Source organism: Solanum verrucosum, unplaced genomic scaffold (assembly GCF_900185275.1).
Source record: "Solanum verrucosum unplaced genomic scaffold, falcon-dt-bn FXZP01000236.1, whole genome shotgun sequence".
NCBI lineage: Eukaryota > Viridiplantae > Streptophyta > Magnoliopsida > Solanales > Solanaceae > Solanum > Solanum verrucosum.
The window spans coordinates 321,759-439,415 of NW_026020806.1; the positions used below are offsets into that span (position 1 = coordinate 321,759).

At 32.9% G+C, this 117,657-nt stretch overlaps 15 protein-coding genes and 1 pseudogene across 20 annotated transcripts in view; 9 read left to right on the plus strand and 7 right to left on the minus strand.

Moving 5' to 3' along the window:
• LOC125813146 (ankyrin repeat-containing protein At2g01680) overlaps window positions 1–1,675 on the plus strand; it is a 6,345-nt gene extending 4,670 nt beyond the window's left edge. Inside the window, exon 3 of the mRNA XM_049492633.1 lies at window positions 326–1,675. Coding sequence (XP_049348590.1) covers window positions 326–1,198 — 873 coding nt within the window. The 3' untranslated portion in view covers window positions 1,199–1,675. The remainder of the gene's footprint in view (window positions 1–325) is intronic.
• A 4,769-nt stretch (window positions 1,676–6,444) lies between these two features.
• Window positions 6,445–11,580, plus strand: LOC125813133 (microtubule-associated protein 70-2-like). The gene is made up of 11 exons (XM_049492614.1): window positions 6,445–6,944; window positions 7,068–7,153; window positions 8,463–8,528; window positions 8,610–8,780; window positions 8,870–9,040; window positions 9,162–9,317; window positions 9,416–9,562; window positions 9,676–9,747; window positions 9,832–10,362; window positions 10,445–10,632; window positions 11,077–11,580. Exons 1-11 carry the CDS (start codon window positions 6,698–6,700, stop codon window positions 11,114–11,116), a joined length of 1,875 nt encoding a protein of 624 aa, XP_049348571.1. The 5' UTR covers window positions 6,445–6,697; the 3' UTR covers window positions 11,117–11,580.
• Window positions 11,581–15,941: 4,361 nt separating this feature from the next.
• On the plus strand, window positions 15,942–18,454 carry LOC125813152 (uncharacterized protein C594.04c-like). The gene is made up of 3 exons (XM_049492642.1): window positions 15,942–16,200; window positions 17,085–17,348; window positions 17,867–18,454. Exons 1-3 carry the CDS (start codon window positions 15,976–15,978, stop codon window positions 18,344–18,346), a joined length of 969 nt encoding a protein of 322 aa, XP_049348599.1. The 5' UTR covers window positions 15,942–15,975; the 3' UTR covers window positions 18,347–18,454.
• A 415-nt stretch (window positions 18,455–18,869) lies between these two features.
• On the plus strand, window positions 18,870–24,918 carry LOC125813142 (phragmoplastin DRP1C). The gene is made up of 16 exons (XM_049492630.1): window positions 18,870–19,063; window positions 19,868–19,931; window positions 20,422–20,526; window positions 20,793–20,894; window positions 21,018–21,068; window positions 21,187–21,248; window positions 21,329–21,419; window positions 21,507–21,571; window positions 21,668–21,862; window positions 22,266–22,385; window positions 22,591–22,661; window positions 22,791–23,016; window positions 23,255–23,305; window positions 23,811–24,072; window positions 24,459–24,598; window positions 24,749–24,918. The coding sequence occupies exons 1-16, from the start codon at window positions 18,932–18,934 to the stop codon at window positions 24,872–24,874; spliced, it is 1,863 nt and encodes a 620-aa protein (XP_049348587.1). The 5' UTR covers window positions 18,870–18,931; the 3' UTR covers window positions 24,875–24,918.
• Window positions 24,919–26,422: 1,504 nt separating this feature from the next.
• Window positions 26,423–30,761, minus strand: LOC125813137 (adagio protein 3). Its single transcript, XM_049492622.1, has 2 exons — window positions 30,414–30,761; window positions 26,423–28,274 (listed from the first exon to the last, which is right to left on the minus strand). The coding sequence occupies exons 1-2, from the start codon at window positions 30,731–30,733 to the stop codon at window positions 26,678–26,680; spliced, it is 1,917 nt and encodes a 638-aa protein (XP_049348579.1). The 5' UTR covers window positions 30,734–30,761; the 3' UTR covers window positions 26,423–26,677.
• Window positions 30,762–34,627: 3,866 nt separating this feature from the next.
• LOC125813188 (putative late blight resistance protein homolog R1B-14) lies at window positions 34,628–48,802 on the minus strand. The gene is made up of 2 exons (XM_049492673.1): window positions 47,693–48,802; window positions 34,628–36,157 (listed from the first exon to the last, which is right to left on the minus strand). Exons 1-2 carry the CDS (start codon window positions 48,800–48,802, stop codon window positions 34,628–34,630), a joined length of 2,640 nt encoding a protein of 879 aa, XP_049348630.1.
• A 399-nt stretch (window positions 48,803–49,201) lies between these two features.
• Window positions 49,202–51,816, plus strand: LOC125813189 (CRAL-TRIO domain-containing protein YKL091C-like). The gene is made up of 6 exons (XM_049492674.1): window positions 49,202–49,238; window positions 49,390–49,557; window positions 49,898–49,934; window positions 50,705–50,822; window positions 51,410–51,520; window positions 51,621–51,816. The coding sequence occupies exons 1-6, from the start codon at window positions 49,202–49,204 to the stop codon at window positions 51,747–51,749; spliced, it is 600 nt and encodes a 199-aa protein (XP_049348631.1). The 3' UTR covers window positions 51,750–51,816.
• Window positions 51,817–53,519: 1,703 nt separating this feature from the next.
• On the plus strand, window positions 53,520–57,119 carry LOC125813176 (sec14 cytosolic factor-like). The gene is made up of 6 exons (XM_049492661.1): window positions 53,520–53,639; window positions 53,953–54,208; window positions 54,921–54,957; window positions 55,846–55,963; window positions 56,633–56,743; window positions 56,845–57,119. The coding sequence occupies exons 1-6, from the start codon at window positions 53,568–53,570 to the stop codon at window positions 56,971–56,973; spliced, it is 723 nt and encodes a 240-aa protein (XP_049348618.1). The 5' UTR covers window positions 53,520–53,567; the 3' UTR covers window positions 56,974–57,119.
• Window positions 57,120–58,023: 904 nt separating this feature from the next.
• Window positions 58,024–61,918, plus strand: LOC125813175 (SEC14 cytosolic factor). Its single transcript, XM_049492660.1, has 6 exons — window positions 58,024–58,349; window positions 58,666–58,921; window positions 60,236–60,272; window positions 60,611–60,728; window positions 61,409–61,519; window positions 61,671–61,918. The coding sequence occupies exons 1-6, from the start codon at window positions 58,278–58,280 to the stop codon at window positions 61,797–61,799; spliced, it is 723 nt and encodes a 240-aa protein (XP_049348617.1). The 5' UTR covers window positions 58,024–58,277; the 3' UTR covers window positions 61,800–61,918.
• Window positions 61,919–64,687: 2,769 nt separating this feature from the next.
• LOC125813148 (sec14 cytosolic factor-like) lies at window positions 64,688–68,361 on the minus strand. 3 transcript variants are annotated; one of them, XM_049492637.1, is made up of 7 exons: window positions 68,247–68,348; window positions 67,907–68,011; window positions 67,756–67,837; window positions 66,709–66,745; window positions 65,874–65,991; window positions 65,051–65,161; window positions 64,688–64,951 (listed from the first exon to the last, which is right to left on the minus strand). In XM_049492637.1, the coding sequence occupies exons 1-7, from the start codon at window positions 68,316–68,318 to the stop codon at window positions 64,823–64,825; spliced, it is 654 nt and encodes a 217-aa protein (XP_049348594.1). In that variant the 5' UTR covers window positions 68,319–68,348; the 3' UTR covers window positions 64,688–64,822. The 3 variants fall into 3 exon arrangements, with proteins under 3 accessions (XP_049348594.1, XP_049348595.1, XP_049348593.1); XM_049492636.1 differs by having other exon boundaries at window positions 64,691–64,951; window positions 67,756–68,011; window positions 68,247–68,361; XM_049492638.1 differs by lacking the exon at window positions 65,051–65,161 and having other exon boundaries at window positions 64,690–64,951; window positions 67,756–68,011; window positions 68,247–68,333.
• Window positions 68,362–70,280: 1,919 nt separating this feature from the next.
• On the plus strand, window positions 70,281–74,755 carry LOC125813147 (uncharacterized). Its single transcript, XM_049492635.1, has 7 exons — window positions 70,281–70,926; window positions 72,601–72,687; window positions 72,794–72,838; window positions 72,937–73,032; window positions 73,152–73,253; window positions 74,187–74,341; window positions 74,430–74,755. Exons 1-7 carry the CDS (start codon window positions 70,348–70,350, stop codon window positions 74,509–74,511), a joined length of 1,146 nt encoding a protein of 381 aa, XP_049348592.1. The 5' UTR covers window positions 70,281–70,347; the 3' UTR covers window positions 74,512–74,755.
• Window positions 74,756–75,304: 549 nt separating this feature from the next.
• LOC125813138 (aspartokinase 2, chloroplastic-like) lies at window positions 75,305–81,309 on the minus strand. Of its 2 annotated transcripts, none has more exons than XM_049492625.1 (14): window positions 81,084–81,309; window positions 79,822–80,363; window positions 79,662–79,744; window positions 79,520–79,560; window positions 78,725–78,879; window positions 78,084–78,233; window positions 77,891–77,986; window positions 77,437–77,553; window positions 77,020–77,139; window positions 76,840–76,932; window positions 76,505–76,621; window positions 76,183–76,299; window positions 75,761–75,823; window positions 75,305–75,648 (listed from the first exon to the last, which is right to left on the minus strand). In XM_049492625.1, exons 2-14 carry the CDS (start codon window positions 80,203–80,205, stop codon window positions 75,481–75,483), a joined length of 1,704 nt encoding a protein of 567 aa, XP_049348582.1. In that variant the 5' UTR covers window positions 80,206–80,363; window positions 81,084–81,309; the 3' UTR covers window positions 75,305–75,480. The 2 variants fall into 2 exon arrangements, with proteins under 2 accessions (XP_049348582.1, XP_049348581.1); XM_049492624.1 differs by having other exon boundaries at window positions 76,499–76,621; window positions 81,084–81,303.
• An 8,868-nt stretch (window positions 81,310–90,177) lies between these two features.
• LOC125813191 (loganic acid O-methyltransferase-like) lies at window positions 90,178–92,787 on the plus strand. The gene is made up of 3 exons (XM_049492675.1): window positions 90,178–90,246; window positions 90,839–91,447; window positions 92,452–92,787. Exons 1-3 carry the CDS (start codon window positions 90,178–90,180, stop codon window positions 92,785–92,787), a joined length of 1,014 nt encoding a protein of 337 aa, XP_049348632.1.
• Window positions 92,788–93,463: 676 nt separating this feature from the next.
• Window positions 93,464–97,057, minus strand: LOC125813170 (loganic acid O-methyltransferase-like). 2 transcript variants are annotated; one of them, XM_049492654.1, is made up of 3 exons: window positions 97,003–97,057; window positions 93,911–94,528; window positions 93,464–93,802 (listed from the first exon to the last, which is right to left on the minus strand). In XM_049492654.1, the coding sequence occupies exons 1-3, from the start codon at window positions 97,051–97,053 to the stop codon at window positions 93,464–93,466; spliced, it is 1,008 nt and encodes a 335-aa protein (XP_049348611.1). In that variant the 5' UTR covers window positions 97,054–97,057. The 2 variants fall into 2 exon arrangements, with proteins under 2 accessions (XP_049348611.1, XP_049348610.1); XM_049492653.1 differs by lacking the exon at window positions 97,003–97,057 and adding an exon at window positions 94,939–95,012.
• A 1,444-nt stretch (window positions 97,058–98,501) lies between these two features.
• Window positions 98,502–100,512, minus strand: LOC125813192 (loganic acid O-methyltransferase-like; annotated as a pseudogene).
• Window positions 100,513–101,279: 767 nt separating this feature from the next.
• On the minus strand, window positions 101,280–109,253 carry LOC125813179 (MACPF domain-containing protein At1g14780). 2 transcript variants are annotated; one of them, XM_049492665.1, is made up of 8 exons: window positions 108,804–109,253; window positions 107,778–108,019; window positions 105,970–106,171; window positions 105,414–105,479; window positions 103,976–104,159; window positions 103,113–103,282; window positions 102,304–102,368; window positions 101,280–102,178 (listed from the first exon to the last, which is right to left on the minus strand). In XM_049492665.1, exons 1-8 carry the CDS (start codon window positions 109,041–109,043, stop codon window positions 101,557–101,559), a joined length of 1,791 nt encoding a protein of 596 aa, XP_049348622.1. In that variant the 5' UTR covers window positions 109,044–109,253; the 3' UTR covers window positions 101,280–101,556. The 2 variants fall into 2 exon arrangements, with proteins under 2 accessions (XP_049348622.1, XP_049348621.1); XM_049492664.1 differs by having other exon boundaries at window positions 105,414–105,486; window positions 105,968–106,171.
• Between the last annotated feature and the right edge of the window lie 8,404 nt (window positions 109,254–117,657).

The window sequence follows — 117,657 nt, forward strand, 5'->3', positions numbered from 1 at the left end:
TAAACATGTGTCGGAGCAAATGATAATGCTCTTTTTTAACCTTTCCACATATTGGAAATAGCCCAAATTGCTCATCATCTTTTGCAAGTTGAACGAAAATTCCTCTGATTTTAATTTTCTCTCCATTTCTCATGTTAAAAGTTGAGTTTGCGCAAAATAGCAACAAGAAGATTATGTTTATGCCAAAAGAAGGTTAGCATCCCAATAGCTGGCATAATGAACCAAATCATCTTTATATGATTGTGATATAACCATCATTGTATTTTCCTACATAACCTTTGTTGGTTTTTATTTTTCATATCCTCATGATGTGTCTTTGTTTCAGATTGTAAGCCTTCTCCTCTGTTACACACCCCTTGATGTCAATGCAATTAATAATCAAAAGGAAACTGCAATGGACTTGGCAGACAAACTGCAATATGGGGACTCAGCATTGTTAATTAAGGAAGGTCTGACTGAGGCTGGTGCAAAACATGCCAGATTTGTGGGTCAATTTGATGAAGCATCAGAACTTAAGAGGACCGTAAGTGACATTAAGCATGAGGTGCAATCCCAGCTTATACAAAATGAAAAGACCCGAAGGCGTGTTTCTGGTATTGCCAAAGAACTTAGGAAGATTCATAGGGAAGCTGTTCAGAATACGATTAACTCTGTGACTGTGGTTGCTGTTTTGTTTGCGTCTATTGCTTTTCTCGCTATATTCAGCTTGCCAGGCCAATATGTGGAGACTGGACCCGAAGCAGGAAAGGCCAGAATTGCTGATACTGTTGCATTCCGCGTGTTCTGCCTCCTGAATGCTACTTCTCTCTTTATATCTCTCGCTGTTGTTGTTGTTCAGATTACTCTTGTTGCCTGGGATACTAGAGCTCAGAAACAAATCGTCTCAGTCGTGAACAAGTTGATGTGGGCAGCCTGCGTTAGTACCTGTGGAGCATTCCTAGCTGTTGGTTTTGTTGTTGTAGGGAGGAAAAGTTCGTGGATGGCAATCACTATTACTGTACTTGGTGCACCAATTCTCATTGGAACTCTCGTTAGCTTGTGCTACTTTGTTTTCCGACAGCATTTTGGCATTTGTGGTAGCGATTCTCAAAGGCGTATCAGAAGAGCAAGTGGGAGCAAATCTTTCTCATGGTCTCACTCTGCAAATATCTCTGATATGGATGACTACAACTCCGATGACAGAATTTATGCTTTGTGAGACTGACATTATGCAATGTTCGATCTAACTGTGATATGGATGACTACAACACAAGAAGACTGAAAGTATAGTCATACGCTGTTGAACCCTGTGCATGTCACCGAGAAAGTGAAAGTGATGTTGAGTCATGATACCTACACAGACATCAGGTACTCATTTTCAACACCATGCACGAAAACTTCCCTTTTTTTCGCTCATAGTATGAGTTATGATGAATTGACAAAATCCAGAGCTCTGCTAGTTAGTTAGTTGTATAGGTTTCGCGTTGCTTCAGTCCTTCGAGATGTCCATTTACACAAGTAGTTTGTTACTGAACACTTTTTGTGGCGTGTACGGTGTACCCCTTCGATGTATAATCATAACCTGAGGTTTGTAGTTTGTACATAATAGTGTTAGGGACTATGAAATCCCTATAAAAAGCTTGTAAGTTGTTGGATGGAACATTGCAAAGGAAATCTACATAAAAAGCCTTCTGAATATGTACTTTCATTATGTTTATGTTGTCCCGGGCCTCGGAGCCTCGTTCACCTTTGGTACTTCAGTTAGATAAGCTGTGTACGATGAGAGGTAACGGGTACTCAAAGGAATAGTTGAGTTGAGTTGCATGCAAGGTGATATACAAAGATTGGTAAGTGGCAAGTTTGATAAATAAAAGGTCCAAATATTTATATTTGACTTTAAATCTATTAGTCTTTCTCAATTTTTTTCCAAAAAAAATATTTAAAAAAAATTGAGCAGGTATAATACGTAAATATTTCATTTAACTTGCTTCAACTGATATTTATGTCTTTTAATTTTGAGTGTGCATAAATAGACACTTAAACATGTATTAAATTGAACAAATAGATACATTTGTGCTGCCTAATAATTTTGTATCCTATGTGGTGTCCTATGTGATTTATGTCGTGCAGGACTTATGTGTTTACTTGTTCAATTTTATACAAGTTTAAGTGTTTGCTTGTGCACACTCAAAGTTGGAGGACATAGATTTTAGCTTAAGGCAAGTTAAATGGCATATTATTGTATTTGATCCTTTGTTATCTAAAAGTAATATGTAGTTTGTGTTTGGTAATGATATTTTTCAATTTTCTCAAATTTGACTAGTTAAAATTTTGAAAAAGTAGTTTTTTTTTTTTTTTTTTTTAATAAAATCTTTGAAAACACAAAAATAATTTTTCTAATGAAAGTAGAGAAAACAAGTTTCGAACAGGCTATAGAAACTAGAAAGGTATTCAACAAGCGCCCTCAATTGTGATAAGTAAGCCCTCCATAAAAATTCAAGAAAGTAAAGCTACATACTATTGGAAAGAGATTGTCTTTTCTAATCCCCCAACATGCATACCGAGAGTCGTGTAGGACTATTCGAAGGAATTTGCTTATAAAAAGAAGATAGGTCAGAAAAAGAAGGTGCAACGAGCTCTCCGCTTCTAGTCACTAAAAAGTGTCGTTCTCTCACATAATTCTACATTAATTGGCGCATCTCCACTCTCCAATACCCCCACCCCTCCAACATGCACCATAATGTTTAAATAGATTATATGTAAATATCTTTTGGAATAATATATTTTACTTTTATTGTAATTCGAATCAACAGTCTTGAAATTAAAAGTGGAGAGTGTTTAATGTTTACTACTTGAGCAGCCTTCTCTAAAAATATTTATTACAATACTCTAATACTTTGTATGTTTCAAATTTTCTGTTATATTTTCTTTTACACGTTTTCTAAAATTAGGAGGAGTTTTGATCATTATAATTATTCTTTTTTAAATACGATAAATAATTTAAAACCAAAAGAATAAAAGCTCGACAGAGTCTTCAATACAGTAATAAAGACTTAATTATACTTTTGTCTACGTAATTTTTGAAAATGTTGATTACTAGCATTACTATCACTTTATTGCAACATTAAAATGGGTAATAAAGTCTGTTTAAGAGGAAGCACTATTTAACCTAATTTCTTCCCTAATTAAAATTTGAATTTAAGACCTGTAATTAAAAATAGAGAAAATACATGTTAATTTTTTAAAAGTTGTCTCTTTTATTTGAAAACGATAACTTTTATTTATAAAAAATTGAACATCATGAATCGTTCTTAAAGTTAACACATAAAAAAATAAAAATCATAAATTAATCGTAGTGTTTGAAACTCTAGCAAAATTTCACACTTAGATTGTGAAGCCAGTATTCCAATGCAATAATTCTCGCAAGAAGAATGTCTATATTGTATTGTGAAAGTTTGAATTCCATGAACTCGCACATAGTCTCTAGTAAATTTTCGAACAAGGCACATTATATTAAAGTTCGAGTTATCAAAGTTTTGAAGTTCTCTGATATCGTATATTGTAGAACATTTTATTCAAATATTCTGTCTTAAGTAGTTGTTATATTATAATTACATTCAATAGCGTCTAAATATTAACAAGCGATCAAAAAATTGACCATTCGACCTTATTTTTACTAAAAACGTTTCCTACTAATATTGTTTTCATTCCTATGATTCAAACCTAAAGTTTTCTAGGTAATAACGATGAAGGAATCCTATTCATTCCACTATAACCTCGATGTGTATCTATTCAAAAATTAAGTAGTTAACCATCCCATACTTAGCCCTAAGCAACAATAATTAGGTCCAAATCTTACCCTACTAATGCTAATTCTTCTTTTAAAGTACTCAAACTCATAATTATTAGTTTCCCCTTACCTTTAGGCTTTTAACTTGAAGGAAATTGACACATCATCTGGTCCATCTTTTTAATAATAAAAATATAATATCAATCAAAAGTATTCAGTTAATTTAATCTTAATCTATCTTAAGTAACTATCATGACAAGGAAAAGATTTAAAAAGGGAATTTGGTTAGGTAGTTCCTAGGATTCTACTCATATTCTATTGATTTTTAACTTCTACTTAATTACTACTCTCTCCTGTCTCAAAATATTTATAGTGTTTTTTTTATCTACACGTCTCATAAAAATATCAATTAAAAAAGGTATTTGACTATTTTATTTCTGTTTTTATATCACAATTGAGATGTTTGTAGTCTTTAAGAGCAATTTACTATTAAAAAGGTACAACAATAATATATTTTATGTAATTCCACAAGTGAAGTCTATAGAGGCGGAAGAGTAGAGTTTATACAAACCTTACCCCTACCTTGAGAGGCAGAGAGACTGTTTTCGACAGATTCTCGATTCAAGAAAAAATATTTCGAAGGATAAAATGGTGGAGATATTATTAACTTTGTCTTACGCTTATGAAACGATGAATATTTTTAGTAAGGACGAGAAATATTTTGAGACGGAGGGAGTATTATTTATAATCTTTTGGCATAATTAGTGGGATTAGTTGAGTTGAGGGCTTAAGGACTTTTTGCCCTTTCATTTCATGTATGGGGAAGCTAATAATTAGGAAAGTGACAACACAACAAATTAGCAAATAATTATATTTTGGTCTTGAAAATTGAGACTGAAAGCATGCTAGACAAAATATTGATATCTTTATTGGTATGTGTTTTTTTAAAAATAAAATAAAATTGAGACAAAAAAACAAAAAAAGTGTCCCCTTTTATTTAACACAATCCTTATAATCTGATAAAGAAAAATTGAATTAAATTAAATTGCAAGAAAGTAGATTTTTTATTTGATTGGTCGATTACATTTGGTTTGATTTTGTTTTTAAATAAATAATAATAATGAATTTCCATCATACCGAGCACATCTTTTTTATATAATCGAATTTAAAAAAACTGAAAAATATTATTTTCCTACACGCGGTATAGTATAATTTGATTTCTTAGCTAAACAGAAAATAAAATTTTAAAATTGAAGTGGGTTTACGTTTATCCTTGTTTTGTTTTGGTATACTCATTTAGTATTCAAAATTTATTTGTTCGATTAATTTGAATTCGATATAAATTATATCCATAGTCAATTTTTCTCCTATTATTTATAATATTGAAGGTTTATTTATTTTCTAAAATTATTTTTAGGAGGAATTATGTTACTTTTGATGTTGACTATACATATAAATGAGACAAACTGTATCGTTATTGCAAAATTTAGAAATCAAAAACTAAAAGTTCAAATTTAATGAAGTCAAACAGAAGGGCACTACCGTCAAATCAAGTCCAACAAAGCATTTAAACATATTTGCCAAATATTAATATTATTATGTGTAGTACCAAAAGAACTCTAATGGAACAATAAGTAGTTTTTATTCCTAATTAGAAATCTCAAATTTGAATTCTGAATACAAAATTATCTTTCCTAAAATAATATTATTTTAATACTCATATAAAATTTTCAACACAAATTTAAATTTAGTTAAATTTCAATATAAATTTCGAGTGAAAGAAAAAAAGATCACTTTATTATTGGTACAAAATGTTAAAAACAAAAGCCAAGTTCAAATTTAATGAAGTCATATACCGGTCACTATAGTCAAATTTCAAAAGATTTGTTAAATATATTAGTTGTATTTGCATGGAGAATTGGTTTGATAGGTTATTTATAAATATTGTTTTTAAATTTATAGCTTTTTTATAAAAGATTTTTATTTTTACTATATAAGTTTTACTAAAATTTTGAGTTTTAGTCGTATATATGATGTCGTCTTTGTTAGAACGCGATTTAATTTTAATATAAAACTTTTTAGCCTGAGTTTAAATTTAATCGAATCTTAATATTGATACCAAACACTAAGGTAATTTGGTATGGAAGGAAGGTAACAAATATCCTGTAAAACTAGTCGAGGTGCACGAGTATTGATACCAAATACTAAGATACATAAATGTGTTTTTTAACTTGGCCTCAAACTTTGGGTGTGCACGATTGACTCTCAAATTTGTATAAGTTGAACAAATAAACATATGAGTCCTATGTGATATATAATAAACGTAGAGCACCATGTAGGACATAAATTGTCATGTAGGATGTCACATAGGACGTGTGCATCTATTTGTTCAGTTTTTTATCAGTTTAAGTGTCTATTTGTACACACCAAAAGGTTAAAAGACATAAATGTGAAATGAAGTCGAGTTAAAATGTACATTTATGTTTATACCTACATAAAAATATAAATATTTTTTTTCGTAAAAGACTAGAAAATCATTTCTTCGATAACAAAGGGGTAATATAGTAAAATTAAGTTCAAAAATAGCATTTCAAAGTCACACTAGTCCAAATATATGAATATTATTTTGTGTACTCAAATCTCAGATCAACACAGCTAAAACACAACTCACTCACTCTCTCTCTCTCTCTCTCTTAATCAGATTTTCTAGAGAGAGAAAAACAAACTCCCCAAATCACTGTATTTTAGTGAGAGAAACTCACTATTAGTATCATTTTGAACTTAAACATTCCACACACTTTCTCTCTCTAAAATTATACAATTATATATATATATATACACACACTTTTTTTTGTAGGTATAAATCTGTGGAAGAAATTTTTGGTGTATTGGATGTGACAGAAGAGAGGTAAAAAAAGTTGAACGGAGATGTCGGAGTTTTCCGGCGAGTTATCGGAGTTCAGTTCCGGAGAAAACGGCGTCGGTGGCGGTGGAGGAGGCAATGTGCGTGAGGCGACGCCGTTGACAGTGTCGGCGTCGTTTAAGGAAGGGAAGAGTTCGCGGAGGAAGACGGCGGTGATGAGGCCAAGCCTTGATGCGGATGAGTTCTTTAACCTTCTTCATGGTTCGGATCCGGTGAAATTGGAGCTCAATCGACTTGAGAATGAAGTCAGAGGTTAGTCATAGTAGCTGGATCCAATGCTGATTTGGTGTTAAAACGGTGTCGTTTTTTGATGTGAATAGTTTTTTTTGGCTTTCTGGAGTTTTTGTGATTGATGTAGTGTGTTTTTTTTGGTAGACAAGGACCGGGAATTGACTGAAGCTCAAGCGGAGATCAAGGCACTGAAGTTATCCGAGAGATTACGAGAAAAGGCTGTTGAAGAGGTTCTGCTGTTTTCACTATTTACTTTTTTTTGCTCTTGTTACTGTTGAGTGTTGCTTTTATAGCACAATGCGAGCACATAATGTGTAAAAGATCATTTTTTTTGTTGATAATTGTGGTGTTTGTGCCAGCTTCCGCACAGCTCGATTAATTACATAGGATACCTGTCACTTCCCACCAATGGAAGAAATGACTTAGTGTTTTTTTGTCTCTGTTGGGATTTGGGATTTGAACCTGAGACATGGTTCTCAACACATGTCATTGACCACTATGCCATACCCTTGGGTGTTGTGAGAGATATTAAAAGGAAGGAGTAGGAAATTGAATTGTTTTCTCTCTTTTGAGTATCTTTCTTAATGAATTTAGTTGAAATTGTCCAATACAAGATAAGAGTGACTTGTATGTTAGTTAAGCATATGATACAATATGTATCTATCGAGCAATTAAGTGTTAATAGATTGTTGGGATTGGCTACATGAATTATCTGTTCTTGATGTATTAAGTGGAACTGTTTTTTCTTGAGCAAAGGGTCTATCAGATATAGCTAGCCTCTCTGTCTCTGAGGTAGGGGTAAGGTCTGTGCACACTCTACCCTCCCCAGACCACACTTTGTGGGACTACACTGGGTATTATGTTGTATTAAGTGGAGATTGCAAGACTTTGATTGTCATATTACTAGGAAATAGATAATTGTTTGTTGGTGTTCATAAATCAGAAGGTATAAGAAATCTTAGGATTTGAATAATCACTCTGGAGTCTGGACTCAGTTGTGTCCCTGATGAAGTAATCTCCATTGGTGTACTACTTGTCTTATTCCAAATTGCTTTGAACAAAATCTTTTACAAATGTAATTTGCAGTAATTTAATGACTACATACTAAATTCTTCTGGTTTGAGAGTTAATTTGAACTCATTACTTTGAAGATTTCTGTTTGCCATCCATATGAATTGGAAGTACATGTGCAGTATGTAATGATCTGGTAATGTTCCACAATCCATTTTTTATATGGGGAGTGCAGCATATTCCCAAAAGAGAATGTTGCGACTTTCCTTTCTAAATCATAGAAGTAGAATAAGGCTTTTGATGTTCATAGTTGGAATCTGTGGTCTACCCTTATTAGGTGATAGGCAGGTCTAGATTTTATCACTGCATTTATGCTGTGCTTTGGGCAACAAAGCTCTAGTTTTAGTCTTGCCTTATGAACCAAATCATGCATTTTGATTGATGAATGCTAGTCTGATGATTGTAAAGCTATTCATCAGTGTTGAAGAGGAAAAACTGATGTAGATTTCTATTTTGTCCTTATTTTAGCTCACGGATGAGTTGTCAAGGGTCGACGAGAAGCTTAAGTTGACAGAATCTCTTTTAGAAAGCAAGGTACTAATGCGAACTTTTCTCGTCAATTTTTTTTCTTTTTAAAGCTTTCTGTAACTGTTAAATAATTTTCTTGCTTGGCAGAATCTTGAAATTAAGAAAATTAATGATGAGAAGAAAGCATCCATGGCAGCTCAATTTGCAGCAGAAGCCACTCTTAGAAGGGTCCATGCTGCCCAAAAAGATGATGATATGCCGCCTATTGAAGCCATCCTTGCACCTTTGGAGGCTGAACTCAAGCTCGCACGTCAGGAGGTGTGTGCATGTATTTAAAAACTGGCTGTGGTTAGGTAAAAAGTTCAACTTCATAGATTTTCTTATTTTTTCACCTTCCTTCTGTGCAGATTGCAAAGCTGCAAGATGATAATAAAGCACTGGATCGTCTTACAAAGTCGAAAGAGGCAGCTTTACTTGATGCTGAGAGAACTGTGCAGTCAGCATTAGCGAAAGCTTCTATGGTGGATGACCTTCAGAACAAGAACCAAGAGCTGATGAAACAGATAGAAATATGCCAGGTATGCTGATCACAGGGCTGATGTTTCTGTTGATCTGAACATTGCAGCATTCTCTCCTTTTAGTTTTTAATAATCAATACTCCTTTTTACTAATCTTGTTTCTATTACAAACATACATCAGGAAGAAAATAAAATATTGGACAGAATGCATCGCCAAAAGGTTGCAGAGGTTGAAAAGCTTACCCAAACAGTACGTGAGCTTGAGGAGGCTGTTCTTGCTGGTGGTGCAGCTGCTAATGCTGTCCGGGATTATCAACGGAAAGTTCAAGAGATGAATGTAATCTATCCTAGCTAGACTTTTCTGAATTATACTCTAAAACAGTTAGTATATGGACAAAATTAAGTGCAGGAGTGTTTATATTTATCTATTTCCAGGAAGAAAGAAAAACTCTTGATCGAGAACTGGCACGTGCCAAGGTAACAGCTAATAGGGTAGCAACTGTGGTTGCTAATGAGTGGAAAGATGCCAATGATAAAGTAATGCCTGTGAAACAATGGCTTGAAGAAAGGAGGTTTTTGCAGGTACAGTGATATCACTTGATCACTATGAGATAGTATGCTCTGTTGTCTTGATAGAACGTACTGCATTTTGTTTATGTAGTTTAATGAGTGTGTTCCAAAATCTTATGCTACAGGGTGAGATGCAAACATTGCGTGACAAGCTCGCTGTCACTGAACGAGCTGCTAAATCAGAAGCCATGTTAAAAGTAATAATTCAGTCCAATAAATGGGTGTGATTTTATGCGTCTGTCCCAATTTGGTTATAACTTGAAGTCGTTCATTTTCCTCAGGAGAGATATCAACTGAGGCTTAAGGTCCTTGAAGAGACATTAAGATCATCCAGCTCAGCTACTCGCAGTACACCAGATGGTAGAAGTTCAAGCAATGGTCCTTCACGCCGGCAATCACTGGGAGGCGCTGAAAACATCTCCAAATTAACCTATAATGGCTTTTTACCAAAGAGATCACCATCATTTCAGCTTAGATCTTCTGGGTCTAGCACAGTGCTGAAGAATGCTAAAGGGACATCAAAGTCGTTTGATGGTGGCTCAAGGTCACTGGACAGGGGAAAAAACCTTCTGAATGGTACAGGTCCAAATTTCAACAGCAGCAAGTCGTGTGATGGAACCAAAGACAATGAGACTGAGAATAGTTCCTGGAAAGCAAGTCAAGTTGAAAAAAGCAATGACACACCTGTGACAGAAAGAGAAGATACCATACCTGGAATATTATATGATTTGCTGCAAAAGGAAGTAATTGCTTTGAGGAAAGCAGGCAATGAGAAGGATCAAAGTCTTAAAGACAAGGATGATGCCATTGAGGTTAGATTGATTGCTCAGCTATACTATGACTTTGTTCACTAATGACATTCTGCTATGATTGACTGTTGTCGTTGTAATTCAGATGTTAGCTAAGAAAGTAGAGACTTTAACAAAAGCCATGGAGGTTGAGGCTAAAAAAATGAGAAGGGAGGTTGCTGCCATGGAGAAGGAGGTGTCTGCCATGCGTGTCGAGAAAGACCAAGAGAATAGAGCCAAAAGATTTGGAAATTCAAAGGGTCCAGTGAGCAGTTCTCAGCTGCCTCCAGGAAGGTATGCCTTTAGTTTTCATTTAACACAATTCTATGTTAGTACCCCCTTTTCTGCTTGCCATCTCCCCAATGAATCTGTTAGAGAGGTTTCAATTGTAGGACATAATTTTACTTTATTTCACAATTGATCATTTTTAACAATTCAATTGTATAGCTACTACTTGGGAAAACAAACAAATGGAAATATAATTTTGGGGGTTGCTTGTATATGACCACTATTAAACCTATCTAGATCCAATCTTCTTTTTTTTGGGTCCAATCAAATTGGGGTGAGTTGGTTAATAATCCTTTCATTGACATTCTATTTTAACTCGTCCAAGCTTGACCCGACATTCCAATTTGACACCATTTCCGAAAATCTGCTTCAGTTTAATTGTGTTCTTCTTGATTCCTTTGTTCCATCAACTGCTTTTTCTCACTTCAAATCACATTGTATTATCTGCAGAAATGTAGCTCGAAGTGGGTTAACACGCAACATTCAATAACAATACGAGGAAACCCCGACTACTACAGCTCTGAGAAGATATTCTGCATAGACTTGCTGTATTCCTAGTCTACTTGACAACTCTACTATTTTCCACTAATGGTTTATTGTAAAATTGTAACAAAGCATGCCAATGACTATGATCGAAGTCTATCCAAACACTGGAAAAGGCCGGTAGATGAAATGTGGTGTGCTTCTGACTTTGACTATGATCCCCTTCTGCTTAGATATCAGCTTGGAAAGGTACTCAAGTTATCAAAGTTGAGCTAACTTTTTTGCCAAACAGCTTGAGTGGCAGTGGTGGTGTGGTTGTATAGGTAGCTCTTGGCATTTACTTTGCTCTATACACTTTTTTCTCAACTTGTTTGCAGTCTATATTTGTAATCTGCAGCTTAATTGTGATGATATGTTATTGATTCCTGTTTGTCTATATTCTTGTAATCAGAAAAGGATGATTATTTTTTTCCCCTTCTGATCTTTACTATCCAAGATATTTTTATTAGAGTATTTGTGTTATATAATTGTTTTTTTTTTTTTTGTTTTTCTGAACTATTTGAATCTTTAAAATTGATTTAGTACTTATCTACCTCCTCATTCCTTGTAGTGCCTGAGATGTTTGAGTTTTTGATATCCTAATGACTTCAATTCTTGGCATGAGTGTGCATAGGGGGCAGCTCCTGTAAGTGGACCAATTGCCTTTTCTTTTTTGTTAACGTCTGTTTGTGTGCACCTTGATTAATTCTATGGTAATGAAGAAGACCGATTTGCAATGTACTTCTGACCTCCCATCTTTAAAACTTGTTGCATTTGAACGTGAGACTTTGTGATTCTTTTGTAAGTTAAGTTGGGGGGACCTAGGCTGTTTTTGTTTGCTTTCTTAAACGTCACTCCTAATGGGTTATGGAGTTAGTTGTGTAGAGCATAATCTATGTCAGAGGAAGCACATGGTTATGGTTACTTGGTCAAAGACATGGCAAATAAACCCATGTAGTAATGATGCTGAAATCACTTTGTGTCAGTCTATTTCATGTGCTTCCAATTCCTTGAGTCCAATTTAAGATATGCTTTAAAAAAAAAAAACATTTCATAAAATTGCAGGAATTGGTCTTTTAACTTTTACTTTTTAGCAACTAAGCTTATGCCTATCAATTAGGTTGCGGTAGAGCGATAAATATTTCTTTTTCCATAATCAGAGGTTTTGGGTTCAAGTCTCTTAGGCGTAGTGTGACGTAAGTTTTTTTGGAAATTAAAGTCATGTTGAAACATAATTTATTGAATATTATGATAGAAAAATAGAAATTTATGCTCTGTTTATTTTTTGTTATGAGAGGGTTAGATTAAAGAGTTGGATAGAATAAGGGCAAAAGTGCAAGTGACCTTTATGTGGTATTGGAATTTCCGCTTTAATTTGAATAAAGTTGATTTTCCCTTTGGATAATTATTTGCCATAGCCAAAACAATGATTGATCATTTTAAAACATATTCCCTAATTTGTTTGGGTTAATTTTGAGTGGGTATTAAGGTGAAGGAAGTAAAGAGTCATTTAAAAAAAAAAGGGATTATGTACCTAATGAATATTTCACAAGTAGGGTTCGGAGACAATGAAGAAAATATTGCAAGTAACAAGAAAACAATGCAAAGTTTATCAGAATGGAGCAAAGACAACAACAAACTAGTGTGATAATCAGTAAACAACATACTATCATAGATTATTGAAAACAAGAATAAACAATGGTAAATGTCAAAAATAAGAACTACAATAAAACAAATTAGTACAATGACAAACACCAACCACCATAAGCAAGACAAGACAATGCTACACTATCTACTAACCTTCTATTCTAATACGTGTCCTTCATCCACACCCTTCTATTTATTGTCATGTCCTCACTAACCTAAAGTTGCATAATATCCTGTCTTATTACCTCTCCCTAATACTACTTCGGTCTCTCCTCGTACCCTCTATAACCAACCTCTCCAGTGGCGGCCTCTCCTCGTACCCTCTATAACTATAACCAACCTCTTACCGCTCACACCTCCTCACTGGTGCATCTATGTATTTCCTCTTCACATATTCAAACTCAGTAGCACTTCCCTCATCTTATCCACCAAGAAGGCCACTCTCACCTTCCCGAACATCCTCATTTTTGAATTATACGGTTAGAAAAATTCACTGGGCCTATTATTTTCCTTATTTTTATGAACGGATGGACCAGGCTCAGCCCAAATCCCTTATAGAGCAGAATTGATACGAGGCAGCCACTTTTACGGCTTCCTTGTTTAAAATATAGCCAACATTAGCTAAGTATATAACATTTAGCTTGTAGTCCTTCTTCTTCTTGCATTTATTGGACAAATCTCAATATAAGAAGTTCGAACATTTTTATTTTGAGACGTTGAAAATACCAAGAAGACAATTCAACAACTTTCGTATAGAGGCGGAGTCATGACAAAATGCAAAACACAATAATAAAATAAAGCTCGTGATGCATCGAGAATAAAAGAGTAAGATATTGTCTAAAATAGTTACCAATAAGTTATTTGGTATGTTTTTTCTAAAGATCTAAAACAAGTAATGATGATCTTAGAGTTATAATTAATAATTATAGAGTTTCTAGGAACAAAATCTTTTTATAACAAAATTTCACAAAAATATATATATTTGAAGATCGAAGTCTCAAAGATAACTTAAATTAAAGAAAAATAACCAAAAAACCTTTGGATTCTCAATTGTGGACCTTTCTAGAAGCCCTAACATATAATAATAATTAATCATATAAGCCGTTAAACCAGCATCAATAGCCATAGACTCATGATTTCCACCATATGCTATATATTAAGATTATAGAATCAATCTCTAAAGTTAAATATAAATCAACAAGAAAGCAGAAATATATGATTAAGAGAGGAATAAGAATATTTTAGGAAGATTTATTTGAGTGTGGTACCTTTATTTTAAGGCTCACTAATTCAGATTCGTATTATGAATGGTTAAAGAAAAAACACTTCCTGCCACAATTTTTCTTATACCTAGAGTGTATTTATTGATTCACGTCATAATTTCATGAAAGTTATATGTAAAGTTTTCTCATAAAACAAATAACTTGTTGGTGAATGTAATAAGTATATTTACATTCTTAATTAGCTTTTAAATTCGACCTTTGAAAATGAAAGCATTTTTTATAACAGAGCTGAATATACCTTGCCTCAAGCAGTATAATGTAATTCCTCTTCATTGATCCCCCTTCTATATATGTATATATAAATAATATTAAGCGATATAAAATTAGTTCACTTCTTCAAATGTTGACACGCTAGGAAAAAATTCTTGCACGCCAATGTACTTGACAGAGAACACTTTACAACTCAAAGTGAGATTTTTCAATAAATAAATTTGAATTAATTAAAATCTAAAGCAAATATCGAACATAGGATGGACGATCGTTAAAAAAAAAGGCAAATTACAGAAATCACATACTTTAAAGGCAAAATTACAATTTATCCCTTAAAAGTTTATAATTACAGAAATCCCTCATTTTCGCGCATCAGATTAGTGTATCAACACTTATATTATTGTATCTCGCGCATCAAATTAATGTATCAGCACTTATATTATTGTATCTCGCGCATCAAATTAATGTATCAACACTTATATTATTGTATCCCGCGCATGTATCAGCACTTATATAGCTCTGATACAATAAGATAAGTGTTGATACATAAATCTGATGCGCGAGATACAATAATATAAGCGCTAATATATTAATTTGATGCGCGAAAATGAGGAATTTTGGAAATTTGTAAAACTTATAGGAAATAATGGTAATAAGTAAACTAAAAGGTGAGATTTCTTTAATTTTTCCTTTAAAAAAAATTCTTTTTAGAGGGGACCATGGACAGCCGTTTAGAGGGGACCTATATATACACTTTTGGCTATGAGTGCAAGGTAAGGTGTGATTCTTGCAAATGATTAACAACACTAATGTGGGCTACAATAATAATCATTAACTCCACCATTAGAATAGTATAATCATAATTATTAAATTTGATTTGGACAATAATGTGGATTTGCATGGGCACTTCTAATAATGACTTATGTGGTTAATTTTCTATTAGTAACTATTTGTGTTTGTAGTGAAGACATCAATGATTATACATTTTTTCTTTAATTAAGAATTTTTAAAAAAAATTAATTTTTTTATACATCGTAGTTTAAATAATTTTTTACACTATTACTATAAAATCATAGAAAGAATATTTATTTGTAATTAAACCTCCTTGAAATATGTGATAACATGGTTGAAATCTCTTTATTCTTAATTAGAGCATCGATTTCAAGTTTATAAATTATAGACACTGTCAGACGTGTTTAAATAATTTTTATACTATTACTATAAGTTTATTCAAAGAATATCTATAGGTAATTAAGTCTTAAAATATTTGATAATGAGATGATTGAGATCTCTTTATTCTTAATTGGAGTATCGTTTCTAGAAACAGGCATTGCAATGCACAAATTAAAATTTTGTCAAAAATCACAGTACGAATATCAGACATCGTGTAAAAAAACAAAAAATAGAAATATAGTACAATTAATGGACAATGTAAAGTATCCCCCTTTTGCTATAAGATCATCATATTTAAGATAAAATGATAATAAGTTTAAAATTTAATAGTTTTCAAATTAAAAAAGAAGACCTTTTCTACTTTAATTATGTGAAAGTATTGATCATTTTTAGAAGAAAAAAAAGGGAAAAAAATGTACTCTACCATATAAAAATGGAGGTGTGACTTTTAGAATCCTTTATAAATTAGAACCTCACATTATAATTCACAAACAACATAGTGAAATATAACAATATGGCTACTCTAAGCAACTTCAAGAATGGGTTGATTGCATTTTTAGCCACTTTTCCTTGTATTCTTTTCTACCTTTGTTTCCTTCATAATATACACAATGAAGATCACAACTCATTGTGGAATTGGTGCAATAACCATCCAATTTTACTTGCAAATATCATGTTTTTCCTCAATGTTAATGTCCTCTTTTGGTTTATTGCTCTTCTTCAATCAAACCTTCATTGGGTAACTATAATACTCTTTCATCTTTTACTTTGATGAATTTAGTTTTAAAAAATTCTTTTAAGAAAACTTTTAAATTGAAAGTTGTATAAGACATTTGTTGCAAGAAGTCTAAATTTTTCTCAAAATCAATATAGATTTAAATCTTGTATGATCATAGATTTTGAAGTTGAAACTTATCTCTTTATTTATAGGGACTAATAAGTAGTTATTTTTGAATTTTACCTGAAATGCAATGAACTTATATTATTATAGTTTGTCTGGTCAAACTTCCAAAATCTTAATTGTTTTTTTGGTTAGAAGTGCTTTTTGAATTATTATTTTTAGAAAGTAGCAATTTGTGTTTTGCTAATCGATTTGAGAAGGATTTTTGCATATATTAGAGCAACACTTTGTGGCTTCATCAAGGTCTTGTAAAAAAAAAACCTTTTGACTTTCCAAAAGGTTGACTTAATAGGCTACTAATAAACCAACTTAATATTATTCGTTTTGGGCCAAATTGACACGATTTTTCCTAAAAAGTCTCACCCAATAAGTGTATAGTTTCCTAATCTCTTCAATTATGTATATGCGACTTTGTTGGCATGCATGCCTAACAGTAGAAATGCACATAGTTTTCTTCATGTACTCTTCCAACTTAATAGCCAGTGTCGGAGCCAGAAATTCGGTGAAAGGTGTGCAAAATTAAATATAGTCATAATAGATTCGGTGAAAGGTGTGCAAAATTAAATGTACAGTCATAATAACTAATATTTTATTTATGTACACTAACATAATTTTTCGGCAAAGGATGTGCACTGAACCACCCTTCATCTAAGGTAGTTCCGCTTGTACAACTTATTTGGAATTGAGACGAAGTTGATTAACACACATTTTGATTTTGGCAGATGATAGGTTTGTACTGGATGGTTATTCCAGTAATGTTGTTACATTTCTATGCCAATCTTCCCATGGCACAATACAATCAATTGAGGTCATGGATTGTGACAATTTTGACATGGATTTGGAGTATTAGGATGATTCATAGCTACTTCAGAAGGGAAAATTGGCAGTTGGGAGTTAAACAAGATTGGAGATATACAGATATGAGTAACCAATATGGAAAAAATTGGTGGTGGATCTCTTTCTTTGCTATTTATCTCTCTCAACAGGTATATTTTAAGTTACGCTTGCAGACTGCGTATATTCTACCCTCCTCAGACTCTACTTGTGACAGTACACTCATGTGTACACCCTTTTTTTATGTGATTTGTGAAAAACCTAGTAATTAAATTGAAATAGCTATAAGTCATGTCTAAGTTTGAAAAAAAAAAAGCGGAATGGTCTGGGAGACCCTTGGTCGTTGTACTCCATGTGGTTTCATCTAACATAGCATCAGATTCAGACCACTTCATATTCTCGGTTTATTCAACGTCATGTTGTCCATGCTTTAGATGTCTAGTTCTCGAGGTGCGAGGTTTTTAGAGTCAGGGGCATATACAGGAGGAGGTCCTCGGGTTCACATGAACCCATGGTCCCCTCCCGAAATCATATATAGTAGTGTTATATTTTTCAAAAAATATTTAAATCCTCTTTCGTCCAAAATTTATATAACAATAGTGTTGAATCTACTCGACTTTCTTTATATTTTGAATCTCCTTAATGAAAATTTTGGCTCTGCTGCTTGCAGGTTTTACAGATGGGGATATGTCTTCCTCTATATATTGTCCATTCAGTTGATAAGCCATTGATTTTTTTGGATTTCGTTGCCATTGCCATCTGCTTATCTGGCGTTACAATCGCCTTTTACGCGGATACAGAGCTCCACAATTTCATCACCAAAAATCAGAAACTTCAACAACTTGGCCAGCCAATGGTTCCAATTCTTGACAAAGGCCTTTGGTGTTACTCAAGACATCCAAATTACTTAGGTGAGCAATTGTGGTGGTGGGGATTGGCCTTATTTGGATGGAATTTGGGCCAAAATTGGATCTTTATTGGTGCACTTATAAATAGCATTTGTTTGGGATATGTCACTATGCTTGTTGAGAAGAAAATGGTTAGACAAAACTATAGAGCTGATGCATATAAGCTCTACCAAAAGAATACATTTGTGTGGATACCATGGTTCAACTTTTCCTCAAATGAAAAAAATAAGAAGAAAGATTGAGTCCATGGATTGTTGTAATTTGCTTTGTATTTATTTCTCTTTGTATGTTTCATTTGCTTTCTTGTGAAGACTATGCTATATATTCATAATTCATCAGTTACGTTTCAATTTGTTTGTCTGGTTTTAACTTGGTATTGCTTGTAAGAACTCTTAATTCTTTGATAGTTCGATCGTTATCCCTTATCTAACTCAACTATTCGACTATATGACTATTTGTGAAGTGGGGATCACGAACGATTTTAAGTGAGTAGACAAATCTCCCCTCCTTTTTTCTCTTGGATTTTTCAAAATAAATAGATTTTAAAAATTTTGACAAAACAACTTTAAAAAAAAACAAAAAATACGAAACACGTAAATTGAAACAGAATGAATATATATAATACTTAATATATGTTTTTTATTTTCTTTTTAAAAATTGTATTAATTAAATTTATAAAACCGTTATTCTGGTTATCTCTCATCCCTTCGTCTTTGCTAATTCCCAGCTCATTTTTCTCTTCCAGATCAAAATTAGTTTATTCAAACAACTCCATTTTTTCAATTCTCAATTTCAAAAAAATTAAAATAAAATAAAGGGGTGCATCAATGGCGACCCTCGAAAGCTTAATCGGATTGGTGAATAGAATTCAACGTGCTTGTACTATTTTAGGAGATCATGGAGGTGAAGGAATGTCCCTTTGGGAAGCTCTTCCTACCGTCGCCGTCGTTGGTGGCCAGGTTAGTATTCATTTTTATGTGTTTTTTCATTTTCTCATCTTGTCCTGTTTTTGGTATCTGTAACTAAATTTGGATTCGTGCCTGGAAGTCCGAAATATCTGGTTAAGGACGAAACTGTACTTCCCATCATGTCATGTTTTTGGTATCTGAAACTAAATATGAATTCATGCTGGGAAGTCTGGAAACTCTGACTAGAATCAGAATGTGTGAAGCATATGGTTAAGGATGAAAAAGTACTTACTGATCAATTTCTATGTTACGTGTATCAATCTATGAATATCAGAGACATGGATTCAGGATTTAATTTTATGAGTTTTTCACTATGAGAAAAAAAAGGAATTAGTTACGAAATTTATCGTTAATTTATAGCTAAATGAGATTAGTATGTAAGCTTTTTTGTTCAACTATGAAATTTTTGTCCGTTGTTGTTTTCTAGTAGTGGTTATCACAGAACACACTTTACGTTTTTGAAATTATGTGGTCGTATGATGTTTCTTTAAAAAATAAATTTTAGTGATTTTTCATGTATATTTGTGTTCTGCGTCGAAAATGATGGGTTCAATTGAATCCATTTGTAGAATCACTAGTCTTAGACTAACCTTATTTATATGTTCAGAAATGCACTAAGTATATGTACATATACTAACTTGCAAATCTAGTAGCATAAATGGGTTAGTGGCAAGCAAAGTGTCTCCAGAACCCGTAAACTTCAAGTCTTGAATTGAAATCTATAATATGAATCTCTACATTATAACAAAAATGTTACATATTTTTGAGGGGGATGTTTTATTTTCTGATTATCAGAGTTCTGGAAAATCATCGGTGTTGGAAAGCGTTGTAGGTAGAGATTTCCTGCCTCGTGGATCAGGTAATTTTACAATTTTGATTTTATTTTTTTTTGGAATCACAGCTTTTTATGTGTCGAAAGTTTTTGAAAAATGAGTAACTTGTAGACAACTTTAACCTGGCCTCAACCGATAGTTGAACACTTCAACTTTGAGAATGCACATGTACACACCTCAACTCGTCCGTACTGTGTCTCATGGACACCTGATGCGGACATGACACATAAATTTTGGAGGTGACTAGATGATCATTTGTTAGTTGGAGTGTTCAGACAAGTTGGAGGTGTCTAGATGTGCATCCTCAAAGTTGGAGTGTCTAGTTGTTAGTTGAGGCCGAGTTAAGGTGTCTATTATCAATGTATTATGCCGCTCTCAGTCTCAAACTAAATGACGTTGCTATATGAATCATATATATCTATGATTTGATGTGCTTAACATCCGAACAACTCCCTCTTGTCTGACATTTCCCTTTATACTTGTTTTAATTTAGTTTTTTCTTTTGAAATTTGAAAGGCATCGTCACGAGGAGGCCGTTGGTTCTTCAACTCCATAAGACCGATGGAGGGGCTGAATACGCGGAGTTTCTGCACGCTCCGAAAAAGAAGTTTCCCGAGTTTGGTTAGTTTGATATTATAAGAAACTTACTTTCTTTTATCATTGTCAAAAGTTATGGTTTCGATTGACCCTGTAACTATAATGTTAGGGGTAAGGTCTTGTCTACACTTTACATTTATACAGTAGATGTTGAATTCATTTGGTTTCTCCGCGTGTTACCTCTTTATATTTTGAACCCTTTTAGTAAAAATCCTGGCTCCGTCACTGTTGTTAACATCATGAGGAATCCTGGCTCCGCCACTGTTGAAATTCGATGTTTGCTAATGCAGCTGCGGTACGTCAAGAGATAGCAGATGAGACGGACCGCATAACAGGGAAGAGCAAGCAAATCTCAAATGTTCCAATTCACCTGAGCATTTTTTCTCCTAATGGTATGTGTTCTTCATCATTTCCATCTTCTCTAACGATATGACTCGCCATTATGAGTCATATCGTTCTATCCTTCTCTGTTCGATAATCTTTAATGACTATCGAGTGTATGGTTTGTCTTACAGTGGTAGATTTAACACTCATCGATCTTCCTGGATTGACGAAGGTTGCTGTAGGTGAGCACGAAATCACTATTTTCCTATAGGTATAGAAAAGGAGCTAGCCAATCTTCTTGTGCTGCTGTGTTATTTCACTGTTAACGAAACTGAAAACGATGAATCTTGAACTGTGCAGAGGGACAACCAGATAGCATTGTTGAAGATATTGAAATGATGGTCCGCTCTTACGTGGAAAAAGTAAGTCTCTACATCCCCTTTAGTGAAAATTTTGGCTCTGCCACTGTCTATAACCAGTGTTAACGTATTGTTTGTGGTAGCCCAATTGCATTATATTGGCTATTTCTCCTGCCAATCAAGATATTGCAACTTCTGATGCAATAAAGCTTGCAAGAGAAGTTGATCCTTCAGGTACTATAGTGAGATATACTAATTTTGCAAAATCGAGTGTACATCGAATTATCTGATTGTATGTATATGTTTCATTTCATATTTCAGGTGAAAGAACGTTTGGAGTTATAACGAAACTTGATCTGATGGATCAGGGAACCAATGCCTTGGATGTATGATTGATTCCTTTTTTCGAAAGTTGCTCAAGAACTATGATCCTTGAAAAACTTATTGTTGATATGTTATTGACTTATTTATTGATGTTTAAGGTACTCGAAGGTCGATCATATAAGCTCCAACATCCATGGGTTGGAGTCGTCAACCGTTCACAGGCTGATATCAACAAGAGTGTCGATATGATGGCTGCTCGTCGAAAGGAGCTGGAATACTTTGAGTCAAGTCCTGAATATGGACATCTTGCTCATAAAATGGGAGCTGAATATCTTGCAAAACTTTTATCCAAGGTTGGTTTCCCCTTTTTTGGCTTACAAATATTTCCATTTGGTTTAAGAATTCAAAAGGAATCAAATTTGACGACCTCTGCCTCCGCTGGAGTATGCACATCTAGACACCTCAACTCGTCTCCAATGTATCAGTTGAACACTCCAACTTACAAAATGATCATCTAGACAACTCCACAAAATTATGCGTCACTTCAGTGTCAGGTGTCCACAAGACACAACGGGAACGAGTTGGAGTGTTTAGTTGTCAGTTGAGGTGTCTAGATGTATACTCTCAAAGTTGAAGTGCTTACTTGCCAACTGAGGCCAAGTTTGAGTGTTTGTTGATGTATTATGCCAATTTAAAATCCCCCGTATTACTGTTATGGCGTTATTAACTTCTTGCTTTCTCCTTTATGAAATTTAGCACTTGGAGACTGTGATAAGACAGAGAATACCAAGCATTATTGCTCTAATAAACAAGACAATTGATGAGCTTAATGCCGAGTTAGACCGAATTGGCCGCCCTGTTGGTGTAGATGGAGGGGTAATGAACAGTACTCCCTCCGTTTCAGTTTATTTGTCTTACTTTCCTTATTAGTATGTTTCAAAGATTCAAAAGTCTTCTTTACTTTCTTATACTCCGTGTCAAGTTAAAACCAATCAAAGAAATTGAGACGGAGGGAGAATGGTAATTAACCTGGAGGTACTTATCTTCTTTATTAACTTGAAGTAGTTGTTTCTTTCTACAGGCACAACTATACACAATCTTGGAAATGTGTCGTGCATTCGATAGAATATTTAGGGAACATCTGGAAGGAGGGTAATGCTTAACTTCATTCACTCGTTCTGTCTATCGATCTTTGTTAGAAAATGGTTAGTTTCGAGGGTGTAACGAGATTCTAACTGGTAGTTTTCTTACTAGCTAGCTGCTATTTCTATTTTTTCTCAGGAGGCCAGGTGGTGATAGAATATATGGTGTCTTTGATCATCAGCTACCAGCTGCTCTTAAGAAGCTTCCGTTTGATCGTCATCTTTCAACCAGTAATGTCAAAAAGGTTATTTCCGAGGCAGATGGATACCAGCCTCACTTGATTGCTCCTGAACAAGGTTACAGAAGGCTAATCGATGGATCTCTTGGCTTCTTCAAAGGCCCTGCTGAAGCCTCAGTTGATGCAGTAAAGTTCCTTTAAGTTTTAGTTCTCCGTTTCAAATGCTTGTCTCGTTAAGTGTAAATATATGTTCTCTCAAGGAAAAAAGTCCTTAAAGATAGTAACAGAAATCGAAGGACAAGAAATAACAGACACATACATATAATTTTCTCTTCACAGAAGATGATGGATACTTGGTTCAACGAGCTTAATTTATGTTTCTATCGCGGTCTGTACCTATGAATGCTAAATTATTTATTTACAGGTGCATGTCATTCTGAAAGAACTTGTGAGGAAGTCACTTGCAGAAACACAGGTAAAGGAGAGGGTCTTCTTGTAAACATTTCTCCGATGAGTGGAATTATGTTCTTCTTCCCACATGATTCCCTCCGTTTCAATTAGTTTGTCTTACTTTACTTTTTAGTCTGTTAAAAGAAGAATGTCTCTTCGGCAGCTCCTTAACTCTAACTTTCCACATAACATGTTTAAGATCACGAGATTAAAGATATTTTGATACATTCTACGTATCTTTAGTTTAAGTCTACAAGATTTAAAAGTATTCTTTACTTTCTTAAACTTCGTGTCAAGTCAAAGTCAGACAAACAAATTAAAACGGAAGAAGTACTTATTAATTATTCGAATTGTGCTTATGTTAACTAAGAATCTAAAGGGTAGTTTCTACAATTGGATCTTTTTTTTTTTTTTTGAAACTGGTAATATTCTACAATTGGATCTTTTGCCCATCCATCCATCTTTTATGAAGCATGAAGGTGACATTAAAGAAAGAACGATAATAGTTCTAACGTAGAATCCCTATGCAGGAATTGAAGCGTTTTCCGTCACTTCAATCTGATATTGCAGCAGCAGCAAATGATGCTCTTGACAGATTTCGTGATGAAAGTCGAAAGACAGTTTCACGGCTAGTAGAGATGGAGTCTTCTTACCTGACAGTTGAATTCTTTAGGAAGCTTCAGACTGAACCAGAAAAACTGCCTGCAAACCAAACACAGGCACAGGAGAAGGCGCAGGCGCAAGCAGCTTCAAACGTAGACCGGTATTCAGATAATCATCTAAGGAGAATCGGCAAGTATCATATCGCTTGCATTTTTCATTCAACCGATAATTATTTTTTTTGTGAAATGAATGAAATCTTGAGGAACATTTTCTATTAACATAATACATAAACAAACACTCAAACTTGGTCTCAGCTGACTCCAACTTTGAATATGCACATCTAGACACTTCAACTCGTCTCCATTGTGTCAGTTACAAAATGATCATCTACACCACCTCCAAAATTTATATGGCACGTCAGCGTTGGACATAGTGGGGACGAATTGGAGTGTTGAGACAAAGTTGAGGTGTCTAGCTATGCACTCTCAAAGTTGGAGTGCTTACTTGTCAACTGAGGTCGAATAAACGTGACTTACAGAAAATGTGTCTAAATTTTGTTGCTTCATATGCAACAGGATCAAATGTCTCTGCTTATATAAATATGGTCTGTGAAACCTTGAGGAATACTATTCCTAAGGCAGTTGTCTTCTGTCAAGTCAGAGAAGCAAGGAAGTCATTGTTAAATCATTTCTATTCGCAAATCGGAAGGAGAGAGGTAAAGTATTTTTATGTATATATATAGCAGATGTTGAATTTCCTTCGGCTTCCTCCTGTGTTTAACTAAGAATTTTGAACTGTTTAATAAAAATCCTGGCTCCCTGACATTTCTATGTAACAAAATGTCATACTATCTATGAATGTACAGAAGGAGGAGCTGGGGAAAATGCTCGATGAGGATCCCGCTCTCATGGGAAAGAGAGAGACCATAGCCAAAAGGCTTGAGCTATATAAGTCAGCCAGAGATGAGATTGATGCAGTTGCATGGAAATGATGAATCCAATTTTTCACGCGGAAAAAATATATAGGCTGCCTGGTAAAAAAATATTCTCATATTTCCAGATAGAGTATAAAATAAAGTGGTAGGAGATGAAAGCATTGTTATTGAGTGGAGGGACCGATGGATTATTTTTGCAAGCATGTTCTTTTCTCGAAGCCAATACACCTTCTTGCAAGGATTTCAGTTCCAAACAAAGTTCCAAACTAAAATGTCTTGCTAGGTAAATACAATTATGCTGTGCTGCCAGGATTTATTTCTGTATTTGTTATATTCTTTCATTCTTTGTAATTTTAAGGCATTAATTAGTCCAATTTTTGCTTCTGTTGATGAGCAGAATCACATGCTAGGAAATAAAAATGTACTATTATGTTTTTTTTTTTGAGAATGGTAAAGTTGTATTCATCAGCAATGAGGGTATGCTGGCAACCAAACAAAAAAATTCCAAGGCGAAGTAGTCATGATTACAAATAGCCTAGGAAATCTACTAACTGATTTACATCATCTATACCCTCTTCTTTACACCAAAAATATAGAGTATTAATGCAGTTTTCTTTAACTTTCTGCATTGGGTTAGTAATATTCTTAAAGCACCTATTGTTTCTTTCCTTCCAAATTGACCACCATATGCAAGATGGAACTAGATTCCACCATTTTTTCTGTGTTTTACTTCCCCCTCTTCTCATCCAACAGTTTAATAGGTCAGCAGTATGCTCAGGCACCACCCAAGGATCTTGAATAATGCTTTGAAACAGATACCATATCTGGGCAGTCACTCTACAGTGAAGGAACAAATGATTGTTTGTTTCCTCCTTCTCATGGCAAAAGAAGCACCTAGAAACAATCTGAAATCCTCTTTTTTTCAGTCTCTCCTGAGTCAGACATGCTCTTCTGCACACTAACCATGTGAAACACTTTATCTTGGTTGGGGTGTTGGATTTCCAGATTTGTTTCCAAGGTCCAGCAATCTCCCCCGACTGTGTTGCCAGGTCTCTTTTGTACATTCTTCCAACAGAGAATTCCCCATCCCTATCATGTTTCCATCTGATTGCATCAGGATTAGTGTTGAGTCCCGGAAAATCTTCCAACCTCTGCAGTAAATTGGCTACTCTATCCACCTCCCAGTCATTTAAGAGCCTCCTAAGGGTTATATTCCACCCTTGTTGAGACCACATCTCAGCAATAGATGCTCCAGGGTAGTCACAAAAAGAGTACAAATCTGCAAAGTCCTCCATGAGGGAGTTCTGTCCTATCCACTTGTCTTTCCAAAAAAGGATCCTAGTCCCCTCACCCACCAAAAATGTACTATTATGTTGTATGTAGTATATGTTAATTAGCTTACGAAAAGTTTTGAAACAGTCTCTCTACCTCCACGAGGTATGGGTAAGATCTGCATACAGTTTAATCTCCCCAAATCCCATTTTGCCACCCCTAAAATACCTCCTCCTCCAACGAAACTAATTGTTTTTGTGAAAGACAAAAGTTGTGTAGTTTATGAGCATGAACTATAATGTTGTGCAAAGTATAATGTACATACAAATAATATGAGACTCAGAAATCAGTGAATAGAATATATAAAGATACAAAACAAAAGGCATAAACATATTCCACGGCCACGAAATGGACTACAAACAAGGGACTACAAACAGCAAGATCAAAAGCTTATTTACACAAGCTGCATAAGGTACTCAAATCTATGGCATGGTGTATTCCAGTGTCTACAAAGTGGAACCGTTTTTTAAGAAAATGCAAAGTTACTTCAAAATGTATATCAATTCTGCGAGAATTTAACTAACCAGATCATGCATCAGAATCTTGCTTGCTCGCTAAGCACAATTCATACAATTCGTTCAGAACCCAGTCCTCCCCGGTATGGCCTCCTAGGACCAAGACCCTTGTTCCTCCAACCACGCATGTGCTATGACCCCAAGCAAACTTTGGAGGTTGCCCAGGTACATTGAGAGTCCTCCATAACGGTTTTTCCTCTGAAGGATCTAGTAGAAAGAGTTGTGAAGGAGAGTGCAGTCCGGCAATTGAACCTCCGAAAATGATGATACGGCCACAAGGCATGGTTACAGCAACGTGATCAAGTCTAGGAGGAGGAACCACAGCATTTTGACTTCCTACTCCTGTGAACGCACCACACTCAAGTTGCCTCCATTGTGGCCTTTCGTCCTCCAAATCAATAGTGTATGATTCACCTGATCTTAAACGCAAGTGACCGCTTTTGGCAAGGCCACCAAACATTAGAATTTTTGTCTTCCCATAAGCTGAGAGTGAGTGTCCCAATCTAGACGGAGGAGCCCATGTAGTTGGAATTTCTCTCCAGGTAGGTTTGTCATTGGTGAGATCCAACAAATATGTGTCACTGAGAAGTACACCTGCATCTGTGCATCCACCTGAAACAACTAACTTTGAGCCTTCCATTGTGCAAGAGCTATGCCAAGACCTAGGAAGGGGGGGAGTTCCACCAGATACTTCTTTCCATGTAGGCTGTTTAGCATCTAAATCAAGAACAAACACGTCATTAAGCAATCCCTGCCTCCCACATCCACCAAACACCACCAACCAGGAACCATTAAGACATGAGAGAGTATGGCCCCAACGTCCTGGTGGAGATGATTTGACACTCACTCGTCGCCATTCTGGATTAGCAGCATCAAGATTGAGAACAAATGTGTCATCCATTGGCTGCATATTAACACCTTCCCCTCCAAATAACACTAGCCTGTTCCCTGCAGCACATGCACTGAAGTTGCAACGTGAAGGCTCTACAGCACCTCTCACTGTCAGTTTCTTCCAACAAACTGCTTCAAGAGTGGTTAGCTCCCTAGCCAGACGCCCCCAAGCTAACTTCTTTGTCATGTGTTCCAGCACACCTGTGACATCAGCTCCCCATGCATTTTGACAGACCATTTTTCTCACATGCTCATTTTTCGTCAATTGGCGTATCCTTCTACAAACAGAACCAATGGATGCAACATCCCTTGGAGTCAATCGAGATAAAATGTTGTGAGCTAGAACTTCATCAGAGAGCTGAAGAATACCGCACATTTCACGGTGCAATAAATTACCACTTTTAATGGAGTACTCGCTGGACTCGTCGCAGTGAGGCTGGCAAGTTTCTTTGAAAACGGGATATGACACAGTATTCAGGTCAATTTTTGTTTCAGAAAACATTTGAATCCCTATAATATGGGTCACTGTGCCATCATCACTATGTATGGGTGCTAGCCTTAGCCTGTTCACCACAGGGGTACCATCTTTTTTAAAGTTGAGAAGCTCCCCTTGGAAATCAACACCTTCTTCAAGACATCTTCTTATCTCAGAAACAACAACAGGATCCACCAAAGGATGCCGCCTTTGAGCGCGTGGATCTCGAAATTGCAAAAACCGACTGAAAATAATTCAGTGAACGTGTCAAGATTCCTCAAATAGTAAATGATGTTAACATATAGTATATCATTAGAATTTAGATGGATGCTTAAATATTAGTAATGTTGAAGTCAATGGCAAATGCAAGAGAAAGCTTATCTAATTATGTCCATAGGTTAATATCCAGAGATTAAGAAAAAAAGCTTCAATCGGAAAAAAAAAAAACATTAAAGAAGAATCAGATATAACATCTGTATGGAACAATTCTAATAAAGAATTGATAATGTCAAGGGACAGAAAAAGCCACAATTAATTTTCTAATATACTAACATTGGGTTGTCATTAAATGAGTAATAAAAACATATATTTTGACTATTCTTTAATCCTAGTGACTGAAAAACTATACCAACAATGAAAACGATGCAAGTCCACAGGACAATCATAATAATACAACATACCCAATTAGATTCCACAAGTGGGGTTTGGGGAGGGTAGAATGTACGCAAACTTTATCACTACCTCGAAAAGGTAGAGAGGTTGTTTTCGAAAGACTCTTAGCTCAAGTGAAGAAGAAGGAGATAGTGAAGAAAATATAGCAAGTAACAAGGAAACGGTGCCAAGTCTACCAGCAGGGAGCAAAGACAACAACAAAATAGTGCAATAATCAATAAACAACATACTAGGACAGATTTTTATTTTTGAGAATGGTAACAGTTAACATACTAGGACAGATTATTGAAAACAAGAATAAACAATGATATATATAAAAAAACAAATCCATCGAAACAGCTTCAATTCAAGTGCCACTCTGACACAGAACTTTCTTTATGTAACATAGTATTGAAGATGCTTTAGTCCCTCAGTTTCTCATCCTTTTAAATAACATTAAAAAGGTGTAGAGTGTAGACTTGTAATCTTTCTTTACCCTAAATCACAGTGTTAAGCCATTATGAGCTTTATTTTCAACTTTAGATTATCCCTTATGAAATATGATCTTAAGCACTATAGATTTGAATAAAGCACCTGATACAACCCACTAGCGGTTCGAGTTGCTGCTGTATTAGCAACTTCTCAGTTGCCAATAAAATTTTCACAGAAAGGTAACTATTTTTATTATTGTTGTAGTATGAGCTCTCATTCAATAGCAAAATTCAATTCTTAGGATTTGTCTGAGAGATAAATGGCAATAACATGAACAGATGGTTTACTATACAGATACAGACAGGATAGTGCCACCTTCTGATAGACGTTCTTGTTGGATCTTGTGTTTTTGGTTGAACGTGATTTCATACTGTTAAAAGAGCAAGAAACAAAATATGGTTGCTAGATCTAGCGTAGAAGCAAATTATCACCATTTGCATTTCCAATCCCTATATTTTCTTACAAGTAGAATCTAAATCGCCTAAAGTAGATCCAATTTACAGTTAAAATAAGCTTACATCACCTAATTTTTTTGATAACCGTTATGTTTGGACCAGCTTGCACACATCTCAACTAAATTCTGCGGGAAACCTATCAATTCCCACCAACAAATGATATCAAGTAACTCCATCCACCCAAGCTAGGACAGATGGAACAAAGACGCAAAATTTTCACCATTTGCATTTCCAACCCCTACATTTTGTTCAAGTACAATCCAAATAGCTAAAATTAGTTCCAATATACAGTTAAATAAACTCAAATCAGCTATATTTTTTAATAACCGTGGTGCCTAGACCAACTTGCGCACATCTCAACTAATTCTACAATACATGTCCACTTCCACCACCAAAAGACTTGTCGGTGTAAAAAGAAACAAAATTTTCACCATTTGCATTTCCAACTCCTACATTTTGTTCAAGTACAATTTAAATCACCAAAATTAGTTCCAATAGATAGTCAGACTAAGCTCAGATCAGCTAATTTTGTTGATAACCGTGGTATCTGGATTAGCTTGCACACACCTAGACTAGTTCTACGGGATACCTGCCAAATCCCACCAGCAAAACAACAAAAGATAGAAATCTCTTTAAGATTTGAACCAGAGAGAACTCATTGACCACTACACCACATCCATAGTGCAACTCAGATCAACTAATTTCACCAATAAAACTACACAAAATCCCTAACAATTGAATACTTACTAAACTCATACAACACATAAAAAAATTAAAAAAATTACCAGTTACGACCGAGGACTTCGTCAGCGCGATAACCAGTAGAGCTTTCAAACGCAGAATTCACATATATAACCGGAAGATCAGGATCTAATGCATCGGAGACGACGATTGAAGACGGCGTCGTTAAAGGATAGAAAAATCCAACTGGTTGTGAAGGAACTTCAATATTTTCAATTTCTTCTTCATCTTCATCATCGTCATCGTCCTCATCGAGAATTTCTCCTTCTTCTTCATCTTCATCTTCATCTTCCTCCATGTTTATGCATTTCAATCTCTTTTCTCTTCTCATGTTCTCTTCTTCTTCTTCTTCCATTTTCTTCATACCTTTTTTTTTCTCTTTTTTTTTTATGCCAAACAAAAATATCTTGGTAGCTAATGATATCTTTCTAGATATGTTTGTAGAGCTGTGTTGGGAAAATAGACATGATGTTCAACTTATTTACTCAAATGCCTCTCACAAGAATTAGTTCGAGTATATCTCACATGAATTATCATGTAAAATGTATATGTCTACTTGTTAGACTTTATACAAATTTAAGTGTGTACTTATACATAAAAAATCAGTAAATATCAAGTTAAAAAGACATATTTATATATTATGTATTTGAAAAATTAGTAATGGTACTATTGTTTACAAAATTAAATAATCTTTTTTAGAATTGTTATTTTTTAAAATTTAATTCATAGTTCACACTGAAAGTAAGATATTTTCTGTGTGTGGGGGAGGGGGGGGGGGGGGGAGGGGATGTAAGAATTGGATTAATACGAACCTAGTATTTCTGATATCATGCATAGACATGTGTGTGTTTTAATATTAAAATATTTGAATTCGTAATTTTAAAAGTATAATGAATTATGTTGATAGAAACATAAAGATTGAACCTATCAATTGATATAGTATGCGTTGATATCCATTTGATATGAATGATACTTGTTGTTTGAATATAATCAATTGTCGATATAATTGATATCCGCATAATACAACTCTTTTACCCGATACAACAATTATAGTTATGTTTCAAAAATACATAAATTATATTTATGCTTTGTAACTACACTTTAAACTAGAACTATTTATAAAAATCTATAAACCTTTTTGAGAGAATATTCTTGTATTGAACCCATAGGCCATAGTTATGCTTCAATGCTAATTTATTATTTTGGGTACATTATTATTAAATTGGAGTGTGATAAACGATAATTATGGATGTCATTATCACACTTGACCTACCGATTATATTTAAAGTTGAACTATATACTAGGATTAAGGAACATAGGATTATATTAGTGGTTAATTAGTTGTTCTAGCAACTTAAAAATATATTTAAGTGGCCCAAAAAAAAATAAGTATTCTAGTTCTAGTACTATGTATAATTGATTCCTCATTTTAGGTATATATTTTGGATTTAATGATATGAAAATTAAGAGTGCACAAAAATGCATATTGAAGGCTATAGTTGTTGCTATGTCTATATTTAGTTGATAGTTTCTCTAAGCATTTTAGCGGCGATGCAATGTGATGCATGACGTTCAGATAAATATGACATTGCCCTAATAGCTTCAAGCGTAATATTAAAGATTCGATGGTTCAAGAATTCTACAAGATAAAACATTTAGTTGATAGTTGTGACATTGTTTTTTTGGATATGACAAGGGTTAAATCTAAAATAGTTTCCCTTGGTTATGGTGATTCATAAAATTTGTTAATTGCCAAGAAAAATAATAGAGTAAGGGTAGATCTCATCTTTCCTAATTTTTGTCAACGAAAGGTATGTGGTTGCATAAACTACCCTTGGTTGTTGAAGCAGATATATCGTTCAAGACATATCTGCTTCTAGCCGCTTATAATAGTAAACATACTAAAAGAATAAAAGGTCTTTGAATCCAAAATCAAACAATTACTTACTATTTTTGTAAATAATAATCATGATTAAATAATATTCTCTATTTTAATTTATACAATACATTTTTCCTTTTAATTAGTTTTAAAAAGGGTAATATATTTTTCGTTATTCATGATCTAGAAATAGAAATTAGTAAGAACTAATTATATACTCCTACTATTAGAATTTAGAAATAGTACAGTGTATTGATAGTTAGTGGCTTTTTGGTAGTTTATAGGTGTTTGGATGGCAAAAATGAAAGTTTGGTCGACACGTGGTTGAAGGATATTTTGAGGTGAAAATATCTAGAGACTTGAACCTGCCACCAGAGGAAGTCCACGTCATCAGCCAGCTAACGAAGATATTTTTATGGCTGACCCAATAGTCTATGTGGCAGGAATAAAAACAGCATCTTTGGATTTTTTTCTTCTTTTTCATCCGGTGTTCGATATTTGATATCCGCATTGAAATCTGATAAGTACTTTTTATCAAGGATTAAGATGAGGAAAACGAGATAGAAATAGTTCGAACATATATCGAGAGATGCAAGAATGAGTGTACCAATAAGAAGGTGCGAAGAGATTGATTTGTAACAGGTTTTATGAGAGGTACAAATAAGACGAAGAGGAATTGAGAAGATGTGATTTAGATATGACATGACACATCTTCGAAATACATGACCTAAATAAGAAGATATGAAGATTGAAAATTATAGTACAAGAATAGTAAATAGTCGAGTATTGTTGTCATATTTCTTTGTGGGAGAAGCGGGGGATTAACTTTTTCTTCTCGCCTTCTCTTTATTTAGTAAATATTGATTAGTAGACATAGTCGCATAGTATCTTATTCTTTAATTTTCACTATTGCATGTTGTTTCATTTACTTTATGTATCTTGATATTTATTGATGTTATTTTCCTTTCAATTCTACGTTGGTTACAGTACACTTCCTATATCCTACCTTTCTTATACCCACTTTTGGAAATTCACTACTATGTTGTTGTTTTTTTTATTTTTGTTTTAGTTTGATAAGTTTTATTTGTTGAAATTGAAAAATTACAAAAATAGAATCATATTTTAGAATATCAATTTTATTTCATTTTCAAAAGAAAGAATAATTTTCAAAAAAGGAAAATTCTTTTCAAATTAGGTTTCAATAAATAAGTTTAGTATTATGATGTTTTAATTTTCTTAATCTAGAATTAATTTGTATGTTTATTTTGGTATTTCTCTTTTTGGTAATTAACTTTCTATTTTTAGTATTTTTTTTTTATATTCTCTTTAAAAAAAGGAAAAGACGAAAAAGATAGACTAGAACCAATTGTAATTCAACACCTAAAAGATTCCTATTTATTTTTCTAAAATAATATAACTCACATTTTTCACTCATTATTATTATGAGGGACCATTCTATATTTCTTTTGGACCAAGGCACAATTCATACACATTGTTTTCAATCTCCTTTTCTTGAGCATATGCACATGGGATGTTCCCACTCACATCCATATCTCTTTAGAGATTAGATACACAAAGACAATATAACAACCACAACAACGTATTCAGTGTAATTTCATTTATCAGGTCAGAAAAGATAGAATAAATATAAATCTTATATTGTTTTTGAAAGATGGTCAATGAAGTCATGTGTTGAAAATTATGGGATTTTAAATTCAAATTCTAGATATGCTTCAAATTCTTTTCTTTATTCTTTTATTATATTGTTTTGAACTAAAGAAAAAATAAAATTGACTAAAAGTCAACATATTCAAAATGATAAAACATTATTGTGAACAAAAGAAGCAAGTAAAACACAAAAAAAATGTTAATGTTTAGATAGGAGTTAAGACGAGCAAAACAAAGAAACACCTAAGGGTGTGTTTGGTATGGACGAAAAGGTTTTGTTGAGGAGAACTGATTTATAGAATCAATTTCAATAAAAAGAGAAGTTATTCAACTATATATACATTCCAAAGGTAATGCATTCTTTCTGATGAATGTATATAGATATCAGATTCACTAAACTACGTCTCAGTCCTAAACAAGTTGAAACATGACTATTTCACTAACTTACTCCCCAGAATTTGAAAAAAAGGAAATCGAAATACAGATAAAGGAAAGATCATGAACTTCTGCAAATTTGCTTGAGTATACCTTATGGTACTCTCCATCAGCTAGTCGTTACGTCTGCAATGCACAAACCAATTGTAATTAGCACCTTTTATAGTATAAATAAGTGAAAATGATGAATATAAAAAACATTTTCAGATTTCGAACGAATCTAGCTAATAAAAAATATTTATGCTTTTAAGAAATGTATACCTTTTTGATTAATGTTTACTCACGTATAGAGTTCGCATGAATAACGAGGTCATCATTTCCCAAGCTTTGTTGCTCCTCTTGTATTTGCTCTGCTGAAACAAGAACAGAACGCTTACATTCGTGTAGTTCAATCAGCTGTAGTGTTTGAATCTCCGCAAAATCGAAAGGAATTTGTTTCAATGAATAGCAATTTGTTAGAACTAAGTGCTCAAGGCTTGGGAAATGATTACTTGTTGCTTCCCATTGCTTCAGACTCATGCGCTCAAGAAGTAAAAACTTTAGCTTCAAGAATCCATCTTCGTCTTCATCGCTTAGTATCCAAGTTAGTACGTCAAAGGCACCATCTTTAAGTTTGAGCACCTCAAGATTAGGTAATTTTCTGAGAATGTTCATGTCTTCCCATGGTAGGTTTGTTCTGCACAATGTTAACTTCTTAAGGTTTGGTGGGAAATTTTCACAATGTGGAATGTGTAGCACAGGAAAGCTCACCCAATCCAAGCTTTTTGCTTTGCAGATCAAAATTAAATCTGGCACATACTTGCACTCAACTTTGAGCTTCTCAAGCTGAGTTAAATGTACAAGATTTTCCAGACAATAACACTTCTGAGTATATAAATGATCAAAAATTAAAATTCCCAACTTCTTCAAATTTGGAATTCTTAGAAACACCTCATCATTACAAGATGAGGGAATCAATCCGGTTATTGTATGCAAGTGATTCTCCCTCTCAGCAATTAGGGATGTAGGTCGGGGTATGAAAAGACAAAGCTTTTTTGTATGGATATGTCTTAGTTGAGGCATATTCACAACTTCCCATGGTAGGGACTGGGTTGTCATACATGCATCAAATAGAGGTGAATCATAAATAACTAAGTTCTGTATATTCCGTAGCTTGCATAGTGATTGCACAAGACCATCGAAGGACGGACAAGCAAGATACCTCAAATGAACAAGTTCTGATATGGACTGACCACAGAACAAAGAAGATGTAAAACAAACATCTAATATCCTAAGTAATCTAAAGCTTGACTGTGAGAGGGAATAAACAGAGTATGGATATTTGAAGAAAACAGAACGTGTGAGTGGCATTAGTTTAGGAATTTCACTGTGTGTATACCTATGGAAATCAGCTACACGACGTAGACAATTAAAGTTTTCTGGAAGATCATCGTGGTAATACCTTGTTTTGAAGTGTATAAAATTCTCATATTGGGCTTCTCTCAAACACATATCCCGAACGAGATCATGCATCTTACAAGTCTTGATTTTCCCTAGGGAAGTATGCTTCCCCATCAAAACCAAACTTCTATCAACCAACTCCCTCAAATTTTCCTCTGCCACATCTTCTAAATTTTTATGATTAACTTTCTTGACGAAGCCCTCAGCAATCCATAACTTTATTAACTTCCAGACCGGAATCTCACGAGTTTCTGCAAAAACTCCCATATAAAGGAAGCATGTTTTCAAGTACTGAGGCAAGTGGTTGTAGCTCAAAGAAAGTATGTTCAAGCAATCCATAGTGTCACTGGTCATAAGTGATCCTACCTTTTCTGCAACATTCTCCCAAGAACTTGTTTCCTTGCTCATCTTGGAAAGTAGTCCACCAATTGCAACAATTGCAAGTGGCAACCCTTGACACTGATGGCATATGTACCTCCCAATTTTCTCCAATTCCGGAGGATAACCACCGTTCCCAAAGACCTTATTGCGTAAAAGATCCCAGCTTTCCTCCATTCTCAGAAAAGGCATCTGGTGAAGGGAATTGACAGAGCAAGCACAAGATGCAACATCTACAAGCCTTGTGGTCAACACAATTCGACTTCCATTATGATCATCCGGAAATGATCTCCTCACATGCTGCCAAGCCTCGATAGACCACATATCATCTAGGACAATAAGATACTTCCTCCCTTTTAAACTTCGATAAACTCTTTCAGCCAATTGCTCAGTAGTACTGTTTCTTTCTACTTCATCGTTGACCACGCCCATGGAGCGAAGAATACCAAGAAAAATTTCTCTAGTATCAAATTCCTGAGATACATTTGTCCATGCTCGAACATAAAAATGGTATGCAATCAAGGAATCATCATAAACTCTTCTAGCCAGTGTGGTCTTGCCAATGCCACCCATCCCTATAATAGGGACAACTTCGAGTCTTGATGATTGCACGATGAGTCTATCTTTTATCCTTAGCAAGTCTTCATCTGGTCCAATGATTACATCTTTTTGATCCAAATGGAGCAGTGAGAAAGTATCTCTTGAATGTGAGATTTTGCTGTTAAAACTGCTGACCTTTATCTTTTCCATAACCTCTTTTTGTATCAAACCAATTTCCTCAATTGCATATTCCAAGTTTTGATGAAAGATCGTATAAGCCTCTCTTCGTACTCGCTTGCTTTGTACTAAGACAGAGCTATCATATACATGTGAGTCAATAGTATCTTCCAATTGACCAGCAGCATCTTGGATCATCCTTTCGAGATGCTTCATCTTTATATCTTCATGGAAAATATTAGTAAAATTCTCAAGAAAGGTTTTAAGGAAGGTGTACTTGTCACTGAGGACTTCAGTTTGCTTTTTTTTGTAAAGAAGAGAATGTGATGTATGAGTTTGAGATAGATTATCCAGGGTTTGCAGAAGTGAAGTCACAGCAGCATACGCCGCCATATCGCTGTTTGTTAGTTTCTCACTAAACAGGACAGTAGGAGGAAGTTCTGAGTTGTTGATTTAGATTCTCAAAACCAATTCTTTATGAAAGAAGAAGGCAGTGTTATGGATGGGAATGCAAGACTTTTAAGGGTTTGTAAAGAGAAGTCTTCTCTTTGTGTCTGTTTCTCTCCAAGAGAATAGTGGTGGGGTTGGTGGAAGGGTAGAAGTGAGAATTCTTGTTTTGCCCATTGAATTATTTGTCAGATTGAGACTCAAATTGTATTTAAAAACTTGTACCAAAAAGCAAGTTGGAATAGTTTGTCAGAGACCCAACTTGCCCAAACTACATTCATACTAGAGAGACACTTTTCGGACATATCTTCGAAAAATAACTATAGTCAAGTAATTTCAAAATCTACAAGTTTTACTCCGGATATAACCCTAGATAGGAAGGAGTGAAAGTTGAGGATTAGATTAGAAGGTTAGTAGGTAGCAATATTGTTGTACTTTGTTTCTTTTTCTTCGATGTGCAGTACTACTTGTTGCTTCATTTGATTTGTATCTTGCTGTTTTGCTGTCATATTTTCTTGCTACCATGCTTCAAATTCTTTTCTTTATTGTTGAGTCGAGGGTCTATCGGATAAGGCAGTGTAATGGATGGGAATGCAAGACTTGTTAGGCTATGCAAAGAGAAGTTTTCTCTTTGTGTATGTTTCTCTATAAGAGAGTTGTGGTGGGGTTGGTGGATGGTTAGAATAGAGAATTCTGAATTATTTGATTGAAGTCAATGGTATTTAAGACTTGTACCAAAAGGCAAGTTGGAATAGTTTTTTAAAATGAGTCCCAAAGTCATACAACTTGCCCAAACTACATTCATACTGTAATGAGTCACTTTTTGGTCATATCTTTGAAAAATAACTATGGTTAGGTAATGTCACTTTCCTTGTCGAAAAAAATTGAAATGTCACTTTCTAAGATGGTCAATCAACTAATAGTTATTATTTTCAGAAGGTCACTTTCTTTGTCGAAAAAAATTGGAATCAAGAAGAAGCGTGACTTTTTGAAATAATAATTAAGCACAAATAAGATCAACATTTATGTACTAACCTACAACAACAACAATAACAATAACAAAAATGCAATGTATTGAGAATAAAAAAAGAGGAAACTTTACTATGGGGGGAAAAAGTCACTCTTGCAATCAAGAACCTCATAAGTGTTGCTCTCCATAACTCTGGAAAAAAAATAAAAACTGATTATCAGTAAAAAAAATAATTTAACTTTACACTGAAAGGAGGAAAAGGTGGTATTTTTTTTAAAAAAAAAAGCAATCAAAATTGATTATCAGTACAAAGATTTGAACCTTACACTAAAAGAGGAAAAGGGGACTCAATTTTTTCTTACATCAGTGGAAGATCTAATCGTTTCAACTGATTTCCTCATTTGGGTTAGTGCAATTTCTTCATTTGTGCCATTTTTAAAGGAGTTATTTTGGAGGGGAAGGTAAGACAAATTTAACATTGATTTTATGTGTGAAGTTGAAAGTTCAATATTTTTGTGGAAAGAAATACAAAAAGAAAAAAAAGTTAGAATATTGCATTTGGGCTCCACATTATTTAACATCTTGTTACTATTCTCTTCTGCGTTATTTTTTGCATGCCTTCTTCCTGCTATATTTCCTTTCTAAGCGTTACTTGAGCCGAGAGTCTACTTAAAATAGTGTGTCTACCTTCATAAGGTTGCGTACACTTTAGCCTCCGCACACCCTACTTGCGGAATTGCACCGGGTATGGTGCCAAACTTTTGAACTCATCTGATTTAAACTATTCCAACTTGCTGGATGCCTGCAAAAGTATATTGAATATCATTTCTCAGTCTGACTATATTGTGTTGTTTATTCCAACTTGAATCTTAAAAAAAAACATGTTTGTACCCTTCATTTCTTTCTAAAGAAAATGCATATAGAATTGACTTTAATTTGGGCATCTTGATCAAGAACTCCTTACTCTTCCATGTTTTAGTAAGAAACAAACAGTGATATGGTGGCGTATGCTGCTGTGACTTCTCTTTTGCAAAGCCTAGATCAACTCTCGGAAACTGATCATTGGATTCTTTACAAAAAAGAGCAAACTAAAATCCTCCGCGAGAAGTTGACCTTCTTTCAAACATTTCTTGAGGATTTTACAAATGTTTTCCATGAAGATAAAAAGATGAAACATCTCGAAAGAATGATCCAAGATACTGCTCATGGAATGGAAGATATGATTGAATCACATGTTTATGATAGCTCATACGAAGGACAAAGCGGCAGGAACGAAGAAAGGCTTATACGATCTTTCATCAAAACTTGGAATATGCAATTGAAGAAATTGGTTTGATACAAAGAGAGGTTATGAAAAAGATAAAGGTCAGAAGGTTCAACAACAAAATCTCACAATCAAGAGTTACACAGCAATATTGTACTTCTTCTCAGTTCACATTGAATCAAAAAGATATAATTGTTGGACTAGATGAAGAGGTTCTAAAGATAAAAGATCGACTCATCGTGCAATCATCAAGACTCGAAGTAGTCCCCATTATAGAGATGGGTGGTATTGGCAAGACCACTCTGGCTAGAAGAGTTTATGATGATTCTTTGATTACATACCATTTTTATGTTCGAGCATGGACAAATGTATCTCAAGAATTTGACACCAGAGAAATTTTTCTTGGTATTCTTCGCTCCATTGGCGTAGTCAACTGTGAAGTAGAAAGAAACAATACTTATGAGCGATTAGCTGAAAGAGTTTATCGAAGTTTAAAAGGGAGGAAGTATCTTATTGTCCTAGATGATATGTGGTCTATCGAGGCTTGGCAGCATGTGAGGAGATCATTTCCGGATGATCATAATGGAAGTCGAATCGTGTTGACCACAAGGCCTGTAGATGTTGCATCTTGTGCTTGCTCTGGCAATTCCCTTCACCAGATGCGCTTTCTGAGTGTGGAGGAAAGCTGGACTCTTTTACGCGATAAGGTCTTTGAGAACGGTAGTTACCCTCCGGAATTGGAGAAAATTGGGAGGTACATTGGCCATCAGTGTCAAGGGTTGCCACTTGCAGTTGTTGCAATTGGTGGACTACTTTCCAAGATGAGTAAGGAAACAAGTTCTTGGGAGAATGTTGCAGAAAAGGTAGGATCACTCATGACAAGTGACACTATGGATTGAATGAACATACTTTCTTTGAGCTACAACCACTTGCCTCAGTACTTGAAAACATGCTTCCTTTATATGGGAGTTTTTGCAGAAATCCGTGAGATCCCGGTCTGGAAGTTGATAAGGTTATGGATTGCCGAAGGCTTCATCAAGAAAGTTAAACATAAAAATCTAGAAGATGTGGCAGAGGAAAATTTGAGGGAGTTTGGTTGATAGAAGTTTGCTTTTGGTGGGGAAGCATTGCTCCCTAGGAAAAATCAAGACTTGTAAGATGCATGATCTCGTTCGAGATATGTGTTTGAGAGAAGCCCAAAATGAGAACTTTATACACTTCAAAACGAGGTATGAACACGATAATCTTCTAGGAAATGTTAGTTCTCTACGTCGTGTAGTTGTGTTCAATAGTCATAGACAGTTAGATTATAGATATGCCAGTGAACTTCCTATACTCATGCCACTCGCACGTTCTGTTTTCTTCAAACATCCATACAACTTTTGTTTCCCCCCGCGATCAAGCTTTAGATTACTTAGGATATTAGATGTTTGCTTTGCTCTTGTTACCGACAATTCTGAGGCAATATCAGAACTTATTCATTTGAGGTATCTTGCTTGCCCATTCTACTATAACATTATGCAATCAATATGCAAGCTTTGGAATTTACAGATCTTAGTTATTCGATATTGCAATATATGGGATATATCTATGACAACCCAGTCCCTACCATGGGTACTATTGAATATGCCTCAACTAAGACATATTCATACAAAAGGCCTTCGTCTTTACATACCTCGGCCTACATCACTAATTTCTGAGAGGGAGAATCACTTACAAATGTTAACCGGATTGGTGTCCTCATCTTGTAACGATGAGGTGCTTCTAAGAATTCCAAATCTGAAGAAGTTGGGAATTTCACTTGCTTCTTATTCAGTGGCTAATGTAGTCATGAGTACTAGTGGGAGGTGTCATTGTCTTTATTATCTTGTACATTTAACTCAGCTTGAGAAGCTCAAAGTTGAGTGTGAAAAAGATCGTCTGCGTTCCAGTTGGATGTGGGAGCACCGTCCTATGTCTCCTCGGCTAGGCATTCCACATTGCGAAAATTTCCCACCAAACCTTAAGAAGTTAACATTTTGCAGAACGTACCTACAATGGGAAGACATGAACATTCTCAGTAAGTTACCTAATCTTGAGGTCCTCAAACTTAAAGATCATGCCTTTCACGGACATATTTGGAAACTAAGCGATGAAGAGGAAGATGGATTCTCGCGACTCAAGTTTTTACTTCTTGAGGACATGAATCTGAAGCAATGGGAAGCAACAAGTTATCATTTCCCGAGCCTTGAACACTTGGTCCTAACAGCTTGCATTGACTTGGAACAAATTCCTTTCGACTTTGCGGATATTCAGACACTAGAGCTGATTGAACTACACAAATGTAAGCTTTCTGTTATTGTTTCAGCAGAGCAAATACAAGAAGAGCAACAAAGCATGGGAAATGATGACCTTATTGTTCGTATGCACTATTTAGGTCAGTAAACATTCATCCCTTAGAGTAAACATTGCATTTTTGCTGTTGTTCTTGTTTGCGTTTAGCTATTATTTCAAAAACTCACACATCTTCTAGATTCCAATTTTTTTCAACAAAGAAAGTGATTTTATGAAATAAATTACGTTGTTAGGACTCGTCAAAAATGTCAATGAGTGTGTATTGGAATCTCTACAAGTAGTGTATTTTTGAAGAATTCGACAACGGTGCGGCACTGAAAGTGAAGAGTCCCTGCAACTTAGAAAATAATACTAACTATTTAGTTGAATGATCATCTGAGAAATATTCTTGTTGGTTCACTTAATGATGCCTTTTTTATATTCTATTGTCTTTCTAATGGGCCATTGGCTTTAATTTTGTCATCCCTATGGATAGTTGTTAATTTCATGCATACTATTATGGAGTTTCAAAATCCATAGATAAAACCCCAGTTTTCATGGAGTAAAACTTGCAAAAACAACAACATGCCTAATGTCTGAGAAGGTATGTGTAGCACCTCACAACTCAACTCTTAGAATCCGAATCATTCGTCGTAAGTATATAAACTTGAACAGGGCAATTTCCTAATTTCTCATGTATTTTAAGATTCTATACCAAGTGTAGAAAGTGTATCGAAAGTGGTTTAGGGTCATAAGAGACCTCTAGCACTAAGTCGAGTTCAAAGCCTTCCTACCGGCTAAGTTTTCACATTAGTTCATGCAAGGGTCACTTTAAATGACCATATCGATCTTAATATTAAGAGTTAAGTGTCCCATGACCTATAAAATTAAAGGTCTATGAGTCTTCTTTCCAATTCCACCTAGTTTGCATTATTTGGAGCGTTGGATAAAAAGTTGTGATTATTTTACCAGAGACACTTCCAACAGAGTTTTCAGAATTTGAGAACTGCAAATATCATTTACGGCTCGTACGTACATTGAAGTACAAACCTTAAATGGAGATCATGGAATCAAACTTCCGAAACCAAAATTTTGGACTGAATCTTACGGATCCAACTACGGGTCGTAAATTCATCTACGGGCTATAAATATGTTATTAACTTAATAGCTTCGAGTGTAATATACCATTAAAGACTTGATGGTTCAAGAATTCTACAAATTCACATTAGATATCACATTTCGTTGATAGTTGTGACATTGTTTTGATGGATTTTGTCTTTGACAAGGGTTAAATCTAAAATAATTTCTCATGGTTATGGTAATTAATAAAATTCGTTAATTGCCAAAAAAATAATAATAGAGTAGTAAGGGTAAATCTAATCTTTCATATTTTTATCAATCAAGGACATGTGTAATTGCACGTAGAAAGATAAAACTATCTCTGATTTCTGAAGTAGACATGTTGTCAAAGTCGCGTCACCTTCTAGCGACTTATACTAAGTAAGTAGTAATGAATGGAAAACATACTAAAAGAGTAAAAGAAGGTATTTAAATCCAAAATCGAATAATTACTTACTATATTTTGTAAATAATAATCATGATAAAATAATATTCGCTCTATTTTAATACATACAATACCTTTTTCCTTTTAATTAGTTCAAAAAAGAGTAATAAGTTTGTTTTTATTTCATAAGTATTTAATAACGCTATCAATATATAAAAAAATGTGGATCTTAAAAGTGTAACTTTTCATTATTATCTATAGAAATAAAAAATAGTAAGAACTAATAGTATACTATTAGAATTTAGAAATAAAAAATACTAACTAGTATTGATAGTCAATGGCATTTCGGCAGTTTATAGGTGTTTGGATGGCAAAAATGAAAGTTTGGTCGACACGTGGTTGAAGGATATTTTGAGGTGAAAATATCTAGAGACCTAAACCTGCCAGCAGAGGAAGTCCACGTCATCAGCCAGCTAACGAAGATATTTTTATGGCTGACCCAATAGTCTATGTGGCAGGAATAAAAACAGCATCTTTGGATTTTTTTCTTCTTTTTCATCTTTATTTGGTTTTCGATGTTTGATATCCGTATTGAAGTCTCACTAATATTTTCTATCAAGGATTGAGATGAGAAAAGCGAGATTGAACTAGTTCGAACATATATCGAGAGATGCAGGAATGAGTGTACCAATAAGAAGGTGTGAATACATTGATTGTAACATATTTTATGAGAGGTACAGATAAGTCGAAGCGGCGATTAGACATGACATGACACATCTTCAAAATACATGACCTAAATAAAAAGGTACGAAGATCGAAAACTATAGTACAAGAATAGTAAATAGTCGAGTATTGTCATATTTCTTTGTGGGAGAAGCGGGGGATCAACTTCCTCTTCTCATCTTCCCTTTATTTAGTAAATATTGATTAGTAATCACATAGAATCTTATTCTTTAATTTTTCACTATTGCGTGTTGCTTCATTTGTTCTCTGTATCTTGATATTTATTGATGTTATTTTCCTTTCAATTCTGCTTTGGTTACGCTTCTTATATCCTACCTTTCTCATATCCACTTTTGGAATTGCACTACTATGTCGATTTATTTTTTTGTTTTTGTTTGGAAAGTTTTATTTGTTGAAATTGAAAAATTACAAAAATAGAATCATATTTTAGAATATCAATTTTATTTCATTTTCAAAAAAAGGAAAATCCTTTAAAATTAGGTTTCAATAAATAAGTTTAGTATTATGATATTTTAATTTTCTTAATCTAGAATTAATTTGTATGTTTATTTTGGTATTTCTCTTTTTGGTAATTAACTTTCTATTTTTAGTATTTTTTTTTATATTCTCTTTAAAAAAAGGCAAAGACGAAAAAGATAGACTAGAACCAATTGTAATTCAACACCTAAAAGATTCCTATTTATTTTTCTAAAATAATATAACTCACATTTTTCACTCATTATCATTATGAGGGACCGTTCTATATTTCTTTTGGACCAAGGCACAATTCATACACATTGTTTTCAATCTCCTTTTCTTGTGCATATGCACATGGGATGTTCCCACTCACATCCATATCTCTTTAGATACACAAAGACAATATAATAACCACAACAACGTATTTTGTGTAATTTCATTTATCAGGTCAGAAAAAATAGAATAAATGAAGATCTTAATTATATTATTTTTGAAAGATGGTCAATGAAGTCATGTGTTGAAAATTATGAAATTTTAAATTCAAATTCTAGATATAGCTAACTAAGAACAGTGATGATTTCTTCTTATCAGTTCAAGCTTTGATAACAAAGTTACTTTATGCATGGATGGTGAGGAATAATAGATATAGTATATCATAGAATTAGTTGGAGCGCACACAAACGGACTTAGACGCTATAATTATAAAAAAAAATCAATTAATAATTTTATGATCTTGATTTGCTAAAGTGAACAATTAAAAAAGAAATATTCTTTAACTAAAGTATAGCATCATAACTAAAATATGATATCCACAATTTAAATATATAGTCAAATTAGAAAATGTAGTAATTTGTTTTGAGACATACTAAAAAGCGAAATATGTTATTCTATAAATTAAGATCGAAAGAGCAAAGCAAAAATAAAGAGAAGATTACGTTTCATGTATTTGGAATTTTTCAACGTCTCTTTAATTATATTATTTTGAACTAAAGAAACAATAAAATTGACTAAAAGTCAACATATTCAAAATGATAAAACGTTATTGTAAACAAAAGAAGCAAGTAAAACACAAAAAAATGTTAAAAGTATAGATAAGAGTCAAGACGAGAAAAACAAAGAAACACTAAGGGTGTGTTTGGTATGGACGAAAAGGTTTTGTTGAGGAGAACTGATTTATAGAATCAATTTCAATAAAAAGAGAAGTTATTCAACTATATACACATTCCAAAGGTAATGCATTCTTTCTGATGAATGTAAATAGATGTCAGATTCACTAAACTACGTCTCAGTCCTAAACAAGTCGAAACATGACTATTTCACTAGCTTACTTCCCTGAATTTGAAAAAAAGGAAATCGAAATACAGATAAAGGAAAGATCATGAACTTCTGCAAATTTGCTTGAGTATATATACCTTATGGTACTCTCCATCAGCTAGTCGTTACGTCTGCAATGCACAAACCAATTGTAATTAGCACCTTTTATAGTATAAATAAATGAAAAAATGAACACATATATTAGGAAGAACGAAAATGATATTTTATGCTTTTCTAGATGAAAATGTGTAACTTCTTTATTAATGTTTACTCACGTATATAGTTCACACGAATAATGAGGTCATCATTTCCAAAGCTTTGTTGCTCGTCTTGTATTTTCTCTGCTGAAACAAGAACAGAACGCATACATTTGTGTAGTTCAATCAGCTGTAGTGTTTGAATCTCTGAAAAGTCGAAAGGAATTTGCTCCAATGGATAGCAATCTGTTAGGACTAAATGCTCAAGGCTTGGAAAATGATAACTTGTTGCTTCCCATTGCTTCAGATTCAAGCTCTCAAGAAGTAAAAACTTTAGCTTCAAGAATCCATCTTCGTCTTCATCGCTTAGTTTCCAAGTTAGTCCGTGAAAGGCGTGATCTTTAAGTTTGAGGACCTCAAGATTAGGTAACTTACTGAGAATGTTCATGTCTTCCCATTGTAGGTACGTTCTGCACAATGTTAACTTCTTAAGGTTTGGTGGGAAATTGTCACAATGTGGAATGTGTAGCCACGAAGAGATAGCCCAATCTTCGGTCATCTGCCTATAAGTTAGCAGATAATTCTGTACGAACTCAACTTTGAGCTTCTCAAGCTGAGTTAAATGTACAAGATTATCTAGACAATAACACTTCTGAATAGTGTCTGATTCACCAACAATTAAAATTCCCAACTTCTTCAAATTTGTAATTCGTAGAAACACCTCATCGTTACAAGATGAGGGCACCAATCCGGTTAACGTTTGTAAGTGATTCTCCCTCTCAGTAATTATTGATGTAGGTGGGGGTATGGAAAGACTAAACTTTTTTGTATGGATATGTCTTAGTCGAGGCATATTCACAACTTCCCATGGTAGGGAGTGGGTTCTCATACGTAAACCAGATGGACATAAATCATGAATAACTAAGTTCTGTATATTCCGTAGCTTGCATAGTGTTTGCACAAGACCATCGAAGAATGGACAAGCAAGATACCTCAAATGAACAAGTTCTGATATGGACGGACTACAGTACAAAAAAGATGTAAAGCAAACATCTAATATCCTAAGTAATCTAAAGCTTGACTGTCGGAGGGAACAAACAAAGTATGGATATTTGAAGAAAACAGAACGTGTGAGTGGCGTAAGTTTAGAAAGTCCACTGTCTGTATACTTATGGAAATCAGCTACACGACGTAGACAACTAAAGTTTTCTAGAAGATGATCGTGGTCATACCTTGTTTTGAAGTGTATAAAATTCTCATATATGGCTTCTCTCAAACACATATCTCGAACGAGATCATGCATCTTACAAGTCTTGATTTTTCCTAGGGAAGTATGTTTCCCCACCAAAACCAAACTTCTATCAACTAACTCCCTCAAATTTTCCTCTGCCACATCTTCTAGATTTTTATGATTGACTTTCTTGACGAAGCCCTCAGAAATCCATAACTTTAATAACTTCCAGACCGGGACCTCACGAGTTTCTGCAAAAACTCCCATATAAAGGAAGCATGTTTTCAAGTACTGAGGCAAGTGGTTGTAGCTCAAAGAAAGTATGTTCAAGCAATCCATAGTGTCACTTGCCATAAGCGATCCTACCTTTTCTGCAACATTCTCCCAAGAACTTGTTTCCTTGCTAATCTTGGAAAGTAGTCCACCAATTGCAACAACTGCAAGTGGCAACCCTTGACACTGACGGACAATGCATCTCCCAATTTTCTCCAATTCCGGAGAGTAACTACCGTTCCCAAAGACCTTATCGCGTAAAAGAGTCCAGCTTTCCTCCACACTCAGAAAGCGCATCTCGTGAAGGGAATTGCCAGAGCAAGCACAAGATGCAACATCTACAAGCCTTGTGGTCAACACGATTCGACTTCCATTATGATCATCAGGAAATGATCTCCTCACATGCTGCCAAGCCTCGATAGACCACATATCATCTAGGACAATAAGATACTTCCTCCCTTTTAAACTTCGATAAACTCTTTCAGCCAATTGCTCATTAGTACTGTTTCTTTCTACTTCATCCTTGACCACGCCAATGGAGCGAAGAATACCAAGAAAAATTTCTCTAGTGTCAAATTCTTGAGATACATTTGTCCATGCTCGGACATAAAAATGGTATGCAATCAAGGAATCATCATAAACTCTTCTAGCCAGTGTGGTCTTGCCAATACCACCCATCCCTATAATAGGGACAACTTCGAGTCTTGATGATTGCACGATGAGTCTATCTTTTATCCTTAGCAAGTCTTCATCTAGTCCAATGATTACATCTTTTTGATCCAAAGGGATCTGAGATGAAGTATCTCTTGAATGAGAGATTTTGCTGTTGAACTTGTTGACCTTTATCTTTTTCATAACCTCTTTTTGTATCAAACCAATTTCCTCAATTGCATATTCCAAGTTTTGATGAAAGATCGTATAAGCCTTTCTTCGTACTCGATTGCTTTGTACTAAAACATAGCTATCATATACATGTGAGTCAATAGTATCTTCCACTCCATTAGCAGCTTCTTGGATCATCCTTTCGAGATGCTTCATCTTTACATATTCATGGAAATTATTAGTAAAATCCTCAAGAAAGGTTTTAAGGAAGGTGTACTTCTCACTGAGGACTTCAGTTTTCTCTTTTTTGTAAAGAATATGAGTTTGAGATAGACTATCCAGGGTATGCAAAAGTGAAGTCACAGCAGCATACGCCGCCATATCGCTGTTTGTTAGTTTCTTGCTAAACAGGACAGTAGGAGGAAGTTCTGAGTTGTTGATTTAGATTCTCAAAACCAATTCTTTATGAAAGAAGAAGGCAGTGTAATGGATGGGAATGCAAGACTTTTAAGGGTTTGTAAAGAGAAGTCTTCTCTTTGTGTCTGTTTCTCTCCAAGAGAATAGTGGTGCGGTTGGTGGAAGGGTAGAAGTGAGAATATCATTTCTCAGTCTGACTATGTTGTGTTGTTTATTCCAACTTGAATCTTAAAAAAAAACATGTTTGTACCCTTCATTTCTTTCTAAAGAAAATGCATATAGAATTGACTTTAATTTGGGCATCTTGATCAAGAACTCAGAACTCCTTACTCTTCCATGTTTTAGTAAGAAACAAACAGCGATATGGCGGCGTATGCTGCTGTGACTTCTCTTTTGCAAAGCCTAGATCAACTCTCGCAAACTGATCATTGGGTTCTTTACAAAAAAGAGCAAACTAAAATCCTCTGCGAGAAGTTGACCTTCTTTCAAACATTTCTTGAGGATTTTACAAATGTTTTCCATGAAGATAAAAAGATGAAACATCTCGAAAGAATGGAGGGCTGAGATGGTTCCACTTGGGTACATCACTGATTCTGAAGTTGCAGATGAATCAGTAGCTGAAAAAGTTTATTTTCAGGGATTGTCCAAGAATGGGTATCCTGTTGTGATAATCAAACTTAGCAAACATTTTCCTTCCAAGGATCAAGTACAATTCAAGAGTAAAATTTTTTCCCCTTAAGAGTAACAGTTCTTTTTTGATGTTGTTGTTCTTGGCTAGTCCATGACTGTTTATCTTGTTTGTGTTTTTTTTATGAGAAATATTCTGGTTGGTTCTCTCAATGATGCCTTTTTATCTTTTATTGTCCTGCTAATGGGCCATTGGTCAAGTTTAATTAGACAATCTCGTGTGGTAAGGTCTGCGTACACTCTAACCTCCCTAGGCCCCACTTTGTGGGATTTCACTGGGTATGTTGATGTTGTAGTCTCTCCGTTTCTGTAGGATGCTAATGATTACTCTTAACTATAGTGCTAGTATTGACACATTCGCCTCTTATGCAGAATATGTGGTTCATCTACTAGACAAAACAATTGCAAGGTATCATTTTCATTCAGCCGTGTTTCTCTTTGACCATTTGGAAAGTTGCACTTGAGGGATAACTTGTAATGTTTTTAACATTTACTTTGTTTTGTGTAAATTGAAGTGTCTGTATTGAGTATGGGGTCGTATGGTAGGATGTATTAGAAAAAATAATGCATGCATTAGCTTTGTGTTTTACTAATATCTTGTCACTCTTTTTGGTATTATGCTATGTATAACTAATATCATTTACAACTGCTTGAGACTTGTGAAGGGAACTTGCACTAGAAAGTTTAATATCATTTACAACTGCTTGTGACTTGTGATTTGAGAAAAATGAATGCATATGTTTGACTAGAATATTGTATGAAGAGTCTTGTTATGAGTGTGTTTTTTTGGGATTGTAGATCCTTTTACGTGCTGCTTTTCTATTGTGTTGTTTTAGTCACTCTGCTATCTGTCTTTTCAATGAGGCGCGAAGTAATGAAGGAAACTTTCTTCTCGTTCTTGTCCAAAATATGGTGATAACAATAAACTGCTAAGTGAGGTAAACGCTATCTAATGAAGAGGATTGTTTTAACAAGAAAGTACAGAGGAATTACGTCTCTCCTGTTATCTGATGCAATAGATTTGACACTATAGTATAATGTAACCTGGAAAATTTAGCTTTTGGAGGTTTTGTAACTTCGACTCACGTGTTCCTCAGCTATTCGTCTATCGAAATATGTTTTTTATACTGAGAATCATGGTTCTGTTTCTAACTTGGACCTCCTTTGTGCTCGTTTCAGTTCGTTCAATGGTAGAGAAATAGGAAACGAGAAACTTATTGGAATTCTTGATCTCCAGAATATTACCTATAGCAATGTTGATGTTCGTGGAATGATCACTGGTTTTCAGTTTTTACAGGTTATCCCTTTGTCTTTCTATAGTGCACAAACCATTAGTATAGAGACGCACATAACCAGTGTTATGTAAAGATACATAATTCTTCTACCATGGACAGCGTTATACGTCTCTTGTCAGCTATAAGACAGTTCAAAGAGTCAAGATTAACGGCTTAGTAGAAGAACTCACTATAATATTGCTCAAACTCTTCAAACATATTGTTAGGTGTGTGTCTGATCCTCCTAGACCTATGCTTTTGTTGGAGGATCCGACATGGTTGCCGCAACATTTTTGGAGGTCTGAGCAACATAGCTATGAGGTGTCATTGATGTAACATATAGTTTCGATAAGCTCCACTAACTTAAATTTTGATCAAAATTGTTGCTCTTCTTAAGTTCTTGAATCTTGGTTTAGACAAATGAGGAGCAATCTATGTTGCTCGAACTCTCTAAAAATGATGTGGCACCCGTGGAAAACCCTCCACAAATGCACTCCTTTTGGAGGATCTGACGCTGGCGCACACCCAATGACATTGGAATGCTAATATATATAGTTCAGTTCTTTATATTGAATCTGCCAGCTACATTTCACACAGTTTCTTTCTACAGGCATACTACCCTGAGCGCTTAGCTACTTGTTACCTTTTACACATGCCACAATTCTTCGTCACCATATGGCGATTTGTTTGTCGCTTCCTTGATAAAGCAACTCAACAGAAGGTACGTCAGTGTGTATAATTGCCCATCGCGTGATGTTATGTTTAACATAATGCACATGTAAATGTATAGTCTTCGTTTCTAATATCAAATTACTACACAGATGAGGATTGTCATGAGTGAAGAACAGAAGCAAGAGTTTATCCGAGAGGTCGGTGAAGACGTCGTACCAGAGGAGTATGGAGGGCGCGCTAAACTTGTACTTTTGCAGGATGTTGTTGTGAACTACTAACAGAAACACAAAGTAGAGGAATAATAGAAATGTGAAATAAGATGAAAAAGAATAGCTTCATAAACATACTACTCCACTATTTATGTTACTAAAAGTTTTACATCTTGTTTACTTCTAGTCAAACCAGATGGGCTGTGGCCCATACTGAGCACGGGCTCAACATGTTTAATTCTTATTAAAAAAAAAAAAACTACTTAATTATACAAACATAAAAACATAAATCTTACTACTAGTTTAGAAGTTAATTATTAATCTTCTGGTGCGTGGATATCTAATTATGCTTGAAGACGTAACTGAATTCACACTTAAAAGGAGGACCAAAAGCTTGTGACTAGATAATAAACAAAAATTTGCGTGCTAAAACTTCTTTACGTTGGTCATTAATATTTTTAAATAGATAAATTGGCTTTTCAGGTAAGTGATTAATGAGGTTTGACTTATTTAAGCCTATATCATAATCACAATTTGAAATTTCAAATTACACTTTTTAGATAATTTGAAATTTGAAATAGCAATTTCGAATCATATATCCTAGAATTAATTTGAAATCATGGCATGTCCAAATGCCTACTGATAGTAATAGTATATAATATTGTTCACTCTTAAAAATTGGACATAATATTCGATAATGTCTTTGCTACATATAGAGAAGGAGATTTTTCATATTTTCATTAGCTAAACGGAAATCCATACCACAGCAATAATAAAAACTGTCTTAATCTGAAATAAATTAGATTATTTTTATATTAGTCAAATAAAAAGGGATAGTTAGATCAACTTTATTGTATGTGTCTGAGTGTTGGCTAATCAAGAAATCTTATCTTTAGAAAATGCATGTTGCGGATGTTGAGATGAATGTGTGATCATACTAGGAGTATTATAAATGAGAATATCCGAGATAAGGTGATTGTGACTCTTTGGTCGATAAGATGAGCAATTAGACTAAGATGGTTTAGACATTTGAAAAGGAGAAGCATAAACGCACCAATGAGAAAGTGTGAGAAGTTGGTTATAGAGCGTACGAAGCGAGACAGAGGTAGGCCAAAAAAGTATTGGAGAGAGAGGTGATAAGACATGATATGAGGTGGCTTCAGGTTACTAAAAATATGACCCTAGATAGGAGGGTGAGGAGGACTCATATTTATGGTAAAAGGGTAGTAGGTTGTGTTACTAAAGGTGACCAGTGTTAGCAATAATACTAGTTATATTATTATAGTTCTTGCTTTTTATTTTTATCATTGTTTATTATTATTTTTTAATACTAATCTACCTTAATATGTTGTTTATAGCATTTCGATTATCACATGATTTTATTGTTGTTCTAGTTACTTTTGCACTGTTTCATTTTTCGATCTCTCTTCATTGTCTTCTTCTCCTTTATATCAAGATTGTTGCACTTGAGACGACAGTCTTTTAGAAACAGTTTCTCTACTTTCATGAAGCAATGGTAAGGTCTGCATAGATTTTAACCTTTTGAGATCTCATTTATAAGATTTTACTGAGCATGTTGTGGATAATTCTAAATAAAATAAATAAAAGTGAAAAATAAATTTTATAATAATAATAATAATATTAAAGAAATAATAAAGGAAAATTCAAGAACAAACAAATCAAATATCATATCCACAGACACCACTCTTCTTCTCTTCTATTCCACGAGCTTGGTCCCTTTCGACATGTTTGGGCCAAACAGTTTGGCCATTAATTGCCATTAATGAGACACTCTTTTAAGTTTTCTACTAACTTTTTCTCTTTGTGTATTTCTTTCCCAAAAAACCTTTCTTTTGAAGTTTGGGAGGGGGGAGAAGAAAACTGAAAATGGACAGAAATCAAGAAATTGCATTGGCTAAAATGAGGAAATCAGTTGAAAAGCTTGGATCTTCCACTGAAGTAAGAAAAATATGACCCCATTTTCCCTTTTTAGTAGAAAGTTCAAATCTTTGTACTGATGATAATCAGTTCTTTTTTAAAAATAAATGATCCCCTGTTTCCTCTTGTAGTGTAAAGTTCAAATATTTGTAGTGATAATCAGTTTTTTTTTTTTTTCTAAATGACACCCTCTTCCTATTTTAGTGTAAAGTTCAAATCTTTGCACTGATAATCAGTTTTTTTTTTTTAAAAAAAAATGACACCCTTTTCCTCTTTTAGTGTAAAGTTCAAATCTTTGTACTGATAATCAGTTTTTTTGTTGTTGTTGTTGTAGAGTTATGGAGAGAAGACATTGATGAGGTTCTTGATTGCAAGATCAATGAACCCAGAGAAAGCTGCAAAGATGTTTTTTCAGTGGAAAAAATGGAGGGCTGAAATGGTTCCAACTGGGTTCATCACTGATTCTGAAGTGGCAGATGAATCAGCAGCTGAAAAAGTTTATTTACAGGGATTGTCCAAGAATGGGTATCCTGTTGCTATAATCAAACTTAACAAGCATTTTGCTTCCAAGGATCAAGTTCAATTCAAGAGTAAATTCTTTTCCCTTATGAGTAAAGCTCCTTTTCATTTCTTTGTTTATAGTTAATATTGCATTCTGATGTTCTTGGTTAGTCCATGATTGTTCATCTTGTTTGTGTTTTTTTTTTATGAAATATATTCTGGTTGGTTCTTTCAATGATGGCTTTTTATCTTTTATTGTGGACAAGTCCTTAATTTAGACAATCTTGTAGTCCCTCTATTTCAATTTGTTAGTTTGGTTTTGATTTGAGACGGCGTTAAAGAAAGTAAAGAAGTGTTGTGGTCAATATACCAAAATATTTTTTAATCTTGTGATTTTAAAGATGTCACGTGCAAAGTTAAAACTAAAAAGTTGCCAAAAAAGTGAAGAGACATTATTTTTGAACGAACTAAAATGGACAGTAAGACAACAAATTGAGACAGACTTGGAGTTCTTGTGAAATTTGAACTCCGTGATAGTAGTTATTTTTCAATGTTATGACCGAAAAGTGGCCAGTGAACACTATTTCAAACTTGATACCTGATACCTCTCAAAGGGAATATCCAGTAGGAAAATGACATGCACCCTATCTCTGGTAATATAATGAATGATTATTTTTTTGGGGGGGTGACTAGTAAGGGGATTTCTTGAATAAATCCTTCTCAATTCTTCTTCTTTCTGTAGGATGCTAATGATTACTCTTAATGATTAAGTTAGTATTGACACATTCACCTCTTATGCAGAATTCGTGGTCCATGCACTCGACAAAACAATTGCAAGGTATCGTTTTCATTCAACCATGTTGCTCTTTGACCAGTTGGGAAATTGCATATTAAGTATAACTTGCAAAGTTTTTGACATTTACTTTGTTTTATGTAAATCAAAGTGTCTGTTTTGAGTAAGGGGTCATATGGTAGGATGCGTTAGAAAAAATAGCTTTGTGTATTACTAATACATCTTATTCAACACTATTCTTGTACATCCTACCAAACGACCACTAAGTGATTGAGAGAAAGAAGGAAATGAGAGGTTTGTGCTGATATTTCTACACAGAGGGTGGGGTGGGGCCGTGGGGGGAGGGGGTGAAGGGAACTTGCACTAGAAAGTTTATGTATTTAACATCATTTACAATTGCTTGTGATTTGAGAGAAATCAAAGCATATGTTTGACTAGAATATTGTATGAACAGTCTTGTTATGATGGTGCTTTGTTGGGCATCATTTTCCCTACTATTCTATACCTCTCAGGAGCTTGTGTGTGTGCTTAACTTCTTATTTGGGATTGTAGATCCTTTTAGGTGCTACTTTTCTGTTTTGTTGTTCTTGTCGCTCTGATATCTGTCTTTTCAATGAGGCTCGAAGTAATGACGGAAACTTTCATCTTGTTCTTGTCCAAGAAATGATGATAACAATGAACTGCTTAGAGAGGTAAATGCTACTAATGAAGAGGATTGCCTTAACAAGAAAGTGTAGAGGAATTACATCTCTCCTGTTATCTGATGCAATAGATTTGACACTACAGTATAATGTAACCTGGAAAATTTATCTTTTGGAGGTTTTGTGACTTCGACTCGCGGGTTCCTCAGCTATTCCTCTCTCGAAATTATGTTTTATGTACTGAGAATCATGGTTCTGTGTCTAACTTGGACCTCTTTTCTGCTTGTTTCAGTTCATTCAATGGTAGAGAAATAGGAAATGAGAAACTTATTGCAATTCTTGATCTCCAGAATATTACCTATAGCAATGTTGATACTCGTGGATTGATCACTGGTTTTCAATTTTTACAGGTAACCCCTTTGCCTTTCTAAAGTACGCAAACCCATTACTATAGAGACGCACATTACCAGTGTTATGAAAAGATACACTATAAGACAGTTCAAAGAGTCAAGATTAGAGGTTTAGTAGAAGAACTCACTAGACAGGCTTTGGTTTGCTTGCACTATGAGACAATGTTGCTCAGTCTCTTCAAACATACTGTCGTGTGTGTGTCTGATCCTCCAAAAGCTATGCTTTTTTTGGAGAATCCGACATGGTTGCAGTAACATTTTTGGAGGGTCTGAACAACATAGTTATGAGGTGCCATTGATGTAACGTAATAGTTTGGATATGCTCTACTAACTTAAAATCTCCGAAAATTTTGGTCAAAATTGTTTCTCCTCTTAAGCTCTTGAATCTTGATTTAGACAAATTAGGACCAATCTCTGTTGCTTGGACTTTCTAAAAATGATGTGGCACCCGTGGCAGACCCTCCAAAAATGCGCTACTTTTTGGAGGATCTGATGCTGATGCGCAGCTAAATGATGACATTTTTGAGAAGTCCGGGCCACATAGGGAGCGATAAACTAAACAAATTGCTGAAGGCCACATTGGAATGCTGATATAATGTTCATTTCTCTATATTTCTGTGTGTTATTTTGATGCTGCTAAGCTACATTTCACACAATTTCTTTCTACAGGCATACTACCCTGAGCGCTTAGCTACTTGTTACATTTTACACATGCCACAATTCTTTGTCACTGTATGGCGATTTATATGTCGCTTCCTTGATAAAGCAACTCAACGGAAGGTACGTCAGTGTGCATAATTTTCCATCCGATGATGCAACGTTTAACAAAAATGTGTGTTTAAATGTATAGTCTTTGTTTCTAATATCAAATCACTACACAGATGAGGATTGTCATGAGTGAAGAACAGAAGCAAGAGTTCATCCGAGAGGTCGGTGAAGACGTCTTACCGGAGGAGTATGGAGGGCGCGCTAAACTTGTACTTTTGCAGGATGTTGCTGTGAACTACTAACACTAACATAATGTAGAGGAATAATAGAAATGTGAAATAAGATGAAAAAGAATTGCTCCATAGACATACTACTCCACTATTTATGTTACTAAAATTTTTACATCTTGTTTACTTCTAGTCATACCAGATGGGCTGTGGCCCGATCTGAGCACAGGCCCAACATGTTTAATTCTTATTTATTAATCCACTCTATATTTTCAAATAATTATTTACTATCCAACTATTCAATAATTTTGTACTAAATTTCAAGTATGTATTATCTACTATGTATTTGAGCTGTACCAATGATATATCTAGTGTGTATTTGAGAATGTAATTGAATTGTGCATGTTATAGCTAATATGTAATATAGATTCATGTATCTATTGATTCTGCTCTGTATCTAATCATGTACTTGATTGATATTTGTGGTATATCTGAATATCTATTTATTGTATATTTGTGTATCTAAACTCATATATCTTGTCAAGTTTTAAAATGTCTCAATAACATAATAATAATTACCATTGTGAATCCTAGATATAATGAAATTCCAATTAACAGAATGATATACACAATTAGAAATTGAAGAAGAACTATATGGAAGAAGTCGTGAAAACTACCTAATGCTCGAAATAATGGAATTTTTAAAAAAATATTTTAGGATATGCAGAATCATACGACGCGTAATTTACTCTAGATTAGTGCGTTTCAATTACATTTTAATTTTAGATACGCAAAAATAAATATATTTTATTTACCTATATCTGAGATACATGTATTCGAATACGCAAGACACATATCTGGCAAGCAAAATATTGTAAGAATTGTAATTTCGAAAACTTAAGTGCAGACATGTAATTATATTTTCTTTTAAATATTGAGACAAACTAAGAACATAGAACTCACATATGATTACCAAAAAGTTACGTCTTAAGTCTCAAATAAATTGAATTATTTTCACATCTATATTTAAGTTAATTTCACAAAATCATCTACTAAATAATTAATAATAGTAATAATAACAATAATATTTAAAAAAAATAGTAAAGGGGACTTCATTAACAAACAAATCCAACTGTCATAAGCCACACCACTTCTTCTCTTCTACTCCATTACTTCATTGGTCTTCTCCCTCATGTTTCAGCCATTAATATCTACTTCTTTGATTTGACACAATCTTTTGAGTTTTCTAACTTTTTCTCTTTGTGACTTTCTTCCCCCCAAACATTGAACTTTATATTACAGGAAAAAAAATCAGTGTGAAATTTTTCTTCTCCTCCCCCAAAACCATTCCTTTGTAAGTTGGGAAACAAACCTGAAAAATGGACAGAAATCAAGAAATTGCATTGACCCAAATGAGGAAAACAGTTGAAAAGCTTGGATCTTCCACTGAAGTAAGAAAAAAATGTCCCCCTTTTTCCTCTTTTAGTGTAAAGTTCAAATCTTTGTACTGATAATCAGCTCTTTCTTAAAAAAAATAAAATGAACCCCTTCATCCTCTTTTAGTGTAAAGTTCAAAACTTTGTACTGATTGCTCTATTTTTTGGAAAAAAAATGACCCCTTTTTCTCTTTTAGTATAAAGTTAAAATTTTTGTACTGATAGTTCTTGTTTTGAAAATAAAATGACCCCCTTTTTGCTATATTAGTGTAAAGTTTAAATCTTTGTACTGATAATGAGTTTTTTTTGTTTGTTGTTGTTGTTGTTGTAGAGTTATGGAGAGAAGACATTAATGAGGTTCTTGATTGCAAGATCGATGGACCCAGAGAAAGCTGCAAAGATGTTTTGTCAGTGGAAAAAATGGAGGGCTGAGATGGTTCCACTTGGTTATATCTCTGATTCTGAAGTTGCAGATGAATTAGCAGCTGAAAAACTTTATTTGCAGGGATTGTCCAAGAGTGGACACCCTATTGTGATAGTCAAAGTTAACAAGCATTTTCCTTCCAAAGATCAAGTTCAATTCAAGAGTAATTTCTTTTCCATTAGAGTAAAGTTTATTTATGTTTTTATATACTGTTGACCTTTGAGAGGTTAGAAGTGTTGATTTTTTAAAAATTGAGATGTTTGGCCAAAGTTTCTTGGAGAAAATAAGTGTTTTTGCGAAGTAGCAGAAGCTGAAAACATTTTTGAAAAAGACACTTTTCAAAATAAGTTATTTTAGAAGTTGGCCAAACAGGCTATTCTCATATAATGCATATTGATTTTCTTGTTTCTTGGTTAGGCCATGAATGTTTATCTTGTTTGTGTTTTTCTGATAAGAGATATTCTAGTTGGCTGCCTCAATTATGCCTTTTTTTATCTTTTATTGCCCTGCTAATGGGCCATTGGACAACAAGTCCTTTATTTAAACAATCTTGTAGTTAGTTTTTACTTTCTTGGACTTGACTTCTTGTCGTTGGATGATCACTTGATACAGGGATTTTTTTATAAATAGCTACTGTCATGGAGTTACCGTGAAATTTGAAACTCCGTGACCATAGTTAGTTTTCAAAGATATGACCGAAAAGTGGCCAGTGGACGCTATCTCTAACCTTGATATCTGATAAATTCCCAAAGGGAATCTCCAGAGGAAAATAATTTTCTTTCAAGCACTTAAAAATCACTAATCCTTGTGACCAATAATATATTATTGAATGGGATATTATGTGTAAGGGTCATTGATTATGTTTATTTAATTATAAGTTGCTTTGTGTGGAGAAGCTGTGAGACACACACTGCTAACTAATATCTAACCAGCTGCAATGTTTAAAATAAAACAAAACTGATCCATAATATTGGATATCTGCAAGAAGAGGTGGCAAATGGCCGGAATGAGTCAAACTTGAGTAGATGAATGCGCGTCAAATTAATAAACGGGTCATGATCCAATCAGGATAAGTTTGCTTGGATCAAGGTGGTCAAATAATGGGTCGTAGGCGTTACATACTCTACGTAAACTTCCTACTTGGTGAAATGAAAGTAAAAAAGGATATGCGAAACTCTTAAATTCCAAGAAATTCATATTTTTTATTGAGGAACATTGGCTAATGCATTTAAATGGACAAACAGCAACGATCTAAAGTGTTTATCAAGTTGCAATCTGGTAAATGATTCATTTACCGTTTCTCGTTCTCTCACATGCACCCTAGCTATCTCTGGTAATATAAATGATTTTTTTTGTGGTGACTGGTAAGGAGATTTCTTGAATAAATGCTTCTCAATTCTTCTTTCTTCCTTATGTATGATGCGAATGATTTCTCTTAACGATAAAGTTAGTATTGACACATTCACTTCTTATGCAGAATTCGTCATTCATCTACTGGACAAAACAATCGCAAGGTAATATTTTCATTCAACCATGTTGTTCTTTGACTATTTCGAAAGTTGCACATGAGGGATAACTTCTAAACTTTTTAACATTTACTTTGCTTTACGCGAATCAAAGTGTCTGTTTTGAGTAAGTGATTGATAGAAAGAAGGAAATGAGAGGGGTTTATGCTGATATTTGATGCAATAGATTTGACACTATTGTATAATGTAACATGGAAATTTTATATTTGGGAGGTTTTGTGATTTCGACTCGAGGGTTCATCAGCTATTCCTCTCTCGAAATATGTTTTTTCTACTGAGAATCATAGTTCTGTTTCTAACTTGGACCTCTTTTGTGCTTGTTTCAGTTCATTCAATGGTAGAGAAATAGGAAATGAGAAACTTATTGCAATTCTTGATCTCCAGAATATTACCTATAGCAATGTTGATACTCGTGGATTGATAACCGGTTTTCAGTTTTTACAGGTAACCCATTTGCCGTTCTATAGTACGCAAACCATTAGTACTGAGACACACATAGCCAGTGTTATGAAAAGATACATAAATCTTGTACCATGGACAACGTTATACGTCTCTTGTCAGCTATAAGACAAGAGTTGAGATTAACGGCTTAGTAGAACAACTCACTAGACTCTTTACATAGGCCGTAGCTGGTATTGAACTCTCACATTTGAGCTATAGTTAAGGCTTTGGTTTGCTTTCACTATGAGACAATGTTGCTCGGACTCTTCAAACATATTGCCGGGTGTGTGTCTGATCCTCCAAGAGCTATACATTTTTGGAGGGTCTGAGCAACATAGCCGTGAGGTGTTCCCTTGATGTAATGAAATAATTTGAATATGCTCCTTAAAACCTCCGAATATTTTGGTCAAAATTGTTTCTCCTCTTAAGCTCTTGTATCTTGATTTTGACAAATTAGGACCAATCTATGTTGCTCAGACTTTCTAAAAATGTTGTCGTATCCGCGGCAGACCCTCCAAAAATGCACTACTTTTGGAGTATCTGAAGCGCACCCAATGACATTTTTGAAGAGTCCAAGCAATATACTGAACAAATTGCTGAAGGCCACACAGGAATGCTGATATATTCTTTATATATATTAATGCTGCTAGCTTCATCTCATCTCACACAGTTTCTTTCTACAGGCATACTACCCTGAGCGCTTAGCGGCTTGTTACCTTTTACACATGCCACAATTCTTTGTCACCATATGGCGATTTATTTGTCGCTTCCTTGAAAAGGCAACTCAAGAGAAGGTACGTCCGTGTGCATAATGTTCCATCTAACGATGTTACAGTTTACAAAATGCACGTTCAAACGAATAGTCTTCAACACTAGATCAACTTCTGCAAACTTGATCATTTTCTAAAACTCTCCCAACTGTTCTAATATCAAAACACTATACAGATGAGGATTGTTACAAGTGAAGAAGAAAAGGAAAAGTTCATCCGAGAGGTCGGTGAAGATGCCTTACCGGAGGAGTATGGAGGGCGCGCTAAACTTGTACTTATGCAGGATGTTGCTGTGAACTACTAACACAAAGTAGAGGAATCTATAAATGTGAAACAAGATGAAAAAGAATAGCTTCATAGAGATACTATTTATGTTACTAAAAAAGCTTTACTTATTTAACCTTAAGTCATATACTAGATGGGCTATGGCCCGTACTGGGCACGGGTCCAACATATTTAATTTTGGAAAAATTATATAATTAGACATACTTCACTACTATATATATAACTATTATCTATAGTTTCAAAATATTACCTATTTTATCACTAATTAAGAGTTTCTACTATATATTGAAGAAAATGTACTAGATACATGTATTTTTTCTACCAGATACACAAAAATAAGGAGAGAGGCGAGTGAGATTCGTTTGTATCTCAGATACATGTGATTCACACTAGATATATGTATTTGTATGTATCTAGAGTGATTTATTTGGGATACTAGATAAATGGGAGAGTGGTGAGCGAGATGGAAGAAAGGCGAGGGAGATTTGCTATGTATCCCAGATTTATGCGAATCTATTTGGATACAATGTATCTAGAATAAATTATACTTAATTTCGACCCCATGTATTCGAGATAAACGTATTTTGACGTATTTGGAGGCGCCAAAATTTGACAAGAGACGTAATATTGCGAGCGAGAGTGCATCTAAGTAATTAGCTCCTAAATTAGTGGGATATATGTAAGTTCCCATTTAATTTTCATGTAAAAAATTTATGTGCTTCTGAGATAATACTCATAATAATACAATTAAAATAGTTTAACCTCAAAAAAGTGCCTTAGTATTTTGCATCATGATTTCAAATTTTAAATTATCTAGAAATGATGATTTCAATTTTTTAAAAATATAAAATCTGATTCATAAGTCTATATCTTGTAAAGAAAAGTACTCATAATTTTAAATTATGTTAAACAGGTTCATCCTTGGTGTAAAAGATTATATTATTGTGTGAAGGGCCTATATTAAGAATAACTAGTTATTATTATTGTTGATTAGCGATTTTTTTTATAAAATTATGTGTATTTCAAAATTTGTAACCGCAAACATTTATTTGTAAAAGGAACATTGGTATATGTAATTTTGTCAATGTGGCACTTTTAGATATTCTGATATGTTCAAACTATGGTTTGTTTATTTGGTAGGATTGTATAACAATTGAGAAAATTTTCATAGTTTTCACAACTTGTGGAATTCATATTTATTAGAAAAATACAATTTATAAAATTTAAATTACATATCTAAATAAAATTTTAATTTTAAATCAATTTAATTTTATATCCGCATGTCTTAACGGGCCCTTAAAAACATGGATGATGGAACTCACTGCCTGCAACATGCCAACAACTAATGATACTTGAGTCATAGTTGACTTTTTAAGTTATTACTACCAATCAAACAAAGAATAATGAAGTAAATCAAAAGGTTGGAGTATTTCACTATAGGATATAGCAATATAAATGTTGTTTTAAAACATAACATTTCAGTCAAACATGGGAAATGTATGATTAATTTGCATTGACTTATATTATTAAAATTATTTTTCTAGTATTTTAGAGCAAAATTTATGATGAAGACTAGTGGGTGCCTAGGGAAGAGGGACCAAATTAAAAATAAATAAATAAAGAACTATTGAAAAAAATTGACATATGCTTTTTAAATTCTTTTTTATTCGACACTTGTATCAAATACGTAACTGTTTATTTATAAATTTAGTTTTTAAAAGTTTATCAGTTACTTTTAATCAGCTTAATCTAAACAAGTCCTACATTGACCATTTCTCTATATTTTCATAGAACACCTTATTGTAAATTCAGCCAATCACTTGGAAAGAGTCAGGTTGAACTAGAGCCATCAATATGGGCTAGACCCGTTGGGTCATCCTGGCCTAACCCTTAATTTGATAGGGCTGTGCTACGATTTTTGGAATCCATTTAAGAAAAAGGTTTTTTAGTCCAGCCTGAATAAACTTATCGATTTGTGGGGCTTGAGAAATATGAAAAGGGCCGGCCCGTGGGCTAAATAAAAATTAATTAAAAAATAAAAATAAAATTAGAGTATTAAAAATAACATGAGTCTAAACTCAAAATTTGTTTATAGTTTATAATATTACAATTTAAATACAAATTATGTTTATAAAATATGTACTACATAAAATAAAATTTCCTTAAAATTTCTAGGAAATCACTACATAGGTCGTAGCCTATGGAATATTGTCATAGTTTTTGTATTTTATTATGATCATTGGAAAACAATTAGGTTAATAATTCTATTTAGCTATTTATTCTTTTAATTGAAATCAAACTTAATAAATATTCTAAATATAATTATTTGTGGATTTGATTAACAAGTAGTAACACTAACACCATGTAATATTGTTTTGTCGATATTTATGATAATATTTTTAAATTATAATTTAATTTAAAAAAATATAAAAAATATACTTTTAAAAAAAGAGGGTTGGCCCAGCAAATCCCGTAGCCCACGTACTTATGGGTTGGGCCAACCATTTTCTGGCCCACACCAAAAATGGGCTAGCCTGGCCTGACCCGTCAAATTTCAAAGTCTGTGTGGGTTAGCCCCGGATGGGGTGGGACAGCCCATATTGACAGCTCTAGGTTGAACTATGGTTAGTTGAGTATCACTGAAATATATTCGGATTTTATTATATGACTACAAGTAAAAAAAGATGTAATTTTTTTTAATAACATAAGTAGTATGCATAATAAGACTTTCTAACTTGACTTCAACTGACAAGTAAGCACTCCAACTTTGAGAGTGCAATGTCAGAACGCTCCAAATGAATATCTAAACACCTCCAAAATTTATGTCACGTCAGGGTCGGGTGTCATGAGACAATGGGGACGAGTTGGAGTGTTCAGTTGCCAATTGAGACCAGTAATTGAAATGTCTCTCGAAGTTGGAGTGCTTACTTGCTAGCTGAGGTCAAATGTGAGTGTATGTTTATACATTATGCCTAATTAGTATGTCTGTGAAGCTATTCTTTTTCATCTTATTTCACATTTCTATTATTCCTTTACTTTGTGTTAGTAGTTCACAGCAACATTCTGCAGAAGTACAAGTTTAGCGCGCCCTCCATACTCCTCTGGTAAGACGTCTTCACCAACCTCTCTGATGAACTCTTGCTTTTGTTCTTCACTTGTAACAATCCTAACCTGTGTAGTGATTTGATATTAGAAATGAAGACTACATTTAAACGTGCATTTTTGTTAAACGTAACATCATCCTATGGGCTATTATGCACATTGACGTACCTTCTCCTGAGTTGCTTTATCAAGGAAGAGACAAACAAATCTCCATACGGTGACAAAGAATTGTGGCATGTTTAAAAGGTAACAAATAGCTAAGCGTTCAGGGTAGTACGCCTGTAGAAAGAAACTGTGTGAAATGTAGCTTAGCATTAATATAACACACTGAATATAAAGAACAGAATATTATATCAGCATTCCAACAAGGCCTTCATCAATTAGTTCAGTTTATTGCTCCCTATGTTGCCCGGACTCTTCAAAAATGTCATTGGGTGTGTGTCAGCATCAGATCCTTCAAAGAGAGAACATTTTTGGAGGGTTTGCCACATCATTTTTAGGAAGTCTGAGCAACATAGATTGCTCCTAATTTGTCTAAATCAAGATTCAAGAGCTTAAATGGAGCAACAATTTTGACCAAAATATCCAAACTATTTGTTATATCAATGTCATCTCATAGCTATGTTGCTCAGACCCTCCAAAAATGCTGCTGCAACCATGTCGGATCCTGCAAAAGAGCATAGCTCTAGGAGGATTAGACACATACCTGACAATATGTTTGAAGAGTCTGAGCAATATTGTGTCATAGTTCAAGCAAACCAAAGCCTCAACTATATCTCAGATGAGAGAGTTCAATACCAGCTGCAGCTACATACATAGTCTAGTGAGTTCTTCTACTAAGCCGTTAATCTTGACTCTTTGAACTGTCTTATAGCTGACAAGAGACGTATAATGTTGTCCGTGGTACAAGAATCATGTATCTTCTCATAATACTGGTTATGTGTGTCTCTATACTAATGGTTTGCGTACTATGGACAGGCAAAAGTGTTACCTGTAAAAACTGAAAACCAGTGATCAGTCCACGAAGATCAGCATTGCTATAGGTAATATCTTGGAGATCAACAATTCCAATAAGTTTCTCATTTCCTGTTTCTCTACCATTGAACGAACTGAAACAAGCACAAAGAGGTCAAGTTAGAAACTAAACCACGATTCTCAGCACAAAAAACATATTTGGAGAGGGAAAATATGAAACCGGTGACCAACCACACACATTACGAGGCCTCTATTGTTTCACCAGATGAAAACTACAAGCTAAATTTCCTAGATCCAACGTGATAATCCAATGTTTTTAACCAAATGAAACTCTGCTCCGGTGAAGATATGACCCTTAGGCCTAACTCAACCCTGACCGTAGAATTGCTCAAGTTCATGTGAGGACACCACCAGCCCATTCCCCAACAATATAGGACTCTTATAACCAAAAGATAAATTTGACAGGTTATATTATACAATAGTGCCTATAATATACGACGTAACTAGTGTCTATTCTCTTCTATGCTTGTACCTGTTCATCCTTCCAATCCTCTTGTTTAGATATCAGTACGTCATAAGCAGTTTGTCATTATTATCATTTCTTGTGCAAGCAAGAGAAGGAAGTTCTATCATTACTTTGTTCCTCACTAAATAAGACAGATATCAGAGTGACCAAAATAACAAAATATAAAAGTAACATCCAAAAGGATCTACAATCCCAAATAAGCGTGAACACACAATCTACTGAGCGGTTTACTCGTTTTCAGTTTTCAGAAATGAGAATAGTAGGAATATAACGCCCAACAATTTTCCAAATGGTAAAAGAGTAACATGATTGAATAAAATGGTACCTTGCAATTGTTTTGTCCAGTAGATGAACCACAAATTCTGCACAAGAGCTGAATGTGTCAATACTAACTTTATCATTAAGAGTAATCATTAGCATCCTACAGAAAGGCGAAGTAAGAATTGAAAAGAGTTCGTTCAAGAAACGCCCTTACCAGTCACCACCAAAAAAATTCATCTACATTACCAGAGATAAGGGTGCATATGAGAGAAAAAGATACAGCGGAATGAATCATTTAACAGACTGCAACTTGGTAAAACACTATAGATTGTTTCTCTTTTTTGGTGCTTTAGCAATGTTACTTCATAACTCAAAAAAGTATTTTTCGGAATTTAAGAGTTCCGTATCCCTTTTACTGTCAAAAACATTAATTTATTGCATGCAAGAGTAAGCCATTGATGCAACCAACCAGAACTTTAATCATCTAACTACTCAAAAAGTCAGCCATTGAGGCAACCAAACAGAATATTTCTTGTCAAAAGAAAACACAAACAAGATAAACAGTCATTGACTAGATATGTAAAATATACCAAAATTCCCTTTAATCTTGTCGTCTTAAACATGTCACGTGGAAAGTTAGGATTAAGGAGTTGCCAAAAAAGAAAAGAGTCATTCTTTTTTAAAGGGAATAAAACGAAAAGTAACACAAACAAATTGAAACGGACGGAGTATTTGTTTATGAACTTATGATATCGAATCTCAGGATATGATCTACCGACTTCACGTTATTGTATATTTTCAATGTCTTTCTGCTTTTTCCTATCAAATCGTCACACTAGCTGTATGTATGGCCACTCATAAAAAAATTCTATCACAACTCTTCAATCATTCAACTACACAAACAGAAAGAACATTGTTAAGGCACCAAAAAGATCAACAATCTATAGTGTTTTATAGCTAGCTACTCAAAAGAGGCATCAATGAGGCAACCAACCAGAATACTTCTTATCAATAAAACACAAACAAGACTAACCAAGAACAATAACAACAAAAAATGCAATGTAGTGAATAAAAAAAGAACCTTTACTCTTAAAGGGAAAATAAAATTTACTCTTGAATTGAACTTGATCCTTGGAAGGAAAATGTTTGTTACTTTTAACCATCACAACAGGGTGGCCATTCTTGGATAATCCCTGCAAATAAATTTTTTCAGCTGCTAATTCATCTGCAACTTCAGAATCAGTGATGTACCCAATTGGAACCATTTCAGCCCTCCATTTTTTCCACTGACAAAACATCTTTGCAGTTTTCTCTGGGTTCATTGATCTTGCAATCAAGAACCTCATTAGTGTCTTCTCTCCATAACTCTGAAACAAAACAAAAACTCATTATCAGTACAAAGATTTGAACTTTACACTAAAAGAAGAAAAAGGGTGTCATATTTTTAAAAAAATTTATCAAAACTGATTATCAGTACAAAGATTTGAACTTTACACTAAAATGGGAAAAGGGGGTCAATAGCTTTTAAAAAAGAATTGATTATCAGTACAAAGATTTGAACTTTACACTAAAAGAGGATAAAGGGGTTCATTTTTTTCTTACTTCAGTGGAAGATCCAAGTTTTTCAACTGATTTCCTCATTTGTGTCAATGCAATTTCTTGATTTCTATCCATTCTTAGTTATCTGCTTTTTCTTTTTGTTTTGCCAATTCAAAAAGAAAGGTTATTGGGAGGAGATGACAAAAGGGTACAAAAGCTGATGATGAAGGAGTTGACAAAAGGGGATAGTAAAAATGTTGACCTTTTATAAACTTAAACCATCAAAACTGTTAACTACCTGTTTAAGAGACAATCTTGTTAGAAGTTTGGCTTTGTATCGGTCGGTTAGGTTTGATTCGGTTTGATTTTAAAGTTTATCCGTTTAACTTATTGTTATTGATTTGTAGTCAAGTTAAATTATTATAGATCCGTTAAAATACTAGTTTATCGATCTTATAATTGATTTGGTAGTTGGTTTAATCGTTGAGATTTCACACACACAAAAAAATCATTTGGAAACAAGGTGGTCAACCAAATGAACCATGTTCATGAATTGACCGATCGCATCTTGCTTAAAAGTAAATATTGACACTTTGTGGAATAATCGAGAGTTTGAGAACATCATATTTTAAAGTATGAAACTAAATCACAAGTCAAGACTTCATATACTAATGATATGAATATAATTTATTAATTTATTATCTAATTGTCGGTTAATTTGTTAAGACATACCTTAAATCGTGAAGAATCAATAATATGATATAAAAAAATAAATCAAAACTATAATCAATTTCTAAAATAATATCATTTTTATAATTAAAAATTAACTTTAAAAATCTCTTTTATAATCATACAAATAATTGAAAAAATACTTTAAACCATAAATTTTAATATATATTTTAAAATATTTTTATGGCAAGTCAAATAAATCATATAAATAAAACATGAGTAGCAATAAATAGTTGAAACTTGGGGGAGAAGAAGAGGTATGGATATGACAGTTAGATTTGTTTGTTTATGAATTTCCCTTCACTATTTCTTTTTTATATTATTGTTATGAAATTTATTTTCACTATTAGTTTATACAATATGATAATTTTGTGACATGAGCTCAAAAGTGATGTTAAAACAATTCAATTTATTTGAGATTATTAAGATGTACTTTAAAATTTCAAAATTTATTTTCACTATTAGTTTATATAATATGGTAATTTGTGAAATGAGCTTAAAAGTGATGATAAAACAATTCAATTTATTTGAGATTATTAAGATGTACTTTTAAATTTCAATAAGTTATTTATTTTGAGGGACAAAAATTAAATATCAATCCAAAATAAGAATAAAATTCCATAAATGAGGTTTGATGGGATTGAATGCATATTAGGACGGTTCAAAACGGAACAAAATTAATAATTTGAATAGAAAAAAAGTTCTTGATTTAGCAGTTTCAATAAAAGTTTTGATTTTTTTAATTATTGAATTAACGATTTTTAACGGTTTGAGATTTTTTTAACCAATTAATCGATAACCCAATAGTAAATTAAATAATTATATTTATACCATTTGGTATATAAAGTCCTTGTCTTAGAGTTAAGTTTCATATTTTTATTTCTGACTATCTCAAGCTCTTGGTTATTCCACAATGTGATAGTATTTGCTTTTGGGCAAGATGCAATCTATCAACTCATGTGCATGATTTTTCACCTTGTCTTTAAGTGAATATCAATGATTTCTTTTGTGTCAAATCTTAACGGTTAAATCGATAACCAAATCAAAAACGATCGATAACCAATAAGCAAATATTTTAATAATTTTATAACGATTTGACATATCTACAAAACTGATAACCAATAAATCAAATCGATAAAGTTTAAAACTAAATAGAACCAACAGACCTAGTGTACACAATTCTTATATTAATCTTTTAAGATAGAAATATTATTTCCGAAAGATGATGGATTCAAGCACATGAATGCAACACAAAATAAGAACAAAAGTGCAAATGACCCTTTGCTTACTTGACTTATTTTAATTGGCCCAATTTTAAACCAGTTTTTGTCTCTTAATAAAAACCCTACCTAATTAGTTACATTTTGCTTCTTCTTCAACTGACATTTCTTCAACCATTTTCCGCCGCCATTCACCGCCGCCCCTCACCGGAAAAATGAACTCTCCGGCACTTTCTCTCCGTCACAACCATTTCCTCAATGGAGGCTCCGCTCTGGCATCCGGCATTCGTCTACCACGCTCAATCTCTTCCCCTTTCCGTGTCCGTATGTCTCTCCAGGAAAACGGCCCATCCGTCGCCGTCGTCGGCGTTACTGGCGCCGTCGGTCAAGAGTTTCTCTCTGTTCTATCTGACCGTAACTTCCCTTACCGTTCTATTAAACTCCTTGCAAGCAAAAGATCAGCTGGAAAATCGATGAAGTTTGAGGAACGAGATTATACTGTTGAAGAACTCACTGAGGATAGTTTTGATGGTATAGATATTGCATTGTTTAGTGCTGGTGGTTCGATTAGTAAGAAATTTGGACCGTTGGCTGCTCAAAAGGGAACAATTGTGGTGGATAATAGCTCCGCTTTTCGAATGGATGAGAATGTGCCTCTTGTGATTCCAGAAGTGAATCCTGAAGCTATGGCACATGTCAAGCTTGGTTCTGGAAAGGGAGCGCTTATTGCGAATCCGAATTGCTCTACTATTATTTGCTTGATGGCTGTTACTCCTCTCCATCGTCGTGCTAAAGTGAGAGTTCGATTTTTTCGTGTTTTTCCTAGTACATTTAAGAAATTAGAAGTTAATCTATATGATACAATTTATGTGACGTAGTTTGATTAACAATAAGTCTTTTTACCCGAACTGCGTTGACCTGTTTTTCCTTGAGCTGAGGGTCTATCGGAATTGAGATCACACTAGGATTGTTGTTGTTGTAGTTTAAAGAACAATGAGCTTGTGGTCTAAAATGTTACTGTATATAACATTTGTGTGTCTAAAGATTTGTTTTTTATTATAAAATTTGGAGACTTTTTGGTTTAAACAACACTTAATATTTGAGAATTAGATCATTTGTGTGCGTTTAGTTTGTTTAGAGATTTGTTTGGCGTAGTGGCGGAGAGAATGCCTTTTTGGAGTACAATTTGAGAATTAGATCTTTCATGTCCTTTGGAGTACGATAAAACATGCAGTGAGGCAAAAAACAAAAGAAAAAACACTAGGTGATTTCTCCTATCTACCTGAACCTTGGTGTGTATTATTACATGGTGCTTGTATTGGTGGGAGGTAGTAGATACTTGGTAGAATAGTCAAGATGTGCACTGGTCCATCATAAAAGAAAATGTGAACAATGTACAACTTGTGGTAATTGTTACTCCAAATTAGCTGGGGTCGGTATGTGAAGTTCTCTATATTCATCCTGCACTATCTACAACTGTATTTAGAGGATTCATCATAATTATATTTTTTCTGGGATTTGCGGCTATATTTTGCAAAGTGGAATAAAAGTAATTTTCTTTCCTTGCTTATAAAAAAGAAATCAAATTATAGCACCGGTGTGCATATAGATGATCACAAGGTTTAGACTTTGGCTATTTTTATATGAAAATAGAAGATTGAATTTCTTCTATCTATGGAGTGGATATTGGAAGTGGATGATTGTTAGGAACTTAGGATTGCAATAATTTTACTTGTTTTTACCTGTATCTTGATTCTGTTATACTTTTGTATTGATTTTCCTGTTCGAAAACTTGACCGCACCTTTGCAAAGCCCAAAAGGATCTCTCTTTTGTTAAAAGTTTACAGTGCAATCTTGATATGGAGGCCATTAATTTTCTCCCAACTTGTCAACTCATGTTTCGTTTGTTGAAAAGAGTCAAGTATGGAAATCAGAAAAGAAAGAGTTTAACATGTGACAAACAGTGCAAATGAGTGATTTGGATAAGAAAGAAATAACAAAATAAAGCATTAGAATTCTTACATGGAAAAAGCAGTTTATTGTGTAGATAATCAAAACAATGATGAAGTAGATTAGTCATTGAGATGCCAGAAATGCAGACTAAATACAGTTATATTCTGCTCACCCATGAAAGAATTCTCTAGCGAGAAATAGTTTTCAAAATAACTAAGAGGGCACTGTTAGATAGAAATGGATGAGAATATTTAGAAGGAATTTACCACACAATAATACACTTTCTCTTTTTTTTCTTTTCTGCTGTAACATGAGACTTGAGTGAGAAAATCTTTTGGTAAGTGTATGCTTATTCAACATTGAAAACTTTTCCATTTTCATTGGCATGTATTTCACTTACACATCCGTCTCTGTGGTAGTTGTGCAGACCTTCAGAGTTTAGATCAACCAATTATTAGTTTAAGAACCAAGTCAGTTCACTTTTACTCATCCTGTGTAGATATGCACATTTCCAGGTCAAACGCATGGTTGTTAGTACATATCAGGCAGCTAGTGGTGCCGGTGCTGCTGCAATGGAAGAGCTGGTGCAGCAGACTCGTGAGGTTTTTACTATGTTTCCTCTATTTTCCATGGTTTAATATATCTAGTGATATTAAGTCTACTAATTAATTCTCCCAATGATTTGAATTTTTGTATGTTGCCTACTAGGTCCTGGAGGGAAAAGAACCAACCTGCAATATCTTTAACCAACAGGTCCCGTCTTGTGATTTACCTTCTCAATGCTCAGTTTGTTTCTTCGATAACAGATGAATGCAGTGCCATCTGATTGTTTCTTTTACAAAATTATGCAGTATGCTTTTAATCTTTTCTCACATAATGCACCTATTCAACCCAATGGATATAATGAAGAGGAAATGAAGCTGGTCAAAGAAACAAGAAAAATATGGGTAAGTATACTTGTTAAAACCTTGGTACTCAATACTCATGCCTGATCCTAGAGACAACAATAAAATAATTGCGCATCTATTGTACTAACTACTAACCCACCCATTCTGCTTGTTATCAGAGTGACAAGGATGTCAAGGTTACTGCAACATGTATACGTGTTCCTGTTATGCGTGCACATGCTGAGAGCGTGAATCTTCAATTTGAGAATCCCCTTGATGAGGTAGCCTTTGCTAAACTTACAGCAAATCCTTTGTTAAGTTATCTTCCTGTCCTGACAAATGATTCCTTTGTTTTTTATACAAAGTGATTCCTTTCTAACTTCGGTTTTTTTTAAGACATTGAACTTATGTTTATTTTGTTCTGAAATGCGTAAAAGTTGTAATAACGTAGATCCAATTAGCCAAAAGGTCCAGGTTCATGTAGCTCAGGCTGCAGTGCAAAGAAAAAGATGTACTATCAATTAGTAATGACATAAAGATTAAGATTGTTGCTTTAATAATCATATCCCACAGTCACATATCCAACAGTCCCATTCAGCACATCATATTTTTGTTTGTGCATTCAAGTGGTGTTGGACCACAGTGATATTTGAAGTCCTTGCATAGTAAGTTGCCACAAATAGCAAAGTTTGTCAAATGGGGGATATTGTGAAATGTATTGGAATTTGGCTTATTTGCTAGAAGCATCCATTTGATGAGTTCAATCCTCACAATTGAGTGATGTCATGGGACAGCTAAAGCTACTTTATGAAACCATAAATTTTATCTTTACTATAATCTTGTGTTAACATAACGTAACCATGAGAAATCCTGCAGTCAGAAATTCTGCCAATTTTCTGCTTTGTAGAGTCACTCATGGTAAAGAAAGATGAAAATAAGAGACATCATGACTCCTTTTTTACTAGTATAGGTGGATCTTGGAGATGTTTGTGCGCTACAGTATTACAAAGTTTAACACCGACATTGACAAGTTTCCACGATCCATTTAACCCATTTAGCTTCTAGCAAAAGCTTTTTAAGGTTTCAATTAAGTATGTTCTTTGTGGCTTCTCAAAAAAACAAAAAAAATCACATATCAAGAGATGTTATAAGCATTCTTACTTTCCCATAACCTCCAGTGTAAATTGCTTTAAGCTTTTTTTCTAACTGTGCAGAATACTGCAAGGGATATTCTTAAAAATGCACCAGGTATAGTTGTAGTCGATGACCGTGCAAGTAATAGATTCCCTACCCCACTTGAAGTTTCCAATAAAGACGATGTTGCAGTTGGAAGAGTACGACGTGATGTTTCCCAAGATGGAGATTATGGGTAAGAATTTGGTTTATATGCAAATGTTATCTCTAAATGATTTACTTCCTTTCCAGTACCCCAGAGCTGATGACTTCTTTTTATATAGGCTGGACATCTTTGTTTGTGGTGATCAAATACGCAAGGGAGCCGCCCTTAATGCTGTCCAGATTGCAGAAATGCTGTTGTAGATTTGCGATATAGCACCCCTAAAGGTTCTAATTTTGGCTCAAATATGAGAGACAGAGAACCTTAAAGGTAGTCGCGTATTCCTCCAGCATTACATTTTGCTTGGTGAGATTTGGGAATCCTCATTTACATTAGTCGAGTTCGTTCTAGTTTGAAGAGAGATTTTGCTTCAAACTCTTGTTTCTGTGAAACTTTTGTTATTATTTATAATAATCTTCTTGTTGAGCTGGTAAGTCTTTCATATTTTAATTTCCAGTATTCTCCCATTTCACAATGGGCCCTAATCAATAATCAACAAGTCCTTGCTAAAGAGATCCTTTGTCTGGCGAGGATAGTGTGTACACTGTCTTACCCCTACCTTCATATACTCATTTGTGGGAGTACACGGGATATGTTAATTTGTTTGTTAAAACCAAGAAATTGTAACAAATAATAAACTAAAAGATATCAAATCCTAAAATGGTTTTATCAAAAGAACAAAAACATGTAAAATCCCCCAGTTAGTCACTATCACTTCATTCTATAATTTTTATTTGTTATGTTTTAAAAATAGGATATGATATTTTAAAAACTTATATGAAATGATTTGACTTGCACATCCAATTGCATATGATGAGAAATTAGCATCATTATATGTACAAATACTTAAAAGTATAATAGCAATGGGGGAAACTATTGGATTAACTTATGATATTAAGATAACTAAAGTTGGATAAACAAAATGAGTAGATCATTTTGGAGAACTTGTGTACATTCTCCTTGGCATTGTAAAGTAAATTTGCTCCATTAAAGATATAATAAAGGTAGCTTAGATAGATCGTAAAATGTGTCTTCTTGCTACAAGTGATAAATGTTACAACGACGAAACAGAACTGCAGCCACACCCCAAAAAAATACTAGCAAAATTTCGTTCATTTCCTCGAAAATATTATTGGAAAGAACAATCATACGAAGGAGAAACCGAAGGAAAATTAATTGGACAACGTGGACAAGGGAGTAGTAGTAGTAGTAGTAGCATAGCCATTTCCAGATCGACTTTCCCAGACTAGTTCAGAAAGATCACTCTCGAAGAAGGAATGGTGGAGAGCCCTTACACATTGTTCCGCTTCACTGTCGTTTACTATCAATGAGATATTAACCTGTGCATCGGACACAAAAGTTAAGAGTGTTGTATGTTATAGCACTAACAAACATTCTCCAGTAGGCATGATTGACGTATAGTAGCTGTGAATACAAGAGAGGGTAGATTACCTTTGATGCACCTTGAGAGATCATCTGAACGTTGACACCATTGGTACGCATAACGTGGAAAGCCTATGGTTCAATGCAATTACAGTAAGAAGATGATAATGATGTCAACACAAAAGAAACTTGCATGCTAGTGTCATGTAACAGCCTTCTGAACACTGAACATGTAGAAGAATATGCAATTGATAGAATGAGACACTGAGCACGTGGGCTGTGAGGTGGCTAGGAATTCCGGTTACTAAATCACAGAGACACAACTCAGGAATTGGAACGAGCTACAGTATAACTACGTTGAGTGAGCCTTGAGACAGCATATTAGGTCATGCAGTACATTGAGCTAAAGTTCTAGAAAAATAAACAAATGGAAATTTTGTTGGTCACTAAATGAATGTCTACGAGGATTATAAAAGGTCAGTAATAAGCACCTTTTCTAAAATCAACGAGGACCTCTGGACGTTCCCAATCAGAGAGATGATTGATCTGTTTTGAAGTAGCTTCACAACTGCAATTTTCTCAAGTTCTTCTACAACGTTATCAAGCTCCTGTATGATTTGGTAATTGAAAATGTTACAATGCACCACTGAAAGGCATCTTAAAATGAACAAATAAAATTATGTATGGAACATATGAGCATTTATGAGTTGAGCCGATTCGAAAACTGGTAGTGAACACTTGAAGATAGATTGAATGGGAAAGTTGAAATTTATTGAAGTCGTGTAGAAATTAAGAAGATAATCATACGCTTGCCTGTTGAATTAGTTCTCTGCTCCAAAGTTTTGATGGGTCCAATGTCAAGGAAATACTAACTTCACTTGTCGCAACGACATCAACAGATATCCCTAAGTCTTCAAAGATGGAGAAAACCTGAACAGGAACTACATTAAATTCTTGACTTCAGGGCAAAGTAATACTCCCTCCATTTCAATTTGTTTGCATGATTTTGACTTGGCATGGAGTTGAGTAAAAAACATTTGAATCTTATGATCTTAAACTAAAGAAATGTAGACAGTAGAATGTACATATTGGAAGTAAGACAAACAAATTGAAACGGAGGGAGTAAAAGGTTATTTGGCAACTACTACCTTTGCAAGGAAGCCAAATTGACCAAGCATACGGGTACTCGCGATATCCAACATGGTTACATTTCGTTTAAGAACAATACTTGTAAGTACCGCCTGCAAAGCATGGAGGAAACAAAATCAAGTTAGTTTTTCATTATTTCTGCAGCTAAATGATATAGTGAAAAATGAAGAAGCTCTCACCTTACTCATATCTCTTGTTTTAACGATGAGAGTGCCAGGAGCTTTAGGATTATACGAGTTTTTAACCCTAACAGGAATATCACCCTCTCTAGCAGGCCTCATGGACTGTGGATGAAGGACCTGTAGAAACATTTTCAGAAGCCAAAAGTATAAGGGTAGCAGCATAACTATCCTAAATACACACTTAAACTGCCAATTTCATATCTTCAGATCTCCATTTTAGGTTGTCCAAAATGGATTGACTTGCCATAAATTCACCTCCAAAAAAGAGAATCTTCAGAAAAATTTCTTGACTAACTCGTCCAAAGGAGTAAATAGTACTATTCTGTTGGTAGAGGCAATTAGGAAACTAAAATCACTAAGACGCTACAAGTGGCATATCCAGGATCAACTAATTTCTGAAATAGCTAACAATACCTGTGCGCCAAAGTATGCAAGTTCAGCTGCCTCATCAAAAGTTAGATATGGCACAGTCTCAGCACGTGGATATATGTTGGGATCACATGTCAAAACACCGTCAACATCCTTCCAGACCTGTGAGTAATATGACAAAGTGATTCAGATTCTAGGCAGCAGCAATATCACACTTGCTTGATAGCACCTCTTGTGCTTATACAAGGATGAGTGCAATTAAAGACGTATTCTAGCACATTGACAGCATCCCGGTGAACTCAGCTCTCGCTATGCACGGGGTCCGGGTAAGGGCCAAACTGCAAGGGTCTATTGTATGCAACATTACCTTGCATTTCTGCAAGAGGCTTGGTCACATGGCAACAACTTTACCAGTTATGTCAAGGCTCCCCTTATTCTATCACATTGACAGCAATTGATAAAAACAGTGTATTCAAGATTCAGTGACCAAGTAGTAAACCTGAATTTCACGTAATCCCAATGCTTTACCGATTGTTGTAGCAGTCAAGTCACTACCACCCCTACCTAGTGTAGTCACAGCACAAGTCCTCCAACCCTTCAATCGGATACACACAACATTGTCATTCAGGAACTGCAAACTCTAGGGAAAAGCAACCCACAAAAAATGCATGAAGAAGTTTAAAAAGAAGCACCTTCCCAAGAAACCCAGTGACAATAGGGATTGCAGGATTACTCATCCAATCACCAGTTAATCTCTTTGCAACAGCAGGATAAGTTGCTTCCAATATATCCGCATTAGTGAAATCATCAGTAGTTATAATACCCATCTCAAATGCATCATACTGCAGAGGAAACCCAAAAGAAGATACTTGGTATTTTAATACAAGAGATGCCAACAAGAAAACAAGATCTAAACAAGGAACAACGTAGTCAGCAGTCCTGTAAAGGCAGGATCAGCATGATACTGTTTTCAGAACCTTGACCAGTTATCACTTGCAGGTGCATGTGATAAATGGTCAACGTTCTGAAAAGACCAAATAAGATGCATTGAGTTAAATGTATGTAGTTACCAAATTAAGAGAGCAAACTAATAATTACTACATAAGGCTGGAATTGCCTGGAGAATTTCTCCAGCTCTCTGATGTTTCAAGTAACCACTTTAAGCTTTCGTTGCTTTGTTTTCAAATTAATAACTTTGGCAACATAATCCGTGGATATCAAGAGCCAGAGACCGCAATATTTTAATGAACTCCAGGAAAATAGTTATACTCAGTTTATTACATATTAGAAGTTTGGGAACTCTGAAAATGGCATAATTGAAAAATATACATACTTGGCGGGATTTGACACCAAGTTTATTCAGATATGCGGTAAATATTCTTGTGGACATACACTCTCCAAAGGACACCAAGTAGTCCCTTGCTCGTGGAGTCAACTCTTTCATCAAAGCAATTCCATTCAAAAGTTGTTCCAGTTCGAGTAGATGCTCTGCAATTTTTTTCCAATAAGATATGGCAATCAAATAGACATGTTTGAAAACTACTTCTAAGAATAATCAGGTATCATACCAGTAACAGATAGAAGATCCCATGGATGCAAACAATAAAGTACTCGTAAAACATTAAAAGGTCATTAAATATGTTGCTGAAAGCATTTATTCATCATAGTAGTTGAATTTATTTCTCTAGAAAGGTTACATCATTACAATTCTGAACCGAGGGGCATACAACAGTTGGATTTTAATTTATTCTGTAAATGTTTAGAAACACTATGTAGACCTTAAACAATTTCAATGATACACGACACTCATACATTTAGATACACTTTTACTAAATAGAGCATTGGAGCATTAGGAGGGAAATTTTAGAGTTCTTTGGATAATAGAGATCATGGAGGCTTAAACAATAAAGTTCAGAAGAATTTAGCATTCTAACATTTACAAACTACTACACCTCAATCCCAAGTAAGTTGGGATCAGCATATGAATTCTCAAAGTCCATGTCGCTCCTAACATTTACAAGGGCAACAAAATGCGAGAACCTTGGAAAATCAAGTGTTACCCAACACTTCTTTTTTTCCAAAGGGGAACAAAACAAACATGACACTGGAGCTCCAGCTAATTACTCACTTGAAATGGTAGAACTCTCTACTCCAAGTTCGTCTATTGTCCTGTGTGAGGGACATAAAAATGAGGAATTAGAATAGATCAAATAGATGAATAATGATCTTGGAAACAAAATAACGTTCGCAATAGAGGCTCTCATCTTCACCTAAGATGGAGCTCCTTTATAAAAGCCAGCTCTTGCAGATCAGAAACATTGGAAACACCACAACTCTGAGCCTTTTCACCAGCCTGAAATACATATATGCATATAAATAAGACGCATTGTAAATGCTCAAAGCTCCTTTAAAATGGTTTTGAAACAGTACCAGCAAAAGGTTGTTTGTTGTCTTTCCCATTGCAGAGAGAACAATAACAGGTCTCTCTTCTGGAAAGCTAAGAATAAGATCAGCTACTTCTCTCATTCTTTCGGCTGAGGCTACTGATGAACCACCAAACTTCATAACACAGGTCAATTCATCAGGAACCTCACCAAAAGATTCATTCTTGGTCTCGTTAGGATTAACATTAGCTGCTTGTGCTTTACATACCAGTCTCTGCACTCTTTCACAACAAGAAGCCTTCACAGATTTACTTGGCGCAGAAACAAAGGGGACAGTACCCACAAAATCAAGTTGTGGGAAATGCACGCTTCTTTTGAGTACAGAAGGGTAGGGAGTTTTAACCCCACAAAAATGTGACAATGTTGCCATAATAAATCAGCTAAGGAAGCTCCAAAAAATGGATATAAATTACAATAAAGTTATTTCGACGAATGAAGTGACTCGGGTTTTGCAAAAAGCAGAGAGAGCCAATTAACTTAGCTAATTAGCTCCCCCTGCTGAAAATATACTCCAACAATCAAGCAATCCTGCACAATCCAGCAAAAAAATGAGCCTACTTCAAACACAAGAATAATAAAACAACACACTAGACCTCCCATTTATAGAAACAATACTCCAACGTCCCACTTAACTTTAAACAACCGTATTTGACAGTACACGGTAAATAAGAAGCTGATTTAACGTATACATTAGACGAGCTTTCACATACACCTTCCATATGGAAATCTTCATACAGTAAACTCAGTCATAGTATTGATAACAAATCCACACTATACATTAGTAATAAGTACTAAAAATAAGATTTTTATGTGATACTGAAATGTAGTATCATCAAAGTTTAAAACTTTACAATAAGATCAACAATTTAACGAATACAAGAATCTCGAAATCAACAATATATATAACATTTCTCCCAAAACCAAAGCAACATCAATAGTATTGCTCCCAAAAGACCATAAAACCTTCATCACATTGTTCTGTAACATTATTGAAAGAACCCCAAATCCCATTAGATGAATATTACGCATATTAGAATCCCAAAAGGTCATAAAAACTCAATTCACAAACATTTACAAGACTTATAAAAAGAACCCCAAATCCCATTATAGCTGAAAATAAGCATGCAAAATAAAAATCAAAAAATCAAAAAAATAACAGCAATACATAAAAACGCAACATTTCTTATAAATATCATTCATTTCATGATCAAAAACAATTTTTTTTTAAAAAAAACCCATTTGGCTTACCTGATTCAAAATCGGATTTTTCAGGTTCAAAACTGCCGTCTGAAACCAAATCTTTTGTGGGAAATTTGCACTATTTCTTGAAATTCTGTTAATGGTGTCGAAAACCCAATTGGGAGAAGAGAAAAGGGTCGTTAAATCACAAATTCTTAAAGCAGCTAAGAGAGGAGAAGCTCGGCAGGGACGTGGCTACAGGTTTGGCGGCTTAGGTTTTTGTTGTTTTTCTTTTATAATTTGATAATTAATTTTGATATGGTATACTACTACTCCGTTTAAAAAAATGTCTAGTTTGACTCGGTATCGAGTTTTAAAATATAAAAAAAATCAATCTTGTGATTCTAATGTCAAATTTACCGAAGTTTTATTAATTGTGTGGCTTTAAACATATCCCGTGAAAAATTGAAATTAAAATTATTTTGATTTTTATTTAAATTTTATTATATCGTATCATTTAAATTCATTGTTAGGTAATGATGAAAAGATACATTTTGTGTAACGATTGCGTCATTACCTTAATATTTTCTTCTCATTTTGTCTTTACTTATTTTTTAATAATTTCTATTTTATTATTTACTCTACATTTTCACAGTAGTTCTACCATGTACCCTACAATTTCTTATAGACTTATTATCAAAATTATGAATGTATGACATTATGTAACACCAGAAAACAATACGATCTATTTAAATATTATACTTATTAAAACAATATAATACAATACAATACAATATAATAAGACATAAAACAATACTTTTAACAACCATCTAAACAAAATAGTAGTGTGTAGTAACTACAAAGTCGGGCAAATAAGCATATTCCATATGACATTTTATATCTTATTTTTAATTATTTTTATTATTTCTTTTTCTTTTTTGTTCTTCAAAATTTAATATTTTAAAAATCAAATAATCCATTCAAATTCAAATATAGACATTCTGGCATTATTAATGACTAGAGTAACTTTCACATATAGCAAATATAAAAATTATATATGTATGTTATAATTATAGTTTGTATAATTGAGCTCTATAGCAAATTTTATGTTTGCTATGGAGCTTTTAATTTGTATAATTCGCTACAAACATTCAATTTTATACAAATTGTTCAGTTTTGTATAAATTCATTTATACATTGTAATTTGTATAATAAGATCTGTATTTGTATAATTATAAGTGTATAGGACGAAAATATATGTATTTGCATTTGTATATACACTTTTATCTTGTTTTATACAAACAAAAACACATTTTATACCGAAATATATAAAATGGCTAATTGTATATCGAATCAGATGATAAAAAAAGGGGATGTTTGCTGCGAATTACAATTAAAATAAACTATAGCTATAACATTTAATTTGAATTAATATTTTGTTATTTCATACCATTTTCCCTTTTTTATCAATAAATGTGGTGGAAAAAACATCTACAAGTCATTTTCTTCCTCATTTTTTTGATGGGTGTTTTACCTATAGGGACCATTTTCTCCCTCTATTATCTCTTTATAAAATTGATTGATTGATGTTTGTATCCAAATTATTATTTTTCCTCCTGTAATTTGTCCAATTTTTTTTTAATTTTAAATAAATATTGTTTGGTTATACATTCGACTTATCTTTTTCAAAAAATAAAATAAAAAATAATCCAGAACAAACCTAGGTAATGATCATATGAAGGTAAAGAATAGAAAAATATAAATTAACATAAAATATACAAATGTGTTAGAATATAACTTGAGAAATATCTTTCAAAACGTGAACATGTCAAACTTAGGAATCTCATATTATAATTGTCAAACTGATCTTTTAATACTTGGGTGAACAATTATTGAAAAAAAAAAGTTTCTTATGTATAGAAATGCTTTTAATTGTCCAAACTTATACAAAAACATGCTCCTTTCTTCTCTTTCGAGAAATAAGATTCTGACTCATAATTTTATAAAATACTAAACTAATAATTAATACGATGTATAATGTAAGTTACACTACGTACTACCATATTATAATTATTAAATATCTACTACCATAAATAGCAACAAAGTTTTGTGTATTTCCTGATTTATTTTTTTAGTGGCTACATGTATTCTAGGAGCAAACTTCTAACATTATTTGAAATAACTTATTTCTATCAATAATTAATTAATTAAAATGAATGGTACAAATTTATTGATAGTGAACTTACATACACATCAATAATACATCATTAGATATTAGCAAAATGCATAGATGACTCTTTAAGTTAATCAATAGACATTTTAGTTCCGTCAATAAATAAATAGACATCTTTACTTGATATTTCAATACTCTTTTTCTAAAACATAATTTAAAAATTATATGTCCATTTAACTTGCCACATCATAATATAATTTCAAATCTCACAATAACATAATATAATCATCCAATGACATATATGTCACAACCTAAGTTAGGAACAATATAAGCGCTTTATTTACGATCCAAATCTGGATGACATAGAAGGACGGTCTCATATATTGGAAACGGGATGAGTAGGCTAATTTATTTTACGTTTCAAAACAACAAACAATTGGCTTGCTTTCTTGTACTCAACTTTCATCCATGATGAAATCTCTTCACATTTGTTCATAGTCCTTGCAAACATTTCATCAACAATTTCAACTCCAAAGTGTTTAGTGAATATTGTTGGGTTTAGCAAGGTGTGAATGGGAAATAAAAAGAGAAAATAGAAAGTGGAAGAACCAATGAAAGTGGGGGAACCAATTTTGGAGGGAAAATGAAAAGTCATTGCAAAAGTGCAAATGAAAGGTCATTTTTACCATATTAGTAGAAGAAAGGAAATTGTTGTCCTTGTATTAGGAAACACTTCCTTTAGTTCTTAAAGGGTTAAGAAGAAGGTGCCCCTCGCGCCGTCGTCGTTGCTCCCTCGGCTTCGGCTTTGGCAAATGATTTGATTGATAATATTTTTGGACAAAATTTATTTAATCAATCATTTCCTTTTTCTTGTAAATTAATTCAAAATGTTAATTAAATTAACAAAATTAATTTGGCGCAACTGAATTTATTTGAAATTCACGTGTAACGGTAATCCTTCCGAAAAGTCGTTACTTTTCCCAAAGGACACAATGTTCTGGAAAAAATGAGTCTGAACAGATTTTCTGAACAGACGCGTTCCTTGTTGCAAATGGCTATAAATAAGAGGTCTTTTTCGTTTTTTAAAACACTGAAATTTTTTCCTCTCTGCATACATTTTCTTACATAAATAAAATTGTCGATCGACTGAGTCTGTGTGTGCTCTTGTTGCTGTTCTTGCGTTCGCTGAAGTTATTGAAGTTTGAGGTACCGCTAATTTTTTAACATGTTAATCCGTTTTATCTTGGGAGAAATTAATCTGCAACCTCGGATACCGTGAGGGGATTAAATTTCTTAAGGAAACACCGTGATTTCTGTGGACTCGGATTAAAAATCATTCTGTCTATTTCATCTTTTTTTTGTTTCTGTATTTTTGACTAACCTGAATACAGGAGATAACAAATATTCCTTCTAAAGTAGCCCTTAAGTGAATTATTAAACTCTTTGCATCAGCCTTAACCAAAAATTTTGGTTGGGATTCTATTATTTCCATTTTCTCTATGCTAAAATAGCCACTTTTATTTATTACTTTAGTCATGTCTTTAGGAGAGGCTACATATAATGGCACATTGAATGAGTCCACTAAACCTTCTTCAAAAATTCCCTACATTAATGCAAATGAAAGAATGTTCAATTCCAATTTATGTAACAATACTAACTTTAGAGGGAAAAAAAAGTTATTTCATCTGTCTCAATTTATGTAATATTATTCAATTGTCCATATGATTTAAGAAGTTTTTTTTAAAAAAAAAACTTGTGGTCTATAATAAATTAACCTTAAAAATTTGTGTGGCTCTATAAACATCTTATTAAGAATAAATTTTTAAGTTAGAATTATTCCTAAATATAGAAGTGTGACAGTTTTTTTTTAGAATTGACTAAAAAAAGAAAATGTATCATATAAATTGAGATTTTTTTTTAATAAGCTAATACTCTCTCTATCCCATTTTAAGAGTTGTCTAAGGTTTGAACACACTCATTAAGAAAACAATGAACTACCCTTATTTATTTCTTGATTAGTAAATGATAGTATAATGAAAAACGTGAGTATTGTTTATCACTTTTGACCTCTTTAATTAATAAAACAAAATAAAATTTTGCCTTCATTCTCTAAAGACATTTTCTTGAGGGTTAAAAGGACACTTAAAATAGGACAGAAGAAATAATAAGTCTTGAACGATGCTAGAAATTTGGCCTTCCAATCATTTCTATTTTCTTAGGAATGCACACATAGATAAGTTACTTAAATATATGTATAAAAAATATTTTTATATATAACTTTACTGTTATAACAAATAAAAAAGTAGATAGTCCATTGCCTTACCTCATTGATCATATCAATAAGACTAGATTCAAAGAACTTGAGGACATTATCTAACAATAAGACTATAAATTCCTGGTAAAATCATCACAATCATTCCATTTTCCACAATCTCTTTAGCTCTTGGCCTCTTGCATTCAAGAACATTTCCATGTCCTTCTCAAATTGCGCGATATAGACACTTGTTACATCCTCTGAGGCACCTATACAATGAATTTTCCCCGTATTCCACGAGCGTGATTTCTCATCCATCAACTCCTTTGGCGTCTTAGATAGCCATTGGAGTGAATAAGATGAGTACGCGAAATGGATTGAATTTGAGGGGAACAAATGTCCATAGAAAGAGCCGGGAACTCCTGACGTGAAATATCGCCTTTCAAGAGGTAAGACTTTAAATAGAGTATTGAAGTCATTTGTAACATGATCATTGAGGAATACTTGAAATTCAGGACTAATTTGATTGTTTTTATGTTGAGTTTGGTGTTTATGTGTTATTGTTTCGATAATATGTTGCATTGCTAAGAAAGTGTTTGGTCCAATCGAACATCCAAAGTCAACAATATGAAATGATGCAATATTTGAATTATTAGATAATAGGCTTTTGATATCCATTTTTTCAGTAATTGCATCTTTAATCATTCCCATCATAACATCTGAGCCTTCTTTCTGCAAAGTAGAAATGATAAGTAAAATGCTTCAATTTCATAATTACAAAAAATAAAATAAAAATTGGAAGTCTCTTAATGATACATATAATCAAATGATTTTCCTAAATCCATGTTAATAGTATGTTTAAGTTTTTGGCTTGTTTGTTTGTCCTATTTAAGTGTGTGATCATTTTATTGTCCGGGCATAGATGTTCTGGGATAAAAATTAGTATTGTGTATCCCATTTTTTTGTTACTAATCATGGACAACAATTGATAGATTCAAAACTCTCGCATAGAAGCAATTATTTGATTGCATAAGGATTTTGTCAGTTCCTCCGATGTTCGCAAATGAGGTAATTTAGACAGATATACTAGGAACTACACATTTACAATGAAAATTTTGACTCATAATAGTATTTGATAGCAACCAATGCTACAATGTACTATTCTCTTATTTTGTAATGTTACTTAAGCTTCTTCGCTAATAATATTATCCGGTTAAGAAAAAAAAAGTACTAGAATAAGTTATTCCTGTCAGAGGTTGGAATAATAACACCGGAATTAGTTATTCAGAAATAAAATCATTCAAATGATAAAAACACTCTTGAGGTCCCTCAAACCTTTTTTCCACTAAATATGGTAGATGGTATTTTTGTAAACATTAACTTCATAGAAATTATGCAATGCATGTTGTTTTTAATATAACAAATTAACTAAACAATCAATAAAAAATAATACTATAATAACTAATCTTAACATAACTAATTCCAACATATACTTATCTTCAAAACAAACAACCCTTGTTTAGAGAAAACACATTTTCATTTATTTGATATACATCTCAACAAATGAAGAATGAATTCACAATGTTCAACTAAACTTAACATTTTTAATATATAGTATAAATATTTATGTTATAAATCACTAAAATTCACCAAATATTAAAATTTCAATAAATATTGAATTCTAAGTACCTGTAATTGGGAGCTTTTGCTATAGCTGTAAACACCATTACCACCATTCATAGGTAAAGATTTTGGTATTTTTAAAAATCTATTCTTCCACTTTCTCTCTTAATTTTTTTTTGAATGTTAACAGATTTGAAGTTCTAATTAATTAAACTTATATATATATATATATATATATATATATATATATATATATATATATATATATATATATATATAGTTGTAAATAAGTAGAAAAAAGACAAATAAACTTTCTAATAATTTATTTCATTAGGATATATATATATATCACATTAAAAGACAAATTTGCTAGCTAAGACAAGTTGGACATATGTGAATGGTATATTTAGGGATGAAAGAAAGGCATAATGTTAGGCTTAAAAATTGATAAAAATAAGAAGCTACTTGTGTATAAGTTTTTTTAATATCGAAAGATCTTTTTAGGAAAATCGTGTAAACTTGATTTGAAAACGAATAGCATTAGTATTAAGATTATTTTGAGTCCAACTAAACGTCTTAAATGACGGGTCATAATATCATCATTATGAAATAGATAAAATTTAAAAATAATTATTTTTCAAATAGTCATTAATCATGAAGTAGGGGTGTACATGACCGGATTGGTTCGGGTTTTTCAAATATCAAATTAAACCATTTGTGTAAAAATATTAAATTTATAAACCAAACCAAACTAATAAAATTCAATTTTTTTCGGGTTTTTCAACCTTGGGTTGGTTCGGGTTTTTCAAATACCAAACCAAACCATTGTGTCGAATTTTTAAATTTATAAATCAAACCAAACTAATAAACCTAGGATTTTTTCGGTAAAGTTTGCATACAAACATATAATTAACTTGTGCTCCAAATATTTCTTTAGTCCAACCAAAATATAATTATCTAAGGTGTTTCTTAAGAAAATAACACAAAATATGAGATGAGTACTGATGACACTAAAATATTCAATAAAAAATAATAATGAAATCATCATATAAAATAAATATTGCAAAATTATAATGAAAATGATCATAATTTAAAAGTACTAAATCATGCTAAAATAAGTTTAATAAGTATTAGTTACATTACTAAATATTTAAGGAAAATTAAAATTAGATTATATATTTTAATTGTCTAAACCAATGTAAAACTAAAGAACAAATATTCAATATTATTGTCATTCTTAGAGTTGAATTGATTTTCTTTTTGCATTAGTATTAATTTGATTTTGATTTAAGTTTTATTATAATTATCAACATCGTCTATGAACTATAATCTTTATTGGACCATTCCGAATTCTAAGTTTTAAACTTGAAATAATTTATTAAAAGATAAAAAACTATGAAATAGTATAAGAAATATTTTAAAATTATATCAAAGTAAATATTTTTATGTATAAAATAAAATTTTAAAATTACATATATAATGTCGGGTTGGCTTGGTCTCGGGTTGGTTTTTTTAAGTTAAAACCAAACCAACTCAAATATAGTCGGTTTTTTTTTTCAATACCAAACCAAGTCAAACTAAACCACTAGTCGATTTTTTTTCCGGTTTAACTCGATTTGCGGTTTGGTTTGATTTTGTACATCCCTATCATGAAGTCTCGTACGTCGGGAATCAATGCTATACTAAATTAAACTATGTGTTATTTCATTAGGGTAACATTCACTTAGTGTTTTTCTAGCTCGATTATGAAATATCATATAGATTTTTGAGAAAATAATTGTGTTCAAAAGCGCATGATTTATGGGCTAATACACATGAAAAACAGTGAAAGTCGGGTAATTTCTAAAAGTTGACTCATAAATGCGAAAATATGCATGAAAAAAATGGAGAGACTATATGTAATGCTTCCACAACTCATTACAGAGGTCCTCATATAATTTTTTCAAAAAAAAAATTTGGGTGCCCCAAAGGCGCCAGATCCATGGGCTAAAACACACGAAAAACGGTGAAAGTCGGGTAATTTCTAAAAATTGGCTCGTAAATGCGAAAATATGCATGAAAAAATGGCGAGACTATACGTAATGCTTCTCCAACTCATTACAGAGGTCCTCATATAGTTTTTTCAGAAAAAAAATTCAGTGGACCCAAAGGCGCCAGATCCATGTGCTTATACACACGAAAAACGACGAACGTTGGATAATTCTAAAAAGTTGACTTGTAAATGCGAAAGTATGTGTGAAAAAAATGGTGGGACTATGCGCAATGCTTCCCTAACTCACTATGGAGGTCCTTATATAGAATTTTTTTTGGGTGCCCATAGGCGCCAGATCCATAGGCTATAACACACACGAAAAAGGTGAAAGTTGGGTAATTTCTAAAAGTTGGCTCGTAAATGCGAAAATATGCGTAAAAAATGGCGGGATTGTAGGCATTGCTTCCCTTATTCATTATGGAGGTCCTCATATAGTTTTTTTCAGAAAAAAAATTTGGTGCCCAAAGGCGCCAAATCCATGGACTAATACACACGAAAATCAATAAATTTGATTTTTCCCGCTTTGGGGTTCGTTTGAACCTGAAAATGTGTTTGTTTGCCCCTCGGGACCAACTCACGCCATTAATAAGATCGTAACGGACGTCCATGATCTATGAAATTTAAAATTCCGTAAAATTAGTTATTTTCAAAAAACAGTATTCATGAAATCTCTTTTTTTTTTTAAAAAATCATTATACTAAATTCCTAACTGCCAGATCATACAAAAAACCAAAAAAAACACCTGCAGAAATTAATTATTTTTTATTGACCGTCTATTTATTGTACTAATAATTATAATATGTATTATATAATTTTTTAAATATTATAATTTCTTAAATAATTCTCCAAATTTTAATTATGTCACATTGTAACAAAAAAGTAACATGTATTAGATAAGATTTGATAAGTTTTGAACCGACATTCCTTTTTATATCATTACGTAAGTATTCATGCAATTATTGTTTCTTTGACATGACTATACTATCTATATAAAATTTATATGTATCCTATAGACATTAGAAGAAGAAGACGATTATTAGAAAAAAAAATTGAGGGAAAAAAAAGAAGACAAATAGTCAAAATGTCAACATTTTTCCCCATGAATAATGGTGATGCTGTTTACAGCTACTCGAGAAACTCCCAAATACAGGTATATCTCTTACACCATTTTTGAATCTCATCTCAATCAGTTATAAACATATAGGAACTTATTAGAGGTTTGCTCAACGGATTATTAGCTTAGTGGTAGAGCGTGTCTTCTGATTATTGCGTTATTGTACATGTTTGGGTTGTTAGGCTCCTTAGGAGGACAAATATAGGGTGATTCAATGAGATCTAATATAGATTTATTCAACTTATATATAATAGTGGGATCCAAGTGGTCTCAAAGGACTACCATGACTCCTCTCTTCTCGAGAGTTCATACATCTCTTATCAATATATGTATAGATGTCAGATTAAGTCAAATTGAAATATTCAATGTTGACCTTAGTTAATTAGAAGTCGTAATTGTTGTCTAGTGCACTATTTTAAAAAATAAATAATGAAAATTGATCTAGAAAAATGATTCTAGGAGGTTGGTTTTTTTTTTTTTTTCATACCTCAAATAGGAGATCACGATTGATAGTGAAAATCGACCTCTAGAGGTAGAGAATTAGTTATGCATATGATAAAATTTCTTGGTCAAATGTATATGTTCATATATGTTATGACTTATGAAGATATATATGTGTGTTTTGTAGAGAGAAATATTAGATGGTGCAAAGGAGATGATGAAAGAAGCAATTATTAAAAATCTTGACATCAAAGGCATAGTATCTTCTTCAAATAAATTTCATATTACAGATTTGGGATGTTCAATTGGATCAAACACTTTCACTTCAAAGCAACATGTTGTAAAGGACAAGTACCATGATAACAATCTTGAATTTCAAGTATTTTTCAATGATCATGTCACTAATGATTTCAACACCCTTTTTCGTTCACTACCTGTTGATCGATCCTACTATGCATCTGGAGTTCCAGGATCTTTCCATGGTAGATTATTTCCATCACGATCGATACATTTTGCTCATTGTTCTTGTGCTATACATTGGTTATCTAAGATTCCAAAAGAGTTGTTAGATACAAATTCCTCAGCATGGAATAAGGGATTGATTCACTATGCTGGTGCATCAAATGTTGAAATAATGAATGCTTATGTTGCTCAATTTGAAAAGGACATGGAAATGTTCTTTAATGCAAGAGCTGAGGAGATTGTTCAAGGAGGAATGATGGTGCTAATTTCACCATTTTCAGGGTGGGATTCTCTCAATTTTCTTGGCTCTAGTCTGATGGATTTGGTGAATGAGGTAAGTAATTGTGTCGTCACATCCTTTATTTCATTTGAACTTAAGTTATATACATCGTCAATATACTTTTTTTTGAACTATGAGGTCACCTAAAGTCAAAGGCGAATCTAGCATTATAGTTATGGGTTCAGAAAAATTTAGTAGCTTTGGCTCAATTATTATATTTGTATTAAGAAATTCATTTAATATGTATAAATAATTTATTCTGAATCTAGCTACTTGTTATTATGTTTTAGAATTTAGAACTCATAAATTTAAAATCATGATCCTTCTCTACCTATAGGATACTATAGGTAAGTTTTCTTAAAATATATATATGAAATTTGTACTTTAATTTAAAGATAATACTGGAACAACAACAAAAGAGACATTTAATGACAATAAATTTTTCTTTTAGCGAAATATTTAGCGGCAATTGAGTTAATGACATTCTATCTAGAGTCATTAAAGCTTTTAGCAATATTTGTATAGAGTATTTGTTATAAGTACCCATATTTATTATTGCCGCTAAATAAAATATTGCGACAAATATATATATATATATATATATTATTGCTGCAAAATGCTTTATTCGTTATAGTTTAATTACCTTTAACTCTTTCATTTCACATGATATTTTTTCCCTTTTTAGTTTATTTAAAAGGAAAAAAAGATTTAAAAAAATTGATACATTATTACTTGTAGACTCCTTAATTAACTTAATTAAACTTCTCATTTTACACCCTCATGCTCTCATAATCATATAAAAATCACGAAACATGTAATGAAATAAGTTCAAAGTATACTTTTGACATGTATACATAAAGGCAAATGTCGTATATATATATATATATATTATAGAAAGTTCAAATTCTGAATTCATTTTAAAATATTATATTTAGTTAATATTATCATATAAAATGAAATGAAATAAGTATAATTTTTGTCTCAATTTATGTAATACACTATTTTGTCGTACATTTATAATAATTGATCTTTTTTCTTTCTTTTTGACTTAAATATAGGGAATGTTAGATGAATCTCTAGTTGACTCATTCAATGTGCCAATTTATCTTCCTTCTCCTGATGACATAACGAAAGTGGTGGAGAAAAATGGATGTTTTAGCATTGAGAATGTAGAGTTAACATATCCTCAATCAAAGCTTGTGGATGAAGCTGATGCAAATACTTTTATCATAAACCTTAGAGCTATCTTAGAAGGACTTGTCATCAATCATTTTGGGAGTAAAATAGCAGAAGAAGCTTTTACAAGGACTATTTTAAAAAATAAAGAGATTTCAACATGGATGAAAGCGAATTACAAGGCATGTCAACTATTTATCGCTTTAAAACGTAATTAAGAAGTTTATCTATTTATATATATATATATATATATATTATATAATTAAGGCCTATGGAGATCGATAAGATATGCACATCCCATAGGCCAAGTTTCTTATGTATCTTTTATTATCTTATATTACTCTAATAAAGAAAATTGAAAAGTCTCTTCATTGATTATCTTAACTAGCCTCCCTCTCTAACTCTTCTTGGATAATGATTATTTTCTTCGTCTTAAATTGTCTGTCATGATTTTTAAAATAGTTATTTCAAATTATTTGTCGTTTTAAAAGTTCATATATTATCTACTGGATGTCTATATGTTTCTAAAGAGGTACTCCCTTGTTTCAATTTGTTTCTCTTAGTTTTTATTTGAACAATCAAATAAATTATTTTTTTATTATAAATTTAGATCAAATATTAATTAATTTGATCCTTATATTCTGAATCAAGCCAAACAAATTAATACATAAAAAATAATAGAAAAGAACAATTTTACAAACACTCCAAATTCTTCATTACATAAGGTGAAACAATTCTAATTTTGCTCTTTTGCAACCAAGAGGCATCTTTTCACTCAATAAGTAGATCTCCATAGACCTTGTTTATTACATAAGAAACTTGGCCTATGAGATATGCATGTCATGTCGATCTCCATAGACCTTGTTTATTATATAATAATTTCCTAACAAAGAATTATTTACGCTTTAAAGCGACAAATAATTGACATGCTTTTTCGCAATTTATTTTCATCCATGTTGAAATCTCTTCACTTTTGAGTATAGTCCTTGTAAATATTTCTTCTGTTATTTTATTCCCAAAATGATTGATGAAAAGTTTTTGTAAAACAGCTGTTAGGTTTATGATTAAAGTCTTTGCATCAGCCTCATCCACAAGTTTTGATTTGGGATATGTTAGTTCTATTTTCTCAATGCTAAAAAAATCATTTTTCTCCACCACTTTAGTCATGTCTTCAATAGAGGGGAAATACACTGGCACATTGAATGAGTCCACTAGAGATTCATCTATCATTCCCTATATGTCAAAAAAAGAAGAAGATTAGTTCTCAATGTATGATAAAAGAAAAACGTGTCACATAAAATGAGACTGAAGCATTGGCATAACTGAAGTTCATTATCTTACCTCATTTACCAAATCCTTAAGAGTAGAGCCAAAAAATTTGAGGTAACGATAACCCGAAAATGGTGAAAGAAGCACCATCATTCCTCCAGGAACAATTTCCTCAGCTCTTGCATTGAAGAACATTTCCATGTCCTTTTCAAATTGAGCCACATAAGCATTCACTACTTCAACATTTGAAGCACCTACATAGTGAATTAATCCCTTATTCCATGCTAGGGATTTGTCATCTAATAATTCTTTTGGACACTTAGATAACCAATGTATAGCACAAGAAGAATGTGCAAAATGTATTGATCGTGATGGAAATAATCTACCATGAAAAGATCCTGGAACCCCAGATGCATAGTAGGATCGATCAACAGGTAGTGATCGAAAGAGGGTGTTGAAATCATTGTTTACATGATCATTGAAAAATACTTGGAATTCAAGAATGTTATCATGGTACTTGTCCTTTACAACTTGTACAATATGTTGCATTGAGTTGAATGTGTTTGGTCCAATCGAACATCCCAAGTCTGTAATATAAAATTTGTTTGAAGAAGATAACATGTTTTTTATGTCAAGATTTTCAATAATTGCTTCTTTCATCATCTCCTTTGCACCATCTAACACTTCTCTCTACAAATACATACATATGATCTTTATGAGTCATAAAATATATGTAGATATACATTCACCAAGAATTTTGATGTTTTTATCACATGCATAATTAGTTCTCCAACCTTTGAAAATCGATATTTTCTATCTAATCAAGACTTTATTAGGATCTCCGATTTGAAATTAAAATGTTTTGAATATTTTAACTCGACTTAATTTAACATATGCTGATAAAGGATGTATGAACTCTCAAGAAGAGACTTAATTAAATTTCACGATATCACTCTATATGTCCTCCTGAGAAGTCCTAACAACCCATACATGGACAACAACACAATTATCAGGGACCACTAAGATAATAGTCCGTCGTAAATTTCAAAAAGTAATTTGTTTATAAGCGATTGAGATTCAAAAATAGTGCAAGAAAATACTTGTATTTGGGAGTTTTTGGAGTAGCTATAAACAGCATCACCACTATTCATAGGGAAAGATGTTGGCATTTTGACTAATTGTCTCTTTACCCTCAATTCTTGGTCATAATAGCCTTGATCTTCTCTTATATAAATTAAATGTGGATGGGGGTAGGAAGGAGACATATAGAATTTTTTTTTAAAAAAACTCTAAGACAGAGTTGACTTAATTATTTTTGGTTGATAGAGGGATTCCCAAAAATGATATATTTTTTTAAAAAATTTCATTTTTAATTTAGTTTATGGTAGAATTATTATTTAATGGTCAAGTAGTAGCATTTTTAATTCTATGTATTGTCGCGTTATTCCTATTTTAGTTCTTGTAATTAGGGGTTCGTGGTTTGGTTTGGATCGGTTATTGGTTAAAACTAAAACCAATCAATCTAGTTGGTTTTTTAAATTTCTAAAACCAAACCAAACCAAACGAAAAAAATAATCGTCGGTTTGGTTATTGACGGTTTGGTTCGGTTTGGCTAAGTTTTTCTGATTTTTTCAGTTTGAAAGTAATAAATTTTTTAGGACATACGTATTAGTACATGAACAATCCACTGAAAAGCTATTGTTGGTTCAATTAAGCAATTAAATAATACTAAATTTATCATTACACGAACAAAGTGATTCAATTAAGAGAAGGTGTAACTCTCTTATGAAATGTATGGTAGGTAAAGACTAAAGTAATGAATTTTGATGAACTTGGACTTATGATAGTAATAGATGGACTAAAATTTACTATTGGGCTTGAGAAATAAAGTTAAAGACTTAAGTTACTTAAAATTTAATAAAATATTTATATTTTATTTATGAATAATATATAAATAATTATAAAATTTATATATCTAATTTATCGGTTTGATTTGGTTATTTTTGCAGTTATTTTTTAGTAAAACCAAACCAAATAGTATCGGTTTTTCAAAATGTAAAATCAAACCTAATATCGATTTTTTTTAATCGGTTTGATTCGAATTACGGTTCGATTTGAATTTTAACCATAACCATGAACATCCCTACTTGTAATATGTGAGTAAGGATATTATTTTTCCTTTAGAAAATCAAAATAAGATTTATCGTCCACCCTCATCCCCCACCCCTTATTTTTATCCTTATTCTAATAAATACGGAGAGAAATTAATATGATGAAATAAAAAATAGTAAGTATTAAATTGTTATAAGATTTTAAAAAAGAGAGGATAATTTTAGTGAAGTAGTCATTATAATTTATGTTTTTTAAGAGACATATAAAAAAAATGACAATTAAAATAGATCGAAGGGATTACAAAATGCATGTGTCGATGATTACAATGTTAAAAGCCTTAATTAACGATGAAGATAACTTCTTTTAAGAAACTATCTTAATTTTTAATCATTTGATAATTATTTCATGTCACTATATTATTTATTCAGTATATTAGGAAGATAACGATGAAGAGAACATGAATAAAAGTTTAGAATTTTTTTTTATATGGGATGGGTTAAGATTTTATTGATTTAGTCTTAACCTGCTCTACACCGGCAATCAGAGGCGGAGTCAGGATTAAGAGTTTGGAAGGTCTAAATTTCTTTAATAATTGTCAATTAATTTCGTTAGGAGTTCACAAATTAATATATAAATATATTTAATTAATTTTCTAATACAAATATAGAGTCTACGAAAAAGCTATCGGGTTCGTCCAAACCCACCCCCACCTAGCTCCGCCTCTGCCGGCAATCGCCCATTGCCATCCATCCCTATTTGTACCCACAATTATCACAAATTAGCCCAACATTAGGCTAATGACTAAACTACCCTCATATTGTCAATAATTATCATATATGCCATATGCTGATAAAGGATGTATGAACTCTCAAGAAGAGAGAGACTCAATTAAATTTCACGATATCACGCTATATGTCCTCCTGAGAAGCCCTAACAACCCATACATGGACAACAACGCAAGTATCAGGAACCACTAAGCTAATAGTCCGTTGTAAATTTCAAAAAACAATTTGTTTATAGATTGAGATTCAAAAATAGTGCAAGAAAAATACCTGTATTTGGGAGTTTTTGGAGTAGCTATAAACAGCATCACCGCTATTCATAGGGAAAGATGATGGCATTTTGACTAATTGTCTCTTTCCCCTCAATTCTTGGTCATAATAGCCTTGATCTTCTCTCATATAAATAAATTAAATGTGGATGGGGTAGGAAGGAGACTGTGGGGTCCATCCCATGAATTTTTTTTTTGGGTCAACAATTGCCTGCAATTGTTGTAAAGAAAATACAGCTGAATTTGTTTGTCAACAATAGCTGCAAACTTTTTCTTTTGTTAACAAAGTTTGCAGCAATACAAATTTTTTGGTGGCATGATTTTTGAATAGTGCAATGCAATTGCATCTATAAAAGGAGCTCTTCAGCTCCTCATTTGATACACCAATTCACAGAGAAGTAAAATATATAGAGAGCTGTGAGGTTTTCATAGACTATACAAGAAAAATAGTCTGTGAAGAAAAATAGAGTGTGAGCGATATTTTAGTTTAGTAAGGTGGAAATCAAAAGAGTGTTATTCCTTTTGAGTGTGTAGTAGTCACTTTGAGTATTGTATTCGTGACTACACAGTGTAAAATTCCTTACTATAGTGATATCAGTTGCTCCTCTTGGCCCGTGTTTTTTCCCTTATTTAGAAGGGTTTCCACGTAAAATTTTTGGTGTCATTATTTTCCCATTTTATTTCCATTACTTTTACCATATATATTTTGTGCTTGTTCGCGTTTTTCCCAACGGAGACGTATAGAATTAAAAAAACTTTAAGATAGAGTTGACGATTATTTAATTTAGTTTATGGTAGGATTATTATTTAATGGTCAAGTAGTAGCATTTTTTAATTCATGTATTATGGCGTTATTCCTATTTTAATTCTTGTAATATGTGAGTAAGGTAATTATTTTTCCTTTAGAAAATCAAAATAAGATTTATCGATCCACCCTCTTCCCCAACCCCTTATTTTTATCCTTATTCTCATAATTATCAATAATTAGAATATTTGTCAATTTATGGTGACCATCTTAAATTGTCACGTAAGTTAGACAAGTGGATGGAAAATTAGCCATATATGCCTCATTTCTTTATTGGTTTGTTAGCATGGTGATCACCGGAATTCAATAAATTATTATTTTTTAATTAATCTAAGGTGATGATAGGTATTCATAAATTTTCAATTTTAGATTCGCATCTGCCTTCAACTTTTTCTCATTGAGACTTTGTTCACATTCAGTAGCAGCTTGTTGGTGACCTTTTAGATCAGGAACTCCAGAGGCAGCTAACCTAACCTAACCTATTGGGAAAACACTACTCTCATCTCTCCCCTTTCACCACTTCGGCAACCGGCTCGTCTCCTAACTCTCTCATAGACGCTTTAATGAAAAAGCATGCAATAACGAATGGTTTAATAAAATTAGTTGTCTAAAGCCAAACTTATTTGTATCAATTAATAGTCATAGATACAAAATAGGTCATTGGTGCCTAAGAGACAAGATAAAGATGGAACGCGTTACGAGTTGATTTTACATTTCAAAACTATCAACAATTGTCTTGAAGTCTTGTAATATTCATCTTCCAACCATGCAGAAATCTCTTCTATTTTTCCCAAAGTCCTCTCAAACATTTCATTTGCAATTTTACTTCCAAAATGTTTGGTGAATGTTCCTTCTAAACTAGCTCTAAGGTGACTTATGCAACTCTTTGCATCAATGTTAGATTGAGGATTTGTTAGCTCCATTCTCTTTATGCTAAAATATCCATTTTTCTCCACCACTTTAGTCATGTCTTCAATAGAGGGAAAATATATTGGCAAATTGAATGAGTCAACCAGAGATTCTTCTATAATTCCCTGTATGGAAAAAAAGGGAACGTGTCACATAAAATGCAACTGAAGCATTGACAGAGTTAAATGTGGTGAAGAGGATTCAATTGAATCCCCTTATTGAATTTGCAATTTTTTGAATTCCCTTATTAAGATTCTTGACTCCGTAATTGTTCAGAAGATCCAAGAAATAGGATATGAGATATGAAGCCTAGATCCAAGATATTAATCATAGACTCCCTTCGTTTTATTTAAGGAGTTTACGAAAGTAAGAGAGACTTTTAAATCTCATGATCTTAAAAGTGTAATGTACTAAAATTTCATCTTATGATCTTAAATATGTCGGATAATACATAAATATGTCATTTAACTTGGCTTCAGCTATCATTTATGCCTTCAAATTTGGGTGTGCACGAGTAGACACACACCATAATACATGTAGGAATTCACATAGGACACAAAATTGTCATGTACGATGACACGTAAGACGAATGTGTCTATTTGTTCAATTTTATACAAGTTTTAAGTGTCTACTTGTGCACACTAAAAATTAGAGGGCATAAATATCAGTTGAAGCCAAATTAAATGACATATTTATGTATTATGCTTAAATATGCCTTGTTATTAGATGTTATGACTACAAGTTAGACAGAAAAGCATGACACATAAATTGAAATAAAGAGAGTATAAGGTTATGAGTGACTCACCTCATTGACCATATCAATAAGACTAGACTCAAGAAATGTGAATATCTTATATCCAATTTTGGAGTATGGTATATCACTTGGAATAGCTGGCAAAATAAGAACAATTAAACCTCCAGGAACAATTTCCATTGCCCTTGCACTCAAGAATACTCCCATATCTTTGTGAAATTGAGCAACATATGCATTCAATAGAAGCACCATCATAATGAATTCTTCCTTTATTCTTCATATATATCAACTCCTTTGGAGCCTGGGATTACCAATTTACCGCGCAACAAGAATACGCGATATGAAGAGAGGACAAGGGGAATAATCGTCCATAGAAAGAACCAGGAATTGCAGATGCAAAATATGGTTTTTGATCGGAAAATAGTGATTTGAATAGGATATTGAAATCGTTTGTGACATGATCGTTGAAGAAAACATGAAATTCGATTTCAGGACTTGTAGAATCGAGTGATAATTTAGAATGGTACTTATCTTTTATAGCTTCTACAATATTTTGCATTGCAAACAATGTGTTTGGTCCAATTGAACATCCCATGTCTACAATAAGAAATGTTTTGGTTTGTACATCAAGATTTTCAATAATTGCCTCTCTCATCATCAATTTTGCATTATCTGCAATTTTTCTCTACAAAAAAAAAATATTGTTTGAAAAGTCAACCATTGAAATCGAAGCTAAGGTCATAATCATAATCATACTGTAATGGCAAACTAAGAAATTTCGTTAAAGGTATTCAAATATGTTCAACAATTATCTAATATAGCTCAAAATATAATTACTTCATGTATCTCAATTTATGTGGCACACTTTTCTGTTTAGTTTAAAAATCATTCTTGATACTAGTCTATTATGTTCAAAGTCGAAGCGTGAGACTATTAATAAAGCGAATTCAATAAAGCAATACTATAAATATTACCTGGGATGAGGAATTTTTGGTGTAGCTATATACACCTTCAGCACTCTTCATGGGAAAAAACTCTGTCATTATGGAATTTAAGATTTCTTAGTTTTTGCTTACACTTTAATTTGCCAAAAACTCTGCATATATAGACTATACCATAATTCAAAATTTCAAATGTCCAATCAATATTTAAATATCACAATAATATAATTCAACTGTCCAATAATCAATATTCAAATGACACAATGCCACAGTACATTGCCCAATAAATCTTAAATGTCACAATAACAATATTATCCAACTGTCCAATCAATAATTAAATGACATTATAATACAACTTGCCAAATCAATTTTAAATGTTACGATGAGTCAATAACACAATGTACCACTATATATGTCACGATCCAAATTAGGACATTATAAATATGGTACTCAACGACCACTCCAACAAAAATAATTTTTAATCGTAATGAATATGTATATTAATAAAAAGTGTTAAATTTTTTTTGAGATTAGTTAATTATCATTGAATCCAAAATCTCTAACACCATGACACCTATGTACTGAACCCTTAATCCTAATGTATCAACTACTTGTAATTTGTACTTTAATTTCGAGTTGTAACTAGACAACAAAGGTAAATATTGATATTGCTCAAATACAACTTTAGAGTAAAAAAGTTATATATATATATATCAAAACTTCATTATCTTTATTTCAAAGAGAGAAAATTTCCTCAAGTTTACATTTCATGACCAACATTTTTAAAAAAAACACTTTACTATGCCCCTATTCCCTTCTTATTATATTTGCCAATAATAAACAAATAAATAAAATAAATAACTCTCGAATTAAACGTAAGTTCTATATTTTACCCCATATTATAACTTATATACATTGCACAAGCCAATTTCTCAAAATAATTAATTACAACCCACCTTTTGGGACTTCTCAAGAAGTAAACAACATTACCATCAATATATAGCTCTCCATCCTTTGTCGGAGATTTCAACTTTCAGCTCTGTGAATGAAGTCCTCTTTGATAAAAAACACTTTACCTTTCAAAATATATTTTTTGTACGAATCCAAATTAATTGGAGTCCCACAACGAGTACTAGACGAAAAAGATTAAGAAGATATATTTAGCAAGGAGAATTTAACACGTAAGCAAATTTTCCCTCTTTCCAAATCCAATTTTGCCCCGGTAACCAACCAATGCCCCGGACTATCCAATGGGCCTCTACACAATTGTGTTGTATCCACAAATTTAAGTAGCTTTTGGGTATGCACCGGCACCGGTGGGCCCGTCGGGTACACGCCCGAGTCCACCACCACCGGTTTCTCGGATAAAAATCCGGGAACCGAGGATGCACCACTAATAGCTGATAAAAAACCTGATGACGATTTCGTGCAACTCTCGGAGGCACATTGCATCCACTGAGACTGCACGATGCATGAGTTAGAAACTTTAGAATATAACAACCTGAGATGCAAGACGCTCTTCGTATCGTGTTTTTTAACGTGGAGTTGAGCACCCGTTACGATGAAACTAAAGCCACTCTCATAAGGTGCCCAATTCGGGTCGTACTTTATGGGAGCCGTGCATACGTGTGAGAATTTTTTCCATTGGATGGCTTCGAAATATCGATGGTCGGGTGTGTCTTCGGACCCGCGCCACGTCAGCGGGTCATCTATTTTGTCTTGTAGGAGTACTGGAGTGTTTATCAAGTGTTGTAAATGTATGGCCAGCCTGAAACAACCACCATCTTTATTAATTTAGGTTAAGATTATTATTTTTTAATTCTACGAATAATAGTGATCGAATCACATAAAATGAAACGAAGACAATTATATTTGATTAGGAAAAGGAATTACCTATCACACTTTACTCCTTCAAGATAAAGTCGTATTCCAGTTACAGGTGTCTTCCCAACAATTACCTGATAATATAGTAAGATATAATTAACATAATTAATTTGGATTTCTAGAGTTAAAAGCAAATATATATATGTAATATATAAATGTGTTATTTAACTTGTTCTTAACTGATATTTATGATCTTTAACTTTGAGTGTGTATAAGTAGATGATTAAATTTTTATAAAGATGAACAAGTGGACACACACGTCCGACATGACATAATACAATTCAAGATGTGTTTGGTACAAATATTTTTTTTTATGAAAATTGTTTTTTAAGGAGAACAAGTGAATTTCTTACTTAGTTTCTCATATTTTATACGTATACTAAAACACTTGTATATAATCTAGATAAATATTATGAGAGGTGGGGGTTAAAAGTTGTGTGAGATGAGTTGTGTTGAAGGGTGGAAACTGGGGAAGAAAAAATATTGACAGGTTTTCTAGAAAAAAATATTTTCCGAAAATGAAGAAAAAACTTTTCATTTATGTATCTCGAGCTCTTCAAGATCTTTCGTGTGCATGTCGGATCCTCCAAAACTAAATTACTTTTGGTAGATCTGACAAGCGAGATAGCATGTTTGAAGAGTCCGAGCAACCATAACTTATCATACATTTGAATTATACGTCACAATAAGCCCCTTTAATTTCTTTAAACTCCGCATCCAATCAGATACCATCACATAAAATAGAACGAAGGGAGTATTAATTAGAGGTGTATTCTTTCTTTATTTTTTGCACTTTTGTTAAAAGGTGGAATTTTTACCTGAGTTGGGTTTACATATAGCTTTGGGCCCATCAAATTGAATTGAAGAGCTGGAGGTCTAATGGACCTATTTGTAGTTGGGCCTAAGGGAAGATCATTGTGAATAGGGGCCCAAATCTTGTGGGCTTGAAAATCCAGAAAATATTGCAAATCTGCTATGGGTGGCTTATCTGCAAATCAATACATTATTTTAATTTAATATAATAATATACATTAAATTATTCAAAAATAAAAAATATATACAATCTGTATGATAAATACACTTCAACTAACATTTGTCTCCACTATTTAATGTTTAAATTATCATAACGCCACGTGGCTAAAGTCAATTTGGCATTTATTCAAGAAAATATATGGAAAAGGATGTTATTTTAAAATTTATAAAAAAATAATCTTGAAACAATCCTCTCTAATATTAATTTTAGACTACATAAGAAAATACATCCCGTGAACGAAGCATTCCATGTTCAACCAGTCTGAAAAAAGGTTGTATCTTAAGGGATATGATGTAGACGATCTATCCTGACATAAATATTAATGACTGATTCAACAATTCAAAGTCGTACATAACCTATAGGTTACCTAGAATATAGCTATATTGCTAGTGTAGTTTTGAGAGTACTACATTTTATTGTATAAAAAAGGACAATCTGATGCATAAGCGTCCTACACTTGTGCGAGGGCCGGAGAAGGACAACACCCTAGGGATGAATGATGTAGGTAGTTCATAAACTCTGACAGCAAGTTTTAGTAACTGATTTTATGATTTGAATACGTACTTATAAGTTGCACGAAGATAATTATATCGTTGCTGTAAATTTGAGACTATATAAAAAAGAGAAAAAGTATATTTTTTGACTTACATCTAAGATAAAGGTTGATAGCATGTGATAAAAAGCCTTTGCCAGGAACACCTTTGAGAAGTGAAGTAATAGGAATGAAGCTAAAGGCAATTGCATCTGGCATTGAAGGCACTGTTAGAAGCCATTCACTATGTGTATTTGCTGTTAAATCTCCACCTCTTTTTGAGCATATCACAGTTACACCCTGCAATAGAAAAAAAAATTATTATAATATTTTAACTTTTTTTAAAAAAAATAAAATTTGAAATATCTTTATTTTGTTATAACTTTTAGTAAAATTGTGTTTTAAGTTTCGGTACGGAAGAACCTTGAAGTAACGGTAAAGTTATTTTTATCTGATTCGATATTCAAGAGTTCGAGTCATGAAATCTATCATTAATGCTTGTTGCACCAGGATAGACTCAGTGACAGAACTAGAAGTTTCTAAAATATTGCAGATTGGTTGAACATATCACATAAATCAATTTTGAATCTCCTTTATCAATACTATACTTGAATTTTTTTTCTTCATGTCAAGAGGATTCAACAACTCACATATAATCAAAATTCAAAAAAGATTATTTTTACTCTAGTTGCATAGTATAATTTTTCGATGAAGTGTGTCTGATGGAACCCTTTGACACTATTTAGTTCTGTCATAATATAAATTGTCTACATCATACCTTTCTTAAATGTGACTCTTTTTAGAATTTTACGTGAACGCATGATGTTTCCTACATGAAATTATCCTTTTTTTTGTATTGATGGTCAACCAAAAGCTCAAATTTGCTTTTCTTGATTCTTCCAGCTAGAATGTATATAAAATTATTTCACATTGAATTATTTTCAGTATTTTTAGGGATCTAGTTGTTAATATTGACTTGAAAATCTTTAGACTTTTTTATATTTTTGCTAATTTTTTGGTGTGTTAAATTCAAAGAATCTCCCATGTTTGATGGATTTATATGTTAATTGGAAGATTCCTAATGTCAAAAGTTTACACTATTAGCTGGAGAAGTAGGCCTATGACTGCTTATGATGATACAAATCAAAGCAAGAAAATTGACCTAACAATTCATGACTAAATTCGATCTGGTATTCGTATTGGAGCTTCACTAAATTCGAATTTGCACATTATTTGTTCCACTTCTGAGGGCAACACCACTCCTAACAAGATCTTTTTTTATTACTAGAGGTTCGAAGTCGAGACCTCTAATTAAATGTAGAAGGATTCCTAACCATTCCACCACAATTTTAATTAGTCGTAAATAATTGATAAGCATTAGGTACTGATAAGTACTTTTAAGTGTTGAAATTAATCTTTTAGGGACAATGAAAATTTAGGTGATTAGAAGTCAGTATTTAGACAATGAAGACATTTGACTTTTAGGGACAATGAAAATTTAGGTGCATTTTTTAATATAAAATTGAAAATTAACATATACAATTATCAACTTACATTTTTGGTTGTTGCTGATGGAAAGCTGCTTAAGATGTTGGGTTGTGGATCAAAAATATTGAATGCCTCAATAGTCTGCAATTCAGAAACAAAAATGAAAAAGAAAGGGAAAAAAATCAGTTCAATTGAAGTTAAATAAATAATTAATTATATTGCTTATCAGATTCTAGCTTTGGGCATGGAAAAAAGAAATCTTATAAGAAGCTTCTCCACATTTTTATATTAATAGGTTAGAGAAAGATTATGGAAAAACAATCGAGGTTTATAGCATGATGGATAGGATTCATCAATCATTAATCAAAGGAGTTCAGGTTTGAGTCCTGACTGAAGTTACAATAGTAACATTAAACACTCAAATATGTTCAAAGATCTTGAAATGATCTTTCCGTTCGGAGGATTGCATTGGCCTATGTAAAGGGAAAATCCTGATAGAATGTGTTTCCCTCTTTAATGGATGAGAATCCAACTTAGTCATGCTTTTACATTACAAATATCAAAAATCGAGTGTGAAACCAAAAAAATAGGACTATGAAAATTAAAGGAAAAAGAAAAAGACCTTATGTTTTTGTTCTCTTGATTTGAATTGTTGTGGACAATAGTTGCAAATGCCAGTGAATAATTGATCACCAAGTTCATCCAAGTGGTTCTTGAGTTGTGATGGTTCCATATTTGATAATTTGTCTTGCCTCACTAGGACCACATCTTGTCCTCCTATACTTAACCCCACTATTATGTGTGTACCATATTTTTCAATAAACCTATCACAATTAACAAATAATTAATTTATTTTTATGAAAATGAAGTATTCAATTAGATATACATCAAATATTGATTGATATCGACTCCTCAGAATTTGATAATCTCAACTCCATTAATAACTAAGTAGAAAGGATGTCTTAACGTAACTAATAAAATTATTGTCATGTAATTAGGAGGTCAGGGATTTAAGTTGGGAAAACATTCTCTGGTAGAAATATAGGGTAAGACAGCATACAATAGACTTTTATGGTCTAGCCCTTCCTCGACACCTGTACATAGCTGAAACTTAGTATCATTTTCATCCTTAATCAAATGTATAGAGTACGAGTCTCGAAATGGAGTGAAATTTGTTCATGTGAATTTAAATTAGTCGAACCTTAAAATAGAAGACTGAGTGAAAAAACGAAAAAAAATAAAGTGTATTGTCATCTTTCTACACCATAGTATACCTAATCTTCTTAAAACGTAATGACTTTAAAATGAATTCAATTTGACTTTATGAATTCTATAGTTAGACTTATTCTCCCCATTGCCAAGTTTTCTTTCTTCAAGTTCTTATTTTATATTTTATGATATGATAATTATAACATAAAAATATTCATTTTTTGTTGTTGTTGTGGAATAAGTGTAGATCAAGAAACAGAGTTATTTTTAGTCGACTTGGTCAAAACAGAGGAATGGAATAATTATGAACTATTTAATTAATTCCAAAGTCAATTACTTATAATATACCTATCCCAAAATGTTACTCCTATAATTTTATTTTTCTTTGAATGAAAAATTAATACTTTTAGTCCCTGCAATGTGAACAAATTCTAAGTTTGGTTTGTACGATATCTGAGTAATTATTTCACCTTTAATTAATTGAAATTATGTACTTTTAATCCTTATGTTTGTGATTTTTTCACATATTTAAGGAATTATAAACTTATAAACCATGTAATATTGTCATGTGTTGTGTTAAAGTTGTATTGTTACATCATATTATCGGATTAGCCACCCCTTGATAACCATCTTCCCTTTTACTTACGATGAAGGGTAAATGGATAAATTTCATTCAGCATTAGCTAGAGTTCTCAAATTTGAATGCTTAAAATGAAAAAAAATAAAAATAAATCTATAATAGGGCATTTCCCGCTTTAAATGAAGAGAGAAGTGTTGAAAATACTTTTAAACTCGGCGCGAATTATTAGTTTCATCCTCAAACTATTGATAGTCCTTAAAACACTCATGTACTTGACTAACTAAACCTAGATACACCCCTGATCTGCAACATGACATAGCAAGTTGTCTCAAACTCTTGGAGGAGCATGAGACTCTGAATAAAAAGTCGAGTGAAGTGTTGAAAACATTCATAAACTTGTCGAGAATTTGGGGGTGTATTTCACTCATGTTGCAAGATCGGGAGTGTATTTAAGTTCAGTTAGTCAAGTAAATGAATGTTTCTAAGGCTGTCAATAGTTCAGAAATGGAAGTAACAATTCACGCAGAGTTTAGAGACATTTTCGATACTTCTTTTTTAAATGAATCTTATGTGGCATAAAAATAATTTGTAGAATCTCAAAGCAGATATCGAACGCTAGATAAAGGGAAAATGTTAATTACCTTGCAAGTGCAGCAGGATCCCAAGTGGAAGGAACATCATTAATAACTTGATTATCCAAAACAAGTGAATATCTATCAATATGAACATCAAATAATATGATGAAATAACCATCAAGCCCCAAATACTTTGTATTTGCTGCATCATTAGCCCATGAACCACTCTCAAATCCAAACATTGAATTAAACATTCCAGATGGTATTTTTCCAGGCACTGAACTTCTCCTATTTATATATTCAGACATCTGTTCCAAAAAAAAAAACATTTTATAAATAATTAGAATACATTTGGTACGAAGAAAAATATTTTAAATTTTTTTTCATGTTTGATTGGTCCGTAAGAAAATAGATTCCTTAAAAGTCAGGAAACAAAGTATAACAAGTGGAATTTCATAGAAATTGTTTCTTTCTCACCCCCTAACACCATGTGAGTATATTAAAACTTAATTTCTTTTATCTATATATATAGGAAAATTTTCTATATGCGTAATATAATTTTCTAATGAAGTTTGTTTAACTGATCATCCTTTCGTTTACGTGGCTATGCCACTTCATTCGCTCCACCCCACTTCCATAGTACTTTTGACTATAACAAGTTATACAAAAATACTCTTAAATTGATTTTCTGCTTACTTATCAAAACCATAAATAAGTAGGCAAAAAGATCAAGTATTTTTTTCATTCCAACCAAACCGCCTAACATCCTTTCTATCTCACGAAAATAGGGAATAAGGTCTGTGTACTATCTTTCCTATATCCACTTATAAAAGTATACTGATAAAATTTATTGTTGCCGTTATTGTATTCCAACCACACACACCTTTAAAGAACATTTTTTTTATCCTTCCTTAAGAGTTCCCCCAACCCTTAGTGAGTCTAACTCACGACCTTCGAGCTGAAAGTGAGGGCTACTTACCATCCGAGCAACTCCCTCACGTTTGGTCGAAACCAAAAAAGAAAAAAAAAGAGGAGATTGATATAATAATAATAATAATAATAATAATAATAATAATAATAAAGTTATAGTACCTGATTAAAATCAAGAATATCAGATTGAAATCGAACTCTATCACCTTTATCACACTTAATATCAATTGGTACATTTTCATAAGCTCCAAAACCAGGCACCATCAACTCTTTCTTCAAATTTTCATTTAGTAACACAAGCCTTTCATCTCCTTTACAATACTTTAGTCTAAAATCACATGTTAAATCAAATCCTTTTCCTAAACTCTTGATTGCCTTCTCCACAATATTATTATTACTCATATCTTTTTTTTTCTTGATCGAGCGTGCTCGATCTTGATTGAAATAATTTTTAATGGACCGATTTTACTAGCAGGGCACTTTCTTCGATGTGCGCGCAAAATAGCTAGAGATGCAAACTTCTAATGATGGACACTTGTGTTGGAAGGATATGAAGGGGTTTTAAAGAGGGAAAATAGAGAGAAGAAGAATGTGTGAATGTTAGTTTAGACTATAGTTTTATTTTATTAATGTGTATATATAAAGATATATCTAAGTTTGAAGAGAAGAAATTAAATTGAGAAAATGACTTGATAGGAAGGTCTATGGGAAACTTCATTTTCTTTAAAAATTTTCTTTCTTGTTTGTTAGCTGGAAAAATCCCTTGTTTTAACTAGTCTATCTATTTCTATAATAATAATTTAATGAATGAGAATATGACTTGTTAATGTGAAAACGGATTCAAGATAAAAAGTTTATGAGTTTATATAAATAATTTCAAGTTAATATATGATAATAATTGAGGTCATAAAATATTTATAAATATGTAGTGAATATACACATATAAGATTTGAGAAAAAGTTATTAACAAAAGATAAGTCAGGTCATGTGAGAGTAAGAATTGTTCATCTAAGATTTGAAAAAAAGTTACTAGTAAAATTATATTTTATGCATTTTATATATAATAGACGTTGAATTCATTTATGTTCGTCTTTATTAGAATAAATATATTTCTTGAATGTTAATTTGGAGTTTTGAATTATATACATGAGTGCACAATTTAACACAAAATGAGCTTGTACTTCTCACTGCCCGTGCCCTGGGGGCAGAGGAAAGAGGGGTCATTACGGGTCTATTCGAACTCAGTAATTTTAATTTAAAAATTATTAAATATGTATTTATTATTATTTATTGATTTAGAATTTAATAATTTAAAAAATTTAAAATTAAAATATTTAAGCAGATACCAACACGAGCATAATAGTTTAATTTTCATTAATTGGATTTAACTAACTTCATTAATTGGGTTTAACTTCTATACAATGACGGTCATTTTCTTATACTATCATGTAGAGTACTCTATTTAAAAAATAAATGCACATAACTGTTAATAATAATGGAGGAAATTATTTTTTATTACTCTCTTCGTCAATCTTTATTTGTCCACTATATTATTTTATGATGTTCAATAATATTTTTTCGGTTTATAAAACCAATAAATGATTTACCATGTTATATCTATTTTACCTTTACTATTAAATAGTATTCATTTTTCAATATTTAAATGACTTATACATAATAAGAGCGATTGAATAAAATTACCTCTATCATTTATTGTTTCTTAATTTTTGTGTCAAATCAATAATTGACAGAGAAACTATAAACAAGTTGGTAAAAAACTATAAAATTAAATCTCTAAGGAACCATTTACTCCCTCCGTTTCATATTATTGTGCAACTATAAACTAACTTTATGTATGATATTGTGGAACTCTAAATTTTACTATTATTATTATTTTATTTGATTATTTAGTATTAAGAGTGAAATTAAAATTACTATTTTTAATATGAAGTTAAGTAATTTGAAAAGGAAATAGTAATTTTTCTTTATATAATGTGTTGATTTCTACCAAAAGAAAAGTACCAATAAAGACTATAATATGAAAGTTTACCCATTCTTGTCTTGAATATAATTGGCAGTGTTCACATTTAGACATTATCACAATTAGGAATTTTGACTTTACCCACATTAAATGAATTTATTATTAACTACTTCCTCCCATCACTTTTAATTATCTTGTTTTTCGAAAATTAATTTGATTAATTTTTAAAATTAAATTAGATTAATAAAAAATTTAGATATTCAAACACTATACGAAAAGTACTATAAATTGCATATATATATGATGAAAAATACATCGTAAAATGTTAGACAAAGTTCTTATCGTTTGACTCTAAAAAAAGAAAATCATGATAAATAAAAGTGGACGGAGAGAATATATAAATTCTTAGAATCATGGCAATAGCATGTCGGTATAACTCATATAAGGTAGTTTATTCTTTTTTCTCTTTAAAAATTAAGTGGGTATACAATTTAAGAATTATAAACATATTTTATAATACGCAAAACTATCTTTATAATAAATAAATTTTTAAATAAAAAATTATCATTTTATAGATTTTTTTATCAAATAAGTGAAATATATTATAAATAAAATACTAATAATATTATTAAATATGTATTAAATAAAAAAAGTTATTTTTTAAAACTGATTAAAAATATATGGTATATAAATAACAAATGAAGTAACAAAAGACCCAAATTAATATTAAGATAATGAGTTATGTTACATATAATCAGTGTAAGGAATTTTTACATAATTAATTTACCTTTACTTGTTATAATAACAAATAATCCATCTTATTTTCGAGATTGTAAAAATTACATTTAAGACACAAAAGACTTTTGGGTGATGTGATTAAAAGAGGAGTTATGGTATAGGAGACGAGTCGATACAATCTAATAGTTTTAGCTCAAATTCTATATTTATATTAAGATTTATAATATATATAAATTATTAATTTTAAATATCTAGTTTGACAAAAAAATTAAAATTATAAATTCATAAATTTTTAATTCTGACTCTGATTCAGTATTTACTTGTGTAAAATTTGTTACACCAATAATATATAATATAACTTAATTAAACTCTTGAAAAAATTGTTTAAACAAATAAAAGGTGAAGAATCTAGAAAAGGTCTTCTTTGATTGTTTGTAGTTAGTTATTTTAATTATTATGGTGTATATATTTTAAAGAAATAGTAACTTCTCACACGTCGAAGGTTGGGGATTTTTCTTGATTTCAAAGTATTAATTAATTTCAAAATTAAACAATAATATATATATATATATATATATATATATATATATATATATATATATATATATATATATATATTCATGACTATAATGGAAAATGTATGTATTTTAGTTCGATACGCAGCTCACATACTATGACCTAATTATGTTGTATTTTTATAATAAATAATAAGGAAATAGGGAGTGAAACTTAATTAAGAAAACACTACACTATATAATCGTCTATTAAAATAATAATAAGAAAATAATATAAGATATATATTTTAACTAGTAAATATAATTCTGCAGGCAAATTATATTGGAGATGAAAAAAAATACGAACTTGAACTTTTACATTTTGTGACATTGATAGTCAAACAATTTTTTTAAAAAAAAAATTAGTCAAAGGTTTTTACTATAAAAAATTAAAGAAAATAGTCAAAGATGTTGTAAAAAAAAACTTCTTTTACAACTTATATCCTGCAAAATTTGCAAGACTTTTGAAGGAAATCATAATTTTAATTTGAATACCTTTTTTAAAAATTTAAATAAAACCATGCAATGAAATATATAATTATTGCCACTGACTTCACTAGTCATAATTATGTGTCCTTACTTCATAATTTTCAAATAATAGTATAACAATATGTGTTGCAATAGGATAGTTGAGATTTCTTTACACTTAATTAGAGATTTTGAGTTCTTTTTAGAAATGGACTTTATAATGCGTGAATTCAAATTTAGTCAAACTTCAATACAAATATCATATCCTAAATAAAAAAATTTTTAAAAATAATACTGTCACGACCCAAAAATGGACGTGATGGAACTCGTCTTAACCCACCAAGACAAGTCAGCCTAAAACTCAACCATTACAATAAAATGCGGAAATTTTATAATAAACTCAAATATACCCCCAAAATCTGGTTGTCACGTGTACAAGCCTCTAAAGTATTACAATTGAATCAAAAGAAAAATACAAGTCTCATATGACATTGTTTCTAGAGTAGAACAAGATCATAAACAGGAGTAAGAAGGATCGCTGAGAAGACAAACAACTACCTCACAAATCTCCCAGAAGCCTTGGAAAAGAAGAGAATGACAAGTACCACAAAAATCCAGGCTCGTAACCTACAAAAATTTGTAGAAGCAAGGGGTGAGTACCAAACCACACGGTACTCAGCAAGTAAACCTCTAAACACGAGCTAAGGGGATAGAATACAAGTACTCCTTACACCCCAACCGAACCTTCACAACTACAATCTGTATAAAACCAGCCCAACCTAACAGTTCACAATTTACAAGCACATATCTCAACAACGACATTCTAACAATCATATATTCTCAACAACAAGTTCATCAATTACCACCTCCACAACTACAACCTGCTTAGTACCAGCCCAACATAACAGTTCAAAGTTTACAAAACACATAGCTCAACACAACACTCTAACAATTTCATATCCTCAACAACAACATTAGTTTCATATCCTCAACATAGAAAGGCACTCACAAGATCAACAACACACAAGATCAAGTTCACCAATAATAAAGAAGTGCAATGCAATGTCAAGTATAGTGATGCATGTCTGACCTAATGATACACACCCGCTGTCTCTCAGTCCGGGACCCATGGGGGACATATCTGTCCATGCATCCATCGCGGCGCGCGATACGACCCTCGATAATAGTAACCATCGCGGCGCGCGATACGTCCCTCGAAATATAGTATCCGTCGCGGCGCGCGACACGTCCCTCGAAATATAGTATCCATCGCGGCGCGCGATACGTCCCTCGAAATGGTACATCCTCTTTATTTTCTTATTCTTTCTCAATGCACATAACACTTGTCACAACCATGTCTCGGAACAATGCAAATAACATGTTCACACAAATAATGAAGAGATGACCATTTTCATAACATTGCACAATTCACAACAACACAATCAGGATACAACATCAACAATGATTCAACAAGCCTTTCAAACAATTCTCAACACATCACACAAACAATTGATCACATTGCCTTTTATTATCCCTTTCTCATCATTAGAATTAATCAATGTGGACAAGTCAACCCATCACCAAGTCTCATAACTCTAAACACATATTACAAGGAAATACATGAATTCCATACACTTAACAAGGGTTTAGAAATCCACTTGCCTCAAATAGTCGAACAATCACTCTGGGAGTTAAGTCTTCCCTTTTCATTGAACTTCCAAATCAAAGCAATCTATTCAAATAAATGACCACAATAAGATTCCAAAACTAACAACACTCATATTACTATGTGTTTAGCTTTGACCCAAAAATTTACCCAAGTTTATAATCAAGTTCTTAAGCTCGATGTCCATTAACATGTCAACTTTCATATTTCTCAAATTCATGCCTAAGGTTAAGTCATAATTTCTCCAACACTATAACCCTAATAGCTTTCATATAATATAATACACATAATATTTACCTACATGTATCAATAGGTTAAGATAGGAGTCATAATGTGACAACCACGAAAAATCCAACTGGAAAATCGATACAAGAACAAAAAACCCAATAACCTCTAGTAATGAAATTATATTTTAATTCATAATCACATTCATCCTCCTAACCTTCTTTATGATTATTATCATTGTCAACTAAATGTTAGACCCATATTTCTCCAATTTCAATAACATTGTACAGTATTCCAATTTCCACTTCTTATTGATCCAAACTCACTTTCTTGTTTTTCTTTTTCTATTACAATCAACTATAATAATAATAATAATAAATAATGATAACATGACATCTATGAATATACACCAACACATTGATTAAGGCATAATTAATGTTTACCTGCGGGAGGTTCGTCGCTCATATGCTTGTGCCGACGGCTGAGGTTATGTCGTGCTTCTTTGGAGATTTCTTTTCTTTTTAAAATTAAAAGATTGATCGAAAATAATATAGGGTATTAACTTAAATTATATTATATATGGATTTGGCCCATTTATTTTCTTTTCCTTTATTATTAACAATAAAAATAATCATTTATTAAATTTAAAAATTATATCACTCATTCTCACAAGTCATAAATCATTTATAAAAACTATTAAACGGGGCTAACTTAGAAAAATGGGTAAAATTCATAAAATGACTAAGAGGGTCGTTACATTATCAACCACTAAAACACATGTTCGTCCTCGAACATAAAGAAGAACAAGGAAGAATAACCAACACGACCAAAAGCCTGAGGTATGATTTTCAAAGTCGTGTTCATCTCTCCAAGTGATCAACTCATCTTTAGGACCATTCTATCAAAGATCAACTACCAAGATTTGAACTTTTGAATCAAGCTTTGGAAGATCTATAAATCAAGAGTGATCATCAAGCCACGGGCTAACCCATAAATCCAATCTAAACCGAAACACACTGGACCATAACACAACCATTAGGACAAATCTTTTCTCACATAACCATGATAAAATTCTGAATCAATACTGGCTACAACCAGAAGTAAACTTTAATCAACCACCACACACTCATAATGCACAAACTATCACATATATTATCAAGATTTCCTTTTCATAACACAATCTTTTCATGAGCTTAAGTTAAAAAAAATCCAATCTTTAGACATCGGATACACATCAAGGGAGAATCAAACTTATATAACCCAAAGAAGAACAATATGAAGTAAACACCCAACAAGGGATACACTTCAACATACAGAACCTCTAACAATACTCTTAGACAATTGTACTCTTCATAGTAGCTCTTATATAAGTTCTCATAACCAAGGATGTGCATATAGAACTACTGGTATACTTCAACTATCCCAAACAATATCAAATTTATCATAACAAAAATGACCAACTCTACACAAGAATGTCACCCTACTAATAGGACAATCACAGGATCGGTACACCCGATCAACCACTAGAAATTCACCCATAGATATGAAAACGCGTGTGGGTATAGGTAGCGAATCACACTCCAAACCATATTCAAAACGAAGTTGATGGTCATAAAAGAATATACAGAACCAAAGTCGAATAACACTAGATACTTCTACCATAGTGCTCATATCAAACATTTTCATTCATATGGCTCTATCTCTTTAATTTTCTAGCTACCCACAATCACCAATCTAGTCCCGATTATAATTGCTCACATACTTGTTTTATCGAACCGCATATGCTATTCACAGTACTTCACAAAGGTCAACACTCTTAATACTAACAGAACATCATAGCCACATCAACCATTTACCTTACTCTCAAACCGTCACTAGTATTAAAGTCTTCTTAGCAACACATTATCTCCTCCAAAAAAAAATTGAACTATGGCTCCCTCTCTTTCTATTTAAGCATTACATGACAGATATGAGTCACAATTAAGACTGATATCACAAATTTTAAAATTGATAGAACATTTTCATCGAGATAACACTATTGAATCACACACAATGTCAACTCCACGCAGTCTTTCACATACAATGTCTCAACTACTATTCCAAACCTTCACATACCTTATGCCAAAACTCAGAGAAATCCTTAGTCACTCTAATAATTTTATATACTATAAGCACATAACCTCTACTCACCATTAAATGCCTATATACCACATCATAACAATCTATATTGTTCCATCAACAAAGTAGTTTCAATTCCCTCAAAATCCTCATTAACCATGTAGAAATATAGGTCCACACCATTTAACATCCACAAGTTACCTATCATATTTTGAACAGTCTAGCTCGACATAACCACATAGAATCTTCCACACATCATTGATTGTAACCCAACCAAAACTCAATCTTTATAAAAGTCGATGATAAAACCCTAGTAAGTCTATACCGAATCAATTCACATCCATAGTCATATTAGAACTTATATATGAAAATCCATACATCTTTCAAATTCGAACCAAGAATTTATATGAGAGGTCTTATTCCTTCACATCTCTTAAATTCTTCCCATGACGCAAATTTCAAATACCTTGAACTCTTCAATACACCATACTATTTTTCCTTTTGTTGTCTTGCTTACCCATCGTACCCTTTGACCAACAACCCATGATATTATACCTTATACTTTAAACCAACACTTTAACTGAAGTACTTTCTTAGGCCCCTTAACAATCAAAAGTAACAAATTCTACGACTCAAACCCTGCATATGTTCTTTCAAATGCTCAATACTCGATGTGATCGATCATTTCTTACTTTACCAATTCATATCTTGACAAAACATACTACCACGAACATAGACTTGCAATGAAAAACTTGAATTCTGATTCTAATTGTGCCAGTTATCAAACTCAAAAACACAAAAACATTTATTACCACTCTCAAATCGAACATCTATAGATTTCTTTCTCAAATTTTATCCAATCGTTTAAACCAATATGATTAACCCATGACACTATTACCATGACCTGAGCAAAACGGTTGAAACCACGTGTCTCTGAACTCAATTCTCAATCCCTCTGAAGATACCTCTTTACCCCTTGCAATTAGAGAAAATATTCGTACTCTCAGCTCTTTTCGAAGGCTACACTAAATCCCACTAAATTTTTTTTCATTTGTGACTCTAGTTCATTTCAATTCTATTCCAGTGGTGTCCTATAACTTTTCATGCAACCACGTTACTCATCAAATAGTAGTAAACCAAAACATTAGATACTCACAAGTCGTCATTACCATAAAAAAAAAATCCATTTAACCAATAATTTTTATCATATAGTTGCATCCTAATCAAAATCCATCACGAACTCTTATTATCATCATGCTCAGTTAG

Coding starts and splice junctions, on each gene's coding strand:
- LOC125813133 (XM_049492614.1), top strand. CDS start 6,698: ATGTCGGAGTTTTCCGGCGAGTTATCGGAGTTCAGTTCCGGAGAAAAC. Junction 7,154..8,462: donor GAGAAAAGGCTGTTGAAGAG/GTTCTGCTGTTT, acceptor TCCTTATTTTAG/CTCACGGATGAGTTGTCAAG. Junction 9,041..9,161: donor AACAGATAGAAATATGCCAG/GTATGCTGATCA, acceptor AACATACATCAG/GAAGAAAATAAAATATTGGA.
- LOC125813152 (XM_049492642.1), top strand. CDS start 15,976: ATGGCTACTCTAAGCAACTTCAAGAATGGGTTGATTGCATTTTTAGCC. Junction 16,201..17,084: donor TTCAATCAAACCTTCATTGG/GTAACTATAATA, acceptor TGATTTTGGCAG/ATGATAGGTTTGTACTGGAT. Junction 17,349..17,866: donor CTATTTATCTCTCTCAACAG/GTATATTTTAAG, acceptor TGCTGCTTGCAG/GTTTTACAGATGGGGATATG.
- LOC125813142 (XM_049492630.1), top strand. CDS start 18,932: ATGGCGACCCTCGAAAGCTTAATCGGATTGGTGAATAGAATTCAACGT. Junction 19,932..20,421: donor TTTCCTGCCTCGTGGATCAG/GTAATTTTACAA, acceptor GAAATTTGAAAG/GCATCGTCACGAGGAGGCCG. Junction 22,386..22,590: donor CTGTTGGTGTAGATGGAGGG/GTAATGAACAGT, acceptor TTCTTTCTACAG/GCACAACTATACACAATCTT.
- LOC125813137 (XM_049492622.1), bottom strand. CDS start 30,733: ATGAAGAAAATGGAAGAAGAAGAAGAAGAGAACATGAGAAGAGAAAAG. Junction 28,275..30,413: donor GAAGTCCTCGGTCGTAACTG/GTAATTTTTTTA, acceptor AATTATTTTCAG/TCGGTTTTTGCAATTTCGAG.
- LOC125813188 (XM_049492673.1), bottom strand. CDS start 48,802: ATGGCGGCGTATGCTGCTGTGACTTCACTTTTGCATACCCTGGATAGT. Junction 36,158..47,692: donor GGGAGAATGTTGCAGAAAAG/GTAGGATCGCTT, acceptor GTTGCAGAAAAG/GTAGGATCACTTATGACCAG.
- LOC125813189 (XM_049492674.1), top strand. CDS start 49,202: ATGGCGGCGTATGCTGCTGTGACTTCTCTTTTGCAAA. Junction 49,558..49,897: donor GGATCAAGTACAATTCAAGA/GTAAAATTTTTT, acceptor CCTCTTATGCAG/AATATGTGGTTCATCTACTA. Junction 49,935..50,704: donor CTAGACAAAACAATTGCAAG/GTATCATTTTCA, acceptor TGCTCGTTTCAG/TTCGTTCAATGGTAGAGAAA.
- LOC125813176 (XM_049492661.1), top strand. CDS start 53,568: ATGGACAGAAATCAAGAAATTGCATTGGCTAAAATGAGGAAATCAGTT. Junction 55,964..56,632: donor CTGGTTTTCAATTTTTACAG/GTAACCCCTTTG, acceptor TTCTTTCTACAG/GCATACTACCCTGAGCGCTT. Junction 56,744..56,844: donor ATAAAGCAACTCAACGGAAG/GTACGTCAGTGT, acceptor ATCACTACACAG/ATGAGGATTGTCATGAGTGA.
- LOC125813175 (XM_049492660.1), top strand. CDS start 58,278: ATGGACAGAAATCAAGAAATTGCATTGACCCAAATGAGGAAAACAGTT. Junction 58,350..58,665: donor AGCTTGGATCTTCCACTGAA/GTAAGAAAAAAA, acceptor TTGTTGTTGTAG/AGTTATGGAGAGAAGACATT. Junction 61,520..61,670: donor AAAAGGCAACTCAAGAGAAG/GTACGTCCGTGT, acceptor AACACTATACAG/ATGAGGATTGTTACAAGTGA.
- LOC125813148 (XM_049492636.1), bottom strand. CDS start 68,318: ATGGATAGAAATCAAGAAATTGCATTGACACAAATGAGGAAATCAGTT. Junction 68,012..68,246: donor AACTTGGATCTTCCACTGAA/GTAAGAAAAAAA, acceptor GTTTTGTTTCAG/AGTTATGGAGAGAAGACACT. Junction 65,992..66,708: donor CTGGACAAAACAATTGCAAG/GTACCATTTTAT, acceptor TGCTTGTTTCAG/TTCGTTCAATGGTAGAGAAA.
- LOC125813147 (XM_049492635.1), top strand. CDS start 70,348: ATGAACTCTCCGGCACTTTCTCTCCGTCACAACCATTTCCTCAATGGA. Junction 72,839..72,936: donor GCAATATCTTTAACCAACAG/GTCCCGTCTTGT, acceptor AAAATTATGCAG/TATGCTTTTAATCTTTTCTC. Junction 73,254..74,186: donor TTGAGAATCCCCTTGATGAG/GTAGCCTTTGCT, acceptor CTAACTGTGCAG/AATACTGCAAGGGATATTCT.
- LOC125813138 (XM_049492624.1), bottom strand. CDS start 80,205: ATGGCAACATTGTCACATTTTTGTGGGGTTAAAACTCCCTACCCTTCT. Junction 79,745..79,821: donor CAACAAACAACCTTTTGCTG/GTACTGTTTCAA, acceptor TATGTATTTCAG/GCTGGTGAAAAGGCTCAGAG. Junction 75,649..75,760: donor TCTCTCAAGGTGCATCAAAG/GTAATCTACCCT, acceptor TCCGATGCACAG/GTTAATATCTCATTGATAGT.
- LOC125813191 (XM_049492675.1), top strand. CDS start 90,178: ATGTCAACATTTTTCCCCATGAATAATGGTGATGCTGTTTACAGCTAC. Junction 90,247..90,838: donor CGAGAAACTCCCAAATACAG/GTATATCTCTTA, acceptor TGTGTTTTGTAG/AGAGAAATATTAGATGGTGC. Junction 91,448..92,451: donor TGATGGATTTGGTGAATGAG/GTAAGTAATTGT, acceptor ACTTAAATATAG/GGAATGTTAGATGAATCTCT.
- LOC125813170 (XM_049492653.1), bottom strand. CDS start 95,007: ATGCCAACATCTTTCCCTATGAATAGTGGTGATGCTGTTTATAGCTAC. Junction 94,529..94,938: donor CCAAAAACTCCCAAATACAA/GTATTTTCTTGC, acceptor ATGTATTTGTAG/AGAGAAGTGTTAGATGGTGC. Junction 93,803..93,910: donor TTAAGGATTTGGTAAATGAG/GTAAGATAATGA, acceptor TTTGACATATAG/GGAATGATAGATGAATCTCT.
- LOC125813179 (XM_049492664.1), bottom strand. CDS start 109,043: ATGAGTAATAATAATATTGTGGAGAAGGCAATCAAGAGTTTAGGAAAA. Junction 104,160..105,413: donor CATCAGCAACAACCAAAAAT/GTAAGTTGATAA, acceptor TTTCTATTGCAG/GGTGTAACTGTGATATGCTC. Junction 102,369..103,112: donor TATATGTAAACCCAACTCAG/GTAAAAATTCCA, acceptor CTATATTATCAG/GTAATTGTTGGGAAGACACC.